This window comes from Triturus cristatus, chromosome 5_1 (genome assembly GCF_964204655.1).
Source record: "Triturus cristatus chromosome 5_1, aTriCri1.1, whole genome shotgun sequence".
In the NCBI taxonomy this organism is placed as follows: domain Eukaryota; kingdom Metazoa; phylum Chordata; class Amphibia; order Caudata; family Salamandridae; genus Triturus; species Triturus cristatus.
In genome coordinates, this window is record NC_140587.1 from 113,699,689 (window position 1) to 113,843,867 (window position 144,179).

Here is a 144,179-nt window from a genome sequence, read left to right on the forward strand (position 1 = left end):
ATTTATGAGATGAAATCCTAATTTAGAAACCCAAACATAAGAATTCTGCACTTAGCACGTTTCCTATTGTCACAGCGTATAGCACATATCTTCATTACAATACAGCCACAACGTAAACTATGGTCAGTGCCAATACCTAGTGAAATTGAAATAGACAATTGATTGCTGTAACTGAATTGTATATACTGCATTTAAGAGCTGGGATTTTATCAGCTATTTCCTAGAATGGTAATTGGACTTTTTGCAGTTGTTTTTATGTTGATGTGTTTTTATGTTGATTTTTACAAAATCGAATAAAGAGATTACTACTACTACTGCCATTATTCGTTGGTGCCATGTTGACATGCCATTAGGTTAATCAAGTTATATTACTGCTGTTCATCTCTTTTATACATTTTCTGCACACATTCTCTTGCAGATAGATTTTGCAAATGTATTCCTGTTTTCAAAATGTGATTTACAGCATAAAACAATGCAGACAAATCACTTTCAAGTAATAGATGGAACATATAAGGGATACATTGATGAAATCTAGGATCCTCTGAATAAGTCTAGTAGATCAGTACTCAGCTGCAGGTATTCATACCTACCACCTAATCCTGTAGGAAAGAGATGAGGAAAACAGCGAGCTTCTAAACTTTTTTCCCATACAATTAACGGACTTACTTTGGCTTCTTTTAGTTGATATTCCTCAATAGCATCACCCACAATGTCTTTTGAATGTAGAGCATATATGCTATAATGTTAATAAGTTACTTCTACTCTGGATCCATACACTTTTTCTATCTGACCTGTTAATGATGATTTATTGTACTCCAGATGTGTAATATCTTACTAAAATTATAAGTCCCTCTTCCAATTTACTCTGGACACCTATAGTTTCAATATTTTCCTTAAAATCTAATGGCTCGTTTACAACTCTACATTTGAAAACTTTCTGGAGTTCAGTTAGAGGTAATTTCCCTGTCTTTGGCTCCATACGATCCATTGCTTGAAATTAACATATATACTGTATAAATATGGCTTCATAAACATTCAAATCTTTAAGTACACCAGGAACAGGTACTATTTCTAAGTTGTACTGCTCTAGCAGGCTTTTGTTTCCCACTTACCTTTTATAGCAGTACTTATATATAACCTTTCAGGTGGACAAGTCAAATTGTCCCTCTACAAATAAGTAAACAGCAAATTCACATCACTTATCATTATTCTCTTTTTCAGTTTTAATATTCACATCAACATTATGAGTTTGTATTTTGTACTGAACATATGCTAACACACGGTTGCTCTAAAAAATCAGCATTGAAATTTCTATTTTTTTATTAGCATTAGTAATACTCCTGCTGCTACCAGCTCTTTGTTTTATCTGCACAGCTTTTCTGATCCAAAAAACAGAAATTTTTTCTACTTCTTCTACACTACCATGCAGAAGTGCTCTATTCAATTCACGTAAAAATAGAGCAGACAATGTACATAGTAAAGCCTTCTAACAAAAGTTCTCATTATTGAATGGTGTACACCTAACATTTAAAAATCCAAAATAATAAAAGCTGCTTTGACGCACTTTTTGTAGATGGACAAGCTAGTGAGTGTCTTTATAAATTAGTATGTTTTCTTACTTTGCATAGATATAATCCTTGCAAAGTATATATTTTCTATATTAAACTTCTAGAAGCAAACATATGGAGGACATTTCTGAATATATCAATTGATTGTTGATGAATATGACAAACACTTCTACAATTTCATTTGTACACAGGGGCCTGTCTACCCCTTCCTTGTATCTCTTCATCAATCTCTTCCTCAACATTTCTACATACCACTTCTTCTTTCAGAACAGGAATACCATCTTTCATCTCACAACATCCTCCAGATTCATCAACTCCAAGAATTAATATGTTGCCTTGGAAATAAAGTTCTTCATTGAAGAAAGGCTGAGTACTTGAAGTATGAATCCATTCATCACTAAAAACTTAGCAAATGTTACTTCTATTAACAAGTCTTTTCTTTTGACTCTGTCTGTTCTTAGACAACACTATTTTGTCATGCATCTTTATTCTATATAAAACCATGATAAATAGTTTTCTCTTCAGAATAAACACCTTATCAACTGCTCTGTAGACATATGCTTTCTTTCTGATTGCTTGTGTTCTTCTTTTATACTATTTCTTGCGAACACGTTGCAAACTGCACTAGTATGGAAGATTATACTTCTGATTTCTTTGAACCACTTCTACCTTAAAACTCTCTTTTTTTCAATGACTTCTTATTTTTTACTTCAAAAATCAAACTGGAGGGAGAAAGAAGAGTCTCTGATCCACTCAGCTTCCTTTACTCAAGTATCACAAATATCAAATGGAGAGTGGATCACTAGTCCCAAAAGAACCAGGGTGTGCAAGGACAGTATTCCGTACTGTTAAGAAACCCTCAATCACGTTTGTTAAATAAAGCGGTATATTTTCGTTCGACGCTCTGTTGTTATCAACGTGACAGCATCATCATCGGGTTAATGCAATGCTTCCTCCACCCGGAGGTCGTCCCACTGGTTGTTTTAGTAGTGATCGTAGAAAAAAAATTGTGAATTTATAGTGAGGTGACGTGTGGTGAACAAATAATATTGATGGTTAAAAATCTCGTAGAGCCAGTAAAATGTCTTTAATTCCACTGGATCCGAGAAAGTTCTAAAAGTTCTTCGGTGTGCACTTAAAGACTAGTTATGGTCTAGTGCACTATAAAAAGGTGTCCATAAAAAGGTCGACATGTTTCAGACCTTTTTAAATGCCCCGTAGTGTCAAGTGGGCTTTCTTCAGGACCTAAAACAAAGTGATGGGGGACCCTAGTATTCAGGGGGTCTCCAGTGAAAAAGAAGAAGAAGGGATGAGTTTACATGAGGATATGTAGCTTAGACAATCTTCAGACTACATGCGTAACACCCATCATATTGACTAGCAACAGCCTACCTTACTGCTCAGTTATATGTATAGGTGAGTGAGAGGTTGATCATACAGCTACTCTAACCCGCACTTACTGACCCATAGATTTACTTACACACCCTGTCACTCACCCGTACACCTACTTACACAGATATTAAGTAAAAAGATCATACCCTATTTAATAACTACAGCCTGCCTCAGGGGACAGTCATATATCATAGAAGAGTTGCTTAAAACTTGAGAAGGACTTTACACGTTAGACTTGAATGTGTCAGTTCTTTCAGATATATGTGAATAACTGTGTGAGTCTATATGATGAGCTGATATTCCATGAGTATATGAGTTTGTTCTTAAGTAGCTATTTCTCTTTGTGATATATATGGTCCTCTAAATGTGTCTGTAAAATATAGGGTTTTTTAAGTGTTTGAAACTGCCTTTATATGCACATGTGTATGAGTGAATCTTTCTATGCTTACTTAACTACCGCAGTGGGTGCTTCAGGCTCTGACTGCTTTTCTTTTTAAAATTTCTATTATTGTTTTCAATACAACCAAATGCAAATATACAACTTTATCCGCCCCACCCACCCAGGCCAACCCCCAAGGCCACACACAGATCACATTTATACAACACAGTACAGACACAGTCCTATCAAGTAATCTTATATTCACCACTAAATTCATTAAAATAAGCTAAAACAATTATCAAAAAGAGTGTGTAGAAGACATATAGTGCTAAATGCCAAGTACAAACTGCATTCCAGGTATACAAATTCTCACTTTTATTCTCCCTTCGGGCATGTTGCTTAGATAAATATATATTTATAAATACAGGTAATATCCCCAGATAGTCTATAAGGTGCAGCAGCTTGAAAAAAAAAAAGAGAAATGATCTTTGGATCTCCCACAGTTGGACAAATATGTGTATAGAATACTGAATACACATACTATAAAATATATAGTACAGATAACTTTATTTACCCAGGTTCAACGTTTTTTTCCCCTTTTTCCCCTTTTTACTTTCTCTTTCCCCAATTTCATCTTCTTTTTTTCCTTCTTCTCCTTTCTCCCTGGATTCAACACCCCCTCGTTGCAAAGGCAGGTGGCGAGCCCAGTTTGGTCAGTGGGTCCCAGATAACCAATCCCTTTTTTTGGCACAAATATCCTTCTTGACATATCTTGCTTTCTCCAAATTGTGACTTGAGAGTAATCGGGCCAACCATGCTGAGGCACCGCATAGCCTAAACATAGCCATAGCAATAAAAATCAGGGCCCATCCCTTGTTTCTTTCTATGATATCCTGTACTCCCAATACAATTGTAGGATAAAACTGTCTTTAAAAAGCCTGAAATATCTTCCAACAGAGGTCCAAGCTCCTTACAAGTTGCAACTTATGTACAGAATCAGCTTCATGTTTATAGCAAAGGGGACACTAGGTACCTTTACCATCTCCTCATTTTGCAATTTTGCTCAGGCTATAATATAAAAAAAGAACATGTTTTGTAAAACTGGGCTTGCAGATTAGCAGAGAGTAAATCACTTTGTTCAAGGAGTTGGCCTTGTTGGAAAGCATTATCCGTGATGCCTAATTTCATCTGCCATTTTCTGGAGATCTTACTCAGATCATCAGGCATCAAACTATTGAGGATGCCATAGATAGTCCCTATTCATGGCACAATATTCTCGGCTGATTTCTCCATAAAATCGCACTTGACGAACCCCAAAGGCCCACTCCCTTGCGTGGTAAAAAGTTCCTAATTGATAAATATTTAAAAAAATCATTATGGCTACGGCTGAATTTTATTTTTAAATCTTCAAAAGCCATAACCCTATCAGAGGAATGGAAACCTCCAAATATATTAATCCCAGCTTAAGACCAGGTTGTAAAATAGTGTCCCCCAAATATTTCTGGCAGGTTCTCGTTGTTTCTTGTGGGCATATAATAATTCAATCTGCCAATCCCCAATAGATTGCGGACAGCAGTGATGACCTTATAGGTCCCAGTTTGGGTCTGTATCCTTACTCTCTTAAAACATCTGAATTCTAATTGCTGCCACAAGCAGCCCCAAGCTTATGGATGGATCAAAAGCTCGAACAGAGTAGGAAGCTCCGCCGTTAGAGATTGAGAGCGATCCTGCAGCAGTACGGGCATAGCTGCATAATAGTTGCCCAAAAGTATAGCTGTAGATTTGGGAGCAACCATTCACCTCTCTCCCTGGGGAATGATAAGTATTTTAAAGCTCTCACATTGAAGGGACACAGGCGGGTCTGTTAAACACCCTGGGATATACCTTGAATGGAGAGACTTCATAGGGGCCACGTATTAGAGGGGTAGCAATTTTAGCCCGACGCAGCAGCCTATTCCAAACTATTCAAACCAGAGCAGACCCCCACGGGAGATGGGTCTTAACAGAGTGTAGCCCTTTATCTAAGTCCTCTTTTACTTTATGCTCTATATACTGTGGCATGACAGATGAGCCTGGGGTAATTATTTGGCTTACTGGGAAGATTGCGTTTGTTGGTAAAATCGCTTTTTTTCTCTTATTAGGTAGATGCAATATTCTCAGTGTTTGTAACAACAGCACAAGAATGGCACACTACCCTCATACAAAGCAACCAAATTTGGCAACTGTCTGAAATTTGCATTACCTGATACTGCAAAAGTCAGTGACTAAAAACATTACTTTCATAATTCATTCTTGTAACTGCTTCTCTGAATGGTTACTGTCTATTAACCCTTTCAGTTCAGTTTGGAGGTAGCTCACAAGGCAGGCCTTTGAGGCAACATTGGTGACTTATTTGCGATGATTGTTATGTAATTGGAAAAAGAAAATTAAAAAACTGCTTCCCTGAATACATTTATGTTTCTATCACTATACCACACTTTCTTGGAACATCCTCACTAGGGAATATTAACTTCCTTATAAAATAATTAACTTAAACCTCTCCAATTTGTAGAAATGAATACCTGTTTCTTTTACACCCTTCCACTAATAGACCCTCAGCAAATTCTAAATAGAAACCCACTACAACCCACCATAGCTTTTCTGAGGAGACAAAGATAGTGGGTGACTAACTGAGGGAAGCCGATGAATCAGCGGATGGCACTCAGAGTCGGGAAAATGGGGTAGGTGCAGACTGTTGGAATCCCCAGCAGTATCCACTGGGGTAGTCAGTCATCAGAAGCAAGCAGAGTGATAACTGATTTGAGGCAGCATGGCGGACCTGGTAAAATGAAACGAGAAACTGGAGCCAAAAAACATCAGTGAAATCTATGCTACAGGTCGAAGGGGGGTCTGTACAACCCACTGTTGCCTCAATGTTTGCATGCCTTTCAGTAGATCCCCAGAAAAGCAATGTACTATTGGAGGAGGGGGACAGAACCCCAATAAAAGAGACTAGGGATGTTTTCATGATTGGAAAAGATGTGATTGAAGCAAGATTAATAGTCGGTGGAGCTGATAGCTCTGTGCCCCTAGCTGCAATACTGGACTTGGCCTCAGAGAGTTCAGTGGGTAGTGAAGGAAAAAGTCAAATAGCTTATGACACAAGGAGCAGCCAGCAAGGAGGCTCATCAGATGAATGGAGATCGGGGATGCAAAATATGTAATACCCCTCAGCGCGTGGCCTTCCAACTTCACAAGTCAGCGTGGAGGGGCTCTCTCACCTGAGCTGTCAGGCAAGATGTTCTTCTCTTTCACAGATGATTCAGACTGTACTGGGCAAGAAAACACTAGCAGTGAGGCTCTCTCTGACTCCAGCAGCAGCACTTCAATTGAGGATGCTCAATTGACACAAAGGAAAAATCTGCTAAAAAGAAAAGGAGGACAGAAAGCCTGCAGAGGAGCGCTGGTAAACAGTTAAAAGGGGACTACTCTGACACTCAGATATTGCCTCAAAAAGATGGGGTGGAGGAAGGTCCAGATGAGGTTACACAGCATAAGGAACCCTCACTGATTGCTATCTTTACGTCCATTAAACAAATGCAAAAAAGAAAATAGAAGTGATAGAAGTGATGGACGCAAAAAAGTACAAGCATGGATCCGCAAGCTGAATAAAATGTGTGGAGCAATTGTTGAACGTTTAACATCTGTTGAAATACAGACGGCGGTAATAGAAGCCAAGGTGGAATCTCTGAATCTGGTCAAGGTGCAGCTATGTCAGAAGTAATCACCAGCGAAGAAACAACTTGCGCTTTTTAGGGACTCTGGAAAGACTGGAAGGTAGCAACCCTGGGACCTGTAGGGTGAACTTTCTGAAAAACGTATTCCTTGACCAAGTGAACTGGGATTGGGACTCTGAAATACAGAGGGCTCATTGTTTTCCACTAACCTTGAAAAAACACCCCCAAAATATGAGAGAGAGACTTGGAGCTATGCTGGTATTTTTGAGAAATGTTCTGTTGAGGCAAATAGTGTATCATCAAGCCTATCCCAATGCTCCAAAATCATGTAATGGTGTTTCATTCTTTGCTAAATCGGATTTCGCCCACACAACTGTGGAACAATGTTAGTGGTTACGGCAACTGTTTCCTCCCTTCCACAAAATATGGGCTATACGCAGCTTTAGATCAGAGAGTATTTGAAAAAAATCAGGGAAAAAGAGGTCCCTCCAAATGAACTGACAGCTGCTATGTTATGTACCTTGGGCTGTAATAATGATTATGAGGTTTGAGTAACCAGAAACAGAATGTGTTTTGATATTATGAAGAGTGAGATGGTGAGGCAGGGTGTCAGATGTACATCGCTCAGGCTATGGCTGGTTGCCTGTATGTTTGGGAGGTGTTTATGGCTATGGTTGTTCACATGCAGGGGGTGTTGAGAAACAAAGGAAGGCAATGGTTGTGTGGGGTTTGTTTTATTTTGGTTTGCTTTATGGCATCTATGTATGCAGTTGAGGCGTAAACTATGCTCTAGGTTAAATAAATCATTTAGAAGGGAAGACTACGGCTAGCTACTGTAAATACCTGTGGTTTAAATCTAAAAAATAGACATTGTCTGCCTGCAATATACTCATTTAGAGGATGCACAGAAAAGTCTCTTAAAATATTTTAGTTATACCATAGTGGGGGTGATGACCTAGGGGACCCCCACCCGGGGTGTTGCAATATTAGCCCAAAATAAATCAATACAATTTACCCAAATTTGGGTTGATGTATTAGGGCGATGGTTCATGGCTAGCTGCAGAGCCCCAGGGATCTATTTTTTTACCTTATGGGCATCATATAGTAGCAATGCAGATGATCCATCCTTACTAGAATGGAAGTCTAATAAATTAGCACTCTTACTATTATCTTATGTAGAGATTTTAACATTAACTTTGCATGTGACTGGGGGCTGGGGCAAAAATGCATGAGTAGGAAGCCCAAAGTGTTCCAAGCATTATGTAACCTTTGCAGGTACATGGACTGTGTGATGCATGGGCCATAAAGAGATCTTTAGAACACAGGTTTACTTATTATTCTGCCCTAAATAAGAAACATGTAAGGTTGGATAACTTTTTTTGTTTCATCGATGAGTTTGCATAGGAGTACAATTGAACGATTTCCAAGATTCCTATTGTATCATAGCCCATTAGTATTAGAATTGGATGGTGGGGGTCCTCTTGAAAGAACCTGACATTTGAGAGGGCACTTTTACTTAATGAGGCCTATGTAGGACACATGAAGGAGTGGATCCAAGAATTTTTACGGGGAATGTGTGTACTGCTTCACTGAGTATAGTTTGGGACACTCTAAAATCAGGAATCCGGGGAGAAACAATTCAATTCTCGATTGGAAAAAGGAAAGAGGAAAAGGATTGTATGAGGCTTAATCAACAATGTTTGGCTCAGGCAGAAGAAAGTTTGGTTGTCACTCTGCACCAGAAGAAAGGGGTGGAGGAAGCCCAGGCAAAAGTAGCTCTTGCTAAGGCAGTAATTGGGAGAAGGCTAGTTAGGAAACCAGTAGATAAATCAGCAGCTCATCAAGAGGAAATGTATGAGTTTAGCAAAAGAGTGGGTCACTTACTAGCAGTAAGAATGAGGCAAGAAGTTACATGCAGCAAAATCAATTTGGCTAGAGATCCCACATTAGAGCTGGTATCTGAAACAGGCAAAATTTGAGCAGCCTTTTTATAAGTTTTATCAGGCTCTATACACAAAAGTCTTGGGGGATCAAGGGGGTCAATGTGAGGATCTAATACTTAAATATTATTATTCCTCTGTGACAGAGGTATTGTTACAGTGAAAAAGGGAGCTACTAGACTATCCATTGAATTGCGATGGAATTCTAGAAGCAATGTCAAATTTAACTAGAGGAACAGGAACTGGTCTAGATCTACTCTCCACAGAATTCTACAAGGTCTTTGGGGAGCAGCTAAAAGAAATTATGACAACTCTGCTTTCACAGACCTCGGAAGGAGCTGCTCCACCGAACTCCTGGGCTCTTGCAAAGATGAAATGTTTTCCCAAAGAAAAATAAACCAGTGCATGAGCTTGGCTCTTACCGCCCTATATCAATGGTGATGTTAAAATATACTCCAATGCTCTAGCCTTGCGTCTGTCACAGGTTATTCATAGGATTGTTTCCATCAGGCAGCATTTCTTCTTCCCTGGTAAGGGCACAATAGAACATATCAGAAGGATCATTACCTTGTTTGATGTCAGACACGCGTCAGGAAACCCTATGATGGCAATTTTGCTTGACACTGAAAAAGCATTCAAAAGGGTGTCCTGGCAGTTTCTTTGGACTACAATGCAGAGGAAAGGGATAGGGACTACTTTTATTGGAGCAGTCAGAGCTCTGTATAAGGACCCTGAGGCTAGAGTTTTTATAAATGGGGAAATGAGAGAGCCCCTTAAAATTATGAGAGGGACAACTTTTCTGAAACACCCTGAACCGGCCCCCCACAAAATTTGCTTTGACTATGAGAGTAAGGTGTTGGCTTATGCTGACGATATAGCCTTAGTTACCTCTCACCCTGAGCAGACTCAATAGAAGGAGAAGCTCAGAGATATGGTGTACTATCAGCATATGCTCTGAACGGGGATGAGACCCAGATTATTATTAATGAATTTGTATCCTTTGTTGAATACAGGGTAGTTAAAAAAGTAGTATATTTAGGGATTACGATTAGCTCTGATCTTGATGAGGTGGTAAATGAACACCAGGGGCTGTGTGCCAAAGAGAGCACAAAGGCACTAAAAAAGATGGATCACTTACATGTAACACTGATTAGTAGAAGCAATCTAATTAAAATGCTTTTTTTAAACTAAAACACTATAAGTCTTGAGAGCAATACCCCTCATTTTTATCAAATTTTTGGTTTTGAAAGCATATTTGCACAATTATCTGGGCATATTCGAGACCAAGAAAATCCTTTACATTTTTATAACTTCCCAAGGAATGTGGTGATTTGGCCCTTCCTAATCTTAAGTTATATTGGTGGGCTTCCTCATTGGTACAATATACAGTACTTTTGAGGGTAGATACCATCAGTGGGAAAACAATGTACCCCACACAATTGGAACTATTCCTTGGTCCCGAAGCCTGGCAGTGCTTATGGCACCAGCTAGATTATGGCTACTACAAAAGGGTATGTTTTAAGATTTTGCCTACAGCTTTAATGGTATGGGCATCTATTAGGGCTGCATTATTATACTCCTTTGTGGTGCAATAGGAACCTGACAAATATTTTTAATTACCTTTATTTTAAGAATTGGATAAAGGTTGGAATGAAGCAAATAGGCAAATTTTATTCATACCGATAATAATTTGGAAAGCTGCTCTGCTAAGTGGCAAGAGAAAATAGCTATTGCTGATGCAGCCTTTCAAAGTCCTTTTTTAAGCACCCAATTGACCTTAATACCTGCCAATCTCCAAACACAGTATTATAAGACCTGCTTTGAGCTATATTATACACCGTATTGGATAGCCAAATGAACCGAGGAGAAAGGAGTGCATTGTTCATGTTGTGTGCTATTTAAAGCAGACTTAGTTCAAATGTTTGCCATATGTAACGAGCTTGGGTCGCTAATCAAAAATATCAATGAATTTCTAAAAAGGAAACTAAAACTGCATGTTGATGTTAATACTATTGTGCATAACTAATCTGAAAGTAGAGGACGGTGATGCCCTAATAAACAACAATGGCTGTGTAAAGATTACGCATTGCATCAGCTTGGCTGTACCCGGCCCCTCCCTCATTTCAACAATGACTAGCCCAATTGTTGGTTACAATTAATCTAGAGAAAGTTATATATATATATATGTGTAAGGGAGCTAGGACAAGGAAGAAGGTGATAAGAATTTGGTAGTATCTTGCCAATTGGGGTGAACATTCAGACGCCTAAATTGCACCAGCATTTTGTGCTCTTATTCTGCTGCCAGTGAATTGGAGTTAAACATTTGAATTAAGTGTGAGTGGCTATTAACCCCAGTATCATGGCATTTACAATGCACATCGTACTGTTGCACTTTGAACTTACTGCTAAAAGATTAATTGAAACAAGAGGTGAAATGATAAAAATACACCTAACTTTGTGGATCCATTAGGCTGCTATTTAAGAGTATTATCAAACTAGAACTAAACATATGTGGCCGTCCCCATCAGTTTCACATGTGTTGCACATGTCGCGCTACTGCACTTTAAACCTATCACTAAAAGATGAATCGAAGGAGAGATGTTTTTTAGCACAGGTTTATGTAAGCTATGTACTAGGAACTCACAATGCCTTTCTATTTACTGTTGACATTTATTCCCACTGCCTATGAAACATTGTTTTCTTTGTCTCTCACTCAATAAAAATATTTAAAAAAATAAAAAGAATCCCACTAGAACCAGTAGGTAAGAAGTTTATAACACAGTCCAGAAGGTCCTTAGTAGTTACAAAATGAACTGCATCAGGTGTGGTTTACTGCACATATTGTAAAGCATATCCAACTCTCTGTTACATTTTGGTATTCACCAGAGCCAATGAAACATCTATTTACTATTCATTCCCAAATGCAGCCTGCTATTATTTACCTGCATATTCCCTTCATCCAATCACATTTTGAGTTTATTTCAACCCATCAGCACACATGCATTTTCATCATCTCTAATAGTTCCTACTTTAAAATTCAGCTTCAAACCTGTCCTGTCTGCTACTCCTTCTTCCTACAAAATGATTTAAATGTGGATTGTGGGACACAGCATTGTCTGTTGGGCTAAACAGGCTGCCAAAACAAAGATCTTGACAGAGACTGGAGTTTGCCAAATGTGAAGATTAGTTAGTTTGGCCAGAGAGGGTTAAAGTTTCATGAGCTGTAGCCTTTGGTTAAAAACTTTGTGGATTTCCAAGCTCCTTACCTTACAATTGTGCACTGTGGATATAATGACCTGGGCACATTGACTGAAATAGGGCTGGAAATCTAAATGAAGGATACTTTTGAAGAACTGATGTTGTTTTTCCTTCACACTGTCTTGGTGTATTGGAATAGATGCCAAAGACATAAATGGAAGTGGTTAAACCAATTCTGTCCACAGGTTTACAAAGCCTGGAAACATGTCAATAAAACTGTTTCTGCTTTTCTCAGAGACCATGACATGGACTCTATCTACAACAACAATCAGCATTTTGACATACATGGAATATATAGGTGTGGAGGAGTTACCTTTACAGATAAACGGAAATGGGTGTTTCTAGGCAATCTGGAAATTTGCATACATTCTTATATGTAGCTGTTTTATAAATGCAGTCAAAACAAAGGCTCTTATGAGAGTCACCCAATAGTCCAAAATTGGGTTCATTTTCTTGTTAAACTTTTGGTTTTTAAAAAAAATTTGCGGTGACATCGCAATGATCATGATCATGTCACGAAATTGCAAAACAAACGCAAAGATTCAACCACCACATTAAAAAAATTATTTTTTAACTATTACAATACACAGAATACTAAATTAAAGGACATGTTTGTGCACATTTACTGGTAGTAACATTTTGAAAAACTGTGTTTGAACATTACTTCCCGGCACTCCATGAAGGAATTGTTTGATGGAACGTTAAAACTTTGATGTGGAATGACATTGAGTAATGTTTTTAAGAGGTAGAAGAAAACATGTCACAGATTTGAACATTTTTGGCTTATCAAAGCCGTGTTCATATTGGAGGATGGACTTCGTATACTGATGATCAATATTGTTTGGATTTCAAATACATGTGGTGCCAACCACCGAATCTAATAGTTTTGGGCAACCCTGAGTGACTCATCGTCAGTATTGGAACTTGGTCCCATTTTGGTAATAATATACGTACAAGTGGAACTATTCTAAGATTCCTTGAATTTTGAATAAACACTGTTCATACATACATATGAATATTTAGTTGGATAACCAGGTGTGACCTTATTAGAGCAAATGGAATTTAGCGGCAAATTTCCACAGACGTCCTTCAGAAATTGGATTGTACTTGGCTTTGTCTGATTGGACTTATCAAGATCTGGACTCACCGAATTGAACTTGGTCCATCTAATAATCTTTTTGCCCTGATGAAGTTCCTATAAAGGAACGAAACACGTTGGCTGTTTTCCTGTGGACTATTGTCCTGTGTTCTTCTACAAAGAAGATTAAAGAATTTTGAAAAAGAAAATACTGGCTGTCTTGTGACTTCACCCCTGTTGCTGCCTCCATCTTTTCTTGAATGTTGTCTCTGGATTTTCAGTAGGACCCAACCACAGCAGGTCTTGGAGGCGATTGGCACAGGACTTGAGTACTTAGGGACTTTAAGAAAGAAGTGCTTAACATTTAGTCAGCTGTGGGATCGATATCTTTTTATTACTTTCTGTTGGAAATACCCACTCCCACACCGGAAGGGTGGTGGTGGACTTCCCGAACACACTGTGGTAGCTTGGCTCGAGTGGTCAGGAAACAGGCACCGTGCTAAGCATACGTTATACCCATACAATAACCATGCGTGCATCCGTTCCAAAATCGACTCTACACCGTAAAAATTATGAAAATATCTTTCTTTATCTTCTTTTTCTCTTAGTTGCTGATTAGATAAATAATTACACAATCACAATATACAAACTTTTTAAATAGTGCAGGTCAACTAAATAATGGCTTAATGATTCAATAAATGGGGGTGATCATAAATATTAAAGACATAAATATAAGTGCAGTTAATACAGGCAATTAAATATTCTGAGGCAATAAATACTGTAAACCAATAAATATTGTGCATCAATAAATACTGTGGACCAATAAATACAGTGAAGCAATAAATAGGTTAAATACAATAAATACAGTGCCCCCAATAAATAATTAAAAGCTGACAGTGACACTCATATAATCAGATCACATTTGAGATTACTATGGGCTGAATTGGCCCAGGCACAGCTTGTGGTGAGGTAGATGGCTTGAGGGTGTCTACTCCCTGGCTTGGACAAGGCTGAGGCCTAAACTGAGGTAGATCAAGGGGGGATTCTAGAGATCTGGCTTTCCCACTCTACACAACCCCACTGAATTAGTCTCAGCTCACCCCTGGCACAGTCAGGCTGGTTCCAGCACCTCCCTAGCCCTCAGAGTAGTCTCTCAGGTCTCCACAGGGCCTTAGGCGCCCTCTACTCCACTTACTGCCCTTTTTCTAATGCTCCGACGCCGCTGGAGTCAGGTCGACGCCGTGAGGCGGTTCCGGTTCGATGTCGGCGGCCTCGGCGCAATGTCAGTTCTTGACGACGCCGGTAGGCGGTTCCGGTTCGATGTCGGCGGCCTCGGCTCGATCTCGACCTCCGATTCGATGACGTCGGGCAGTCTTGACTCGATGTCGACTTCGGGCGGCTCCGGTCCGATGGCGACCTCGGCTTCGATGACGTCGGCCGGCCTTGCCTCGATGTCGACTTCCGGCGGCTCCGGAGTGCGATCTCCACTCCCGACCTCCGGTGCTCCTCTCCTCAGGTTCCCGGCGACTCCGGAGTGCGACCTCCACTCCCGACCTCCGGCACGATTCTCCTCAGGTTCCGGCGACTCCGGAGTGCGATCTCCACTCCCGACCTCCGGCACGCTTCACCTCGGTCTCCGGCGACTCCGGAGGGCGGACTTCACTCCTCCGATGACGCCGCTCACTCGACCTCGGGTGACTTCCTCCTCGACCTCTGGTACTCTCTACGACCTCTGACGGCGCCCTCTCTCGACCTCTGGCGGCTCCGCTTTTCCAGTCAGCGCCGCTTCTCCACCTCGGGCTCCAGGTCTCAGGCTACTCGACGTCGGACTCCAGGGAAACCAGTATTCAGGTCAGGATCTTGCTGTTCTTTGGTTCTAAGGCCTGTTCCTGCTGTCCAGGTCCTTAGGATGGTTTTTCTTGCTTCTTCCCACACAGGGCTCCAGGCTGGGCTCAGTCAGTAGGGACTAGTATCAAGGGTGGGTTTATGGACCCCACTCCAGGCACAAGTTTCCACCCCTGCTGCTTCACTCCTTCCTCCTTCAGGTTTCTGCTGCTCTCTCTTCACCAGTCAGGTGCCAACTGCCAGCTCCAACTGCCAACTCTCTGTCTTAGCTTCCCAACATTCTAAACCGCCTCCAACGGTCACAGGGTTCTGGAATGTTCTGGAAGGTGCTAGTAGGTTCCAGTGGATGCTGGTGATGTCACAGGTGGCCACCATTTTGTGCTCCAGGCCCTCAGACAGAAGTTTCAGGGGTAGATAAAATGGCTCCCTGAATCTGCATCAACACTACAAAAAGTCTGGTGGTTCCCAAAAAGGAAAAATACTAACAGGGCTTGAGGCAAAAGTGGGACAAAATAAATAATGATGAGGAGGGACCACCCAAAGGGCTGACAGGTCTAACACGCGTCCCCCCCAGCTGAAAGTGGGGAGAGCTACCCAACCCCTTGGGAGTTCTCATCACTAAGGCGGAAATACCTTGAGAGACCGTCTGCATTGGCGTGGTCCACTCCAGGCCGATGTTCCACCTGAAAGTCCATCCCCTGTAGGGAAATAGACCACCTCAACAACTTGGGATTCTCCCCCTTCATCTGCATTAGCCAACGAAGGGGTCTGTGGTCGGTCTGAACTAGGAAGTGCGATCCAAACAGGTATGGCCGCAACTTCTTCAGAGCCCATACCACTGCAAAGGCTTCACGCTCTATTGCACTCCACTTCTGTTCCCTGGGAAGTAGTCTCCGGGATAGGAAGACCACGGGTTGATCCAGACCCTCTTTGTTGAGTTGCGATAACACTGCCCCAATGCCATGTTCTGATGCATCTGTCTGGACAATGAACTTCTTGGAAAAGTCTGGGGCCCTTAAGACCGGGGCCTCGCACATGGCTTTCTTCAATCTCACAAAGGCCTGCTGACAAGCCTCCGTCCAGACTACCCGTCGAGGTTGTTTCTTGGACGTGAGCTCCGTGAGGGGGGCTACGATGGTACCGTACCCCTTCACGAAGCGGCGGTAATATCCCGTGAGGCCCAGAAAAACTCGGACCTCAGTCTGTGTCTTGGGGGGTTCCCAGGCCATGATGGCCTAGATCTTCGCCTGGAGGGGTTGCACCGCTCCCCTACCCACCAAGTGTCCAAGGTACACTGCCGACCCCTGCCCGATCTGGCACTTGCTGGCCTTGATCGTCAATCCAGCTTGTCTCAGGGCCTGGAGAACAGCTTGCAGGTGACGCAAGTGATCCTCCCAGCTGTTACTGAAGACGGCTATGTCATCCAGATAAGCAGCAGAGAAACTCTCCATTCCGGTGAGGATCTGGTTTACCAAGCGCTGAAACGTGGCAGGTGCGTTCTTGAGCCCAAAGGGCATCACACAGAACTGGTAGTGGCCATTGGGCGTGGAGAAGGCTGACCTTTCCCTTGCTCCATCAGTCAAAGAGATCTGCCAGTATGTGGAAATATAGATTTTTATGGTCAGTTATGTCCCCTATCTTGGACCCCAACGGTTTCATGTACATACTACAAGTACATGTATGTTCCCTCCAGTTCCAGTTATGAAGACGCAAATACATGTGCGTCCACCGTCAACATGTCCTCTTTCAGATCCGCCATGAATGGGCTGGATATTTGATTCCTAAGTACAAAAGGCCACCGACTTTATATGGCTCAGTTACTCCATTTTGCAGTCCAGGCGAGTAGGCCCTGATTCTGCCATCAAGCCTTTCCTTGCTTTCTGCCTCTGACAGCTTCAGCTTGAGCTCGCATCTGTATCCATGAACTTTGTCCTACTCCCTGTGCGGCTAACGGTGCCTGCCTCGGCTGGTCTGCCTGCCTGCCAAAAACTGTATTTCACCTTCGAGTTATCTGCTTCGTTCCTCAGCCGATGCATTCCTGTCTAGTAGTTTAAGTAAACATTTCCTTCAGCTACTGAGCAAAGGACCCGGTTTCTCTGTCTTCTTGCAAGTAATTCATAGCCCTGTCACTAAGGAAGATTTCTGCCCCTTGCCTTTCATGTAGACACTTAGACGCTTGTACACGCACACACAGTCAGTATAGAATAGATTTTGTCCAAGAGTCCTTCCTTTGTGGATAACATAGTTCTTTAAACATAGGATGTTAGATATGATTTGGGATTAGGTTGACTTGACCCCCCAGACTTCTTGTCTCCACATGTAGAGCTAAATGTCAAGTCCCCTTCACCCCCTAGTTGCACGTCAATCACACGTCATGCTGCTGCGCGCGCATCTCTGCCAAGTATTTCTGCTGACATTGCGAAATTATTTTATAGATCCACCCATATGTGACATCACAACCAATGACGTTTCTTTGTTACTCCCAATTACGCCTCTTTCAGTTACGCATGTGAGATGTTATCTTTGCTATCAATTGTTACGCCTCTTACATTGGTTTCATTGTAATGTATGTTCTATAAAAGCGATTACTTGTCAATAAAGTATTGTACTTCACTTCCTGAACCCCCGTGGTGATGGAACTTGAGGTCGACAATTCGAATTGTTCGTTGGAATAAAGCCCATTCCGAAACCTCTTATACCACGGATTCTGCCTCTTATTTTTCTGAGCTATTTTTATTAAGATTCCGTATCAAATTCAGTTTCCGGTAATTAAATTATTTACCACATGATTGGCGCCCGAACAGGGACACTTTCTCATCTCACGCGCCGGTGGTGCGTTGCAGGCCCGGTCTCCTGCCACAGCTGGACGGACAACAACGCGTACCAGCAGGATTTCCTGTAACTCCCTCCGGTCAAGCGGGGGCGACTGAGGCTGCGATCAACACCCAGACGAGGCGGTGAGAAGTGCGAAGTATCCCGACCAGAGCCTAGCTGAGAGAGCAAGATCCGAGGTATATAGAGGCCCACCAAGTTCCGAAGTCCCGACGTTCCGAGGGTCCGATGTTCCGCAGTTCCGAAGTTTTCGAGTCGAGTCCAGTCCGGTCCAGTTCAGTTCAGTTCCGTTCCGAGGCCTTCCGTTCCGAGCTACCCGGTGAGTACCATTGCTGGGGAGGCATTCTGACGTGCACATAGGTTGTGCCGGTCAAGACGGGTTTGGGTACACAAATCCGGTCTGCACTGTTTCAGCAGTGTATATGTACTGTTTAGCAGTATATCAAGTATTCAGAAGCATCTAGTTATTGCCGAGAGTTATGCTTAGTGTCTAGTTTCTCAGACTATCATCATTGTTGTTCATTTTAAATGCTAAATGTTAAATGTGTCAACACGTCCTGCATATTGTGGTATGAATGATTGTTCATTATTGTGCTTTTTGTATTAAGTGTGTTCAAGATTAAGTATCAGATCAGTTGTCAATATGCCGCTCTTTTCGAAATTAAGACAGATCACAACTAGAAAAGGGGTACTCGAAGAAGCTGTTCCTATTCCTCCTAGGGACACTCCAGGGCACTTCATGTATCACAAACATGGCTTAGACGCCATATTATTTCTTGATTGATGGGTGGACTACACCAAGGAATTACCAGAAAGTCAGAGGTGGCCCGCTGCTGGGACCTGGGATGCAGAGTGCATCATGAAAGTAGAGGAAGAGTTATGGAAAAGGAAAGCTAGACAATCACAGAAAGACGCCGTTGAGTTATGGCGTAAAGAATCCCATAGACGTACAGAAAAAGCACTAAGACAGGAAGAGAAAAGTAAGGAAAATTCAAATAAAGTTCGAGAAAATCTGTTAATTGAAGAGGGTACACGAGTAAAATCAGAACAAGTAGATAGACAAAGACATGCCCTTATGAATGGTATGTATCCCCTTCTGGCCGAAGGATTACCTAAGGCTACTCCGGAGATACCAAAAGACTTGCCACCCCCATTGTTTCCGATAAAAGCACATCCAAAGGGGCATCCCAGAACCGCAGAAGATGTTTTTCTTTCCTCATATTTAGATGACGCAGCTCCCGAGTATGCTAACCCCGCACCACATAGATCATCTGCTGGGGGGGTTCAACGTCAAGACCATGTGTCTGTATCTTTGCAACAACAAACTCCGACACAAGTTCCGGCAAGCACATCTGTTTCTACATCTGTTCCCGCAGCCGTTTCTACAGCTGCGCCCACACCTATAGTTGCTGTATCACGATCAACGAATCCTTTCGCGCCCAGTACCCCAGATGGGGCTACCGGAGGTGCTACCAGCGTTTATTCTACGCCACCCAGAATAAGTAAACTTACTTTTCAAGAATCAGCACATCCACGTACGCCCAAACTTATAAATACTCGCACGCTTAAGGAACTTCTAGTAGATTGTAGATATGACCCTGTGCCCGGCAAAGAGGACGAAATGGTCCTGGCATCATTACGTATCAGACGAGCTGCGACGTATTTAGGGAAGCTACCAGGAATGACTATGCATCTAGATAATATATATCATTTTGTCCAAACAGGGAGAGATTCGGAAAGTATTAACAGAGCTATGGAATACCAGAAGGTGGAAATACAGGGGGAATTGTTACGATTCCTCATAAATTGTGTGATCAGAAATCAAGACCGACCGGGGGTAAACCCGGAAGTAATGCAAATTCTTACGAGATGGAGCCAGAATATATCAGACGGGAAACATGATAAGCAAGCATGTATAGTAGCCATGTGCCGAAAGATCCGAAAAGAAATAGAACGAATACATGAAGAGAGATTGGAGGTAGACGAGTTTGAGCAAAACGAGGGGGGAGAATCAGAATTATCCGCAAGACAGTCAGAAACTATAGCCTATGTAGGTAGAGGAATATCTTGTAATAATACTAGATGTTTCACTGATCCAATACGTCCGATATGTCCAGATAATAACAGGACTTATCCAACACCTATAATAAATATGAGGTCTCCCGAACATTCGTTCCAAGCCGCTGACTAAGTACTCCGAGAACGAAGGGGTTATCACCTACTCGATTCTATGGATGAACAAGAATTAGCCAGGTCAGCCGTTCACTGGATTGACAGTCCCGGAAAATATGGTGATGATACAGTAGCACACACGTTTTTGAACCTCAGCCCAGATGAACAGCGTTTAGCTGGAATTTATATGATTCAACAACTCCTTATATTATATAAGCACCAACATTCTGATCCTGGTCCCTTACCTGATATATTAACTGAATTACTCACGAATAGATGGAGAGGTTCAGGTACTAAGTTAATTAGAGAAATACTAGAATCAAGAAAGCAGTACATTCTTTTTGCATACCCAGAGCATGTCTCACTGCCCATCAAGGAAAGAACGCCGTATTACATGGATAGACAGAATCCCTTGCCAGAAGTGCACCCAATAAAAGGCGAGGACAATGAGTTTAAACGTGTATTTGTATATACGCCCATATCTAAAATAGAATTGTTAGAAATGAAGAAAGTGGTACCCAGTCATGACAAAGACCCAGCGGGTTTTCACCGAGAAATTAAAGACATGTTACTCATGGGAGAGTATACCTATCCCGACATTATGACCATATTAAAGGTATTAATGCCTGCTGGCATTTATGAAAAACTTAAGGATAAAGAGTGGGAAGTGGGAGACCAAAAGATAGACTGGACAGCATTAGAAGCAGAAGAAAAGGCCCGAACTGCAGGTTCAGGGCTTGGGGATAAAGTTAAAGCACTACCAGGTTTACTAGTACAGGTACTGCCACGTTTATTAACTACGAAAAAGGAAGATTGGGGTGCAATCTCAGCCTGTAAACAAAAACAAGATGAAGACACCAGTGATTTCTATGCCCGATTCGAAAAATGTTTTGGTATAAATAGTGGTATAAAAGCAAGTAGTGAATCATATCCACATCTGTTTGTGACAAAATTAGTTGAAAATTCCTTGCCCCAAGTGAAGAATAGAGTATTGAAATTCGAGAGTACCTGGCAAGGTAACACCCCATCACAAATGTTACAAATGTTACAGTACCATCACAATAGAATTAGAGAGGAACAAGAACATGAGCAAAGACGTATGAAAGACACTAAAATGAAAATGCTAGTCTCCCAGACAGTTCCAACTGACGGTCACAAAAAGTGTGTGACACATTCCGGAGATTCAGCCGTTCCTGTAAAAGGGACATGCAATTATTGTAAACAGCCAGGTCATTATGTACACGATTGTCCAGTCCTGAAACGTAATATCGCCGTAGGTCTTGCAAAGGAAAGACCACGACCACCTAGACAGGATCAGATTGAACAAGGAGCTCCGCAGCATGCACAGTCCATGCCAGCTCCGCAACAGTCCATGCCAGCTCCGCAACAGTCTATACAGTTTGTGCCGGCGGCACCAGCGCTGCCTGTTGCTGCCACACAAACCACGACACGACAAATGTATCAGACAGCACAGTATGAATATCCTGAGTATCAACGATACGCATGAACCAGCCTAGAGAGGGAAGTTGACTTACCCCTTATCGAGGTCCCTGTAGATCAAGAAGGACCTTATGTGCACAGTGAATTATTGGGTCAAGATAGAAAATTTTTACTTGATACAGGGGCAAGTCGAACAACAATAAAACGTAGTGAAGTTCCAGGGGCACCCCTCTCAGGCTCACAGAATATTTCCCTTGGTTTTTCAGGAAAACCAATTGGTAATGAAGTATCACAGCCTCTTCCACTTACGATTGGACCCTTGACACGAACTACAGATTTATTGCTTACTAAATCATGTCCAGAAAACTTGTTAGGTATAAAGACATTGAAAGCTCTAGGAGCGATAATATGTTGTTCTCCGGAAGGAGTAAGATTGTTTTTACGTGATTTCAAAGGTCACTATGTATCCCGAGACATGGATCCCCGACTGCAGACTTTACCCACACATTTATGGGCACAAGGCCCTACTGATGTTGGTTGCATGAACATTACACCATATCGAGTTACACTAAAGACAGGAGTGGTACTACCACGTATGCGACAATACAAGTTACCACCAGATGCTGTAGTGGCCTTACTGCAAATCATTGACGAGCTTATTGCCCAAGGAGTGGTTGTGGAAACCGACTCCAATGTATGTAATTCCCCGATAATTCCGATTCTTAAACGAACTGATCCAAAGGCCCCGCCAGTATATCGATTGGTTATTGATCTACGCGAATTAAACAAATGCATTGTGCCACAATTTCCTGTGGTCCCCGATATCTCGTCATTACTGACAGCCATTGATTCACTAGCAACGTTCTTTACTGTAATTGATCTCAAGAATGCCTTTTTCAGCGTCCCAATAGATCCGGAGAGCCAATACTTGTTCGGATTTAGTTTAAATGGACGAAGTTTTAAATTCACACGCGCACCTCAAGGATTTACAGAAAGCCCCAGCATCTATAGCCAAGCACTGAAACGAGAACTTGACAGTATACACATGCCAGTAAATACTGCACTGCTTCAATATGTCGATGATCTGCTGATCACCGCTCGAAGCGAACCTGAATGTGAAAAAGCATCACTGACGGTTTTACAATTTCTAGCCGAAAAGGGGCACAAGGTGTCCCCTTCTAAGCTGCAATTCTGTGTCCAGCGAGTTGTTTATCTTGGACACTCGCTGTCTAAGGAGGGAAGGCAGCTTACACCCGACCGCATTCAGTTAATTGCTAACATGCCAATACCCAAGACACAAAAGGAGGTGCGGGCTTTTATAGGCCTCACTTCATACTGTAGGCAGTGGATCCCTCAATATGCATTTTTAGCAAAGCCACTCATTCAGTTGACAACACAGGAGGCGGCCACATCGACTGTCCTCCCTTGGACTCAGGAACACACACTAGCTTTTGAAAGTTTAAAGAAAGCTCTATGTCAAGCACCTGTTCTAGCGACACCATGTTACCATAAACATTTTACACTCTTTGTTACAGAACGTGAAGGTACTGCCTTGTCAGTACTTACTCAGGAACAAGCAGGATCACGCAAACCATGTGCCTATTTCTCTAGTACATTAGATCCCGTAGCTCAAGCTCTTCCTGCATGCCTGAAATCAGTGGCAGCGACAGCTTTAGCAATCAGACAAAGCGATGCCATAGTGTTAGGACATCCGTTGACAGTACAAGTACCACATGCAGTAGAGGTTCTTGTGAACCGAACGCAAACACAACACTTGACCATAGCAAGACTTACAGGGTACGAATTAACATTGTTTCAGCCACATATAGAAATCAGACGCTGTAATACATTGAATCCTGCCACACTTTTACCTGTAATCGGAACAGACCCACTAGCTCATGATTGTATTGAAGTTATTACAATAACGACGAAACCCAGACAAGATTTGACAGATGTTCCATTGTTAGATCCAGACCTGACGTTGTATGGAGACGGTTCATGTATGAGAACAAGTACAGGAGATTTAGTGGCCGCGTATGCAGTCACAACCGACACTGAAGTCATTGAAACAAACTGTATAAATACCTTGTCAGCCCAAGCAGCAGAGCTTACTGCTCTGACACAAGCCTGTATTCAAGCCACAAATAAGAAAGTCAACATATACACAGATTCACGTTATGCATTCGGAGTCGTCCATGACTTCGGCGTGCTGTGGCGAGAGAGAGGTTATTTAACTTCTCACGTTACCCACATTCAGCACGGATCCCTCATTCATGCTCTGTTAGACGCTATACATCTGCCCACTGCTATATCGATTATGAAATGCAAAGCGCATACGAAAGTTACTGATATCATTTCTCAAGGCAATGATTTAGCTGACAGAACAGCTAAACAGACTGCTCAAACTCACACATCTGACATGACAAAGACAATAGTTCCGACACCAACACATTGTATGACGATTAAGGATCCCGCTCTTGACGTAATTGACATACAGACACATGCTACACCAGATGAAATAAAGAAATGGACTGAATTAGGAGGGATCCAAACAGACCAGGGATGGATGACGAAGGAGAAATCTGTATGGTTTCTTCCTGACTCTATGGTCCAAGCTATCATAACTACAATACACAGTCCAGCGCATCTAGGAGAGAAAGCTATGCTAGACAGCATTCAACACATTTGGTTCAACAAACATTTACGAGCAGCAGCTAAGCAAAAAGTCCGTACCTGTATGATATGTTGTCAGTTTAACCCTGGTAAAAGCATCCCCGTAGAACAGGGTGGATTTCAGCCTCCTGATCACCCTTTTGAAGTCCTCCAGATGGATTATATCCAGATGGAACGATGTCGAGGATTCAAATATGTTCTCGTAGTTGTCTGCGCTCTTTCCCGTTGGACCGAAGCGTACCCAGTATCAGATTACACTGCCCCGACTACTGCCAAGCAGCTAGTTCGAGAGTTCTTCCCACGGTACGGTTTACCACGTGTTGTCTATTCAGATAACGGCCAGCCGTTCTCATCCGAACTGATGAAACATGTTTCACTTTTGCTAGGATATCAGTGGAAGTTTCATTGTGTCCGACACCCCGAGGCAGCAGGTCTCGTGGAACGACATAATCAAACTTTGAAAATCAGATTGTCCAAAATATGTAGAGAGAAAGGTGTTGATTGGGTAGTAGCTTTACCAGTTGCACTCTTTTACATGAGAATGGTAGCGCACTCTCGAACAGGGCTATCCCCTTATGAGGTGATCTTTGGCAGACCACCGAATATGTGGGGGGCGCCTATACCCCGAAAAATAACTGATGTTGACTGTAATATGCTGACAGATTACCTGGCTTCCTTGATGTCTGCACTACAATCTTGTCGTTCACAGGTAGCTGCAGCCTTTCCTGACAACACTGAGGTGAAACCCCATGACGTAGTTCCGGGGGACCTAGTGCTGGTGAGGAACTTTGACCGAAAAACCCAGCTGGATCCTAGGTGGAAGTCGCCACAACTAGTTTTGCTTACCACAAGGACAGCCGTGAAGATCGAGGGCAGAAAAGGCTGGGTACATTCAAGTCATATCAAGAAATTTCATGGACTACCATCGGATGTAAATACCACACCTCGTGTGTCTTCACCCATTGACTCAAAGCTCCCTTTGGTTGAACCCAGTAGCCAGGAACAATATAAATTAAAACTCAGGTCTAATAAGTCAGACAATTTGATTGTTTAAGTCCTCTCCAAGGTGAAGCGGTTGAATTTGTCTCTGACATGTATCCCTTAGACCTGAATAGAGGAAAAACCCGAAAAATGTTGAAACGACATGCGTACTGTAAATCACTGTGTAGTCATTGTATAGTGACGTTATTAATTTTGTTTTTCTTGAGTCTCATAATAATCACTGCAAGTATATTGTTGCATATATATTATCCTATTTCTAAACATGTTTACAATGTTACTGCTGAACATTCTTTTAGTGAACTACCCCCGCATGAGTTGTCCTACAGATTTGCGCTGCGCAATAACACTTTCATTAGTATGTTACATCATTCCCATCAGACTAGTAATGCTACCAATTGTTGGGTATGTGGCCGACTCCCTCCCTATCAGAATTATAAAGGAGTTCTGCCCCTCTTTCCATATCTGTTTGCACACAATGGCTCCTGTGGAGCATGGTTTAGTTTAATCAATTCCTTAGATTCAAACACAGCAGTTTATCAAGACAATTGGGTATGGGGAAACCTGAACCTAGTTTTATTCAAAGTCTGCTACCCTGACAAGGAGGGTCGTCCCAAAAGAACAGGAACTGATCTAGAAAACGAAGTATATGGATTAGGTAATTTTACACTTAATCTCATGATCCTGAATGTTGAATCCGAAGCTGCACCAATTTTGCCTGCCATGTCAGTGTTCCCAGCAAAGGGTGAATTGTGTGTGAGAAAGAATGGTTCCATACATATGGGCCATAGTAGATGCACTACTGTGATAGAATTCAGTGATCAAGGCAAGTCTTCATTTAGAGCTACCCGCCATTCCTACTTCATATGTGGTCAGACTGCATATATGCGTCTGCCTCTAGATTGGGATGGTACCTGTTATATTGCATTCCTTTTGCCACCTGTTTTCCTAGCTCCTCCTGATTACCATAGAAATATTCATTTAGTACACCATAGAGAACGGAGAGATCTCCCAATTGTCGATTACACTGAGACGGCATGGGAAAAGTATGTAGATTTTAATAAAGGCCTCTTCCCCTATATAGGTACAGTTACCAATAGTAAGCTAATACGTAGATTAACTAGGACTCTTGAAGCCGTAGTAAATGAAACTATTGCCGCCCTAGGCAACTTGACAGAGGAACAGTCTGCGATGAGGATTGTTGTTCTTCAAAATCGTCTTGTCCTTGACGTCATATTGGCCGATAGGGGCGGAGCTTGTAGGGTCATCGGATCAAGCTGCTGCGTATTCATAACAGAAAATTCGCCATCTGTATATAAAGCTATAACCCGCCTTCATAAGATTGTGAGCCAGATACACCAGAATCCAGGCACTTGGACTTGGTCCGGGTGGTTTTGGAGCGTGTTATCAGCCTGGGGATGGAGAGTTCTATCCTTCCTAGGTATTGGCCTTCTTATACTATTCAGTTGCTGCTTATGCCTGCAATGTGGACCAGCGATTTGTGGTCTGTGTGCCACATCGTGTATTCCACATCAAGGTTTTCATTCAAGATCCCGAAAGAAGAAAGAAGAACAAATGATGCTACATGAACAGATCAATGGATTAATGAAGATTGATATCTCTTGAAGGGCAAGTAGGGGACAAGGAGGGAATGTGGAAATATAGATTTTTATGGTCAGTTATATCCCCTATCTTGGACCCCAACGGTTTCATGTACATACTACAAGTACATGTATGTTCCCTCCAGTTCCAGTTATGAAGACGCAAATACATGTGCATCCACCGTCAACATGTCCTCTTTCAGATCCGCCATGAATGGGCTGGATATTTGATTCCTAAGTACAAAAGGCCACCGACTTTATATGGCTCAGTTACTCCATTTTGCAGTCCAGGCGAGTAGGCCCTGATTCTGCCATCAAGCCTTTCCTTGCTTTCTGCCTCTGACAGCTTCAGCTTGAGCTCGCATCTGTATCCATGAACTTTGTCCTACTCCCTGTGCGGCTAACGGTGCCTGCCTCGGCTGGTCTGCCTGCCTGCCAAAAACTGTATTTCACCTTCGAGTTATCTGCTTCGTTCCTCAGCCGATGCATTCCTGTCTAGTAGTTTAAGTAAACATTTCCTTCAGCTACTGAGCAAAGGGCCCGGTTTCTCTGTCTTCTTGCAAGTAATTCATAGCCCTGTCACTAAGGAAGATTTCTGCCCCTTGCCTTTCATGTAGACACTTAGACGCTTGTACACGCACACACAGTCAGTATAGAATAGATTTTGTCCAAGAGTCCTTCCTTTGTGGATAACATAGTTCTTTAAACATAGGATGTTAGATATGATTTGGGATTAGGTTGACTTGACCCCCCAGACTTCTTGTCTCCACATGTAGAGCTAAATGTCAAGTCCCCTTCACCCCCTAGTTGCACGTCAATCACACGTCATGCTGCTGCGCGCGCATCTCTGCCAAGTATTTCTGCTGACATTGCGAAATTATTTTATAGATCCACCCATATGTGACATCACAACCAATGACGTTTCTTTGTTACTCCCAATTACGCCTCTTTCAGTTACGCATGTGAGATGTTATCTTTGCTATCAATTGTTACGCCTCATACATTGGTTTCATTGTAATGTATGTTCTATAAAAGCGATTACTTGTCAATAAAGTATTGTACTTCACTTCCTGAACCCCCGTGGTGATGGAACTTGAGGTCGACAATTCGAATTGTTCGTTGGAATAAAGCCCATTCCGAAACCTCTTATACCACGGATTCTGCCTCTTATTTTTCTGAGCTATTTTTATTAAGATTCCGTATCAAATTCAGTTTCCGGTAATTAAATTATTTACCACAAGTACCCAGAAGTAAGGTCAAAGGTACTTAGATATTGGGCAGCTCCCACCCGGTCAATCAATTCATCCGCCCTAGGGATCGGATGAGCATCAGTTTTGGTCACTGAATTCAGTCCAAGTAGTCCACACAGAACCTCAGTTCTGGTTGGGCACCCGGTGGTGCAGCTTTTGGTACTAACACCTCCGGACTGGACCAGGGGCTGCTAGAAGGTTCAATCACTCCTAGCTCCAGCATCTTAGTGACTTCACTATGAATGCTGGCCTTCACCTTGTCTGACATCCGGTAGATCTTGGACTTCACAGGTGGGCTGTCTCCTGTGTCCACGTCATGGACGCACACAGGTGAGTCCTACCCGGGACAAGGGAGAACAACGAAGAGTACTGCCCCAGGACCTGGCGGCAGTCCTCCCGCTGTTCAGGAGTTAGAGATGGGGAGAGAATCACTCCCTCCACCGACCCATCCTTTTCTTGAGACGCAAACAAATCGGGAAGAGGCTCGCTTTCCACGTCCTCTCCTCCGTCAGTCACCATCATCAAGATGACTTCGGGCCTCTCGTGGTGGGGTTTGAGGCGGTTGGCGTGCAGCACCCGTAGGGGCTGACGAGGGGTTTTCAGGTCCACCCAGTAGGTAGCCTTACCCTTCTTCTCCAATACCTCAAAGGGTCCTGACCAGCGATCCTGGAGGGCACTAAGCTCTCCTGGTTCGATCACCCACACCTTCTGGCCAGGCTCCAACTCCACCGGGTGAGCGTTGTGGTCATACCACGCCTTCATTACTGCTTGGCTGGCTTCCAAGTTGTCAGAAGCTTGCTTCCACAACTTAGCCATTTGGCTTCTGAAGGCCAGCATGTAGCTCACCACATCCTGGGGAAGCTTTCTGGGAGTTCTTTCCCATCCGTCTCTCACCAGGTTGAGAGGTCCACGTACAGGGTGCCCATACAGAAGCTCGAAGGGGCTGAAGCCCACTCCCTTCTGTGGCACTTCCCTGTAAGAAAAGAGTAGACAGGGTAGGAGGACGTCCCATTTCCTCCGCAGGCTTTCAGGCAGACTTCTGATCATGCCTTTCAAGGTTTTGTTAAACCTCTCCACCAGACCATTGGTCTGGGGGTGGTAAGGAGTTGTGAACCGGTAGGTCACTCCACACTGCTTCCACATGGCCCGCATGTACGCTGACATGAAGTTGGTCCCCCTGTCGGACACAACTTCCTTGGGAAAACCCACTCGGGTAAAGATTCCCATCAGGGCCCTAGCCACAACAGGTGCTGTTATGGTCCTCAGAGGTATTGCCTCTGGGTACCGTGTGGCATGATCCACCAGGACCAGGATAAACCTGTGACCAGCTGACGTTGGCGGATCTAACGGACCCACAATGTCGATGCCCACCCTTTCAAAGGGGGTGCTAACGACAGGAAGTGGTTCCAGGGGAGCTTTCAGCTTCACCCCTGTTTTCCCACTGGCTTGGCAAGACACACATGTCCAGCAGTAGGTATCGGACGACACTTTCATCTGAGGCCAATAAAAGTGTGGGACAAGACGGGCGAAGGTCTTGTCTTGCCCCAGGTGTCCTGCCAATGGGATCTCGTGAGCCAACTCCAGTAGGAAGGCTCGATAACATTGAGGGACTACCAAGGCTCGTGACGATCCGTGTAGGGGTGCCTTGGGTTCACTGTAGAGGAGGCCATCCTCCCAGTAAACACTGTAGTTCCCTTCAACGTTCCCTGCTGCCTGGGCTTGGGCCTGACGCCTTAGCCCCTCAAGGGTAGGGCACTCCCTCTGGCCCTGGCAGAATTCCTCCCTGGACGGGCCTCCCTCCACGTGCCACTCGGCCGGGATGGGTAGGTCCTCCAGTTTGGTAACGTCCCCCTCCGCAGACTCCTGGTCCACCACCTCCGGTGGCCTATCCGTCCTACGGGGTGGGGACGCCGAGGCAGGCTCCTCCTGTCCTCGGTTCTTCCCTTGACTGGCAGCTGGCTGGGCCGTTGTTCCAGGCTCCAGCCGAAACAAACTCCCTCTCTGGGTAGTCGCGGACCTTGTGCTCACACAGGCCCAGTCAGGTGTACCCAGCATCTCAGTATGAGTCCGGTATTCCACCTCCTTCCAAGCATTGTGCTCCATGTCATTCCCCTGTAGACAATCGACTGGCACAGCAGGGCTTACGGCAACTCGAAGTGAACCTGCAACCCCCCCCCATTCAAAGGGAACCTCGGCCACTGGATAGTGGCCTGTTCTGCCGTCAGCCATCGCGGCTGGGTGGAGTACATCGGGAATTACCTGCTCTGGAGACACCAGTTGACTACGTACCATAGTCATACTGGCTCCTGTGTCTCTCAGAGCCTCCCCTCTTTGGCCAATGATGGTGACCCACTGCCCATACTTTACAGTATTTGTGGGCACCTGGATCTTAGGAACCATCTCCCGTTCTCCCAGGGACACTAAAGTGACACCCGCCCACTCCCTTCCCTTAGTTAAGGGCATCTCCTCCCCGAGCACTGCACTAGCTACTCCGGGGGTCTTTCCTCCAATGGGAGGGGGTGGTCGTTTCTGGCACTTCGGATCTCCTTTATAGTGTCCAACGCCACCGCACTCGTAGCAATGGACAACCCTTGGCTGCTGACTCTGGCCAGGATTAGGGTTTCTGGGTGGGTTAGCCCTAGGGGTGAATCCTGTTCCCTTTCCTTGCAAATTATTTTGGGGGCCTTTGGAGAACTCCTTTTTCTTTTCCCCTCCCTCTTTCTTCTGGGGGGCGCCCTGTCCGGCCTTTTGAGTATCCCCTCCAGTCCCCCTTGTGGACACCTGGGTACTAGCCCAAATGTCCGCCTCCTCAGCAAGCTTCCGGGGACTGGTCAGCTTGCTATCCACCAGGTGTTGACGCAGTTCAGGGAAACATTTTTCAAGCAGGTGTTCCTTCAGTACTAAGTCAAACAACCCCTCGTAGTTCCTCACTTCACTGCCCTGAATCCAACCCTCCAGTGCCTTCTTTGCATAGTCCAGGAAGTCCACCCAATTCTGTGTGCCCAGTTTGTGACTACCCCTGAACTTCTGTCTGTACTTTTCGGGTGTTAGTCCAAACTTTCTTATGAGCGCCAGTTTCATGGTGGGGTAGTGGGTCTGCTCATCCTCCTCGAGGGCCAATAAAGCATCCCTACCAGCTGGAGGCATGTACTTGTACAATCCCCCTCCCCAGTACTTCTCTGGAACCCCATGGGCCCTTAACGAGACCTCATAGGCCGCTAGCCACTTGGCGATATCGTCACCCACCCCATAGCTAGCTACTATGTCCTTTGGCAGGTAGGGTTTGGGTTCCCTGGTGATTTCTTGGTCTTTGCTGCCACCATTAGGAACAGTTTGTGCCCCGATTCTTAGGATCTGAAGCTCTATCTCTTTCAGCCTTATCTCATGAGCCATCCTCTGTTTCTCCTTCTCATGAGCCATCCTCTGTTCCTCCTTCTCCTTCTCCAGCCTTGCTAAGTCCCACGTGAGCTGTCTTTTCTCCCTCCGGTCTGTTAACTCCACTTCAGATAAGCCACCACTAGAGACAGTGCTGCCCTTCCTAGAAAGTGTCCTGGGCCCTGCTGACAGGTTCCCCACCTCAGGTTGGTACAAACCAGCTCCCTCACTGTCTGGCTCTCTATCCCTGTCCTCCTCCTCAGCCTTGCTTTCCCTTCGTGCCTCCCCCCAAGCCCTTAAGCTGGTTTGGAGTGCACCCTTCTTTGCTCCTGGGGGACAATACACCCCCTCCCGCTGACAAAACTCCCTGAGTTGGGCCACAGTGTACGTTTCTAAATTCTCCAGTACAAACTCCATCTTGCCCACTCAGGTCAGAGGACAGTTATTTGCAGTAACTATGCAGGGGGGTACCTTTAATAATACCTCCTCCCACCACCAGAGTAAATTTGGAAAAAACAAAAACCCACAATTAGGAAGGCCGCTTTGAGAAAACTCCCGGTGTAGGCCTATGGACTATCCACAGTTATTGTTGAGTATACGTAGGCACAGCTCTATCCCACCACTGAACACCAATTATGTTGGAAATACCCACTCCCACACCGGAAGGGTGGTGGTGGACTTCCCGAACACACTGTGGTAGCTTGGCTCGAGTGGTCAGGAAACAGGCACCGTGCTAAGCATACGTTATACCCATACAATAACCATGCGTGCATCCGTTCCAAAAACGACTCTACACCGTAAAAATTATGAAAATATCTTTCTTTATCTTCTTTTTCTCTTAGTTGCTGATTAGATAAATAATTACACAATCACAATATACAAACTTTTTAAATAGTGCAGGTCAACTAAATGGCTTAATGATTCAATAAATGGGGGTGATCATAAATATTAAAGACATAAATATAAGTGCAGTTAATACAGGCAATTAAATATTCTGAGGCAATAAATACTGTAAACCAATAAATATTGTGCATCAATAAATACTGTGGACCAATAAATACAGTGAAGCAATAAATAGGTTAAATACAATAAATACAGTGCCCCCAATAAATAATTAAAAGCTGACAGTGACACTCATATAATCAGATCACATTTGAGATTACCATGGGCTGAATTGGCCCAGGCACAGCTTGTGGTGAGGTAGATGGCTTGAGGGTGTCTACTCCCTGGCTTGGACAAGGCTGAGGCCTAAACTGAGGTAGATCAAGGGGGGATTCTAGAGATCTGGCTTTCCCACTCTACACAACCCCACTGAATTAGTCTCAGCTCACCCCTGGCACAGTCAGGCTGGTTCCAGCACCTCCCTAGCCCTCAGAGTAGTCTCTCAGGTCTCCACAGGGCCTTAGGTGCCCTCTACTCCACTTACTGCCCTTTTTCTGATGCTCCGACGCCGCTGGAGTCGGGTCGACGCCGTGAGGCGGTTCCGGTTCGATGTCGGCGGCCTCGGCGCAATATCAGTTCTTGACGACGCCGGTAGGCGGTTCCGGTTCGATGTCGGCGGCCTCGGCTCGATCTCGACCTCCGATTCGATGACGTCGGGCAGTCTTGACTCGATGTCGACTTCGGGCGGCTCCGGTCCGATGGTGACCTCGGCTTCGATGACGTCGGCCGGCCTTGCCTCGATGTCGACTTCCGGCGGCTCCGGAGTGCGATCTCCACTCCCGACCTCCGGTGCTCCTCTCCTCAGGTTCCCGGCGACTCCGGAGTGCGACCTCCACTCCCGACCTCCGGCACGATTCTCCTCAGGTTCCGGCGACTCCGGAGTGCGATCTCCACTCCCGACCTCCGGCACGCTTCACCTCGGTCTCCGGCGACTCCGGAGGGCGGACTTCACTCCTCCGATGACGCCGCTCACTCGACCTCGGGTGACTTCCTCCTCGACCTCTGGTACTCTCTACGACCTCTGACGGCGCCCTCTCTCGACCTCTGGCGGCTCCGGGTACGACGTCCGCTTTTCCAGTCAGCGCCGCTTCTCCACCTCGGGCTCCAGGTCTCAGGCTACTCGACGTCGGACTCCAGGGAAACCAGTATTCAGGTCAGGATCTTGCTGTTCTTTGGTTCTAAGGCCTGTTCCTGCTGTCCAGGTCCTTAGGATGGTTTTTCTTGCTTCTTCCCACACAGGGCTCCAGGCTGGGCTCAGTCAGTAGGGACTAGTATCAAGGGTGGGTTTATGGACCCCACTCCAGGCACAAGTTTCCACCCCTGCTGCTTCACTCCTTCCTCCTTCAGGTTTCTGCTGCTCTCTCTTCACCAGTCAGGTGCCAACTGCCAGCTCCAACTGCCAACTCTCTGTCTTAGCTTCCCAAAATTCTAAACCGCCTCCAACGGTCACAGGGTTCTGGAATGTTCTGGAAGGTGCTAGTAGGTTCCAGTGGATGCTGGTGATGTCACAGGTGGCCACCATTTTGTGCTCCAGGCCCTCAGACAGAAGTTTCAGGGGTAGATAAAATGGCTCCCTGAATCTGCATCAACACTACAAAAAGTCTGGTGGTTCCCAAAAAGGAAAAATACTAACAGGGCTTGAGGCAAAAGTGGGACAAAATAAATAATGATGAGGAGGGACCACCCAAAGGGCTGACAGGTCTAACACTTTCCATGTTTGCAATTATACAGAGTGTCGCGATGACTTCAGAAACCACGAGGATTGTGCTTTTTGTAAGAAGTGTAAAACACATATATGTACAAATGTTACAGTATTTTAGACACTAGGGGTTTAAAACAGAGAGACACCTTCATGCACAAAAATAATCTTCACTGACATTTTCCTCCTTGTATGTATGCTGCAGAATGCAGCATACATAGAAAGAGCAAAAAACTAATAAAAATAAAAGTATTTATCCGCGTTGCACCACTTTAATGCTTCCCCTTGAAAGGTGTTATTTTTTAGCACTGCCTCAGATTTACCAATCCTTGTAAAATTGGGGCAGTGTCAAAAAGCCATGGGTATTGGTTAGGAACACCCACAGCAACACCCAAGATAAACACTTTTAACGCTTAATACTGCATGAAATAAGCCCCTATTTACAAGGCTGTGTAAAGCCACGCAAAGTGTCTTTGTGGGGCCTTGAAATATATGAGCCAGCACACAGCCCCAAAAAAGTGTCAAGAAATATGACTCTTCAGTGGCACTAGGGGCTTACAAATATGCTCCAAAATCTCTCTGATATTTCTACAGCAAAGTCTTTAAGCATAGGATTAGCACAGTGCCATCCACGCTGAGCTGTAAAATGACAAAAGCCTTTTATCACTCCAAGCACAGTATTACAGCTTTGGATTGTTAAAATACCATTCAAGCCAACCTGGAGAAAGCTAAAACTCTCTATAGAGCTAGAATGATAGCAAAAAATGCATCAGGGGTGGCTTTTATTAATTCCAAGTTGGCTTGGGTGGTATTTCAACAATACATAGCTGTAATATTGTTGCAGAAAGCTAGCTCTTGGTCTAGAAAGCAAACGTTTTGTTATATAGTGTAAATCTTTAAGAATTTTTTGAGATGTTAAACGAAAACCAAATTTGCATATATAGTGATGCAGATTATGTGAGGATCCAACAGTCCCCTTGCTCATATCAGATTGGATGCTAACACTTCAGCACCCAAATTATTTTATAAACAATAGAAAAAGGGGCAGGGTATCATTAACAGGACCCTTTAGCACTTGTCCTGGTGTACCGCAATCACAAATCTGTGGCAAAAACGATAAAAACTGTTTTTTTCCCACCCTCATTTACAGTAAAAGTGTGGGCCAGTTCCAGGGGCCATGAAGGTCATTACAAAAGAAAAGTGGGCTTTGTCGTCCCTCTCCTAGTACTCTTTTTAGCCCCAGGTTCCACCATCTTTCCAGGGCTTTGTAAATATTGAAGTGGGGTCATGACAACCCCCAACATAGGACATTTTGAGCCCCAGGGACTTCCACCTCCCCAAGGCTTTATTTATTAAACGGAGGGGGTTTCTCAGACCCCCCCTGTTGGGGCCGTATGAGTCCACGGGGACCACCACATCTCTGAGGCAAAAAATAAACAATTAAAGTGGGGCTGATCAGACCCTTCAGGCCCTAGGGACTACCATCTCCCAGGGGCCTACATTATCTTTAAAACTTTGAGGGAGGCCACGCAGCCCCACTCCTGGGCCATATATGACCCCCGGAATTACCATCTCCCCAGTGCTGACCGTTTCTTTTTAAAGCCCTTAATCCAGAAATAATTATAAATCAGAAAGATGATACATTTGTCTTCCTTAAACAAAATGAACATCCCGCCCTGCCACAAATTGTTTGAAATTCTTATAAAGCATATCTCCGTGGAAAATTATTTAGTATTGCAGCGTCTAAGAGCAAGGGTGGGAGAACAAAGTAAGGGAATACGAATGGTCCATTGAAGAAATACAGGGAGAAATAGTAGATAGGTAGTCTAAGCAAGATTCCATAAAAGAGGAGCTACAAAATAAACTGAGAGAAGCAAAGGTGAACCATGAATATGGGGAAGGCTGTAGAAAGATGATAGCATGGAAGGCAAAACAAGACTTTGTTAGAAATTAGATAAAGAAAGTAATAAACAACAAAACAAAAAGTAAATGCACGGAAAATCGATCAGCTTTTTTGGGGTCCCTCCAAGACTTATATAGTGATGATTTTGAAGTGACACTATCAGAAATAAGAGAATGGTTAAATCAGGACAAACTCCCCTTCCTAGATATTACTCAGCAGACAGCTCTCAGTCAGGAAATCTCCACGTGAGAAATAGACAGCATCAATAATAACTTAAAAAATGGGAATGCACCAGGCCCTGATAGTCTGCCTAATGAAGTATACAAAGTTTTGAAAGAGGAAATCCCCCCCTCCCTAGCTGGCTTACTCAATAATATATACACACAGCAAGCTCCCCTGCTGCCTACATGGAATGATGCAGTGATCACCTTAACACTCAAAATTGACAAGGATCCTAAAACATGTGAATCCCACCGGCCAATCTCTCTGCTTAATGCAGACTGTAAAATCTATTCCCAGACTCTGGTTAAAAGGTTGGACAAGGTGCTCGGAGAGATTCTAGACATAAATCAGTAGGGCTTCATGAATGGAAGGCAGCTTTCTGATTTAACGCAGGACCTGGTGTGTGTAATCAATGTGGCTACTGTTGTGGGTTCGCCGCTATCCATCATACTGGTAGATACCGCCAAGGCCTTTGATAGAGTTAGTTGGCCCTTTCTTAATGAAGTAAAGATACTGATTAACGGCCCTCTAACTACTAGCTTTAGGATAAACAGGGGAATCCTTCAAGGCTGTCCGCCCTCGCCTCTATTGTTTAATCTATATATAGAGCTTCTTACGAAGAAAATAAGAACAGAGCAAAGAATCCCTCCATTTCAGTACTATGATTGGTATAAAAAAGGAGGCTCTATATGCAAGTGATTTAATAGTTTACACAAGTAATCTAGAGACATCATTGCCCGCAATTATGGAATTAGCAGACAACTTTGGGAGAATATCAGGATATCTAGTCAATGAAGATGAGACTAAGATTATGACATGGAATAAATCCATCCTAAGTCACCTCAAGCATTTAGATAAAAGAGAGATTATATATCTAGGAATATGAATGATGAAAGATCTGGAAAAAATGGCACATATCAACTTCAGTGGACTAATGCAGGAGACTAAAAACACTTTTCCAAAGCTGGGACGCCCTCCCGATTTCCATCTCAGGAAGGTCCAACTTAGTCAAAATGACAGCTCCCCCTAAATTCACTTTTATCATCAATCCTCATCTTATATGCTATAGACAAGCCTGGTTTAAAAAACTATAAGGCCAACTGAGCAGTTTTTTATGGAGGAGCAAGAATTTGAGAATTTCCTGGAAAGAACGTAGGAAGAAAACATTGGAGGGTGGAATAGCGCTCCCTGAGTTTCAATTGTACTATTGGGCCTAACGACTGTTAATGGATACCCAGGACATGACAATGAGATGTAAAGCCCTAATAAGCAACTTAGAAGAAGAAGGCAAAGAATTGTTATTTAAATTTGGCCACTCAAAATGTTATAAAACAGTGCATTTAAGACTCTAATCGCAGCATGCAAAGTCTAGATTCAAGTCAGATGAATTTTAGAGATCCTATATTACAGCAGCATGGCCCAAATTTGGAGTTCTGCAGAAACCCATCTTTGCCTGAAGGATAGTTTGGCATCCCCAGTGTTAAATGCGGGTTTACTAAGATGGGGTCAACTTGCTTAACAAGGCGCCCTAGTACCGTGGCCAGTTCTATGCCAAAGCACTAATTGTAATCTATCCAGATTTAAATACTATCAGTTGGTTAGCTGGTCGTGAAATCAATCCAATCTAGGGATGGATACGTAAATCGAGAAGGAATTATTAAATACTAAATCTTACAGAAAGGAAGTCCCAAAGTGGTACTAGGCACAGCAAACAATGGCCTTTTGACTCTACAGGAAGAGAGTTGGAAGCTGGACATGACAGGCTGTGATGTTCACCACCTATGACAGGCATCTGTGATAGGAGGAACCATTTGTTCACTATATACATGACATAATAGCCCCCCAAGAAACTTGCTAAGAGGGAGGAAGCAAAAGAAGTTGCTGCCTGAAATGCCAACTGGAGAGTGTGGATGATATACACCTATTTTGGCAGTGTCCAGCTATCCAGTCCTTCTAGCGAGATGGGGGTGAAGTATTGAAAAATCTCCTGTGGCACAACCTTGAGGTAAGCCTACCATTCATTATATTTGGATTGTTGAAGGTAGATAAGATAGCGCTGGGGAAAGATATGGCATCTCAACTCTTTATATTATTAACTATTCCATGTAGGGAAATCTGTTTAAAATGGCTCTCTGAGATCCCTCCTACTTGTGTGGGTTGGCTGAGTTTCTCAAAATACATAGCTAGATTGGATTGTCAGTCGAGCTCGCCTAAGCAAGAAAAATGTGGGCCCCCTTTTTTTTTGCATGGTTCTCGATAACCGAATTGCTGGTACCACCTTAAGAGGCTCTGGAACTCCGGAACCTCTGGGTTATAGATCATCAAAGCCCAAGGATTAAGACACATCTCAGCAAGTTGGTGAGGCTAGTGGTGGCTACCGTTAGACTTTTCCACAACTGCTAGTTGAAGAAGGCTGGTCTTTGATGCCCAGATCGTGGAAGGTGTGCCGCACCCAGATCCTTTGGACTTTCAGATAGATCTTGACCTTTGCATTTGAAATTTATGAGGACTGAAAAAAAGTAAATAATAACAATCTATTTGTGGTAGTGTGGGTGAGCAGTTAGGCATATTAGAGTGTAGTGCTAAACATTTGTTGTTCTCACAGATGTAATTAATGAGACATAGACACAAAAATAAATCCGAGATCAATTTGCCTCTTTTGGGACTACACCCACAGCAGCCAAGGAGGCTTCATCCCCCAACTAGTAGTGCGTCAGGGAGAGTGTTTGCGAAGTGGTAGAGAAAGGTAGCAGGGCCATCAAGACCTCTCAGCAATCGTTCAGTGTGGGACTTGCTGAAGATTACACGAAGGATAGTTGGGACACATGGACGTCCTTGGGGGCCAACAACTCCTTATGTTACTGCCAGTAAGTCCCAAACAGTGATATTGCTTAGAGATATTCAACGGCCAAACCCTCTTTCTCTACCACTCTGCCAATGCACCTCCTGGCACACTGATGGTTGAGGGATGAAGTCCCCTTGGCTCCAGAGGTTCCTTGGGGTCAACAAGCTCTCCTGTTACCTCCAGTAAGGAACACTCAGTGGGATTGCTGAGAGGTCTTCGGAGGCCATGAGGAACAGGGTCAAGAATGATTTGCATATGCCAGGGTCCAAACTTGGGGGGGGGGTTTGGTGAGCAAAACAACAAATGATTAAACTTAGATCTTTGAGACTCGGGGTGAATGTTTGCATTGTTTAGCATTTCGTCCATCATTTGTTCCTTTTGCTTTTGTCACCTTAAGTGGGAAGGGTATGCCCAGAAGTTGTTCCCGTTCTTGCTGCACCACTGGATTCAAGCTAGCCTGGCTGATGAGAGGTGATGCCCTGAAACCGGTCCCAGGATGCTTTCTTCCGGTCCAGGGAGGACCTCACTTAGCAGTTTGGGTTGGACTTTTCCCAGGAGCAACAGGGTCAATACTTATTTCCATAGGGCTGGGTTCAAACTGGAGTTTTGTGGTGAGCTAAAGAACAAATGATTAAACCCAGGCCTTTGAGATGAGGTGAATGTTTGCATTTTTTAGCATTCCTTCCATCATGTGTTCCTTTTTGAATTTTTTGCTAATATGGGAGGGGTGACCCCAGATGTGGGTTGCATGCTCACTGTGCGAACTGGATTCCAGCTAGCATGGCTGATGAGGGGTGATGCCCGAAGTTGGTCTCAGTACGCTAGTTTCTGATCCAGAGAGAACTTGGCATGGCAGCTCGGGCTCGATTGTTCCTATGAGGAATAGGCTCAAGACTGATTTGCAGGTGGCTGGGTCCAGATAGGAGTGGCATGGTGAGCAAAAGAACAATGGATTAAACCCATACCTTTGTGACTGGAGTTGAATGTCTAGATTGTTCAGCAATTTGTCCATCATTTGTTCTTTTTGCTTTTATCACCCTAAGTGGGTAGGGTATGCCCAGACATGGGTCACTTGCTCACTGCACCAGTGGATTCAAGCTAGTCTGGTTGAAGAGGGGTGATGCCCTAAATTTGGTCCCAGGATGTTTGTTTCCAGTTCCGTGAGGACCAGGCTTCATCATTGGGGGTTGGACTTTTCTCATTAGGAGCTGGGTAAAGACTGATTTGCATATGGCTGGGTCCAAACCTGTAATGTTGCGGTGAGCAAAAGAATGATGGATTAAACCCAGATCTTTGTGACTGGGGGTGAATGTCTGCATTGTTCAGCATTCCATGAATCATTTGTTCCTTTCGTTTTTGTCGCTCTAGGTGGCCAGGTTATGAACAGACGTGGGTCCAGTGCTCACTGCACCACTGAATTAAAGCTGGCCTGGCTTATGAGCGGTGATGCCCTGAAACTGGTCCCAGGATGCTTATTTCCAGTCCATGGAGTACCTGGATTGGCAGTTCGGGCAGGAATGTCCCCATGAGGAACAGGGTCAAGACTTATTTGCATATTGCTGGGTCCAAACTGAGGTGGTGTGGTGAAAAAAAGAACAATGGTTTACACCCTGATCTTTATTACTGGGGGTGAATGTTTGCATTGCTCAGCATTTTGCAATAAATATTTCCTTTTGCTTTTGTCGCACTTACTGAGAATCATAGGCCCAGACGTGGGTTACATCCTCACTGCACCACCGGATTCAAGCGAGCCTGGCAGATGAGGGAAACTCCCTAAAACTGTCCCTAAGATGATTGTTTCCAGGACAGGGAGGACCTGGCTTGGCAGTTCGGGCTTGACTGTTCCCATGGTGAACAGGGTCAAGACTGATTTGCATATGTCTGGGTCCAAACAGTGGTGGCGTGATAAGCAAAAGAATGATATATAAAACACAGATCTTTGTGATTAGGATGAATGTTTGAATTGTTCAGCATTCTGTCTTTCATTTGTACCTTTTGATTTTGTGACCCTAACTGGGAAGGGTAGACCAGACTTTGGTTCCATGCTCACTGGGCCACTGGATTCAAGCTAGCTTGGCTGATGTGGGATGATGCCCTGAAACTGGTCCCAGGATGCTTTTTTCCTGTCCAGGGAGAACCTGGCTTGGAACTTCGGGCTGGACTGTTCCCATGAGTAGCAGGGTCAGGACTGATTTGCATATGACTAGGTCCAAAATGGGCTGTCATGGTGAGCAAAAGAACAATGGATTGAACCCAGATCTTTGTGACATGGGGTGAATGTTTGTATTGTTCAACATTCTGACGATCATCTGTTCCTTTTGTTTTTGTTGCCTAAGTGGGAAGTCTTTTGCTCACTGCATGAAGGGATTCAAGCTAGCCTGGCTTATGACGTGTGATACCTTAAAAATGGTCAAAGGATGCTTGTTTCCAGTCCAAGGAGGAGCTGGCTTGGCAGTTTGGGCTGGACTGTTCCCATGAGAAACAGGGTCAAGACTGAATTGCATATGGCTGGGTCCAAACTGGGATGGCATGGTGAACAATCGATTAAACTCATATCTTTATTAATGGGGTGAATGTTTGCATTATTCAGCTTTGGCCCATCAATTGCTCCTTTTGGTTTTGTTAACCTAAGTGGGAAAAGTATGCCCATATGTAGGGTAAATGTTCAAAGCGCCAATGGATTCAAGCAAGCCGGGATGATGAGGGCTGATACCCTGAAACCATTCCGAAGATGCTTTTTTCGGTCCAGGGAGGACCTGGCTTGGCAGTTGGGGCTGGACTTTTCTCATGAGGAACAAGGTCAAGGCTTATTTGCAAATGGCTGGATCCAAATTGGTTTGGCATAGTGAGCAAAGGGACAATGGATTAAACCCATATCTTTGTGACTTGGGGAGAATGTTTGCATTGTTCAGCATTCCGTCCATCATTTTCTTCATTTTTGCTTTTGTTGCCTAAGTTGATGGATTTGCCCAGATGTGGGTCTTGTGCACACTGCGGGAATGGATTCAAGCTAGCCTGGTTGATGATGGGTGATGCCCTGAAACTGGTCCAGGGATGCTTGTTTTCGGTCCAGGGAGAACTTGTCTTGGCAGTGCTGGCAGGACTGTTCCCACGAGGAACAGTGTGAAGACTGATTTGCATATGGCTGGGTCCAAACTGGGGAGGCATGGTGAGCAAAAGTATGACAGATTAAACCCAGATCTTTATTACTGGGGTGAATGTTTGCATTGTTCAGCATTTTTCCATCATTTGTTCCTTTTGCTTTTGTCGCACTTAGTGGGAATCATAGGCCCAGGCCTGGGTTACGTGCTCACTGTACCAGTGGATTCAAGCCAGCCTGGCGGATGAGGGGAACTCCCTAAAACTGTCCCTAAGATGATTGTTTCCAGTACAGGGAGGACCTGGCTTGGCAGTTTGGGCTGGACTTTTCCCATGAGGAACATGTTCAAGACTGATTTGCATAAGGCTGGGTCCAAACTGTTGTGGCGTAATAACCAAAATAATGATGTATAAAACACAGATCTTTGTGATTGGGGTGAATGTTTCAATTGTTCAGCATTCTGTCTAAAATTTGTACCTTTTGATTTAGTGACCCTAACTCAGAAGGGTAGCCCAGACTTTGGTTCCATGCTCACTGCGCCACTGGATTGAAAGCTAGCTTGGCTGATGTTGGATGATGCCCTGAAACTTGTCCCAGGATGTTCTTTTCCTGTCCAGGAAGGACCTGGCTTGGCACTTCAGACTGGACTGTTCCCATGAGCAGCAGGGTCAAGACTAATTTGCATATGGCTGGGTCCAAACTGGGATGGCATGGTGAACAAAAAAACAATGGGTTAAACCAAGATCTTTATGAATAGGGTGAATGTTTGCATTGTTCAGCTTCCGCCCATTGCTCCTTTTGCTTTTGTCAACCTAAGTGGGAAAAGTATGTCCAGGCATAGGGTCCATGCTCACTGTGCCACTGGTTTCTAGCTAGCCGGGTTGATGAGGACTGATACCCTAAACCATTCAATGGATACTTTTTATGGTCCAGGGAGTACCTGGCTTGGCAGTTGGGGCTGGACTGTTCCCATGAGGCACAGGGTCAAGACTGATTTGCATATGGCCATGTCTAAACTGGGGTGGTGTAGTGGGCAAAAGAACGATGGATTTAACCCAGATCTCTTTACTGGGGGAGAATGTATGCATTGTCAGCATTCCGTCCATCATTTGTTTGTTGTAACGCTTTTCGCCCTAAGTGGGATGGGTATTCCCAGACGTGGGACCCATGCTCACTACGCCACTGGAGTCAAGCTATCCTGGCTGATGACGGCTGATAGCCAGAAACCGGTCCTAGGATGCTTGATTCCGGTCCAGGGAAGACATGGCTTGGCAGTTCGGGCTGGACTGTTCCCATGAGGCACAGGGTCAAGACTGATTTGCATATGGCCATGTCTAAATTGGGGTGGTGTAGTGGGCAAAAGAACGATGGATTTAACCCAGATCTCTTGACTGGGGGAGAATTATGCATTGTCAGCATTCCGTCCATCATTTGTTTGTTGTAACGCTTTTCGCCCTAAGTGGGATGGGTATTCCCAGACGTGGGACCCGTGCTCACTACGCCACTGGAGTCAAGCTATCCTGGCTGATAACGGCTGATAGCCAGAAACCGGTCCTAGGATGCTTGATTCCGGTCCAGGGAAGACATGGCTTGGCAGTTCGGGCTGGACTGTTCCCATGAGGCACAGGGTCAAGACTGATTTGCATATGGCCATGTCTAAACTGGGGTGGTGTAGTGGGCAAAAGTACGATGGATTTAACCCAGATCTCTTGACTGGGGGAGAATGTATGCATTGTCAGAATTCCGTCCATCATTTGTTTGTTGTAACGCTTTTCGCCCTAAGTGGGATGGGTATTCCCAGACGTGGGACCCGTGCTCACTACGCCACTGGAGTCAAGCTATCCTGGCTGATGACGGCTGATAGCCAGAAACCGGTCCTAGGATGCTTGATTCCGGTCCAGGGAACACATGGCTTGGCAGTTCGGGCTGGACTGTTCCCATGAGGCACAGGGTCAAGACTGATTTGCATATGGCCATGTCTAAACTGGGGTGGTGTAGTGGGCAAAAGAACAATGGATTTAACCCAGATCTCTTGACTGGGGGAGAATGTATGCATTGTCAGCATTCCGTCCATCATTTGTTTGTTGTAACATTTGATATCCAAGCAAGGCATCTCCAGATAGTGGAGAATGCCAACCCCCCTTTCTTGCTCCACCTTTGGTGGGAGGAAATATAGGAAAATGAGATACTTGTGTAAGTGTGCCCACATTCAGTCAGCACCACCCCTAAGGTGTGGCAGGCGATGTGGATACTATGTTTGCAATTCATTTTGAAGCTCCCAACAGCACCTGCTACACTTGAACTTGAATCTGGTATACTCCTGAAAGTGTTATTGACTGTTGACTTTCAAAGAAGGATGCTGAGGCAACATTAGTAAACCAGTGCAGGGAAAGGGTTCTAAATACACTGTAGTTTGAATCCACAAAGCAAAATCTAACGGAGAAGTATGTGTTCTGAAATACACATTGCCCAATTCAGAACTATGATAGAGTGACAAATGCAGTTGAAAAATGATAGTACTATTATTGTAAATGGTTTTATGTGCTCCGGTATAGATTTGTGACTCTGCTGCAAAGTTACACTTAAGATCCACACTGGACATTACAACAAAGTTGCAAACTCACCCACAGGCACCTGCAGATTAGGCTACTAGTCAGGAGGGTTTAAAATATTTAAATATAACTGGGCAATGAAAACTGGAGTAAGACCAGGAAAAAATTACTCTTTCTGGAGTACTGGTTCCTTCATACATGGAGTGGAATTTATCTTTTTCTATAAAAAGCACTTTGAAGTAGGAGTGTGTTAAAATGTGAGGATCTAAAAAGTAAATTCACAGGTATGTTAATAATAGGGAAGCTGATATCATTCATATAGATATATATATATATATATATATATATATATATATATATATATATATATATATATATATACATATATATTACCTACTGGCGGTCGCCAGTAGGTAGTTATAGTTAGGACCACGTTTCCATAGGAAAACCTCAACATTCTATTTTGAATAACTTTGGCGCCGGTCGACGAATCCTCGCGAATTTCTCAAAATAGGTGGGGCGCTACGCTCCGCTCCTACCCTGAAAGTCTCGGGGGGATCCGTCAAGCGGGGGCTGAGATAAAAGGGGGGTCCCAAAACGCGTTTTTCCCATGCATTTTTCCATAGGACCTTTAGAACGAGCTACAGCCCGAACGGCTGAACAGAATTACTCAAAATTTGGCAGAGAGGTAGTCCCTAGGTCAAGGAAGTGCCTTTTGTAGGTTTGGTGTAAATCTGTTCAGTAGATTCTGAGAAAATAGCCTTTAAATCAATATATATATCTGAGCCCGCTTACGGTACGCTTACCGTACGCTTACGGTAAGCGTACGGTGGCGTGCGCGAGCGCGATTCTGATTGGCTCTTACATCTTAGTAAACATTCGAATCGGCCGAAACCAGGAAGCGGCGGCCGCCATTTTGTGTATTTCACTCTGAAAAAAAAGAGTGAAAACAAGGAAAGGGGGCAATGAGGAGAGTTACAGACCCCCTAACATTTGTAAGGGGGTCAAAGAAGGACAGAAAAGTACAAAGAAAACATTTATTGATTTTAAAAAAAATCACGGGGTACGCGTACGGTAAGCTTACGGTAAGCGTACGGTAGGAAAAAAAAAAAAAAAAATGAAAATCAGATTTAAGTGTTTAGATATTAGGGGGCTCTAAAAAGAGCCGTTGTGTTTATGAAATGATTTTTTAGTGGTACCTACAAGTAAGTACCGATGCAGAGTCTAAGGTTCAAGAGGAAGACTCTGTTCCCTTCATCATTGAAGTGCACACCATCTCCTCTATAAATGTCTTGCATGTCATAACGCAAGTTGTTGTGGTAAATGGAACCCATACCATAGTCACGGAGGAAAGCAGAAACAGATTTGTTGACGTGCTTTCTTGCTTTGTCATCGCACTGCGTGCCCACCGTGCGTGCACGGCACTAACTGCGTAAAGTGGGCGCGCGGTGCGCGAAGCGCACCGCGTGCTCACTGTGCGCGCACGGTGCGCGAAGCGCACCGTGCGCGCACGGAACGAACTGCGTTAAGTGGGCGCGCACGCCACAAATGGCGTAAAGTAACTTAGCATTTAAAAAACCGTACAAATTCACTGAAAAAACCATAGGTTTCACACACGTTATAGTTAGGAATTAGCATTTAAAAAACCTTGCAAATTCACTGAAAAAACCATAGGTTTCACACATGTTATAGTTAGCGGAAATTTTACTGATAAAAAACCAATGAAATTCCCCCGTTATAGTTAGTGCAGGCAACTATAACTCACGCGACCGCAATCTTCTGCTGATGACATATGTGTCTTTATGAAAAAAAAATATTTGTAATATATGTATAGCTAAAAATGTATGGAAGAAGACATGGGCAAATAAGTGTCTAAATACAGTATTAGCATCAGCAGAGGATTGCGGTCGCGTGAGTTATAGTTGCCTGCACTAACTATAACGGGGGAATTTCATTGGTTTTTTATCAGTAAAATTTCCGCTAACTATAACATGTGTGAAACCTATGGTTTTTTCAGTGAATATATATATATATAAAGGACCTGACAATTGAAGCGCCACAGCCAAGCGAGTCGGGGCCCATCAACGGTGTGTCAGACACCTTAGCAAATTCAACAAAAGCACGTTACCCTTCGTAACATGAAACAGGCCACTCCAACATGCTGTTGCATTTCTTCATTTCTCTATTGGAGACAGGAGCAGCATGACGCGTTTCGCCTCCCTCGAGGCTTAATCATATGCAGAGTTCCTATGGATGGGTTTGTTAGCATATTTAAACGTAGCTCCAAACATTGAAGAAGGACTGATGTCCACCTGTTCGATTTAAAGCGGCAGTGAGTTTTCTGAAAATTAATGTGCATCGCTTCTCTTTCATACAGTGGCAGTAAGTACTTTTTGTTTTAATCATGGAAAAACCATTGAAAATTAAAGTATTTTCATTCTAACTGTGTCCCACCACTGTATAGTTTTCCACTGGTCTTCAATTGTAGTACTCGGACCACAATACCCAGAATACATCATCACTGCCATTTTTCCACCTACTTGGTACTTCAATGCGTTCTTGGCAAAATTCAAACCTTGTTGTCACCGGTTTGAATTTTGTCATTAGTGATGTCATGAGTGATGTCACTGACCATGTCATGAGTGATGTAATATGTGACGTCATCAGCAGTGTATTGCGGGCGCGCGAGTTATAGTTAGCTGAACTAACTATAACGGGGGAATTTCAATGGTTTTGTACAAGTGAAAAGTCCAGCTAACTATAACACCCCTGAAACCTATGTTTTTTTCAGTGAATTTCTGAGGTTTTTAAATGCTAATTCCTAACTATAACGTGCCTGAAACCTATGGTTTTTTCTGTGAGTTTCAAAGGTTTTTTAAATGCTAATTTCTAACTATGCCTACAGAGATAGGACATGTGAAGAAAGAAGAAAATATGCACAGAAAGAAAAAAAAGAAGTGCAGAAAGAAGCAACAGAAGTCCTCAAAGATGAAGAAAAGTGCAGGAAGAAGGATAACGTGCAGAAAGAACAAAAAGAAGAGCAGAAAGAAGCCTTGTTGCAAAATCATCCTGTACCCTCAACTTTTTCAGACGGATACTGGTGGTAACTGAGTCTGACTAACCAGTCCTAGAGCCAGTGCTATGTTAAAAGACACTTAGAATACAGTGAAAACACCTACATACACTAGGGAACATTATGCGTTGGGGTCCCCCTGTGATTAGCAAGACCTCCTCTGTAAGCCCCTAGTATATACTAGGGCAGGGGGATTAAAACTACCTCTTAAAACAGGCCACAGGGCGTTTTTGCACACGTTAACTCAGGCCCCGTCCCCTCCCTTCACCACTGTGTAAACACGCCCTGTGTCCGTTTTTAGTTGGGAGATTAAGTTCATTTGAATCCTGAGGGTCCCTAGGGTCCAACTAGCCCACTAGGTACCTCCAGTATGCGCCACAGAGCTGCATTGCAGAGAGGTGCAAAAAGTGGCACGGCCTAGACCACCTCTCTGCAACGCAGCTCAGTGGTGCTTACTGGAAGCACCTGGTGGGCTAGTTAGCCCCCAGGGGCCCTCAGGATTGAAGGGGAATTATGTCCCCAACTTAAAACGCGCCACAGAGCTTGTTTGCACACGTTAACTGAGGCCCCGTCCCCTCCCTTCACCATTGTGTAAACACGCCCTGTGGCCGTTTTTAGTTGGGATATTAAGTTAATTTGAATCCTGAGGGTCCAACTAGCCCACTAGGTACCTTCAGTATGCGCCACAGAACTGCGTTGCAGAGAGGTGTAAAAAGTGGCGCGGCCTGGACCACCTCTCTGCAACGCAGCTCAGTGGCGCTTACTGGAAGCACCTGGTGGGCTAGTTAGCCCCCAGGGACCCTCAGTATTGAAGGGAAATTATATCCCCAATTTAAAACATGCCATAGTGAGTGTTTGCACACGTCACCTCAGGCCCCGTCCCCTCCCTTCACCACTGTGTAAACGCGCCCTGTGGCTGTTCTAAGTTGAGAGATTAAGTCCCCTTTAATCCTAGGGGTCCCTAGGGTCAAACTAGACCACTAGGTACCTCCAGTAAGCGCCACAGAGCTGCGTTGCAGAGAGTTGTAAAAAGGGGCTTGGCCTCCGAACACCTGTCTGCAGCGCAGCTCCCTGGCGCCCACTGGAGATGCCTGTTGGGCAACTTGGCCCTCAGGGACCCTCAGTATTGAAGAGGAATTAATTCCCCAACTTACAACTCTCCAGGGGTCGCGTTTGCAGAGTGCTGCAAGGAGGCGACGTGGCCTCCGGCACGATGCCGGTCTTTTATTTATTTTAATTTTTTAAGAAGGGGGGCTGTGTGGTTCCCCTTCTTATTCTAATTGATTGGCCCTGATGACCCCATCCCCCAGGGCCTGTCTCCTAATTATATTTTTTTTACCCCAATCCCCAGGGCCGGCAACTGTTTTTTATTATTTTTAAAAAATATATATTTATAGACACACCTAGGACATGCTGGACAAACCGTACGTACCTATCACCATGACGATTTGCGTGACATTCATTAAAAGGCGACTCTGCATACAATAAATCCACGTGGAATGTATTTACACCACTAGTGAAGCTCTGACATGTCTGATGCCCTACCGTGCCTAATCCCGGTAGACACCCTTGTCGTTTATTTATACAAACGTGGGTAGCTATTGACGGGCACGTTTAATACACATGCACACCAAGCCATTCAAAGGGGATTCGACAAAAATTCGACCAAACTATGCAAGAAACCCCCCTCACAGTTAATAAAACACACATCCACTGCCGGATGTGTAATACTTTTTATTTTACTCTCTGGAAAGGGGACGAACATCACTTGAGAGTCACAGCGTGCTCCTGGCAGAGCCCAATGCTGTGTTACACCCACCAGTGCCCGCTGATTGCCTCACACCTCTGTGTTGTATTCCACCAGCTAGTGCATATGCTATGACAATCTCTAGCCCATGTGCACTGTAACACCACCCCGTGAATATGTCATGCCACACTTGTCTTCGCACGGGTTATATTGCCCCATCTAACGTGCCTTCTTCGATGCCTATGTTATAACGCACAGTGCTATGCCATACATATTACAATCTGGGAACCATATCTTTGTCACAGTGCATATGCAACGTTACACTCCCCAGCACATATTTTATATTACAACTTTAGAGACTAGTTAGGTTACACAACACTGCCCTGTGCATATTACACTCCAAGGCGCATATCACATAGCACGCGCTAGTGCCTGTGCTATCTCGCGCTCTCCACTGAATCTGTCATTACGCACAATGTATTGCATATTATATTTCACGCCCGGTTCATTTTATATCACACTTTTTGGTGCATAATTTATACCATACACTATATCTAGTTTTCATTTTCATTCGTGCTCTCAGGACTATGTTCTATATAACACTGTGTTCACCTACCCTTTTCACGGGCATTACATTTTGCGATAGGGGGTGGAGGGTCAGGTGGTGTTTCTGCCAAGTGAGCCCGGAGTCACAGTCACAAACGCCCTCTTCTTCCTGAATAAAAGTGAGATTATGCTGCATACTTGTTCATATTTTAAGTACTTCGCACAGACACACGTTTTAAAAACAATAAAGTTCCTAATACCCGCCTTCTCTGAACAGTTAGCTTGCTGCCCCATCCACCTCCTCCCTATCCTCTGTTGTCTGAATCCATGGACTAGCCTCCTCCCTCCTGCCATGCATGGTCTGATGTGCTGCCACTGCCCTCAATTTAGTATGATGTACCAGTCCACTCCTCCTGCCCTCCATTGCCCAATTCTATGCCCCATCATTGACCTCCTGCTTAAACTCTGTGCTTAGCTTGCTGCCCCTATTCTCCTTCCCCCTGCCCTCCGATGTCTTTGTGCATGCCCCTGCTCCATCCTTTTTGCCCCCTATGTTCCATGGACCTGCCACTCCTATCTACTCTGAGTGTTCTGTTGAGCTGCCACTCCCCTCCCACCTGCCTAGCATTTTCAGATGACTGTAACCTGTCCCTGCCACCTCCACCCTGCTTGTCCACATGCCATGCCCCTATCCTCTTCCTCCTGTCCTACATGGTCCATTGTACTGCCACACCCTTCTGCCCTCCCTGGGCTGTTGTGCTGCAACTGCTCCTCCTGCCTGCCCCATGCGGTCTGTTGTGAGGCCCCTTCCCCTGAACTTTCTTGTCTGTGCACAGGTCCTGACCCTCCGTTCTATCCTCCATCGTCCTTTGTGCATGCCCCTGCACCGTCCTTCTTGCCCATCATAGCCATTGTGCTGCCACTAACCCTCCCACTTGCCATGCATGGTCTTCTGTGCTGCCATGGCCCCTCCCACCTTCCCTGTGTGGTCAGTTACCTGCCCCTAACCCCTCCCACCTTCCCTCCATGGTCTGTGTGTATGCCATCACAGTCTCACTGTTGCTCTTCATGGTGTGTCTTGCTTCTAGTGCCCATCCTGCCTGACCTCCATGGCTACCTTGCTGCTCCTGCCCTGCCCCCTTGCCCCCAACCCTCTGTTTACATGTACAGACCCCTACTCCCTCCCTCCTGGCTTGTCTGATCCATTGTAATGCCCCTGATCCGTCCCTCCTGCCCTTTATGGTCTGTTATGCTGCAGCTTTCTCTCCTGTCTGTCCATTATGGTCAGCTAGCTACCATTGCCTCTTGACCCTCTATTCTCTCTTGTCCATGTGCATGGTCCTGTCCCCTCCCTCTTGCTTTCTATGGATTGTTGTGCTGCACTCCCATCCTGCATGCCCTGTGTGGTGTATTGTGCTGCTGCAAACCCTGATGCCTGCCCTGCAGGGTCAGTTTGGTGCACCGCTCCATGTCCCTCCTGTCCTCTGTTATCCAAGTCCATGTCCCTACCCCATTTCCTTCCATGATCCAATGTACCATACTTGCGAACATTTTGAACTTGGTAAGAGGGAGATTTTGAAAAAAAACTGGGGTATTGATTTTCCCCTTTGAGTTACATTGAAAAAGAGGAGATTGTAGACAGGAGACAGATCAAATAAAGCCCATTTGAGCTTAAAAACATTGGACGTTTACTGGCTGAATCGGGTCTGTTGGCATGTATGGTTGTACTACCATTGCCTCTTCCTTCTGCCCACAATGGTCTATTACATTGCCACAGCCTCTCTTGCAAGTCCTGTATTGTTGGTTTGTTGCCCCTGCCCCCCTTTCCACTGCCCTCCATAGTCGGTTGTGCTGCCACGGCCCTTCCTGCCTGCTCAGTGTGGTTACATTGTTTCCTTTGCATCCTCCTACCTGCCTTCAATTTTCAGAGTCCGTGCCCCTGGCCTCTGCCTCTCAACTGTATGAACAACTAGATTGCTAACATTCTATATTTATTACAAAAGTGTGGAACGCCTGAAGTCATCTTGATGTAATCAAAACTGTAATACCTAGAGTATTTCCTTTAGAAATTACATACATGAGAGGGTCTTATTGGCATCAAAATTATGGTTAGTGCTCTAAAAGACTAAAATAAGGACATATTTTCTGAGTTTTCAAATAGCGACAAAGCACTTTTAAATTATTTGTTATCTTTATGTTTTTTTATCCAGTTGACCACTTGATTAAATGTTGCACCTAGGGGAGAGAATGTGGTGTTACTTCCAGAGCTGCAGACTTTGCAACTGGGGAACCAGGTTGGAGTTTCTGCTTCAGCTCAACATTCTGTGATTCTGGTCAAATCACTTAATCTCTCCATGTCTACAACCAAAATGAATTTGATCTTGTGTGATGTAACCAATGCTCATGTAAAGCACTCCAATACCTGACAAGTCTGCACTATATAAAACTGCAAATACACAAAAAATAAGTGTTTTGCACACTTCTGTCATTGGGCTATACTTGGGCTACATCTGGGTGATATTTGGGCTACATTTGGGCTCTTTTGTCTCTGGTGGCCTTCTTGGGAGATTTATTTGTTATGAAGTTTCCTAATTTCTGCAGCACTAATCATACTTTCTATGGCAAAATGAACCCCCCAGTAGCGCTAACAGTCCTACTTATGATAAACGTATGACACACCTGAAGCCAACAATGAGACTATGATGGCATACACACAGACCATGAAGGGAAGGTGGGAGGGGGTCAGGGGCATCTAGCTTACCACACAGGGAAGGTGGGAGGGGCCATGGCAGCACAGAAGACCATGCATTGCAAGCAGGAGGGTTAGTGGCAGCACAATGGCTATGATGGGCAAGAAGGAGGGCGCAGGGGCATGCACAAAGGACCATGGAGGATAGAAGGGAGGGTCTGGACCTGGGCACAGACAAGAGAGTTCAGGGGAAGGGGCCTCACAACAGACCGCGCGTGGCAGGCAGGAGGAGCAGTTGCAGCACAACAGACCAGAGAGGGCAGAAGGGTGTGGCAGTAAAATGGACCATGGAGGACAGGAGGAAGGGGATAAGGGCATGGCATGTGGACAGGCAGTGTGGAGGTGGCAGGGACAGGTTACAGTCATCTGACAATGCTAGGCAGGTGGGAGGGGAGTGGCAGCTCAACAGAACACTCAGAGTAGATAGGAGTGGCAGGTCCATGGAACATGGTGGGCAAAAAGGATGGAGCAGGGGCATGCACAAAGACATCGGAGCGCAGGGGAAAGGAGAATAGGGGCAGCAAGCTAAGCACAGCGGCTAAGCAGGAGGTCAATGATGGGTCATAGAATTTGGCAATGGAGGGCAGGAGGAGTGGACTGGTACATCATGCTAAATAGAGGGCAGTGGCAGCACATCAGACCATGCATGGCAGGAGGGAGGAGGCTAGTCCATGGATTCAGACAACAGAGGATAGGGAGGAGGTGGATGGGGCAGCAGGCTAACTGTTCAGAGAAGGTGGGTATTAGGAACTTTATTGTTTTTAAAATGTGTGTCTGTGCGAACTACTTAAAATATGAACAAGTATGCAGCATAATCTCACTTTTATTCAGGAAGAAGAGGACGATTGTGACTGTGACTCCGGGCTCACTTGGCAGAAACACCCCCTGACCTTCCAACCCCATCGCAAAATGTAATGCCCGTGAAAAGGGTAGGTGGACGCAGTGTTATATAGAACATAGTCCTGAGAGCACGATTGAAAATGAAAACTAGATATAGTATATGGTATAAACTATGCACCAAAAAGTGTGATATAAGATGAAAAGGGCATGAAATATAATATGAAATACATTGTGCGCGATGACAGACACATTGGAGAGCGCGAGATAGCACAGGCACTAGCGCGTGCTATGCGATATGCGCTTTGGAGTGTACTATGCACAGGGCAGTGTTGTGTAACCAAACTAGTCTCTAAAGGTGTAATATAAAATATGTGCTGGGGAGTGTAACGTTGCATATGCACTATGACAAAGATATGGATCCCAGATTGTAATATGTATAGCATAGTGCTGTGCGTTATATCATAGGCATCGAGGAAGGCACGTTAGATGGGGCAATATAACCCACGCGAAGGCAAGTGTGGCATGACATATTCACGGGGTGGTGTTACAGTTCACATGGGCTAGAGAGTGTCATAGCATATGCACTAGCTGGTGGAATACAACACAGAGGTGTGAGGCACTCGGCGGGCACTGGTGGGTGTAACACAGCATTGGGCTCAGCCAGGAGTACTTTGTGACTCTCAAGTGAGGTTCGTTTTCTTTCCAGAGTGTACAATAAAAAGTATTACACATCCGGCGGTGGATGTGTGTTTTATTAAGCTTGAGGGGGGTTTCTTGCATAGTTTGGTCGAATTTTTGTCGAATCCCCTTTGAATAGCTTGGTGTGCGTGTATATTAAATGTGCCCGTCAATAGCTACCCATGTTTGTATAAACAAATGACAAGGCTGTCTACTTGGAGAGTACCCACCGGCGGGGGTGCCGGGATTAGGCACGGTAGGGCGTCAGACACGTCAGAGCTTCACTAGCGGTGTAAATATATTCCATGTGGATTCATTCTATGCATAGTCGCCTTTTAATGAATATCACGCAAATCGTCATGTTGATAGGTACATACGGTTTGTCCAGCATGTCCTAGGTTTTTCTATAAATATATATTTTTTAAAATAATAAAAATCAAAGGCCGGCACCGGGGGATGGGGTCCCCGGGGCCATAAGTGGCCTGAGGAGGGGGGCAACGCAGCCCCCTCCTAAGGAATTGAAAAAAAAACAAAGGCCATGACCCAGGGGTTGGGGTCCCCTGGGCCGATTAAGGCCTTGGGAGGGCCAAATTTATTTTTTTCAACAAAAAAAATTAGGGTGCAGGCCCTGGGGGAGGGGGTCCCCAGGGCCAGTAAATTAGAAAAAGAAGGGGGGCCACACAGCCCTCCTTCTTAAAAAAATAAAATAAATAAAAGACCGGCATCGCGCTGGAGGCCACTCCCCCTCCTCGCAGCACTCTGCAAACGCGCCCCCTGGCCAGTTGTAAGTTGGGGAATTAATTCCCCTTCAATACTGAGGGTCCCTGAGGGCCAACTAGCCCAACAGGTATCTCCAGTATGCGCCAGGGAGCTGCGTTGCAGACAGGTGTTCTGAGGCCACGCCCCTTTTTACACATCTATGCAACGCAGCTCTGTGGCGCTTACTGGAGGTACCTAGTGGGCTAGTTTGACCCTAGGGACCCTTAGGATTCAAGGGGACTTAATCCCTCAACTTAGAACGGCCACAGGGCGCGTTTACACAGTGGTGAAGGGAGGGGACGGGGCCTGAGGTGACTTGTGCAAACACGCCCTGTGGCGTGTTTTAAGTTGGGGAAATAATTCCCTTTCAATCCTGAGGGACCCTGGGGGCCAACTAGCCCACCAGGTGCTTCTAGTAAGCGGCACTGCTCTGCGTTGCAGAGAGGTGGTGCAGGCCGTGCCCCTTTTTACACCTCTCTGCAATGGCGCTTACTGGACATACCTAGTGGGCTTTTTTGCCCCTAGGGATTCTCAGGATTCAAGGGGACTTAATCTCCCAACTTAAAAAATGGCCACAGGGCGTGTTTACACAGTGGGGAAGGGAGGGGACAGGGCCTGAGGTGACATGTGCAAACACGCCCTATGGCGCGTTTTAAGTTGGGGAAATAATTCCCCTTCAATCCTGAGGTCCCCTGGGGGCTAACTAGCCCACCAGGTGCTTCCAACCTGGTGGGCTAGTTAGCGCCACTGAGCTGCGTTGCAGAGAGGTGGTCCAGGCCGTGCCCCTTTTTACATTTCTCTGCAACGCAGCTCTGTGGCACTTACTGGAGGTACCTAGTGGTCTAGTTGGACCCTAGGGACCCTCAGGATTCAAGGGGACTTAATCTCCCAACTTAAAACGGCCACAGGGCATGTTTACACAGTGGGGAAGTGAGGGGACGGGGTCTGAGGTGACGTGTGCAAACACGCCCTGTGGTGCGTTTTAAGAGGTAGTTTTAATCCCCTGCCCTATTATATACTAGGGGCTTACAGAGGAGGTCATGCTGATCACAGGGGGACCCCAACGCATAGTGTTCCCTAGTGTATGTAGGCATTTTCACTGTATTCTGAGTGTCTTTTAACATAGCACTGGCTCTAGGACTGGTTAGTCAGACTCAGTTACCACCAGTATCCATCTGAAAAAGTTGAGGGTACAGGATGATTTTGCAACAAGGCTTCTTTCTGCTCTTCTGTTTGTTCTTTCTGCACGTTATCCTTCATCCTGCACTTTTCTTCGTCTTTGAGGACTTCTGTTTCTTTTTTCTGCATTTTTTTTTCTTTCAGTGCGTTTTTTCTTCTTTCTTCACATGTCCTATCTCTGTAGGCATAGTTAGAAATTAGCATTTAAAAAACCTTTGAAATTCACTGAAAACACCATAGGTTTCAGGCACGTTACAGTTAGGAATTAGCATTTAAAAAACCTTAGAAATTCACTGAAAAAAAAACATAGGTTTCAGGGGCGTTATAGTTAGCTGGACTTTTCCCTCGTACAAAACCATTGAAATTCCCCCGTTATAGTTAGTTCAGCTAACTATAACTCGCGCGGCCGCAATGCACTGCTGATGACGTCACATATTACATCACTCATGACATGGTCAGTGACATCACTCATGACATCACTGATGACATCTCAAATGACATCACTGATGACATCATCCTTGTGATAGAGTGGCAGACCTCCTCTCCCCCTAATATAACCTTTGATACACACATTCAAAAATAGAAACTAAAATTTTCAAAACAATGGACATACCAATATCAGTTACAACAACCTATTCAGTAATTCTAAGATCCACATACACATCCACTCATTCACCAACAGTCCTATACAGTCACTCATACATGTACTCACTCATCATATGTACTCATACACCTATACATCCTGTTACACAACGCCATTCATCCATACTGACACACATAGTCACTCATGCTAATAAGAAATCAAACATCCATTTACTTGCATATACAGTTATACACACACCACCACACTTACTTCTACAGAAACTTACACATACTTAGGGCCTTATGTAGGTAAATTACATTTACCACTTCATAAATACCGAATTTTACCGATTCGGTATTTATGAATCGGTAAATGTAATGTAGGTAAAAAAATACCGATTCGGTAAGTGTCGGTATTTTAGAATCGGTATTTACCATTTCGGTAATGGTAACCTGTATCTCATTGAATCCTATGGGCCAGGAGGCCCATAGGAATCAATGGGAAGCCAGTTACCATTACCGAATCGGTAAATACCGAATCGGTAATGGGGGAGCTCAATCAAGGGTGGCAGGGTGTCACATTGACACCCTGTTGCACCCCTGATTCCTGCATGTGTGCACATGTGGCACACATACATGCCCTAAGGGCATGTGTGTCTGCCACATTGCACACTGCAAAGTGCACAAAAATGCTTTCTCACACCTATTCGTCATTTACCACCAACTATTAGTTGGTGGTAAATAACGAATCCACACAACACCCACACACTCCCCCTACATCTCATTTCATGATTCGGTATTTACCGAATCGGTAAAATTACCGATTCGGTAATTTTACCGATTCGGTAAATTACCGAATCATGAAATTGTCCCCCTACATAGCAAAAGCCTAAATACCGGTCGGTAACGGTATATTTACCGAAAATTGGCCGTTACCGACCGGTATTAGGCTACCTACATGAGGCCCTTAGTCTTTTAAACAATGACTTATAGAAACACATACTTATTCATACAATCTCTCACTCTCACATATACTCACTTATATACACCAATAGTCACATATACTAGTTTAAAACATATGTAGTTACTCATAAAGACACTATTGAGACAGACATTCACTCACTAACACACCCATGCACACACTCATCCACCCATACAGTCCTGCAAACATGCTGTCTTCTACACATACAAACAGTGAGTCACTCTTTCATGCACCTATGCACTACGTAATACCCCCCACCGAACCACACAGACACTCAGACACTCATACTGAAATTTAAAAAAACAACTAATAACCTATATAGGCACTCATGTAGCTACTCACCAACCCATGCAGCCACTTATACACAAAGTGTGAGACTGATACAGATATTTACATATTTAAACATTACTCACTAAGCCATGTATTCACTAAGATACACTTAATCAGTCAGTTATACAATCAATTTTTCAAAAATAAATCATCCATTTAGACACTTATATACCCATTTATTCTTCCATCGACCTTGAGATATACATATATAAAACATATGTAATTTTCAGAAAAACACACATTCACTGGATGATGTCATCAGTGATGTCATTTGAGATGTCATCGGTGATGTCATGAGTGATGTCACTGACCATGTCATGAGTGATGTAATATGTGACGTCATCAGAATTTCAATGGTTTTGTATGAGTGAAAAGTCCAGCTAACTATAACGCCCCTGAAACCTATGGTTTTTTCATTGAATATATATATATATATATTGTCTACTGGCGGTCGCCAGTAGATAGTTACAGTTAGGACCTATTTTCCATAGGAAATCCGCAACATTCCATTGGGAATATCTTTGGCGCCGATTGACGAATCTTCGCCAAATTTTCCAAACATTTGGCCAGCTCCACTCCGCTCCTTCCCTGAAAGTTTTGTGGTGATCCGTGAAGCTGGGGCTTAGAAAAAAGGGGGGTCCGAAAATGCGTTTTCCCCATGCAATTTCCCATAGGATCTGTTGTCGCAGCTACAGCCCAAACCGCTGAACGGAATGACACCAAATTTGGCAAAGAGGTAGTCCTCAGTTCGGACTCGTGCCTTTTGCATATTTGGTGTGAATCTGTTCAGTAGTTCCTGAGAAAATGATGGTAAAAATGTTAGTGATATCTCTTGCAGCGGAGGATCCGCGGACCGTACCCGCACCGTAAGCGCACCCTTCCCGAATGGAGTACGCACCCTCCCGATCGCGCCCTGAATGCTAATTGGCTGTCAAGCGTCTCTCTACATTCGAAACCAGGAACTGTTGGCGGACATTTTCTGCCTCGGTAGAAGCGAGGCTGAAGATGGAAGGGGAATACGTGTGTTAAAGAGATGAAGGGGGCAGAGTGGAAATACTCTGACCCTCTAGATCTGCTTAGGGGGTCCCAGAAGGACCCCCTGTGGCCCCCCTTTGTTTAAAAAAAAAAGGGGCAATATGCGCGCACGGTTAGCGCATTCTATCTCGTTGGATGCACGGATTCTCTCGCGGTGTGTTCGCGGATTTAAGGAAAAAAACATGAAATTGTTGGGAGATAAAGATTAAGCTTACGTGTTTTGTTCTTCAGTGGCTCTAAAAAGAGCTGTTGTGTTCATTGAGAGTTTTTGGTACTTATAAGTAAGTACATATACAGAGTCTAAAGTTGTTGAGGAAGACTCTGTTTCTTTCATAAGTAAAGTGTACTCCATCTCTCCTATACATCTCTTGCATATGAAAGCGCAGATTGTTATTGTAAATGGACCCCATTCTGTAGTCTCGGAGAAAAGCAGAAACAGATTTATTCACATGTTTCCTACCTTTCTCAATCTGTGGACAAAAATGATCGGACCAGTTCCATTTCTGCCTTTGGCATATATTAGAATTAGGCCTGGGCGGTAAATTCCGTTCCGCTCGCAGAATTTGCGGAATTTCAGTAATTTCGCGTTCCGCGGAGAACGCAAAATTGGCCAAAATTGTGCTTTCCGCGACTTCGCCGAATTTTTTCTTGTTCGCGTTCTCAAAATGCGTGTTCGCGAGATATTTCTCCTCGAGCACGCAAACAGCAACTGTGAACAGGAAAAAAGCATCGCGAACAAGCAATTCCGCGTGTTCGCGGAATTTCTGCGTGTTCGCGGAGATTTTTTACCGTTTCGCGGAGATTTGCGTAAAGCGATTACGCAAATTCCGCCCACCCCTAATTAGAATACACAAAGGCAGTTTTAGGGAAAAGTGAAATCAGTTGTGCAAAGTTGTCCTTCATAAGCATTTCCAGACCTACCCCAGTCAAAGTGCCTAGGTCATTGCCACCACAGTGCACTATTATGAGGTCAGGGTGTTGGATTTGCATGAAGGATTTCACCAATGGCATCAATTGGTGCCACTTTAACCCTCTCTGTCCAATGCATTTAATGTCTACATTTAGCAAACCTAGGTCTTTGTGAATGCCTTTGTTTTCTGCATGGCTTTGGCTCCAGAAAATGTAGCTGTGTCCCACAATCCACACTGTAAGCATCTTGTAAGGCGGTCTGGATGCACTCAGATGGTCTCTGTAAATGAAATGGCAGTTTGGAAAGTAAGATGTTTCTAAAATGGTGGCTAAGATGCAATTTTGAAAAAAGACAAGAAATCATTGGTTGTTTGACAACCTTCTACATTGAAAGGTAGGGTGCATATTTCTGTTTTTTAAACGCATGATTCTTATTGAAAAAGTGCGTGAAAGGAACATTATATATGGTAAGCTGATATGGTGAGAAGTCAAGCACACTTGCTGTTTTGATTAGCAACATTGTGTGTGCTGAACTTGTGACCTGTGTGCTCAGTACAGTGTTCCATGATCTGTTTCTATGGTAACGGGCAGAAGGCAGATTGGGGGAAGGGTTGAAGTTTATGTCATTGGGAAAGGGTTGAAATGTTTAACCAATAGAAATGTGTGTTTGCTTTTAAATTTATGTGGGAAGGAATGTGATTTGATGTTTACATGTATATGTGTGGAAAATGAGAGGGAAACTTTGCCATTCTTTGGTTCTGCTGACAGGTGCACATGCAGAGATTCTGTATAAGAAAATTTGGTTTGTGACTGATATCTGGTGTGTGACTGATATACTTCTTAATCTACAAAACATCTTGAAAGGTGAGTTATTTAATTGTGAGGGATGTATGTAGACTATTTTTATTTTAATCAGAATAATGTATTTTTTCTGCTAAAGTCCACTTTCCACTGTGAAAGAAGCGTTTGGTAACATCGTGTATTTGCTGACAGAAAACTGTTTTAATACTTGTCATGTTGTCAAGTTTTAGTAGCATTAGAAGCCAGTCTTTGCTTATGTGTTGATTAAATGAGTCAGGCATTGACACTAAAGTGCAGTCGTAAAATATGTAGAGTGTGTGCAGTTCCCTTATCACTTCCAGTGTAGTGAATGAGTTTTGGTAAACTCCTAGGGATAGTGTTGCTTGTCTAGAATCACACTGTGAGTCTGTGTGCATTTGGGAACCACTGTGAGAGAAGCGTTTGCTAACATCTTGTATTTGCTGACAGATAACTGTTTTAAAACCTGTCATGTTGTCAAGTTTTAGTAGCATTAGAAGGCAGTCTTTGCTTATGTGTTGATTAAATAAAACAGGCATTGACACTAAAGTACAGTACCATGTAGTATTGTCTTTACTGCCCCAGAACTGAAAATTTAAAATTTTTACCCAGGCACTGTCCTAGAAGTAGTCTGATGATTTAGTCAGTTTCTAAGTACTTATGTTGTGAACCATTCATTACCAAATAGACTGCTTGAAATGTCTATGCAGTATGCATGTAGTTCTCTAACCACACACAGTTGTTTTTCACACCTTCAATTCTCTAGACAGTATCCATACACTTCGAGGAAACACCCTGTCACTCTCTTTCTAGTCTTCTAGTGACCTATTCAGCTCCATGTAGTAATTCATTCACTGTGCCAAAACCCAAACATTTATAAATTCACAAAGACACTCTCTTTGCAGTACTGTCTAAGTATTCATGCACTGAGCCAGGACTTAGCACATGGACTGCTTCAAACCCCTATGAACTATGCATGCAGTCTTTTAACCACCTAGAGATTTGTCTTTTATACTTTCAATTCCCTAGTCAATATCCATATAGTCCAGCAAACATCTTGTCACTCCCTTTGCAGTCTTTTAGTGACCTTTTTAGTACCAAGTACTAATTCATTCCCTGTGCGAAAAGTCTACCAGTTATAAATTCATCCAGGCAGTCTCCTTGCTGTAGTCTAATCATTCAGTCTGTACCCAAGTACTCATGCAGTGAGCCAGGCCTTAGCACATGGACTACTTTAAATGCCTATCCACTATGCATTCAGTTCTCTAATCAGCTACACAGTTGTCTTTCGCAGCTTCAATTCCCCAGTTAGTATTCATACACTTCTAGCAAACACCCTGTTACTCACCCAGTGTGTCTCTTTTTAGTACTGTAATCATTCAGTTAGTTAGCATGTAGGGCCCGATTCACAGAACAAACTTAAGACTAAATCCTAAACTTAGTACCATTCTGGTATTCACAGAATGCACCTAGTACTTCTGGTATTCACAGAATGAACTTACTACTTTTGCTATTCACAGAATGAACTTAGTACTTTTGCTATTCACAGAATGGATTTACGACTCCTAAACTTACGTCCGCACTCGGGCCGGAAATTCCGGCCTGGAGGCGGAGCTTCCGGCCCAGAGGTGGAGATTTCAGCCATAGCTAAATCGGCCGGAATCCCCACCTCCGGGCCGTAAGCTCCGCCTCCGGCCCGGAAGCCCCGCCTCCGGCCCGGAAGCTCTGCCTCCGGGCCGGAAGCTCCGCCTCCAGGCCGGAATTTCCGGCCCGAGTGCGGACGTAAGTTTAGGAGTCGTAAATCCATTCTGTGAATAGCAAAAGTACTAAGTTCATTCTGTGAATAGCAAAAGTAGTAAGTTCATTCTGTGAATACCAGAAGTACTAGGTGCATTCTGTGAATACCAGAATGGTACTAAGTTTAGGATTTAGTCTTAAGTTTGTTCTGTGAATCGGGCCCGTAGTCTTTTAGTGAGGTAGGCTTTAGGGCATGAACTGCTTCAAAGTAGTATGCATTATGTATGTAGTATTTTAATCATCGTCTCACTTGTGGTTCAGGGCTATAGTTTTTTAGACTGTTTTTATATAAAATGTGTTTGAACAGTAATGGAATATTGTAAATTTGAAATTATTAATATACATTTATTTATGACTCTTTTTTGCAGATACTGTTTTTCAACGTTAAAATCGAGAAAGTATATCAGAAAAAAAAAGAAAAAGAAAAGAACAGAGACAGGAGGATTATTTGAAGAAACATGAACCACAAGTATTGAATGAAAAAGATAATGTGGCTAAAAGGAAAAAATCTTCTGGTAAGATCACAAAGCAATTTATTAAAAATGTTTGTAGGAGCAAACAGAATGTTGAGAATAATGCAACTTCAAATAATTTTTTAAGTAGGGAAAAAAATCAAAATTAGCGGAAAAGTAAAAAAGCAAATGTTCAGTCAAAGGAGATAAAGTATGGTAAAAGAAGACAAAATCAGTATAAGGAATTAACCCCAAAAATATTTTACAAGAGAGTAGTGCATAATTTGCTGAAAGTTGTGAAGAAATATAAAAAGAGAGCTTTATTTTATAAAAAGAAGAAGCATATTGAAAGCATTGTGGAAAAGGCTTTTGAAGTAAAAAGGAACTAAAAAGGAAACTGTTTATTTTAGTGTTAAACAGAATTCGATCACTAGATAAACCAATCCATGTAATGAAGGCCAAAAGGGAGGAAAAGAGTTATTAATAAAAAAAAAAATTGTGATGTTTTTTTTGGGAGAATGGAAACACAGTTCTAGTTCAGAGCCTTTTTTTAATGAAGAGAGTTATTCACTAAGTGAAAAATTATTGTATGCAGTTGACACCAGTGGTAGAGGTTATGAGGTTATTGATGGTTGTCCAATGGAGAAGGAGAAAATGGTTGAAAGAAATGCAGAAGAAGTGATAGCTGATGAAGTTTTAGGGAGACGTGCTAAAAACCCTGTCTACACTTGGGATTGCAGTAGTGTTTGCAGTGTACGACAGGAATCTATTGAAAAATTATGTGTTTTTTTACGAGTCTATACTAAAAAAAGTGTTAAACAAAAGATTAAGCTGTTGCAAGGACTAGACCCTTGCAGAGTGAGAAAACATACTGGTTTGCAAGGTCATTCTCTGGCTTGTCTTTCTAGGAAAGTTTTTGAAAGTGTTTTTCACCATTTCAGAATCCTGGCAGTACATCATACTCAAATGCGGAAGTTAGTGAGAAGGTTGTATTATGCAAAAAGTCCAGCACTAAAGTTAAGTGAGTTGAACAGTGCTCTTTTGCGTGGGTCAGTTTCAGATGTGAAGCAGGTCTGTGAGGATATTGAGTTTTGTTACTTTGGGCCTCAGCAAGAGAGTGAATAAACTGACAGATCCGTAGAACAAAATGATGAAGACAATGTAGAACCTGTAATTACAGGAAAATTTGAGGATGAAATCACAAAGTTTAAGGTAATTTTAGGTGAAAGACCAAATGTTTCTTGTATTTGTTGTCGGCGGAGTCACTATAAAAATCAGACTAGGGGTGTCAATCTGTATTTAAAAAGTGAAATAGAAGATAATGATAAGTGGATGGAATTTGCAACTTATTTGTTGGTAGAGGATTGTTTTGATTTGGGATGTATTGCCGTTCTGTACCAGTTGGCTCTCCCGGATGGTCCTAGAGGTTGAAACGTCGTATGTAAACAAATTGAATTACGAGGATTAGAACATAATACTGGCTCTTGAGCCATCAAGGAATACTTGGATATACAATAAGGAAGAATAATAAGGTGCTGAGACTTTGGAAATGTATTACATCTTGTTGACCAATGAGGATGAGCACTCAAAACAGTTTTTAATCAAAAGAGATTTTTGAAATTATCAAAATTAAATAAGGGACGGTATTATTGATTACATCATAGACAGAAACTGATTGACAAGCTAGTAATCCCTTATGCAATTGAAACGCGTCGACCAGTGACCACTGACATCACATCCTGCCTTTGCAGCTGTCTTGTTGGTCATAGGAGATTATTGTCCGTTTTATATCTCTTATTTATATTAAAAAAAATCTTTTCTTTTCTCCTTTGAACTTCTTGTTTATGTATGAATGTGGTATGATTGTGGAGTGATTTGGTGTGGATGTATATGAGATTGGGGGTAAACAAATATTTTTTTGTGATTTATTTAATGTGTCCTAGGGACTACTGTTTGAGAAAAGGTGATATGATGCACTACTAATGTGATGAACATAATCATTGATTGTTTACTATAAAGAAATTATAAAGTAAAATATTTTTGATAATCAAAAGAAATGTATTGAATCTTTTAAGAAAATGAGTAAATAAAAAAAGAAAAATAACAAGCCTATTTGTGTAGTGTACTATTATTTTTATGGCCCAATTTTTTTAATTCAATTGAATCATATGAAAAGTAATATAGGTCACGAGGGAGTTTTCATAGTATGTTTGATTTGGGATGTGAGCAGCGTATTTGCAAATATTGTTATAATAAATTAGATGTGAATAAAATACCTGCTAGAGCTGTTCATAATTATCTAGATTTGGTTGCTATTCCTCCAGAGCTGATAGATTTATATATGTATGAGTCTATTCTGATACAATGTGTTCACCCATTTCAGGCTATTGTTCGTATGGAGCCCAAAACAAGTAAATTACCTCCATCAGAGTTGCAAAGAGGATTTACCATTAGATTTAAGGAAAAATGTTGAAACTATTGGTGTAGATCATGCAGAAAATGAGCCACTAATCATTCTAGTTAATGGTGTTCCTACTAAGAATAAGACAATCTGGCAAGAGTTAGTGGATGTTAGAAAAGTGCAAAAGGCATCATTGTATCTGATAAAAAATAATGAATACTATAGAAATGTGTTTGTTGGAGAAGAAGAAATAGATTTAGCAGAAGATAGTGAAACATTAAGTGGACAAATTGAAAAAGTGGACATGTCCAGATGTGAAGAGATCTATGAACATTACAGTGTACATCCACTTCATTCCAAAGAGGTGATGGGGAATACAATTGAGTTGTTTCAAATGAAAAAAGCAACAGGAAGTCCCATGAGTGTATGGGAAGAGAGTTTGGAAGCTCGTTGTTTCCCGCAGTTGTTTCCAACAGGAAAAGGTGGACGATATGATGAACGTCCTGTGCAGATTCCTGCATCTGAATATCGGACAACAAGATTATATGCAGAAGATCCAAGATTTTGACAATGTATCCCTTATATGTTTCATCTTCTGTTTGAAAGTGACTTGTCTGGACTTTCATATGCAGTAAATCACATTTTAAAAACTGGAATGCATCTGCAAAATGTAACTGCAAAGGATTTTATGGATAAAGTGCATCAGAGAGATGATCATTTAGAATCTCAGTTGATTAATCTGATGGCATGTCAGCGTGGGACTAATGAATATTGGTACCATCGACATGGAGAACTGAAATGCATGCTACGGAACTTGGGAACTCCTACATGGTTTGTTACACTAAGCTGTGCTGAGTATGCTTGGGATGATTTACTTGAATTTCTTCGAGAGGCAAATTCCAATATAAATAATATTGAATAGAAGACACCTTGAGAATTGTGCTCTTTGGATCCTGTCAATGTATGCAGATATTTCAATCATAGATTTGAAGCTATGATGTCTTTCATCTGCAATAAAAAGAATCCTCCTCTTGGAGAAGTTGTGGATTTCTTTTGGAGAAAGGATTATCAAGCAAGAGGTGCTCCTCACATACATATGTTGTTATGGGTCAAGGATGCCCCCAAATTTGGAACAGATTTAGATGAAAGTGTTTTGTCTTTCATTGAAGATTATGCTACATGTGCTGTACCAAATAGCAGAGAAGACAAAAACTTAAAAGAACAAGTCTTACGATTTCAAAGCCATAGGTGTGGAAAATACTGTCGACGAAAGTACAAGTCAAAGGATAAGTTCTATACCAAATGTCGTTTTGGATTTCCACGTCCTGTATTAGCGAAAGGAAGAGTAAACAGTTTCATGTCAGCTGTACGACATACCATCACAAGAAAGTCTCCGAAAAACACCTACAACTTAAGAAGAAGCGAAGAATCAAAATACATAAATGACTACAACCCAGTTATTTTATCCATGTGGAATGCTAACATGGATATTCAGTATGTTGCAGACAATTCTATTGCTGTTGCTCGATATGTAACGTCTTACATTACTAAATCAGAAAAGACTGAATTGAAAGAAATGTGGGAAGGGATTTCTCATGAGAAGACTCTAAGTAAGAAATTATACAGTTTCAGTTTGAAAATGTTATCGCATCGTGAAATTGGAGCATATGAATGTTCAGATCGGTTATCATCTGCAAGTCTATATTCCAAAAGTAGAAGAATCATTTGGGTGAGTCTAGGTCTTGCAGGAATGCGAAATCGGTTACTGAAATCTGTTCAAGAAATTGAATATTTAGCAGAAAATGACCCTGAACGTACAGATATTTTGAAAACCAATATGTTGGACACATACTATCCAAAGAGAAGTCATCATCTTGAGAACATGTGTCTCTATGAAGTATTGCAAAACTATACTTTTAAACAGAATATTACAGAGAACATCAACGATGGAAAATATGGAGTGATTGGTTCTGAAGGATGTCTGGTGAAACAAAGGAAAGGAAATTTAATTAATCACAGAAAACTGAGTTGCAACACTGCTGACAAAAGGGAATTTTACTATTTAGCCCTTTTGCAAATGTTCAAACAATAGCGTTCTGAACTGGAATTACTTGGAGATTTTCCCAGCTATGAAGATTCATTTAATGCTTGTAAAGATAGCATACAATGTAGTGCTTTCGCAAATTATGTGAAAATGTTGAATGACGAAATTGATTAAGAAGCTGCAATTGCAGATGAGTTTGCTAGAGACAGTTCTCAAGACAGTCAAGACCCACTAGGACAACCTGTTGAACATGAAGCAGCGATTGCCATGAATGAGGTAGAAACAGCAATGTATCAAGCACAAGAAGATGCAATACAGTTAGGAAACTTGGAGGAGCAACTAAATGTTGAACAGAAACAAATATATCAGCAAGTGAAAGAGCAGATTGACCATAGATTTCTTCATGAAAAGAGAGTGTGCTCATGTACATCATTTCAACCTATCCGAATGTATGTGAGTGGTCAAGCTGGAACAGGAAAGAGTTTCTTAATTAAAGTAATTACAAGTTATCTGCAAAAAACAACTGAGTCACATTTGTCTTGTGTTGTCACTGCTCCAACTGGGTTGGCAGCACATAACATTAAAGGAATTACTTTACATCGTTTACTAATGATGCCAGTAGAGCATGAGAACAAATTGGAATACCACAAGCTATCTGGAGAAGATTGTTGTGAAGTTTCAAGACTGCTGAAGAAAATGAAACTTCTCATTATTGATTAGGTGAGCATGGTTTCAAACTTGATGCTTGCCTATGTGCATTTAAGAATGCAGCAAATTCTTAAAACAGAGTATGACGTGTTATTTGGAGGAAAACACGTCATAGTTTTTGGAGATCTACTGCAACTGACACCGGTAAAAGGACAACCGGTATTTAAAAAACTTGCCCATGAAGATACTAGAAAGTCTCTTGGCAGTGTTGGTAATGTGAACATTTGGACTAATTTTGAATACAAAGAACTGACAACAAATATGCGACAGGCAAATGATGCTGAATATGGAAGTATTCTTCAGGATATAGGAATTGGAATTCTTTCAAAAAATGGGAAAGAAGCTTTGGAGAGTCGATTACTTTGCAATGTCTTTCCAAATGAAAATGCAGTTTTCTGCAAAAGTGTACGTGGAAATTGCTAACAATAAGTCAGTGATTTGCTTAATGCCAACACTGCGTGAGTGTTCAATATTCAACAAAGAATTATTAAAATTGGAAAATTAAGAAATTGTCAAAATGGAAGCCATCGATAAAATACTACATGAAGGAATCACTATTATTTTAACAGGTAAGTTGAGATCAAAACTAGATTGTTTAGAAAAAAAAATATCTAAAACTGCTGGTTTGGAAAAGACACTGTATGGGTGTGTAAACTGTCAGGTAATTTTAAGGCGCAATATGGATGTGGAGAAAGGTTTAGTTAATGGTGCAATGGGCAAAGTGGTGGATTTTGTGAATTATCAGAAAAAAGAAGGAATTGAATTTATTCAAATTAAATTTGATCAGATTGATGAAGTTAAAGAAATTGGTCGTTGTTCAGTTTGTTTTTTGCTTGTTAAAGATTTATATGTCCGTAGGAAACAATTTCCATTTTCTCTGGCATATGCAGTGACTATTCATAAATCTCAAGGATTAAGTGTAGACAGTGCATTGGTGAACATTGGATCTACTGTATTTAAAGAGGGTATGGCATATGTTGCTTTGTCGCGAGTCAGAACATTATCTGGTTTGTTTTTGATTGATTTTGATGAGACAAAGGTTACTGCAGATGGGTGTATGCTCCAAATTTAGGTCAATATCCTGTATTTGAAAAGCATGTGGTTGGTCGAAAAAGAAGGTTAGAGAATATCTGTTCTGAAGGTATCAAGAAAATAAAAGAACAAGATAATGTTGTGATTGCAGGTAAAAAGAAATTGGACACTGTTTTTTTTTTTTTTTTTATATTTTGAAAACCTTTATTTAAACATTGCGGTACACAGCAAAGAGCCTACAACCCTGCGGGCCGGCCGCGAAAAACACATTTGGATGTATATCTGATCACACAGCCCTATGCCGTCAACCCGGAGGTACGGCGGCGTTGAGGAGTGCACACGTACCGAGAGGTAGAGAAGAATATTACTTGTCTCAGACTTAAGCAAACAATCACAAATTAGGTCAGGCTGCCCAGGAGGCATAAAGTGCCGAAACTTCCCACTCCCCCCCCCCCTCCCTCCCGAAACATCGGTCAACATTGCGCTTTCATGTGTGCCCTTGGCTAGCCAGCACCCTCCCCCCCCTCTCCCAGCTCCCCGAGCCGCGATAGCAAGTGTCTAATCATCTCCGGGTTCTTCCTGCACAATGGAAGGAGGTTCGCAGATTCCCCCCCTAAAATCATTCCACTTGGACCATACCTCAACCCACTTGCGCGGGCACCCTCTCGCCACATATACTGTCTTTTCCTGCAGCATGCACCAGTCCATGTCGCTGGCCCAGTCTGAAAGTTTCGGTGGAACAGCGCTGCCCCAGAGCCTGGCAATGTTCCTTTTTGCTATCATTTGCCCGAGTGTCACCCAGATCCTCCCCTTTGGCGGCAGGTCAGTTGGTTCCCATATGTTGAGGAGGCACCTCTTGGCTTCCGGGCGAATCTCCACCTCCCACACCTCTTCCATCTCCCGCACCACCCTCCTCCAGTACCTCTGAACCTTCGGGCAGTCCCACAGCACGTGAAAAAAGGTTCCATCGCCTCCACACCCCCTCCTACATAGCGTTGTATCAGCCCTACCCATCATATGTAATCTTGTGCAAGAGATATAAACTCTGTGTAGGATCTTCAATTGGATGAGCCGCAATCGGGCCGAGATCGCGACCTCACGTGGAGAAGCCAAAGCGTGCAGCCACTCCTCGTCATCTATTTCCAGCCCTTCGGCGACCCACTTTTCTCTAAGGGGAAGAAGCAAATCTGGGGGGTTATTGACAAGTTTTTTGTAGGTGAGGGATATGGCGTGTTCCGCGAGGAGTCCGTCGAGCAATCTATCTTCGAGCGGGGAGGCTGGCGGCAACTTGACCTCCGGTGGGATGTTCGCCTGCAAGGAGTGGCGCACCTGCAAGTATCTGTAATATTCGGCATCTGCCAGTTCGTAGGCTTCCTGCAGTTGGGCGAATGAGCGGACCCCGGCAGGTCCCCACATGTCTTTGATTTGAGAGATGCCGATAAGATCCCAATTGCGGAATCCTTTGGTGCGTCGCAGATTTCCCAACGCTGCTGAGGCCCATAGTGGCGTGGCCATCGTGAGGACTCCGGACCATCCGAGCTTTTTCTGTGCGATGTGCCACAGCTGTACCGAATGAAGTGTCGGGCCGGTGAGTCTGCGCACACCCCGTCTAGAGTAAAGTGCTATTTCATAGTTCCCTCCGGGCAGCAGCCATCTATCCATGCCGTAAGCCGGGTCATTCCCGTCCCCGTATGTCCCTTGGTTGATTGCGGATAGGTGGGCCGCCCAGTAGTACTTACGAATATCGGGGAGAGCGATTCCACCATCGTACCACCCCAGTGTTAGTTTGGCCAGTGAGATTCGGGGCTGCCCGGCCCAGAGGAGGTCGCGCAGCGCAGCTTCGATTGCTAGGAAGTAACTGTTTGGGACCAGGTGCGGGTAATTTTGGAGTGCGTATAGAAACCGCGGGAGCGAGAGCATCTTAAATAAGGCTGCCCTGCCCAGCAATGACAGGGGCAGATGCTGCCAGGATTTCGCCTCCCGTTGAAGCCGAAGGAGCGGCGGCTTGAGATTGTGCTCGTAAAGCAGAGCCTTATTAACAGTAATATACACTCCGAGATACTTAAACCCGTCCTCTGCCACCCGAATAGGGCAAGAATCAGGGAGTCTGGGAGGGTCCCCACGGAGGACGTATAGATGCGATTTGGCCCAATTGACTCGGAAGCCAGAATTGCGACCGAAACTGTCCAGTATATTCAGCGCCGCGATCAGTGACCCACGCGGCTTCGAGAGGTAAAGAAGTATGTCGTCGGCATATAGAGATATCTTATCCTCCCATCCCTCCGCCCATGTTATGCCCTGCACGGTGGCCACCTGTCTTATCCAGGCCGCAAGCGGTTCGAGGGAAAGGGCGAATAGAAGGGGGGACAGGGGACAGCCCTGTCGAGTTCCTCTGGCCAGCGTGAAGACTTCAGACACCTTATTATTTACCAGCACCTGCGCCAGGGGTTCCGCGTACAGTAATCGCACCCAAGCGATAAACTGGGGTCCAAAGCCCAGCTTGCGCAGGACTGCGAACATGTAGGGCCACTCTAGGGTGTCAAAGGCCATGGTGGCATCCAACGAGACCACCACCGCGTCCTCTTGAAGACTGTGGCACTGCCCTAGCACCCCATGCAATCTCCTAATATTGAGGGCCGTATTTCGATGGGGCATGAATCCCGATTGGTCAGGGTGGATTAGCGACGAAAGCACCGGCTTAAGCCGATTGGCCAGCGTCTTGGCAAGTATTTTAGGTTCCGCGTTTAGAAGCGAAATGGGTCGGTATGACGCACAAGAGTCTTTGGGTTTACCTTCTTTCGGAATTGCCACTATAGTCGCCAACCGCTGGTCCCGGGGCAGCAGCCCTAATGCTTTACTGCAGTCGAACGTGAGTTTGAGGTGCTTACTAGTGACGTCTGGCTGGAGTTTGTAGATCTCTATGGGTATGCCGTTCGGACCGAGCGCTTTACCAGGACGGAGGTCTCCTATCGCCTGCTGGAGCTCAGTCTCGGTGAGCGGGCTGTCAAGAGCCTCCCGATCTGTGTCCGAGAGAGTGGGCAGTCGTATGTCCGCGAGGAGGTCCATGGAGTCCTCCTCCGGCCGGTCCGACTCTCGCTTGTAAACCTGCCGGTAATAGTCGGCGAACTGTTGTACTATTTCCCGGGGTTCCGTGAGCACTCTCCCCGATTCAGTGTGCAACTCCGGCACCACCCTGCTGGCCTGTTGTTTCCGCTCAAGCCAGGCAATAAGTTTCCCGGCTTTGTCACCCTGATCATATATTCTACCAATTCTATGCCGAGCCACCGTCTGGGCCTCCTGGGATACCAGCGCTCTGTACTCCGCCGCCTTAAGCTGCATCGCGTGCCTGAGCTCCCGGCCGCCGCTGGTCGTTGCCTCCCTTTCTAGTTCCCCAAGTTGCTCCTCTAGCGCTACGGTCTGTTGGCTACGTTCCCGTCGCCGAGCCGCGATAGCCGATAGCGCCTCGCCTCGCACCACAGTTTTAAACGCCTCCCATAGGGTGGCAGGGGAGGCGACCGACCCATCGTTCTCTGTGAAGTAGCGCGAGATTGAAGTGGATATGTGTTTCCTAGTGACCTCGTGTTTCAAGTGCCAGGGATTAATTGGCGCAGTGCAGCCCTCCCGTCTACTTCCGAATATAATCTGTGCAAGGACCGGTGAATGGTCGGAGATGCCCCTGGGGAGGAGTTCGGCCTCCAATACCGCCATGTCGTGCTGGAGCAGGGTGAGGATGTAGTCCAGCCGTGAGAAGGAGTGGTGCGCCCCGGAGAAGAAACTAAAGCTACTTTCAGTGGGGTGGAGTAGGCGCCAAACGTCCGTCAGCCCAAAGGACTCGAGGAAGTCCGGCAGCCACCGTTGCCCCTGGGGCAGGTCTCTAGGTGGCAGTCTGTCTTGGGCTCCCGATGCCACTGCGTTCAAGTCCCCTCCCAGAACGAGCCGACCCTCGGGTAGCGATAGTAGGAATGAGCCCAGGTCTGCGAAGGCCCGGGCCTGTAGGCCTGGGGGGATATAGACTGAGAGAAGATTAAGCGCCCGGCCTTCCCAGCGCCCCGACACAGCCGTGAAGCGGCCCTGCGGGTCGGTCTTGGTGATATCTACATGAAGGGGCAGCGAGCGGCGCAGGAGTATACCCACTCCTCTCGATCCAGTGGTGAAACCTGAGTGTGCTGTTAGAGTGTACCCATATCTATTTAGGGCGTGACAGACATTCCCCAATAAGTGTGTTTCCTGCAGAAGCACCACATCTGGCTGGTGCCGTTTGAGGAACTGCAAAACTATAGTACGCTTGAGTCTGTCCCCCATACCGTTGACGTTCCAGCTGAGAATCTTCAGGCTTTTTTCCCACCTTCTAGCCATGGCTGTGTCGTAAGAGGGTGTCTTGTCCCACCACCCGGGCATCAATTGTGTGAACATAGTGTGCGTGACCGTAAAGGATCCCCAACTCCCACCCCTCCCTGAGTCCCACCCCACAATGACAAACCATACAAATTACAACAAACCCAACAAGCCGGACGATCAACTCCCTCCCTCCCGGAGCTGGCCCTGACCTCCCGGCCCCCCCATCCCAAAACAACCCCCCCATCCTGCCCCCTGCTCCGTGGGTCTGGAACTACCCACCACCCCAATTAGCAGAGCGCCTGTCGCCCCACCCCACCCCGGTGAACCCACCGAGAAACTCAACTTGGGAAGTTCGTGGGCTAGTCCCCTTTGGTCGCCCGTCCGTGGTGTCCCAGTTCGTTCAGCCCCCTTGTCACGGAGTCACCCATAGAGGGAAGCCACCCATAGAGGCAGTGAGGCGGCCAGGGTACCCCAGAGTTAACAAGTCTCAAAATAAAGGCACGTGAGGTATACGTTACTGTCTGATGTCTTCTCAGCGCTATCTCTCGTGGTCTCAGCGCGGCGTCCCTTCTCTGGACGAGCCCCAGCGGGGACTGTTGGACCTGGAACGCCAGGACCGCTGACTCGGCGCACCACCCGCAGGGCGGCCCGGCGCCGACTCCGTGGCGGGCAGGCCCGCATCTTGCCGCTGTACTTCTTCACGCCGGGAATCCTGCGTCGCCTCTCCCGCAGCCAGCCACTCCTGCACCGCTTCCGGCGTGGTGAAGAAGAGGGATCGCCCACCGGCGATGATTTTCAATTTGGCGGGAAAGAACATCATATATTTGATCCCACGCTCGCGGAGCGCCGCCTTGACCCCTTGGAAGGAGCGCCTTTCCCGTTGGACCTGGAGCGTGAAGTCGGGAAAGAACCGGATCGTGGCCCCCTCATACCGTAGGTCACCGTGCTGTCGTGCCGCCTGAAGAATTGCGTCCCGGTCCCGGAAATTCAGAATTTTGGCTATGATCGTCCATGGCATGGCTCCAGGCTTGGGTCGTGGGATAGGGGCCCTGTGCGCCCGCTCAATGGTGAAGAGCTTCGAGAGACGCTTGGGTTTAAGGTGTCGTAGGATCAGGTCCTCCAGGAAGAGCTCCACACTGTCTCCTTCAAGTCCTTCCGCCACACCCACGACGCGGATATTACTTCTCCGAGCCCTCCCTTCTTGATCATCGAGCCGCAGGGCCATTAGGCGGTGCTGGTGTACTAGTTCATTCACCCTGCCCTCAAGCCGCTTCTCCGAGTCCTGTAGGGCCTTAATATCGACTTCATTAGCCTTGGAGCGGTCAGTGGTTTTCCCCAGGTCAGCTCGGAGCAGGGCCACTTCAATAGTGATCTTATCCATTTTGGTTTCCAAGTTCGTGCCCAGGGTTTGAATCGCAGCCATGATGGACTTCAGGGAAGGGTCCGCTGGGTCCGCATCATCCTTCGGAGCCCTGTCCGCCGGAGGCGGCGCCTTGGCTACTGTGTACTGGTCAAGCTTGTTGGCCTGCGTTGCGGCTCCACTCTTGGGTCGCATGGCGGTCCGGGCACCCTGTGGGCCGTAGGCGACACCGCCCTCCGCAACACCGAGGTGTCCTGTGGTCCGACCAGCGTTCGCGGACGTAGCCTTGGGCCCACCGCTATTGCTCAGGGATTGATAGAGGGAGGAAGACCTCCGCCGCCACAGGAGAGGCCCAGAATCAGTTCCAGTACACCGTCCCACTCCCAGTCAGCCAGGCGGTGCGCAGTATCCAGTCGCGGCCGTGGGCCTCACCGGATGAGTGGGCCGGGCGCTCCCACGCAACAGGCCACCCTCTGCTCGTCTGTGGCCACAAAATGGCGTCCCCTTCTAGGCCAGGGAATCATTCCGCCGCAGCCCCAGTCGCGATCGTGCACCTTCCCTAGGACGACTGGTGGTCCCTTCCGCAGCACCCAGGCGCCCCTTGATCCGGGCTGGGTTTGACGGACGGAGCCTGGAGCCCACAGTACTCTGTCAGGGATCGATAGGGGGAAGAGGGTCTCCGCCGCCACCAGCCGGGTCCGATATAGAGTAGAGCGCTCCGTCCCACCTCCGGGCAGTCAGGTGGTTCGCAGTCCCAGTCGCGCTCTGGAGTCTCACCGGAGGGTAGGGCAGGGCGTCCCTCAGCGGCAGGCCTCCCTCTGCTCTCTCGTGGCCGCAAAATGGCGTCCTCTTCTCGGCCAGGGAAGCAGTCCGTCGCGGCCCCAGTCGCGATCCCGCACCTGCTCCGATTAATCTGATGGTCTCCGGCCCCGATCCGCGATATTCGCCGCGTTCTCCTACGACGGCGTCACTCTGTGCACGTCGGTGGGCAGGCCCTCGCCGGGGCCTCAGGTAGCGACGGGAGCCGCAACAGAGCTCCGGAGCCGAGGCGTCCGGCCGCCATCATCCACCGCGGCCACCCTCCTGGGCCGTGCGAGTGTCGCCTGGGGTCGCCGAGCCGCCTTCGTGGGCACTGGGTCAGGGGGAGCCGGGGGAGCTCCAAGGGCACTCCCCTCAGCGCGGATTAAGTCCGGATTTCGGTGGAACACCAACGGTCCCGGCGGAGCTCCGGGATCAGGCGGCCATTCACCTCGGCGCCTAGCCACGCCCCCGAAATTGGACACTGTTGAAGAGATTGTTGGTTATCATTTTGAAAATAGTTCTGGTGTCAACTGCTATGCTAATATAGTGGTCAATGTTGTTTTTTATCTGGAAGATTTGCAAGCACAAATTATGCAGAATCTGCAGAAAAGATTTTGTTCTCTGTTGCATTCTGTTTATGAAAAATTGACAACAGATAGAAGTAAAATACAATCTGTTTCAGATGTTCGTAATCTTTTGGATGTGTGTTCTGGTTCTACACAATTTACACAAAATATCCAACAAGATGCTCAGGAATTTTTAATGTATATGCTTACAATTTTTGAAAATGAAGGTGTAGAAATAGAAAATATTTTTGGCCTTTCTTACAAATGGGAACATTATTGTAAAAATTGCATGTATACATGTAGCACCAATGTAGACACTGAGAGATTTCTGTATTTAACATTAGCAGACTGTAAATCAGTGGCTTTCAATAAATTAGTGAAAGGTGCAATTCAAAACATGGAGTGTAGCCAATTTAAATCAGAAATGTTATCCACATTATTGTTAACAAAATATGGAAAATACATAATTTTAATAATGCAACGTTGTACAGCTGATGGAAGAAAATAGGATACTTTAATAAAACAATTTGTAGCAGCACAAATATCAATATCAGGAAGGCCTTTTGTAGAAATTGCAATAATTTTCCATGATGGTCCTACCACCACATCTGGACATTACACTGCCTATCTAAAATGTGACAAAGGCTGGACACTTTGTAATGATGCCCAGTTGGTTTTCAAACAACGTTTGCCTAGGGAATTACAAAATTCCTACCTAATTTTTTTTTAAGCCAAAGTTTTAGGAAGCTAATTCACTCTCTGAGGAATGTATTATTATAATTTAATAGAACTACCATTGGACAGTTTACATAAAGAAGAAGTGCAAAAATACCATTTGGCCTCAAGGAAAGGTATATTTTTGAATTATGGACTTTTTGGTGGTCATTTATTCTGTGATTATTTTAATGTGGCATCATTTACAGTTTTTATAAGTTAAAGTTATAACATTTTGTAATCTGTAAGCATTTCATATATGTATGATTTGTATTTTCTGGTATTTTACTGAGAATAGTATGTTGTTTTTTTTTAACAATCTTTCTGATTGTTTTTTTTTTTGCCCGCTGTTAAGTGATGAGTACCATTGAAATCACTATTTCGAGTGAAATTCAATATATTCTGAGAACAGCAAAAAAGGCAAACAAATTACTTTGTGGAAATTATGTTGTGTTTTAAAAAAAGTATTATTATATGTTATAATTTTTATTTTATTTTCTTTCACAGATCCAAATTTTAAAATGAGCAATTTTTAAGAATTTAGATTGGTATGAAAAATAGGCAAAAATGAATAACATTTTTTATTCCTATTACTGTGAAGGTAAGTTTAACTAAGTCTCAATATGCAGAATGAAGAGGCTTGCACGAATCTACAAAGTTGAAACATGTTTCTACAAACACTTTGTTTACGTAGTTTTGAAATCTGACCATAATCAGATATCAAGTGAACTGCAAAAAAAGAGATTTGAGGGGTTCATAATATTTCATATTTTTAGCTGTTGAAGGACCGCAATCATTTCAATCATTCTTCTTTGAACATCTTTGCAGTCAAAATTCTGTGCTTACCTTCTATCATTCGCAAGGAAATTTAAAAACTGAAATATGTCACTTTTTGTAACATAGTTATTGTGTAAGATACTCTTTCATATTTTCAAAGAGAGGAAAAGGCACTTTGTGCACTTTTTATACTCCATGAAAATATAACCTCATCATGCAGACCACTTTCGGTTGAAAGGGTGTTCAATAAGTGTTGTTGTGCATGATTGCACTTAATATACTCATAGAACAAGACACATGTCTAGATTTATTAGAAATCGTAAATCCGATATGTGTGTGAATGGTGCACCATTCTACAATTGGTGTAGGAAAGCACAATGAAGAGTTTTAATTTCTCCACATTTTTATATCTGTTCAGCATACATTGAAGGAGAAAAATGCATTTTCTCATTGTTTTTGTACAGGAAGGTGTGTCTTCCTGTAGAAAAACAAAGAGCACATGACACAGATATCCTTGCACTATTGTGCAAGGGTGCCTGTGTCACCACATGGCTGCAGTTTAAGCAGCCGTGCAGAGAGAAGCATAGATTTGCAACATATTTATGTACATATGTTGCATTCCTCTGCTTCGGAAGTACTACAGCACACTACAATTAAAGAGGTTACTGTGTGATGCTGCAGCACTTCCTTATAGTTCTGAACTTATACATTCACCATACATTCAGTCAATTACGTACTACACATACATTCATCTAAACTTTCACACACTAACAAAGACATTTTGCTCTTTTTTTAAACAAGGAAAGTTAGTTCTTACAAGAAATTTTTTTTTTCTTCTTTCTTCTTTTATAATTTTTGGGGGATTTTCTGAAAATTTTTGTGTTTTTGTAGTTTTTTCTGAAAAAACAAACAAACAAACAATGAACTTCAGGGAACAGTAAAAAAAACAAAACAAAAAACTAGCAAATATGACTTTCCTGCCGATCGATCGACTGCTCACCATAGCACAAAGTCTCATTGCGACCAAGGTGGTATTGGTCTTATTTTCTCCTTTGGGAAAAGTAAAAAATTTCCACACCTCTGAAGCAAAACGTTTTTTGTGTGGTTCCTCTGGCAAAAATTAATCCTCAGAGGTTTGAGGTGATGCAGGTGATGCCTGCTGCCCTGAAGCTATTTTTGGTTGCAAAAAGTTAGAGCTAGGTGTATACTTAGTCTAAAAAAATCTTCTTCTCTCCAAAGAGATGGTTCTCCAAAGAAGCTCAAAGAAGAATGATTGAAATGGGTGGGGTCTTTCAGTTGTTAGAACAGGAAGTGTAATGAACCAATCAAATCTATTTTTTTGCAGGTCACATGGGATCCGCGCACCGTGTGCTTACGCAGCACGCACCCAGCGTGCATCCGCAAAATTGAATTTAAAGGGAATATAGGATTAGATGTAAAAACATATTAGTTTTAAGACTAGTTTAGAGTTTTTAGTATTGTCTTCAATTAATATTCACATGCAATACATAGATATGTTTTTTTAAATGTTAAATACTTCGCGGGATCCGTGCACCTACTGCGTCATAGACGCAGATGACGCATCGCGGAAGCGCTTAAACGTCGCGTTACGTATATCGAACGTGTCGCGTATAGTACCGGTCGCATAGCGATCGCGCACTAAACACGTACCCAACGCATTCCATGCACGGATGCTATTGCGTACGGATTGTAAACGGTGCGCCTAGGGTGCGCGGATCCAAAAACATTGAAAAAAATATATCTAAAATAAAGTTTTGTACATATAGTTAAAAAAATATTCTGAAAAATATAAAAAATATGTTTGAAAAACCCATTAAGTTCAAAAATTATTTTTTAATTTTTAAAAGAATTAATTGGAAAAATATGTTTAAAAAATGGTGATAAAAAAGTATTTAAAAAAAAAATACTTAATGAAATTGACACACTGAGATTGAAAAAAAAAATCTAATGAAAATCATTAAACATGATATCTTTAGAGATAAGTTATTAGATAGGAATTAGCATTTAAAAAACCTTTGAAATTTACTGAAAAAACCATAGGTTTCATGCACGTTATAGTTAGGAATTGGCATTTAAAAAACCTTTGAAATTCACTGAAAAAAACAAAGGTTTCAGGGGCGTTATAGTTAGGAATTGGCATTTAAAAAAACCTTTGAAATTCACTGAAAAAAACATAGGTTTCATGCATGTTATAGTTAAGAATTGGCATTTAAAAAATCTTAGAAATTCACTGAAAAAAACATAGGTTTCAGGGGTGTTATAGTTAGCTGGACATTTCCCTCATACAAAACCCTAGAAATTCCCCTGTTATAGTTAGTTCAGCTAACTATAACTCGTGCCCCCGCAATGCACTTCTGATGACATGGTCAGTGACATCACTGATGACATCACTGATGACATCTCAAATGACATCACTGATGACATCATGTATGTGATAAATTAGTACACCTTCTCACACCCTAATATAACTTTTGATACACCAACTCAAAATTTCAGACGGCCATTTTGAAAACCATAGATACTCCAATACCAATAACTACATAACCACTCATTGACTCTTAGGTCTACATGCACCTCCACTCACTCACCTGTACAGTCACTCATACTTACAGTCACTCCGTACAAGACTATCATATGCATTTATACACATATATAGACACTCACGCACTGCCAATCATCTATTGAGGTACTGACACACCAAGTCAGTTGTGCAAATAATTAATCACAGTCCAATTCACTCACCTATACAGTTAAACACACTCAAGTTCACTTACTCATAAAAATACTAAAAAATGTTGACACTCTTATTCAATTACTAGTACAAGCACACACTCATCCATACATCCAGTCCCGCAATCACAAACTCTCACATATAGATAGTTATTTACTCTTATACACATATACACTGTGTTTCACATATGTAGTTAATGTCATATGTACAACTGAGATATACATTCAATCACTAACACACCCTTACATACACTCACCCAACCATACAGTCCATCACAGTTGCACTCTTAAAACCATGCACCCATAGAATCACCCACTCACACATCTATGCACAGAGTCACACACACCCCACCCACACATACACTCAGGCACCCATACAGATACTCAGACAACCAATCAATAACCCATAGAGACACTCATATTGCTATTCACAAAACCATGCAGCCGCTTTTACACCAACAGACAGACAGATACAGACATTCACACAGTTTAGTCACTAGTCTGCAGTAAGATACATTTAATGACTCACTTATAGAGTCAGTTACGCACCTAGAAAATCACCCATTCACACACTTGTACACCCACTTATTCTTCAACAGGCCTTTCCCTATATATATTAAACATATTAAAACTGTTCAGAAACACATACTCAATGGATGACGTCATTTGAGATGTCATCAGTGATGTCATCTGTGATGTCACTGACCATGTCATGAGTGATGTAATATGTGACGTTATCAGCAGTGCATTGCGGGGGTGTGAGTTATAGTTAGCTGAACTAACTATAACAGGGGAATTTCGAAGGTTTTTTACGAGGGAAATGTCCAGCTAACTATAACGCCCCTGAAACCTATGGTTTTTTCAGTGAATTTCTAAGGTTTTTTAAATGCCAATTCCTAAATATAACATGCATGAAACCTATGTTTTTTTCAGTGAATATATATATATATATATATATATATTCACTGAAAAAACCATAGGTTTCAGACATGTTATAGTTAGGAGTTAGCATTGAAAAAACCTTAGAAATTCACTGAAAAAACCATAGGTTTCAGGGGTGTTATAGTAAGCTGGACATTTCACGCGTACAAAACCATTGAAATTCCTCCGTTATAGTTAGTTCTACTAAATATAATTTGTGCGCCCGCAATCCACTGCTGATGTCACATACTAAATCTACTAGATGATGTCATCAGTGATGTCACTGACCATGTCATGAGTGATTTAATATGTGACATCATCAGCAGTGGCTTGCGGGCGTGCGAGTTATAGTTAGAAGAACTAACTATAACGGGGGAATTTCAATGTTACAATGGACTATTAGCGCTCTAGTTGTTCTTAAGAACACTCTGGGACATTCTGTCATTGGGCTATACTTGGGCTACATCTGGGTGATATTTGTGGTACATTTGGGCTCTTTTGTCTCTGGGGCCATCTTGGGAGACTTATTTGTTATGAAGTTTCCTAATTTCCTTATTTACTACAGTCTCCTCAGTAGGAAATACTTTCAGTTTTTTACTTTGATTCCATCAAGAAGGCATTCAGATGTGTCACACATTTGCCATCAATTCAGAATGTTAGCACTCTAGTTGCTCATTAGATCACTGTAGTAAAGCTACTGCTCACCAGGGAAGTCTGCTGCTGGTATTAAAAGTGCATGTTTCAGTCTGCATGTCAGAATTTTTTAATGAAATAGAAGAGGATTTGAGAAGTCACTCAAAATGTGCCCTAATTTTTCTTTCCGCAGCACTAATCATACTTTCTATGGCAAAATGAACCCCCTCATTTTGCTGCTTTTTAAATTAAATGTTTTAAGTGTTACCAATTTATTCCAATCAAGATGGCTTCAGGTGTGCAATACCTTTGTTATAAGTAGGACTGTTAGCGCTCTAGTTGTTCTTTAAAACACTCTGGGAAGCTACAGTAGAACACAAAGGAATCAACTGGCAGTCTCTGCCCTTGTTGGATGTACATGTTTTACTGAGAATGTCAGACTTCATTCTCACATAACTGAGAAAGATAATGTGAATTTACAGAAAATATGCTCTCAGTTTAGCTTATAGATCACCTTTCAAACCTCTGTGGGAAAAGCATGAGAAAATAGTTTTCTCTCAAACATGATTCATGATATCCCATCAGAAGGCTTTTTCACATGGTAAAATCACCTTAGAATATACCACAATTCCTAAAATGAGTATGATACCATCAACAAAAGATTTAAATGTAACTAAATTCTTAAAACATTCTATTAACTGCAATGCTTTTTAATGAGGTGCTATCATGTATTTTGGTCCCAAGATGACTGCCAACACTCTCTTGGATTAAGTGCTGACAGCCAATCAGATCTCACGATGAGATGTGTGGTTAGGCTCCGCCCAGATATATATGTGATTTTACTTCTGATTTTCTCAGGAACTACTGAATGGATTTACACCATTTACACCATTTAAGCATAAGGCACGACTGTGAACCAAGGTCTACCTTTCTGCCAAATTTGGTGTAATTCCGTTCAGGAGTTCGGGCTGTAGCTGCGGCTAAAGGTCCTATGAAAAATTGCATGGGGAAAACATGTTTTGAGACCCCCTCTTTTTTCTCATCCCCAGCTACACGAATCATCCCGAGACTTTCAGGATAGGAGCAGACTGGAGCTGACCAAAAGTGTTGAGATTTTCGCGAAGATTCGTCAACGGGCGCCAAAGTTATTCCACATAGAATGTTGAATATTTCCTATAGAAAATAGGTCCTAACTATAACTACCTAGTAGGTTTTATATATATATATGAACATGAACTATCCCCGGCAGAAATTGCACTACTTAAACGGGGCATCAATTACTGTCCAGTACGAAAAATGGATCTAGCACAAATGAGAATAGACTTTTACCTTTACATACGAAAAATTAAATTGGCCAAATTTTTCCTGGAAAATCAAAATAAACAAAAACAATCCAAGTCATTGGAGCAACCGACTTCAACATTATTGGCCAAAGAAACTACTGATTTCCTCACATTTCTTAATTTGAATGCGGTAGAGGGTGAAGAAATACCATTGGAAACAGCATACCCACAATTGGGAGCAGGTTTAAGTAAAAAACGCCCAAAATCTAAATTTTACCCCCAGTTACCCCCTGGTAACAAAATAGACCTTTTCCAGGATGCAGTTACCCATGACCTTTATAAAATGAAAAAAATCCAGTACAAAGACAATCTCACGAAACAGGAAAGAGAAGCCCTTGAGAGCCTAGCGAAGGATCAAGAGTTTGAAATTAAGTTGGCCGATAAAGGGGGCAATATAGTGGTATGGGATAGAACCCTCTACATCACAGAAGCCATGAGGCAATTACTGGATACCACACATTACGAAAGATTGCATACAAATCCCACTGCAACTTTCAAATTTGACATGGATAAAAAACTCAAGATATGGATGGCACAAAATCTGATAAATGAGGAGGAAAGTAGGTACTTACTTGTTGACTTCCCCAAACTAGCAACAATGTATTTTCTCCCAAAAATTCACAAAAACAAGGTAGACCCGCCGGGGAGACCGATTCTATCAGCAAAAGGCTCTTTATTAGAACCCATCCCCAACTACATTGATTTTTTTCTGATCCCATATGTAACCAAACTACGCTCATACATAAAGGACACAACAGATCTGCTAAGAATACTAGGAAAAATCAAGTGGCAATAAACATATCATTTAATAACAATGGATGTAATTGGTTTGTACACCAACATTGATAATGCACTGGGCTTGAATGCCATAAGTTTTTTCCTACAAGAAAGAAACTTCCATTATAAACATCACAATGACATGCTTCTGGACATGATCTCAACATGCCTTATATGCAACATCTTCCTGTTTGGTGAGGATCTTTTCCGACAAAAGAATGGGGCGGCTATGGGTTTTTCTTTTAGCCCTAGCTATGCCTGCTTAACAATGGGCTGGTGGGAGGAAAAAGTTGCATGGAACAGCCAGAATGAGAAATACACCAATCATATTGTGAGCTGGACTCGCTTCATTGATGACTTGTTCATCGTTTGGAATGGAGAGGTAGAAGAATTCCAGGATTATTTTTCAATACTGAACAACAGCACAAGTGGATTGAAATTTACTTACGCAATCAGCAAGGAAAGGGTGACCTTTTTGGACACTGAAATTTATGTGAAAAATGATCACCTGGAAACAACACTTCACCGAAAGACAACTGTTACCAACACAACTTTGGAGGCAACAAGCTTCCATCAACCCGCTCTAATATCCAGTATACCGTATGGTGAATTCTTACGCTTAAGAAGAATTTGCAGCGAAGAAACGGAATGGAAGAAACACAGTGCCAGGACAATCCAAAGATTCAAAGCCAGGAAATATAATGTAAAGATTGTTAACAGATGTTGGTCCAGAGCCAACACAAGTCCTAGAAATGAGTGTTTGAAACCCAAAGCAACAGAACAACAATAAGAAATGGAACCTATCAGACTAATCATGGATTTCTCCTTAGAATCAAAGGAAGTAGCTAATATCATACAAAAGAATTGGAAAATTCTACAGATGGATGGCACAATTGGTGAAAAAATGGGATCTAAACCAATAATAACATTTCCAAGAGCGACCAACTTGAAAGACCGACTGGTACACAGTCACCTAAAAAGTCAACAACCAAAGGAAACCTGGCTCAAAACTAAAGGATTCATTAAATGCCACAACTGTAAGGTGTGTCAAATTGCGCATCCAATTTCGGAAATTGCAATGGCCAATGGGAAAGTCTGTCAAATACGGAATTTGATATCTTGCAAAAGCCAATACACCATTTACATCATCGTGTGTCCATGTAAGTTAAAATATGTGAGAAGCACCATATGCAAACTGAAAAAAAGAATCCTAGAGCATGTTCGCGCAACTAAAAACAAAGACAAGAATAACACAGTGGCAAAACACATGGACCTCTACCATAATGGTAATTGGAAAACTTTGAAATTCTATGGGATAGAAACAATCCCCAATTTGACACGCGGTGGCAACAGAGAGAAAATGCTACGCCAACGGGAATCGCGTCATATTTTGAACTTCAGGAGCATGTCACCACACGGCTTAAATCAGTTGGAAGAACTTTACATACACATTTAATTCTTAGCAAATTGAACAAGTATATAGCAACCACAATGAAAATGCATACCTACAGCCCACCCTAAACATAGGGAGAGACACTCCACAGGAGGATTCCAAATGGGCATCATAGATTCCCCACTGAAGGGACAAATCGTTGATTCTAATAGGACATATTGTATGTTGGATCTCAACATTTAAAATCAAAGCAAGGTTGCTATAGTTTGTAGTAAACCATTGAGCAGCATGCCTGCAGAGAAACATGCATTTACCGTCTAATGTGGAATAACGCGTATATTTTATTTACTGTGATTGTAATACCTTATGGATGACCTGATAACTTTGTTTTTGATCAGTCTCCTCCTGCGTTTGAAAGAGTTTTGATTAATTCATACTTTGCTTTATAACTGTCGCTTAGCTCAACTAAACATACAATGTATAACAAACATCAGACTACATCTCCCATAAGGCAGTGGAGCTAGTCTTGACAGGAACAGGAAATGAGGTACTAGCATTTCCTTTGAGAGTTTTTTTCTCTGTTGTTTAGTTTAAAAACTAGTCACCTGAGGTGTAAAATTAACCGTGAACAAGGTATCGTGTGCATACCGAAACGCGTTGGTTGGAGACCTGTGTGTCTTCCATCTCTGCTGATATCTTTTTGATTACTGAAATAAACCTTTAACATCGAAGAACTGGAGTGCGACCCTGATTTCTCCCCCCGGAGGAAATGTTTGGCATATATATATATATATATATATATATATATATATATATATATATATATATATAGAGAGAGAGAGAGAGAGAGAGAGAGAGATATTCCCCGAAAACTGGCTCAACTACCGCTGGCTTTCTGGTGCTAACCAGTGGTGTGAGACCCCGCGGTGGAGCCCAGCCTGAATCAATCCACAAATTCTCTCAAAAAAGGAAATGGGTCGCACTCACTGTAGGTTTTTGATAATTCCTTATTCCATTCTCTTATTTCTGTTTCAAAGGTGAAAGTGACACCTTTGAAACAAAAATAAAATAATGGAATAAGCAATTTTTCAAAACCTGCTGTGAGTGCGGCCCCTTCCTTTGTTGGAAGAATTTGTGGCTATATATATATTGCCTCCACAGGAGCGGTGTATATATATATATTACCATGTGTTATGCATTTCCAATAATGTGTGCTAACTATATGATTTCCTTGCTAGCACAGGATGCAATGAGGTTTACATTTTCTCTGGCGCACCATTATTGCAGCCTCCATTAGGAGTGCTAATGTCGCCTCATATTTTATGATCGATCATGTTCCATTTTGAAATTGCGCAATCTGTATATATGTATTTCGATCTAACTGAATATTTGCAAATGAGGTTCTGCACTATTGCATTATGATCAGTTACATACCGGCAACCATGTTTGAACTGTTAACTCGTATCCAACATAGTACTTGTGAGAAGTTGTCCTGGTATATGCTGTCCACTAGTTATAGTGCAAAAACAACAGTTGATGGACAGAATGCAGAACAATGTCATACATTCACCCCAGTACCGAGATATGGGCCTAAATCCATAGTTTTTTTGTTCACCATGCCATTCCAGTTTCAACCCAGCCATATGCAAATCAGCCTTGGCCAAGTCAGATCCTCCCTGGACTGGAACCAAGCAGCCTAGGGCACGGGGGCTTTGTGCAGTGTGAGAACACAGCCGCGAGCTCCCGTTAGCTTCTATTGGGAAAGTCGCGGTTAGATTTTTAAAGATAAAGGACACTTAGAGATGGACTAGAACCAAACCCTCTTGGACTTCGGCAGGATTCCCATGAAGTATGTCGAGTGCTGTAGTGTCGGTGCCCAGATTGGACACAAAAAGCCTTGGCAACAGCAACCCACACAGAAAGGAGATAGATGCATTGGTGCAGACCAGCAAGGTCCGAGGGACTCCCACAGCAAGGAGGAGTGAGGGCACTTCTGGAGTAACCAAGGAAGCCCAAAGAAAGTCAGAGTTAACTTCACGGGGAACCACCATTTGACAGACCAGGGATCGTGAAGGGACCTCGAGGGGAATCAAAAAATGGTGGCCCACGGGTCACTCGGGGTGACTAGGCAGACAATCTTTGGTGGATTCTCTCCTGGGGGTGTGGGCTACAAATAACCCAATGCTCAGCCTCAGGAGATGTCGAGAAGCTGATGCACTTGCAAATGTGCACGGTGTCCAGGGGTTCCGGTTTCACGTTGCTTTGCTGGGGACTCAGGTTGGCTTCTGGGAAGTCTGGACATCCACTTCTGGTGTTGCAAAGTATTTGGCGTCCTGCGGGAGCTTCGGAGATGCAGACCGGCCAGATGCTTCTTTGGTGATTGCCAAGCAGGGGAGTAACTCCTTTACTCCAAAGGGATTCTTCAGTCATCTGGCGTTGGACAGATCATCGAAGGTCCAGGATTCAGTTGCAGAGTTTTGTCCAGGAATATCTAAAGTCCTGTTGCCAGGGGTTCCTACTTTATACCCAAGGAAGGGGTTGGACTAACTCAGGGGACCCATATATAGGAGGGTTTGGAAAGAGGGGTGGCTACACCCATTTCCTTTGTCCAGTTTCACGCCAGAGCAGGGGCTGGTAGCCCCTGAACCAGTTTGAGCTGGACTATGCAAAGGAACACCAAATGTGCCCCCAGTACAGGACTTCAAAGCACTCTCAGAATGCACCCACCCAGGCCCAATACACTAAAGCTTGTCTGAGAGGTGGTGACACCTCCCTGTGACAGGAAACCTTTTGTCCAGGCCTCCCCTGCCGGAGTTTCAGTCAGCAGCAGGAGGCCAGACTCGTGTCTGTGGCTGCAGCATTGATTGTGTTGTGGTAAATAATTTAATTACCGGTACTTAATTTGATGCGGAAAATTATTAAAAATAGCTCAGTAAAATAAGAGGCAGAATCCGTGGTATTAGAGGTTCAGAAAGGGCTTTATTCCAATGACAATTCGAATTGTGGACTTCATATTCCATCACCACGGAGGTTCAGGAAGTGAAGGGCAATACATTATTGACAAGTAATCATTTTTATAGAAGAGGCATTACAGTAAAACAGATGCAGGAGGCGTAACAATTGATAACAAAGATAAAGACATACATGCGTAACTAAAATAGGCGTAACTGGGCGTAACAAAAAAACGTCATTAGGTATGATGTCACAATGGGTGGTTCCATGAAAGGATTTCGCAATGTCAGCAGAAATACTTGGCAGAGATGCGCGCGCAGCAGCATGACGTGTGATTGACGTGCAACTAGGGTGTGAAGGGGACTTGACATTTAGCTCTACATGTGGAGACAAAAAGTCTGGGGGGTCAAGTCAACCTAATCCCAAATCATATCTAACATCCTATGTTTAAAGAACTATGTTATCCAAAAGGAAAGGTCTCTCGAACAAAATCTATTCTATACTGACTGTGAGTGCGTGTACAAGCGTCTAAGTGTCTACATGAGATGCGAGGGGCAGAAATCTTCCATGGTAACAGGGCCATGAATTACTTGCATGAAGACAGAGAAGCCAGGCCCTTTGCTCGGTAGCTGGAAGGATGTTTACTTAAACTACTAGACAGGAATGCATTGGATGAGGAGCGGAGCAGATAATCTTGAAGGTGAAATACAGTTTTTTTGGCAGGCAGACAGACCGAGTCAGGCACCGTTAGCCGCGCAGGGAGTAGGACAAAGTTCATGGATACAGATGCGAGCTCAGACTGGAGCTGTCAGAGGTAGAAAGCAGGGAAAGGCTTGATGGTAGCATTCAGGGCCTACTCGCCTGAACTGCAAAATGGAGTAACTGAGCCATATAAAGCCGGTGGCCTTTCGTACTTAGGAATCGAATATCCGGCCCATTCATGGCGGATCTGAAAGAGGACATGTTGACGGTGGACGCACATGTGTTTGCGTCTTCATAACTGGAACTGGAGGGAACATACATGTACTTGTAACATATACATGGAACCGTTGGGGTCTAAGATAGGGGACATAACGGGGAACCACCCTTACAACGCAACTTTTACAACGCTATGCTATTACAACGCATTTTTTACAACGCAAAAACTTTTACAACGCATGCTTTTACAACGCATGCTATTATATGGTAAGTACTTTTACAACGCATATACCTTTACAACGCATTATTTGAAAATGCCTTTACAACGCATGCATTTACAACGCATGCATTTACAACGCAAGATGTTATATGGTAAGTACTTTTACAACGCATATACTATTACAACGCATTTTTTTATGTTGGTATTTTAATTAAAATAAATATATATCCTATAATTATTTTTATTCAAACAATTGTAATTGAAAAAAAGTGAGTAGTTTATCAAAATATTAATACTTGAGTATTTTGTCTAGTAGAAATGTTTGGTTGGATAGTTAAATTAATACTTGAGTATTTTAATATTAGTAATTGAGTATTTTGAGTATTTTGTCTAGTAGGAATGTTTTGTTGGACAGTTAAATTAATACTTGAGTATTTTAATATTAATAATTGATACTTAATACTTGAGTATTTTGTCTACTAGAAATGTTTTGTTGGGTAGTTAAATTAATACTTGAGTATTTTAATATTTATACTTGGCTATTTTGTCTAGTAGGAATGTTTTGTTGGAAAGTTAAATTACTACTAGAGTTTTTTAATATTAATACTTGATACTTAATACTTTAGTATTTTGTCTACTAGAAATGTTTTTTTAATAGTTAAATTAATACTTGAGTATTTCTCTAAATTGAATGAGTTTCTTTAACTTTAATTTTATACATATTACAGTGATTAGTGAGTATTTTTAAAGATAAATAAATAATTGAGAAGTATTCTAAATTGAAAGAGTATTTAATATTTTATTTTAAATAAATATGAGTGAGTAACTAAATTTTAATACTTGAGTATTTTTAAAAATATTAAAGTGAATTTCTAAAATTAATTTAGTTCATTGGTTTATTCAAATTTTGAAACAGCATATTTTAAAAAACTAGAGTGTCTATCTAAAATTTAAGTCATCAGATATGTAAATACTAGAGTATTTATAAGTTCCAAAAATAGAGAACATTTTTTTTAAAGAAATGGAAGAGTATTTTTGGATTAATTATTATAAAAATTAGATAAATTTATTTTTTTAAAAATATATAATAATACTTTAAAGATTAAAAGAGTAATAAAAAAACCATATTAAAAATAATAATAGCTTGAAAATAAAACAAACAATAATTACTTACTTTTTTAAAAAAATTCCCACGCTTTTCCATTGAAGTCTATGAGCGTCTTTGTCCTTTATTTATTTTGGCAGCCTCAGAATATACAACCCGCGGAACAAGAAAAGAAGGTTCAGAAAGTGAAGAAAGAGAAAGTTTTGAAGGGAAAAGACAATAGAGTCGAGGTAAGGAACATATTTAGTAAATTAACATTTAATTAGTTAGAATTTTGAAGTTTAAATAACTATTTTAAAAATAATGACAGCAAACAATTATTGTTTTCACATTTTTTATTTATAGAAAAATCATGAAAAAATAAAGCATATTTTAAATGAATTTTGCAATGTAAGTAACATTTTTAAAACAAAATATAAATATTTTATTAACATTTATAAACATTTATTTACAGATTATTTAAATAAAGTAGTCCGCTATAATTTTAGATGCACGCGATGACGTAATGACGTGAGCGTCGACGTAATACGCCATTTTGCAGAGCATCGGAGGAGGAAGCAGCAGGAAGCTGATCTGCGGCCAAGTAGGAAATATTTTCATTTGTAATTGTAGAATAAACCTTTAAAAGGGATACATATATAATCAGGAAAGAATAAGGGGAGGTTGCGGGAAAACTAATTGATTACTTAATTGTTTTTAAACATGTCCACATTAATGTCATTAATGTATGCCTATGTCGGGTCGCTAAAAGTTATTTATTTAGTTATAAAAAGTATGTAACTCTTTAAAAATTAAAAGTTACTGTTCAGACAGTTGATTTGTTTATTTAGGAAGTAAAAAAAGTACTGTCGATCTTCATTTCAAAGTACAAAAAAATTGCGTACTTTTAAATTTTGAAAATTAAAGATTGTTATAAAAATGATGATTAAGCTGCAAAGTGCATTTCGGAATATGGTTTGATTTGTATATTCTACATATGTTTGAGTTTTGGTGATTTGTTTTAACGGTAATTAAATTGGAATTTTTCGGTAATTTAATTAATGGAGTTCCGATAAAGAACAATAGTTCAAATACTATGGGACAGTAAATTTGTATACATTGGTAGTTTTTGGTGGAAATGAAGATTTGTTTTAAAAAAAAAAAAACCCGACTTGTTTGTTTGAAAAAATTTTTAGAAAATACCTTGGTATGCCAATTGAAATTTGAAAATTAGTAAAATTTAAAGCAAAGCAGGAAAGTAAGTAAATACATTGTTTTAAAAAGAAAGAATGTTAGAAAGATTTTCCAGGTAGTCTATAGCCACACACAACGAAAATTGTTGTAGAATTGCCAATAGTCTCTCAGACATTTCCCTTGTTTTGACTGTTACTCGTGGGTTTAGACTACCTGCGAGTGTTTGTGCTATTCTCATTTCTTGGAAACTTTGCTCCTTCTTCAAAGTTTCCAAAAATGAGTAGAAGTTAGGATGTGGTTTACCAATTGTATGATTGAAGGAGTTATGCCATCCCTCAATGGCATTGTTTGTTTTGGCTTCTCCCTCTAAACAACTCGTGTAGCAGTTCCACCACTCCACATGGAATCGTGGCTTCCTCCTGCGACCCGATCTGCTTAGGTGTCCAATCCATGTGTCCTCAAAATAATTTAGAATGGGTGCCAATTTTTCTTCGTTACTCGTATAATAAACAGATTCTATAATTGCAGTGTAGTACTCGTCCACACTATCGGGAGGAACAAAACAAAGTGCAGTTAATTTTTTTAGTTCAAATTGTAGTTTGCTATCCCGAGAATATTCTGCAACTAGGGATGTTTTCTGTAATTTACGCCAAAATGCCTGCGAAAAATGGAAAAAACATCCCTGAATTTGGGTATCCGTGTACGTTTTAGTGATCACATTGATCATGCTCAATTCGAAATCAATAATTATTTTTCGAGGACTTGAAGATGTTTTACTTTTAATCACTGATAAAATTTCAGTGTATGTTGCAGAAGTCTTATCAGGTAGCAAACTATAAACTAAGGGAATTACACTATTGTTAATTTTAGCATGTATAGTGTAAATTTGAGTGAAAGGATGGGGTGTACTTTTAAACGTCCCATCCATCATCCAAATTTCACTACTTTCTAACTTAGCAAGGTTACGTGGGGTACTAAAAATTAGAATACGTTTCTGAGGGTTTTCGTTGTCATGCAGAAGGAAAGGTTCATCAGAAAAAGAAATAGAAAGATCATGAGGAATTCTAATGTCAGAGAAAGTATGTGGTGTAGACAATTGAATGTTACTTGCCTGCTTTTGTCTCTGAATAATTCTTCTCAAATTAGGTATTATAGGCATGTTACTAGCAACATGACTGGGGACATGCTGTGCAACCTCTCTTAAAATTGATCCTGTAGAATCATTGGAGGTGCTTGCAATAGCTTTCATCTCATTTATTGTCTCTCTGATTTCTACATCCATTGCAGAGGCAGAGTGGTTATGTTCTGTGGTTTTCACAACCAAATTATCAACAGTAACCGCTCTGCCACTGCAATGGGTAGTGTAGTATTGCACACACCTCCAATGATTTCTAGTTAAACTTATTCTTTCCTTACTATATATGTATCCACCATGGTTTAATACATTTTTGCCCTTCCTGGATTTAATAAAGTTGGCAGCTCCCAGGCTAGACATTATCTGAAAAGAGGAGAAAAGACAAAAAAATTAGCCTGAAAAAATGTATTAATTACTTAAAACATAACATTTACACCATCCATTACTTTCCCTACTGCTGCACCTTCCTGGAGTTAGAATAGTAAATTGTTACCCCAACACCATCCAACACTTTCCCTACTGCTGCACCTTCCTGGAGTTAGAATAGTAAATTGTTACCCCTACACTATCCAACACTTTCCCTACTGCTGCACCTTCCTGGAGTTAGAATAGTAAATTGTTACCCCTACACTATCCAACACTTTCCCTACTGCTGCACCTTCCTGGAGTTAGAATAGTAAATTGTTACCCCTACACTATCCAACACTTTCCCTACTGCTGCACCTTCCTGGAGTTAGAATAGTAAATTGTTACCCCTACACTATCCAACACTTTCCCTACTGCTGCACCTTCCTGGAGTTAGAATAGTAAATTGTTACCCCTACACTATCCAACACTTTCCCTACTGCTGCACCTTCCTGGAGTTAGAATAGTAAATTGTTACCCCTACACTATCCAACACTTTCCCTACTGCTGCACCTTCCTGGAGTTAGAATAGTAAATTGTTACCCCTACACTATCCAACACTTTCCCTACTGCTGCACCTTCCTGGAGTTAGAATAGTAAATTGTTACCCCAACACTATCCAACACATTCCCTACTGATGCACCTTCCTGGAGTTAGAATAGTAAATTGCACCCCTTCACCATACAACACTTTCCCTACTGCTGCACCTTACCGGAGTTAGAATAGTAAATTGTTACCCCTACACTATCCAACACTTTCCCTGGTGCTGCACCTTCCTGGAGTTAGAATAGTAAATTGTTACCCCAACACTATCCAACACATTCCCTACTGATGCACCTTCCTGGAGTTAGAATAGTAAATTGTTACCCCTACACTATCCAACACTTTCCCTACTGCTGCACCTTCCTGGAGTTAGAATAGTAAATTGTTACCCCTACACTATCCAACACTTTCCCTACTGCTGCACCTTCCTGGAGTTAGAATAGAAAATTGTTACCCCAACACTATCCAACACATTCCCTACTGATGCACCTTCCTGGAGTTAGAATAGTAAATTGCACACCTTCACCATCCAAAACATTCCCTACTGATGCACCATCCTGGAGTTAGAATAGTAAATTGCACCCCTTCACTATCCAACACTTTCCCTACTGCTGCACCTTACCGGAGTTAGAATAGTAAATTGTTACCCCTACACTATCCAACACTTTCCCTACTGCTGCACCTTCCTGGAGTTAGAATAGTAAATTGTTACCCCTACACTATCCAACACTTTCCCTACTGCTGCACCTTCCTGGAGTTAGAATAGTAAATTGTTACCCCTACACTATCCAACACTTTCCCTACTGCTGCACCTTCTTGGAGTTAGAATAGTAAATTGTTACCCCTACACTATCCAACACTTTCCCTACTGCTGCACCTTCCTGGAGTTAGAATAGTAATTGTTACCCTTACAGCATGGTACATTTTTACAACTGCTGCACCTTAGAATGTTGGATAAAAATACCTTTTTCTTTCGAATTTGCTTTTCTTGCTGACTCTTGTTAAGTGGGAATGGCGTGTAGGCTGGAGTAGACACTTATGAGGTGATTGGATTTCGAATGGAAAAATAAATGTCTGGAAAAGTGATAAAAGAAAAAAATGAGAAAACAGAACGATGTTGAGAAATGCGATTTTACAAAAAAAAATCAAAAAATTGCACATTTGATATAAGTTGCAGTACATAACACTTTCCCTAATACTACACCATCCTTTAGTCATGAAATAACATTCTGAAATCTGCAAATGTAACCATAATTATATTGGTTTTTTTGGGAAAACATTAGCAATGTGATAGTTACTCTAATATATTGAAGGTTAAGAAACCATGCTGAAAATCAATACCTTGTTTTGTAGAACTTGCTTTTCTGGATGAGGTTTCTGAAGATGATTTGGTCTGTTGGCTCAAGATTTAACGTCTGTGGTGGAAATAATCTTTCTGTAACGATTCAAAATTGTTGTCTTTGGAAAAAAAAGAGGATAATAAAAAAATTAAAGTTGGTTTGAAATGTTAAATCTGAGTATCTTTAAAATAATACTGACATACAATATAACTAATACTACATGACACTGTACTAACCAATGCACCTTCCTGCAGTTGAAATAGAGATATGTACCCCTACACTACACAAAAATATCCCTAATGTTGCACCTTCCTGGAGTAGAAATAGTATATTTTTTCTCTAAACTATCCATTATTTTTCTAATTAGGTACGTTAGAGGAGTAATAATTGCAAAAGGAAGGATTAAAAATGTATAGTAAAAATAATACGGAAAAGGTAACATACCTTTTTCAGTTGTTGTTTGTTTTCGTGCCTTTAAGGTAATGCTTGCAGCAGCATAAAGTTTTTTTTGGGTACAGATGTACTCTGGAGAAAAAAAAAAAAAAAAAAAATTAATGTTCCTAAGCCAACGTTGGTTCGAAAAAAAATACAATTTATAAACCATTTCATATATGACAAAGGAGTATGAGTAACATTTGGTGAAAGTAAACATACTACACATTTGATACATTTTTCAAAAAAAAAAAAAAGGTAAATCCGATAGTATTACTAAATTACTAAAATGCTGAACATTCTAGGACTTTGAATAGAAATAGTTGCCCTAGTAATATGATTCGCTTTTTCAGATGTAGTACCCAACTGTAGTCTTATTATTAATTGTTACTCCAGCATCATGGTAATTTTTCGTTTATTATGTGGTGAGATTGAGATTTAAAAAAAAAACACCTTTGCCATACATGATTGTAGGTAATTTTTACAAACAAATTTTACAAGTAAAACCATTACAAATAAATAACATTTACCTTCACAATTGTGTATGTCAGTCGTTAACGTGGTGGTGATGCTCAAATAGGTACACCAATTGTGGAATCTCAATATATTCCGAGTTTCTGCTTTTGAAAAATAAAATACTTGTTTTAAGTTGGTGTATATTTTTAGTGATAATACATTTGAAACAGTACATTTGTAAAGTTATTATTAATAATTTTAATTAAATTTTTTTTGGGTTATGAAAATATATTTTCCTCAAAACCAACGTTTAAAAATATAACAATGACTTACTAGTAGTTGTTCTATTGTAATGCTTTTACGAATGAATTCCGTGCTCACTCTGAGGAGGTCGCAGTGCAGGTGACAGAGGGTCAGCTTTTCACGTCTGGTCTCTCTGCTAGTTGATAATCAACTGAGTGCAAAATGGTGTCTTCCTTGTATTTATAAGTTTTACTCTGTGTCACTATTAATTTTTTTAAAAACTGCGTTCGTTGTGTTTTTTTAAATGCTTTGTTTTACTGTGGAAAATGATAATTTAAAAATGCTTTTTAACAAATATTGTTTTCATTCATTTGCTCCGTTTTGGCATCAATTTTGGAACATGTCTTTTGGTATTGTTTACATAGAAACTGTGGTAGGACAAGTTTTACAAGTGAGATGGTTAAAATGGCGCCTATGTGTATGTGTGTTATGTTTTAGTTGGTTTACTTACTTTGCGATCTAATCATGTTAAAAATGTGTATGTTCTGTTATTTAAATTTTCGTTATTTGAAATGTGTGAAAACGGAATTTTATGGGGAATTTTGAGTATTAATTTTAGTACTCGAGTATTAATTTTAATACTCGAGTATTAATTTGGTAATGCATTTCAGTCGATTTACGTACAGTTTTTCTCCACGTTTTAATACACTTCCCCACCTTAAAACCCCTAATTTCCCTGCATCCCGTGCCAGATTTTATTGTACTTTTAATTAAAAAAAAAAAAAATCGCGTTGTAATGGTATGCGTTGTAATAGATTTCGTTGTAACAGCACTTTTCAGTATTTTAATAGGTTTTGCGTTGTAAGAGTATTCGTTGTAAAGTAATGCGTTGTAGTAGTACTAGCGTTGTAAAAAATGCGTTGTAAAGGTATGCGTTGTAATAGCATGCGTTGTAACGTCATACATCCGGACATAACTGATCAGAAAAATCCACATTTCCACATTCCCTCCTTGTCCCCTACTGGCCCTTAGGAGATATCAATCTTCATTAATCCATCGATCTGTTCATATAGCATCATTTGTTCTTCTTTCTTCTTTCGAGATCTTGAGTGAAAACCTTGATGTGGAATACACGATGTGGCACACAGACCACAAATCGCTGGTCCACATTGCAGGCATAAGCAGCAACTGAATAGTATGAGAAAGCCAATACCTAGGAAGGATAGGACTCTCCATCCCCAGGCTGACAACACGCTCCAGAACCACCCGGACCAAGTCCAGGTGCCTGGATTCTGGTGTATCTGGCTTACGATCTTATGAAGGCGAGTTATAGCTTTATATACAGATGGCGAATTTTCTGGGATGAATACGCAGCAACTTGATCCGATGACCCTACAAGCTCCGCCCCTATCGGCCAGGATGACGTCAAGGACAAGACGATTTTGAAGAACAACAATCCTCATCGCAGACTGCTCCTCTGTCAAGTTGCCTAAGGTGGAAATAGTTTCATTCACTACGGCTTCAAGAGTCCTAGTTAATCTACGTATCAGCTTACTATTGGTAACTGTACCTATATAGGGAAAGAGACCTTTATTAAAATCTGTATACTTTTCCCATGCCGTCTCAGTGTAATCGACAATTGGGAGATCTCTCCGTTCTCTACTGTGTACTAAATGAGTATTTCTGTGATAATCAGGAGGGGCTAGAAAAACAGGTGGCAAGAGGAATGCGATGTAACAGGTACCATCCCAATCTAAAGGCAGACGTATATATGCAGTCTGACCACATACGAAGTAGGAATGGCGAGAAGCTCTAAATGTAGATTTGCCTTGATCATTAAATTCTATCACAGTGGTGCATTTACTATGGCCCATATGTATTGAACCATTCTTTCTTACGCATAATTCACCTTTAACTGGAAATACTGACATAGCGGGCAAGCTTGGTGCAGCTTCGGATTCAACATTCAGGATCATGAGATTAAGCGTAAAATTACCTAATCCATATACTTCATTTTCTAAATCAGTTCCTGTTCTTTTGGGATGACCCTCCTTGTCAGGGTAGCAGACTTTGAGTAAAACTAGGTTCAGGTTTCCCCATACCCAATTGTCTTGATAAACTACTGAGTTTGAATCTAAGGAATTGATTAAACTAAACCATGCTCCACAGGAGCCATTGTGTGTAAACGGATATGGAAAGAGAGGCAGAATTCCCTTATAGTTCTGATAGGGAGGGAGTCGGCCACATATCCAACAATTTGTAGCATTACTAGTCTGATGGGAATGATGTAACATACTAATAAAAGTGTTATTGCGCAGCGCAAATCTATAGGACAACTCATGCGGAGGTAATTCACTAAAAGAATGTTCAGCAGTAACATTGTAAACATGTTTAGAAATAGGATAATATATGTGCAACAATATACTTGCAGCGATTATTATAAGACTTAAGAAAAACAAAATTAATAACGTCACTGTGCAATGACTACGCAGTGATTTACAGTACGCATGCTTTTTCAACTGCATCTTTCGGTTTCTTTCTCTATTCAGGTCTAGGGGATACATGTCAGAGACAAATTCAACCGATTCACCTTGGAGAGGACTTAAACAATCAATTTGTCTGACTTACTAGACCTTAATTTTAATTTGTATAGTTCCTTATCACTTTGTTCAACCAGAGGGAGCTTTGAGTCAATCGGTGAAGACACGCAAGGTGTGACGTTTACATCTGACGGTAGTCCATGAAATTTCTTGATATGACTTGAATGTAACCAGCCTTTGCGACCTTCGATCTTCACGGCTGTCCTCGTGGTGAGCAGTACAAGTTGAGGCGATTTCCACCTAGGATCCAGCTGAGTCTTCCGGTCAAAATTTCGTACTAACACCAGGTCCCCGGGAACTACGTCATGGGGTTTCACCTCGGTGTTGTCAGGAAAGGCTGCAGCTACCTGTGAACGACAAGATTGTAGTGCAGACATCAAGGAAGCCAGGTAATCTGTCAGCATATTACAGTCAACATCAGTTATTTTACGGGGTATAGGCGTCCCCCACATATTTGGTGGTCTGCCAAAGATCACCTCATAAGGGGATAGCCCTGTTCGAGAGTGCGCTACCATTCTCATGTAAAAGAGTGCAACTGGTAAGGCTACTACCCAATCAACACCTTTCTCTCTACATATTTTTGACAATCTAATTTTCAGAGTTTGATTATGTCGTTCCACGAGACCTGCTGCCTCGGGGTGTCGGACACAGTGAAACTTCCATTGATAGCCTAACAAAAGTGAAACGTGTTTCATTAGTTCAGATGAGAACGGCTGGCCGTTATCTGAGTAGACAACACGTGGTAAACCGTACCGTGGGAAGAATTCTCGAACTAACTGTTTGGCAGTAGTCGGGGCAGTGTAATCTGAAACTGGGTAGGCTTCGGTCCAACGGGAAAGAGCACAGACAACTACGAGAACATATTTGAATCCTCGACATCGTTCCATCTGGATGTAATCCATCTGGAGGACTTCAAAAGGGTGATCAGGAGGCTGAAATCCACCCTGTTCTACGGGAATGCTTTTACCTGGGTTAAACTGACAACATATCATACAGGTACGAACTTTTTGTTTAGCTGCTGCTCGCAAATGTTTGTTGAACCAGATGTGTTGAATGCTGTCTAGCATAGCTTTTTCTCCTAGGTGCGCTGGACTATGTATTGTATTAATGATAACTTGAACCATAGAATCAGGAAGAAACCATACAGATTTTTCCTTCGTCATCCATCCTTGGTCTGTTTGGATCCCTCCTAATTCAGTCCATTTCTTTATTTCATCTGGTGTAGCATGTGTCTGTATGTCAACTACGTCAAGAGCGGGATCCTTAACCGTCATGCAATGTGTTGGTGTCGGAACTATTGTCTTTGTCATGTCAGATGTGTGAGTTTGAGCAGTTTGTTTAGCTGTTCTGTCAGCTAGATCATTGCCTTGAGAAATGATATCAGTAACTTTCGTATGAGCTTTGCATTTCATAATCGATATAGCAGTGGGTAGATGAATTGCGTCTAATAGAGCATGAATGAGGGATCCGTGCTGGATGTGGGCACCGTGAGAAGTTAAATAACCTCTCTCTCGCCACAGCACGCCGAAGTCGTGTACAACTCCGAATGCATAACGTGAGTCAGTGTATATGTTGACTTTCTTATTTGTGGCTTGAATACAGGCTTGTGTCAGAGCAGTGAGCTCTGCTGCTTGAGCTGACAAGGTGTTTATACAATTTGTTTCGATGACTTCAGTGTCTGTTGTGACTGCATACGCGGCCACTAACTCTCCTGTACTTGTTCTCATACATGAACCGTCTACATACAACGTCAGGTCTGGGTCTGACAATGGGACATCTGTCAAGTCTTGTCTGGGTTTCGTCGTGATAGTAATAACTTCAATACAATCATGTGCTAGTGGGTCTGTTCCGTTTACTGGTAAAAGTGTGGCAGGATTCAATGTATTACAACGTCTAATTTCTATGTGTGGTTAAAACAATGTCAATTCATAACCGGTAAGTCTTGCGATAGTCAAGTGTTGTGTTTGCGTTCGATTCACAAGAACCTCTACTGCATGTGGTACTTGTACTGTCAATGGATGTCCTAACACTATGGCAACGCTTTGTCTGATTGCTAAAGCTGTCGCTGCCACTGATTTCAGGCACGCAGGCAAAGCCTGAGCTACGGGATCTAATGTACTAGAGAAATAGGCACATGGTTTGTGTGATCCTGCTTGTTCCTGAGTGAGTACTGACAAGGCAGTACCTTCGCGTTCTGTAACAAAGAGTGTAAAATGTTTATTGTAACATGGTGTTGCTAAAACAGGTGCTTGACATAAAGCTGTCTTTAAGCTTTCAAAAGCTTGTGTGTGTTCCTGAGTCCAAGGGAGGACAGTCGATGTGGCCGCCTCCTGTGTTGTCAACTGAATGAGTGGTTTTGCTAAAAATGCATATTGAGGGATCCACTGCCTACAATATGAAGTGAGGCCTATAAAAGCCCGCACCTCCTTTTGTGTCTTGGGTATTGGCATGTTAGCAATTAACTGAATGCGATCAGGTGTAAACTGTCTTCCCTCCTTGGACAGCGAGTGCCCAAGGTAAACAACTCGCTGGACACAGAATTGCAGCTTAGAAGGGGACACCTTGTGCCCCTTTTCGGCCAGAAATTGTAAAACCGTCAGTGATGCTTTTTCACATTCAAGTTCGCTTCGGGCGGTGATCAACAGATCATCGACATATTGAAGCAGTGCAGTGTTGACTGGCATGTGTATACTGTCAAGTTCTCGTTTCAGTGCTTGGCTATAGATGCTAGGGCTTTCTGTAAATCCTTGAGGTGCGCGTGTGAATTTAAAACTTCGTCCATTTAAACTGAATCCGAACAAGTATTGGCTTTCCGGATCTATTGGGACGCTGAAAAAGGCATTCTTGAGATCAATTACAGTAAAGAACGTTGCTTTGGAATCAATGGCTGTCAGTAATGACGAGATGTCTGGGACCACAGGGAATTGTGGCACAATGCATTTGTTTAGCTCGCGCAGATCAATAACTAATCGATATACTGGCGGGGCCTTGGGATCAGTTCGTTTAAGAATCGGAATTATCGGGGAGTTACATACATTGGAGTCGGTTTCCACAACCACTCCTTGGGCAATAAGCTCGTCAATGATTTGCAGTAAAGCCACTACAGCATCTGGCGGTAACTTGTATTGTCGCATTCGTGGTAGTACCACTCCTGTCTTTAGTGTGACTCGATATGGTGTAATGTTCATGCAACCAACATCTGTAGGGCCTTGTGCCCATAAATGTATAGGCAAATTCTGCAGTCGGTGATCCATGTCTCGAGACACATAGTGCCCTTTGAAATCACGTAAAAACAATCGTACTCCTTCCGGAGAGCAACATATTATAGCTCCTAGAGCTTTCAATGTTTTTATACCTAACAAGTTTTCTGGACATGATTTAGTAAGCAATAAATCTGTAGTTCGTGTCAAGGGTCCAATCGTAAGTGGAAGAGGCTGTGATACTTCATTAATGATAGGTTTTCCTGAAAAGCCAAGGGAAATATTCTGTGAGCCTGAGAGGGGTGCCCCTGGAACTTCACTACGTCGTATTGTCGTTCTGCTTGCCCCTGTATCAAGTACAAATTTTCTATCTTGGCCTAATAGTTCACTATGTACATAAGGTCCCTCTTGATCTACAGGGACCTCGATAAGGGGTAAGCCAACTTCCCTCTCTCGGCTGTTTCATGCGTATCGTTGATAATCAGGATAGTCATATTGTGCATACTGGTACATCTGTCGTGTCGTGTTTTGTGTTGCAGTAATAGGCTCGGTGGTGGAGCTGGCATAGACTGTTGTTGAGCTGGCATGGACTGTTGTTGAGCTGGCATAGACTGTTGTTGGTTCTGATCCTGTCTAGGTGGCCGTGGTCTTTCCTTTGTTATACCTGTGGCAATATTATGTTTCAAGACTGGACAATCGTGTATGTAATGACCTAGCTGCTTACAATAGTTGCATGCCCCTTTCACAGGACCTGCTGAATCACTGGGCTGTGTCATACCCTTTTTATGACCGTCAGCTGGAACTGTCTGAGCAACCAGCATTTTCATTTTTGTGTCTTTCATTCGTCTTTGTTCATGTTCTTGTTCCTCTCTAATTCTATTGTGATGATACTGTAACATTTGTAACATTTGTGACGGAGTGTTACCTTGCCAGGTACTCTCGAATTTCAATACTCTATTCTTAACTTGGGGCAGGGAATTTTCAACTAATTTTGTCACAAACAGATGTGGATATGATTCGCTGTTTGCTTTTATACCACTATTTATACCGAAACATTTTTCGAATCGGGCGTAGAAATCACTAGTGTCTTCATCTTGCTTTTGTTTACAGGCTGAGATTGCACCCCAGTCTTCCTTTTTCGTAGTTAATAAACGTGGCAGTACCTGTACTAGTAAACCTGGTAGCATTTTAGTCTTTTCCCCGAGCCCTGAACCTGCACCTCGGGCTGTTTCTTCTCCTTCTAATGCTACCCAATCTATCTTTTGGTCTCCCACCTCCCAATCTTTCTCTTTGAGTTTTTCGTAAATGCCAGCAGGCATTAATACCTTTAATATTTTCATAATATCGGGGTAGGTATATTCTCCCATGAGTAACATGTCTTTAATCTCACGGTGGAAACCCGCTGGGTCTTTGTCATGACTAGGTACTACTTTCTTCATTTCTAATAGTTCCATTTTGGATATGGGTGTGTATACAAATACACGTTTAAAATGATTGTCATCTCCTTTTATTGGGTGCACTTCGCGTAAAGGATTCTGTCTATCCATATGATACGTCGTTCTTTCCTTGATGGGCAGTGAAACATGTTCTGGGCATACGAAAAGAATATACTGGTTTCTGGATTCTAGTATTTCTTTAATTAAATCAGTACCTGAACCTCTCCATTTATTCGTGAGTAATTCTGTCAATATATCAGGTAAAGGACCAGGATCGGAGTGTTGGCTTTTATATAATATAAGTAGATGTTGAATCATGTATATACCAGCTAAACGCTGTTCGTCTGGAGTAAGGTTTAAAAACGTGTGTGCTAGTGTATCATCACTGTATTTTCCGGGACTGTCAGCCCATAGTACTGCTGATCTAGCTAATTCTTGTTCGTCCAATGAATCAAGTATATGATGTCCCCTTCGTTCTCGAAGTAGGTTGTCAGCGGCTTGGAATAAGTGTTCGGGAGATCTTATATTGATTATAGGGGTTTGGTAATGTCTGCTACTTTCTGGACGCGTCGGACGTATCGAATCATTACAGCATCTAGTATTATTAGAAAATCTTCCTCTACCTACATAAGCCACCGTGTCTACGTATCCTGTTGGCGATCCTGACTCTTCCTCTTCCCTTCTGTCTTGTTCAGGCTCGTCTATCTCTAATCTTTCTTCGTGTATTCGTTCAATTTCTTTGCGGATCTTTCGGCACATAGCTACTATACTTAACTGCCTATCATGTCTCCCTTCTGATATATTCCGGCTCCATGTGGTAAGAATTCGCATTGCTTCCGGATTTACCCCAGGCCGGTCTTGATTTCTGATCACACAATTTATGAGGAAACGTAACAGTTCCCCCTGTATCTCCACTTTCTGGAATTCCATGGCTCGGTTAATACTTTCAGAATCTCGCCCTGACTGGACAAAGTGATATATATTTTCTAAATGTGTAGTCATTCCTGGTAGCTTCCCTAAATATATTGCAGCTCGTCGGATACGTAATGATGCCAGGAGCATTTCGTCCTCTTTGCCGGGCACAGGGTCATATCTACAATCTACAAGAAGTTCCTTAAGCATGTTGGGAGTTACTAGTTTGGGCGTACGTTGATGTGCTAATTCTTGAAAGGAAAGTTTATTTATTCTGGGCGGCGTGGAAAAAATGTTTGTTGTACCTCCGGTAGCACCGTCTGGGGTGCTGGGCGTGAAAGGATTTGTTGAACGTGATACAGCAACCATAGGTGTGGGAAGAGAAACAGATGTGCTTGCCGGAACTTGTGTCGGAGTTTGTTGTTGCAGAGGTACAGACGGAGGGTCTTGGCGTTGAACCCCCTCGGCAGGCGGTCTATGTGGTGCGGTGTTAGCATACTCGGGAGCTGCGTCGTCTAAATAAGAGGAAAGGAAAACATCTTCTGCGGTTCTGGGATGCCCTTTTGGGTGTACTTTGATTGGAAACAATGGAGGTGGCAAGTCTTTTGGTATTTCCGGAGTAGCCTTAGGTAACCCTTCGGCCAGAAGTGGATACATACCATTCATAAGGGCATTTCTTTGTCTGTCTACTTGTTCTGATTTTACTCGTGTACCTTCTTCAATTAATAGATTTTCTCGGACTTTATTTGAATTTTCCTTACTTTTCTCTTCCTGTCTGAGTGCTTTTTCTGTACGTCTATGGGATTCTTTACGCCATAATTCAATGGCATCTTTCTGTGACTGTCTAGCTTTCCTTTTCCATAACTCTTCCTCTACTTTCATGATGCAATCTGCATCCCAGGTCCCAGCTGCGGGCCATCTCTGATTTTCTGGTAATTCCTTGGTGTAGTCTACCCATAAATCAAGAAATAATACGGCGTCTAGGCCATGTTTATGATACATGAAGTACCCTGGAGTGTCCCTAGGAGGAATGGGAACAGCTTCTTCGAGTACCCCTTTTCTAGTTTTGATCTGTCTTAACTTTGAAAAGAGCGGCATGTTTGAGAACTGATCTGATACTTAATCTTAAACACACTTAATACACTTAAACAAAATAATGAACAATAATGAACAGTCATTCACCCCACAATATGTAAAACGTATCTAAAACATTTAACATTTAACATTTCACATTTAACAGTTAACGAACAATAACGATGGCCATTAGGGAACTAGTCACTTGGCATACTCGACATACTAGATATACTGCTAAACAGTACAGATACACTGCTGAAACAGTGCAGACCGGATTTGTGTACCCAAACCCGTCTTGACCGGCACAACCTATGTGCACGTCAGAACGCCTCCCCGGCAATCGTACTCACCGGGTAGCTCGGAACGGAAGGCCTCGGAACGGAACTGAACTGAACTAGACCGGACTGGACTCGACTCGGAACTTCGGAACTTCGGGACTTCGGAACCTGGTGGGACTCTGTATACCTCGGATCTTGCTCTCTCAGCTAGGCTCTGGTCGGGATACTTCGCACTTCTCACCGCCTCGTCTGGGTGTTGATCGCAGCCTCAGTCGCCCCCGCTTGACCGGAGGGAGATACAGGAAATCCTGCTGGTACGCGTTGTTGTCCGTCCAGCTGTGGCAGGAGACCGGGCCTGCAACGCACCTCCGGCGCGTGAGATGAGAAAGTGTCCCTATTCGGGCGCCAATTATGTGGTAAATAATTTAATTACCGGTACTTAATTTGATGCAGAAAATTATTAAAAATAGCTCAGTAAAATAAGAGGCAGAATCCGTGGTATTAGAGGTTCAGAAAGGGCTTTATTCCAATGACAATTCGAATTGTGGACTTCATATTCCATCACCACGGAGGTTCAGGAAGTGAAGGGCAATACATTATTGACAAGTAATCATTTTTATAGAAGAGGCATTACAGTAAAACAGATGCAGGAGGCGTAACAATTGATAACAAAGATAAAGACATACATGCGTAACTAAAATAGGCGTAACTGGGCGTAACAAAAAAACGTCATTAGGTATGATGTCACAATGGGTGGTTCCATGAAAGGATTTCGCAATGTCAGCAGAAATACTTGGCAGAGATGCGCGCGCAGCAGCATGACGTGTGATTGACATGCAACTAGGGGGTGAAGGGGACTTGACATTTAGCTCTACATGTGGAGACAAAAAGTCTGGGGGGTCAAGTCAACCTAATCCCAAATCATATCTAACATCCTATGTTTAAAGAACTATGTTATCCAAAAGGAAAGGTCTCTCGAACAAAATCTATTCTATACTGACTGTGAGTGCGTGTACAAGCGTCTAAGTGTCTACATGAGATGCGAGGGGCAGAAATCTTCCATGGTAACAGGGCCATGAATTACTTGCATGAAGACAGAGAAGCCAGGCCCTTTGCTCGGTAGCTGGAAGGATGTTTACTTAAACTACTAGACAGGAATGCATTGGATGAGGAGCGGAGCAGATAATCGTGAAGGTGAAATACAGTTTTTTTGGCAGGCAGACAGACCGAGTCAGGCACCGTTAGCCGCGCAGGGAGTAGGACAAAGTTCATGGATACAGATGCGAGCTCAGACTGGAGCTGTCAGAGGTAGAAAGCAGGGAAAGGCTTGATGGTAGCATTCAGGGCCTACTCGCCTGAACTGCAAAATGGAGTAACTGAGCCATATAAAGCCGGTGGCCTTTCGTACTTAGGAATCGAATATCCGGCCCATTCATGGCGGATCTGAAAGAGGACATGTTGACGGTGGACGCACATGTGTTTGCGTCTTCATAACTGGAACTGGAGGGAACATACATGTACTTGTAACATATACATGGAACCGTTGGGGTCTAAGATAGGGGACATAACTGATCAGAAAAATCCACATTTCCACAGTGTCATGCCAGGGCTCTTTTAAGTTGGTACCGGGTACGCGGGTGCTGTCATGTCACTCCCTCTAGAAGGGTGGGATCATACTCCCACACCAGTTACTGGTGTGGGGGTATGATTCCAAGGTGATTGACCAAACACAACATGTTTCTGTGCAGCCAGTCCAAAGTTAGCATTTACCGCTGGGTTATAAAGCACTCAAGAGTATATGGTCAGGCTGCATCACAGACGACCATGGGGAAGAGATTCCGAAGGCTGCAGAGGGGCTCAGCTCATGCCTGGGCAACCTCTCACACAAAACCAAGCACCCTGCCTTCAGAATTGATAAGGCCTGCCATAGGGGTGACTGATAGGTGAGATGTAGTGAACCTATATCTCAGTAAGGGATGCATGCACCAACTTACCCAGCCTACAGTTGCAAACCTGTGATGTCATTTTGGAGGGCTTTCCAGGGGTGGCATAATACATGCTTCACCCGCTGGTAGGCCTCTGGTGTACCTATGCCTTGGGTACATAGTATACCATATACTAGGGACTTATAAGGGGACCTCAGAATCTAATCTGTTATGTACCTCGAGTACATGGAATCAATTTAGAGAGGAAGCAGCTAGGCTGGGGTCCTGAATAGCAGGGCCCCAGCCAGACTAAAGTCAAAAAACAGTGTTACAGCAGCAAAAAGTGGGGGTAACCCTAAGAAGCAGATCCTACTCTCCTATAGTTAAAATGGCCACCGTATATGCATAAGCTTTGTCTGTATTTTGCGGGACTTCTTTACTTTCGATTGTGCATGACGATGATTTTCCTTCCGGTATGTTTAAATATGATTTTGTTTAGATTGGTAACTGACTTTGAAAAAGGCGTTGTTTGCTGAAACGCGTCTGTCAGTTTTCGTGCTGCTTGCCAAATAAACCCTTTACTCTAATTTTCCCTATTGAGTGTCTCCAAATTTGTCCACAGGAGTGTGGATCGTTGTTAGATCTGGGGGTCTCTAGTTGGCAGGGTAGGTACCACTGTCCAAGTAGGGACTGAGGTTCTGTAGCGATCCGAACCCGTGAATTCGGTATCGTAGTACTGACACGATTTCGGTACCAATGAACCGCAAATGATCCATTGTATACATGACAGTGTTTTCGCTGCGCAACTAGCATGAATTCACTGGAAAATAGGGCATTCTCTCGTAAAAGTCAGGGCATCCATTTTAGTTACGGCATCCATCTTCTTTCTTGCCCTCACATAGTCAATGAACGGACGATGACCCCGGCAGAGTCACCTTGTTAAGGACACATAAGCTTGAGCCCGAGAAAGGCTGACGCTGCATGACTAGGCAGAATCAAGCTGCCTCCCTTGCCTGAGGCCAGTCCTGCTATACTGGTTCTCGTGTCCGTTGTCCTGACTGTAAGACCGAAGACGGTAGCCATGCCCGTTTAGGATCCATAAACACCTCTTATCCTACTTTTCAATCCTTTGCACCTGGCTCTGCTCCTCTCCTCCTGGGCTTTTACAATGGGGAGGTTACGATTTTTATGATGGGGAGGATCGGGCGAAGAATGGAAAACTGTCGAGAGGACCTGATCGAATACCGAAAACCTACAACTAATCAGTGTTTGAAATTTATTTATTGTCTGTTTGGGATACCGGGTTGGGCATGAGAAATATTCGTGTAATGTTGCCCCAAGACATTATTCTTGTATTTAAGAGACGACCCACTTAATGCAATTTGAACAGTCTCGTAGATTCTGCCTCTGTGTGGTTCCTATGATTTCTGTGTCCCTGCAGTAATAAACCTTGGTCTTTGACGCCGCCATCGAGAAGCCCGTGTCTCTGTTTATTTGTGCACCGAGACAGGAGGAACTCAGGGGTCTTCGGGTGTTGTTTCCCTGACACCTCTGGACTCTTAAAAGTCCAGAATCTCAAATTGGCGCCCAACAAGGGGTGACGTCATCCGGTACCGGTCCAAAGCCTGAAAAGTTCGAGAAGTTTCGTGTGAAGATTCCGGAGGGAGGTACCCCGCTTCATCGATCCCTGCATGTCGTAAAAGTGGCCCGACAATCTCTTCCACGAGGGTTCCCGTTCCCAGACGGCTACAGAGGACCGCTGCCTTGACTGTCGCCCTGTCTTGGACCCGAGGTGCAGACCTTAGTACGGCGAGACGTAGACGGGTTCTCCTTGGTGACGTCTTCCACATTTCAGTTAAGTATTAAGTGGGTCGTGCTCAGTTTGGTTATTTGGATACGTTTGTTTTGGATTTGTAGATTATCATTGGTTGCTCTTGTTAAGATAATCTTTGTATTTGGTATTGGTTCATTTTGGTAGGCCTAAGTTCTCTGCGCATTATGGTTGGAATTTGTCTTCGTTAGTCATGACTAAAGGTAACAATTGTTTCTTGTCCTTATTACGTTGCAACGGGGATTCCCGGTTAGAGGATTCGTGTTCGGTTCCTCCGATTGGAACTCCTACATATGAGCTCTATTGTAAACATGGTGTGGGTCCTATTACGTATAATGAAATATGGGTCCGTTATACCTTGAAAGATGGTGTCCTTAGTTGGCCACCGCATGGTAGTTTCGAAAGTGAAATACTAGATAATTTAGAAATGAAGTTGTTCAAGAAAAAAGCCCGGCCGGCAATGTTTGATTCTTTTCGCGTATGGCGCAAAGAAGCCAAACAGAGAGAAATTAGGAAAACGAAGAAAGAACAGAAAGAGAAAGGGTTGACTTTAATGGAGTCTGCTAGGCAGTTGCATGTCAACGAGACCGAGAAAGCAATGGAGATGGCGAATAGAAAATATAATTTGGCAATTGATAAGTGTTACCCTGTATTGCCATCATGTCCTGCTAAGCTAATGGAGGATCATGAAAAGGATCCTCTGTTGTCTTACCTGTTGAATTCACCTCCACCGTATGCACAGGGTATTACAGTACTACAGTTACTACCTGTTGTACAGCCAGCTGCTGGTCAGCCTGGAATAGGTGCTCCACTTCCTTTGATTACAGCTCCTGTCCTTCCTGTGGTTAATGTTCCTACGGCACCCCCTCTTCCTGGGTCGCCTATTCCGCCTTTGCCTGTCGTTTCGCAAACTGTTTTACCTGCTACACCCACCCTTACCATTTCATCTGTTCCAGCTGCTCTGTTCCCGAACCCTGTAAACATTCTGACTCCGCTTTCCGTTCGTCGGAAGATAACCGACTCTGTGACTAATATCTTAACTCCTCTCTACAGGTCTTTAATTGGGACCCCCGTTTCTGACTCTGTACAGAGACGTAGCCAGCTTCCTGGTCCCGAGGAACGAGACACGTTAGATTCGACCGCTCTTAGGTGGATGTCGAGAGCTGCGAAGTATGATGCACGAAGAGTGTTAGATACATTTATGCAGTGGAATGAACCAACTCAACGTTATGTTTTTGACGTGATGTGTTCTCTTGTGCGTGAAGAATGGGAAGATGATGATTTAGACTCCGTCCCCTCTGACCTGATACATATTCAACAGAAATTTGCCGCAGGAATGGTGATAGGTCCAGAAGTAAGGGGAGCGATAGAACTGATTTTAGCTTATAGGGATGAGTCCCCTCTTCGAGCGACAAGAGACCCTGATGGTTCACCGATCACTACTAGGAAAAGACGAGGTCAATATCCAATGAGGGAAGTTCCGCCCATATGGCGCGAAGCAGTTGCCGCTGATGGGAACTTGGGTATTGCAGCTGCCCCAGCGCAATTCCAGAGAGTGTGGATACACATCCCTTGGAAACGGGCTGAAGTATTAGCAGTAAAACAAGCATTACCAGACCCTCGTAAAAATCCTGCTGGTTATTACAAAGAATTAACGCAGACAGTTCAAGCATGTGTCATGAATTTGGCAGACATTGAAATGCTATTTGGCAATGTAGTGCCACAGCCTATATGGGCCAAAATTCGGCAAGAGAACCACCAAGTCGCCCTAGGAGGTGATTGGCCAGCTATCATAGCGGCAGATGCGCAACAAGTTGGCGGTGCTAAACCAGAACCTCTGATTGCTGCCTTACCTGGCAGAATAATTACTCTGATGAAAACGCTGATGCCAGTGTTACGAGTCAATTGCGATAAATTATCGGCATGCAAGCAAAAGAAGGACGAAAGCGTCTCTGACTTCTTCACTAGATTTGAAGAGACCTTCGTAGATCACAGTGGGCAAGATATGAGTACTGAGGGAGGCCAGAGATTGTTTGTCGATAAGTTTGTGTTTAATTTACTACCTGAGCTTAGTAATAAGTTAAAGGATTCAGAAAGTGCATGGGCAGTGTCAACGACAGCACAGATACTTGCAACTGCTCAGTATTACGAGAATAGAGAGAAAGAAGGGAAGGAAAAATCAGAAAAGAAAACGAAAGATTTAAAGACCAAAGTTCTTTTGCAACAGGCATATCTGCCTCGTTCGAATCAGTCAGATTCACAGCAGCGACCCCAGTTTCAGCAGCAGCCACAATTCCAGCAAGGGACGGCCCAAAGATTTAATTATAGTTTTCCCCGACAACAGTTAGCATGGAATCAGTGTGCTTATTGTAAAAAGGAGGGTCATTATAAGAATGAGTGTCCAGTACTGCACCCACAAACTAGTGGTGTCCCAGCTCAGAGAGGTAATGTTGGGTTTATGCAAGCTCCTAGAGGTAGAGGGCGTGGTACGATGACACCACAGGCTGATCGCCAATCGAATTATTTCGACCAGCAAAATATACAACCTACGCAACCAGGTAGATCTCCACAGTATCATGTTGAAGATTACTATGATCATAATGAAGAGATTCAAAGAAGCGAGCAATAGGACAGCCGCAGGCAGAGAGAGGGAGTAATATCAGTTCCAGTTGATCAGAGTGGACCTTATGTCGCAGTAGTTACATCAGGCGTGGTCGAACCGTTTCTGTTGGATACTGGTGCGGCAAAAAGTTCAATCATGCGTGCGAAACTCCCTTGCGCACCTTTGTCTGGCTTAACGAACACTTCGGTAGGATTCTCAGGCGCCCCTGTTCACAATCCTGTTTCTAGTCCTTTATCTGCGAGCTAGAAGCACCCCTCATCCAAACAACCGGTTGTAATGAGAATCTGCTTGGTTTAGATCTGTTGAAACGCCTGTACGCGACACTGTACTGTTCTCCTTCGGGAGTACAGCTCACATTAGGCAAACGAGTCATCTCTCCAATGTATATGTCGATGGACAAGCTCCCACCGGAGCTGCGTTCTCTCCCTGATACTCTTTGGGCAACTGGTCCTAACGATGTAGGCCTCTTGGAAATTCCTCCTTATGTGGTAAGTCTGAAAGCGAATGTTAAATTTCCACGAATCCCACAGTATCGGATTTCGAATGAAGGTGAACGAGCACTCTTGCTATTTGTAAAAGACTTAATACAGAAAGATGTGATTGAGGAAACTAGAGGAAACGTCTGCAATAGTCCTGTTCTGCCAATTCTGAAACGTACTGACCCTTCCAAACCTCCAATCTACAGATTTGTGATTGACCTCAGAGAGGTTAACAAAATAGTGATTCTACAGTTTCCTGTGGTACCAGATATCACTGCATTACTGACGTTGATTCCTGCCTCAGCTTCATGGTTTACGGTGATCGACTTGAAAATGCATTTTTCAGCATTCCCATAGCCGAAGAAATTAGAGACATTTTTGGTTTCTCCTTAGGAGGTCGCAGTTTCAGATTCAAGCGCGCTCCACAAGGCTATTGTGAGAGCCCTTCTATTTACAGCCAAGCATTGAAAAGTCAATTAGACGCTCTTGTACTTCCTCATGGTGTTGCTCTGATCCAATACGTAGACGATCTTTTACTAGCCGCTGATGACAAGGAAACTTGCAAAGCAGCTACAATTTCTTTATTGCGTCATTTGTCAGACTTACACCACAAGGTGTCACCTTCTAAACTGCAATATTGTTGCCAAGAAGTGACCTACTTAGGTCATCTTTTGTCAAAGGAGGGAAGAAGGTTGACCCCAGAGAGAATCAAAGCAATTTCGCAGATGACTGTACCAAGCACACAGAGAGAAGTGCGTGCGTTTTTGGGTATTACGTCATACTGTAGGCAATGGATCCCAAATTTTTCTCTCATGGCGAAACCATTGGTAGCCCTGACTGGAAAAGGTGTTCCGAGCCCTTTGCCATGGTCTGAGGAATGTCAACAGAGTTTCTCCGACTTACGTGATGCGCTGTGTTCAGCTCCTGTGTTGGGTACTCCTGACTACAGTAAGCCGTTTACACTATATGTCCATGAAAGAGAAGGTTGTGCATTAAGTGTATTAACGCAACAATTTGGTGACAAACAGCGGCCTTGTGCATATTTCTCATCCACGTTAGATCCGGTAGCCAGAGCATTGCCAAGTTGTTTGAGAGCTACAGCAGCAGCTGCAGTGTCTATTCGACAGTCTGCTGGACTAGTCATGAACAACATGTTAGTAGTCATGGTTCCACATGCTGTGGATACACTCATGAATCGAACGAAAACTCAGCACCTCACCAGTGCTAGACTATCAGGCTATGAGCTGACGCTTTTGGCAAGTCACATCCAGATCAAGCGATGTAACAAATTGAATCCAGCAACACTGCTGCCGACTACTCAGGAGTCGAGTGATTCAGAGCCCCATGATTGTTGTTTCAGAACTGAGGAAGAGACAAAAGGTAGAATTGATTTAAAAGATACTCCGTTATCAGACCCAGACGGCACGTTATATGTCGATGGGTCCTGCTTTAAATTACAGAATGGTGATGTGACGGCCGCGTATGCAGTTACGACTTTGAGTACGATTGTTGAGACTGCAAGAGTGAGTCAGAGCTCTGCCCAAGCTGCAGAATTAATTGCATTAACAAGAGCGTGTGTTTTAGCAGAGGGAAAGAGAGTGAATGTGTTTACTGATAGCCAGTACGCCTTCGGCGTCGCACACAGTTTTGGACGTCTCTGGAGAGAAAGAGGTTTTCTCACGTCTCATGGAACTAAGATCCAACATGGACAATTAGTCAGTGATCTATTGGAATCCCTGACCCTACCGAATGAAGTTGCAATTGTGAAGTGCAGTGCACATCGAAAGATTACGGATGATGTTGGCCGTGGGAATGCGTTTGCTGATGAGGTCGCTAAAGAAACGGCCAAGAACATGACGAGCCGGATGTACGTTGCAACGTCTGCAAGATGGATTGCTGAATCAGGAATGTGTGAGAATACGATTGACAGTGTGAAAGCAATCCAGAATGAAGCAACTGAAAATGAGAAGAATGAATGGAAGGAGAAAACGGGTAAAATGGATTCAAGTGGATGTTGGGTTGATCTGTCTGAGCAGCAACGTTGGATGTTACCTGATGCGTATGTACTTGCAGTAGTCACGATGGCGCATGGAGCGGCGCACATCAGTTCGAAAGGGATCTGTAAAATGTTAGCTCCAGTATGGAAGAATGATGGAATTACTAAGTGTGCGGAAAGAGTGGTGAAAAATTGCATGGAATGCCTGATGCATAATCCTGGCAAGGGAACCCCAACCCCAACTGGTCATTTTGCTCCCCCTTCTTGTCCCTTTGAAGTGATTCAGTTGGATTATATCCACATGGACAGGTGTAACAATCTTAAGTATGTCCTAGTGGTAGTATGTGCCTTTTCAAGATGGATTGAGGCATACCCATTAAAGGATAACACTGCCATGTCCACTGCCAAAATCCTCCTCAAAGAATACTTCCCTAGGTATGGTATGCCACGGATTGTTTGGTCGGACAATGGAAGTGAGTTTGTAGGGAAAGTTATGAAGAGTGTGTGTGCAGGTCTAGGAATTGTACAGACATTCCACAGTGCGAATCATCCACAGTCAGCAGGTTTGGTGGAAGGGTACAATGGCACCCTGAAGCTGAAACTTGCGAAAATTCAAGCTTCCACTGGTCTCTCTTGGCCAGACGCACTGCCTTTAGCTTTACTGTCCACCAGAGCGACTGTACACTCTCGAGTAGGGCTTAGCCCATATGAGATTGTGTTCGGCCGCCCTGCTAATGTTTGGGGAGTCCCTAGGCCAAAGGAATTCAAACAGATTGAATACCCAATGTTGATTGATTACCTTCATGATCTGACTGCTAAACTGAGCCTTATTCATCAACAGGTATTCGAATCCTTGCCTAAACTGCCGGAGAGTCCAGGCCACACGTTGAAACCTGGCGACCAGGTTGTAGTTCGGAACTTTGAACGTACTCGGAACCTTCAGCCAAGATTCGTGGGCCCGTTTCAGGTCCTCCTCGTAACCAGAACTGCAGTACGCCTAGCTGGCAGGAAAAATTGGGTGCACGCCAGCCATACGAAGCGTGTCCCTCTTCCACTCCCCTATGACAACTGGGTTAGACAGGGAATTGGTGTATCCGAGACAGAACCTGTTCCTAGGCACATCCCTTTCAGTGATGCAGAGTACCTAACGGACCACCCACGAACGGAAACACAGAACTTTGACACCTCAGCAGAAACCGCTCCTTTGAATCCTGAACCGAGTATTGTACAAAGTGAACATTTGTCACCTGTGGAGTCGAACATTTCCGCACCTGTAGACCAGCTATTCCAAGACCAAACAAGACCCGGGAAGTACAGATATAATCTACGTTCTCATGTTTTGAACTAATGACATTGCATTATTACCTTTCCGTTTGAAAACTGTGTTGATCTTGTTGCATCCCGTACAGTCAGGAAGTTTACTTTTTATTTTTTGTTTTTGCTATCCTCTTACCTTACCATCTGGGTTACCGTAGGGTCGTAACGTGTGCCTTGTTTTAATTTGCAGGGAATCAGACACTAGGTCGGTTCCTTCTGTTTGTCTTGGGAACTCCCAGGATAAACAGAGGCAAGTTTTTAACAGGTACAAACCATCCGTTGCGAACGGTTGTAGAAGATGGAGCTTCCTGAATTACGACGGGTTAATGTCATAAATGTGCACAAGACAAAATTATACGACATATTGTACAGTAAATGTTTCCTAATGCAATGTACTCTGACACTTCTGATTGTCTTAATAACCTTGGTAGGCGGAATTATTTTGGTATTTAGTTGATCTTTACACCTGTTGCATCTACGGTATCTCCCCATGCTCCTGTTTCTCCGACTGTTGTTTCTCTTCATTCTTTCCATCCTTTTCCTGCCCACGAGCAATCTCGACGCTCTGAGTTTATAAATAACACTTTCATTCAGCTCTTGCACCAACATCAACTAGTGGTTAACACAACAAACTGCTGGGTATGTGGCTTGATACCACATACCATGGACAAGGGCATCCCTTATTTGGTTCTGCCTTTTAGTTATAATGGATCATTCTGGGCATTTCAGACCATGTTCGCTTATGCCCTAGAGACCTATCCCCCACGACCTCCGCGTTCCACCCGGTATAACTCTGCTAATAGAGCCTTGGTAAAAGGAATCACTGACATGGTGAGAGATGTCAATAATACTCCGTACATTCCCAAGGATGAATTGCGAGTTTACATGGGTTGGAATGTTACGGAATACGGCATTACTCTGGGTGAGAACAAACGTAGGAGCTCAACTCCGATCTGGGTCGTACCCCACCAAGGTCAGGTCTGTTTGCAAGGAAATGGGAGGAATCCGAAAGCTCGACTAGGGAAGAGTGACTGTATTGAAACATACGTGTTCCCGTCACAATCTTCCCCTGCATTTTTAGCCGCTAAGGGTACCTATTTTGTTTGTCAAGACAGAGCATATACATGGCTGCCCGCTGACTTCTCAGGCTCATGTTATATCGCTCAACTGTTACCTCCGACATACACTGCTGCACCGGACTATCACAAAACGAGAGTTGTGAGAGGTGTTTTCAGTAAAGAAGATACTGCTGGCCAAGAGGCAGGAGACTTTTTCAAGGGTTTCCTCCCATTCTGGGGGCCTATGGCCAACAGTAGAAACTTACGTCAACTAACACGGGTAGTTGAATCCACCATCACTGAAACTGCGGGTGCCCTTAGTAACCTGACAGCTGAGCTTCAAGCGGATCGCCTCATGACGTTACAGAACCGTATGGTTCTTGATGTGTTACTTGCAGATCAAGGTGGAGTATGTAAGATGATCCAATCAAGTTGCTGCGTTTTTATCCCAGATAATGCGCCAACAGTATACAAGGCCATCTCTAAGTTACACAAAATCTCTGACTCCATTCACGTAGAGGAAGGTGACTGGTCACTAATGGGATGGTTCTGGAATCAGTTATCTGCGTGGGGGTGGAAGGTTCTAATGGTCATTGGTGTTGCATTGGTATTTTTATTCTCATGCTGTCTCATTATTCAGTGTGGCCCTGCCTTATGTAGCGTTTGTGTTTCATCATGCGTAAGAAGACCACCTGTTTTCAGAGATACGCCACGAGATAGAGTAATGCTGCAACAACACATCAGTGACCTGATGAACATAGAAATGGACTCTGACATAGAGTGAGTTATTGCCTATGTAAGGGCAAAAGGACGGTCTGAGGTTCTGTAGCGATCCGAACCCGTGAATTCGGTATCGTAGTACTGACACGATTTCGGTACCAATGAACCGCAAATGATCCATTGTATACATGACAGTGTTTTCGCTGCGCAACTAGCATGAATTCACTGGAAAATAGGGCATTCTCTCGTAAAAGTCATGGCATCCCTTTTAGTTACGGCATCCATCTTCTTTCTTGCCCTCACATAGTCAATGAACGGACGATGACCCCGGCAGAGTCACCTTGTTAAGGACACGTAAGCTCGAGCCCGTGAAAGGCTGACGCTGCATGACTAGGCAGAATCAAGCTGCCTCCCTTGCCTGAGGCCAGTCCTGCTATACTGGTTCTCGTGTCCGTTGTCCTGACTGTAAGGCCGAAGACGGTAGCCATGCCAGTTTATGATCCATAAACACCTCTTATCCTACTTTTCAATCCTTTGCACCTGGCTCTGCTCCTCTCCTCCTGGGCTTTTAAAATGGGGAGGTTACGATTTTTATGATGGGGAGGATCGGGCGAAGAATGGAAAACTGTCGAGAGGACCTGATCGAATACCGAAAACCTACAACTAATCAGTGTTTGATATTTATTTATTGTCTGTTTGGGATACCGGGTTGGGCATGAGAAATATTTGTGTAATGTTGCCCCAAGACATTATTCTTGTATTTAAGAGACGACCCACTTAATGCAATTTGAACAGTCTCGTAGATTCTGCCTCTGTGTGGTTCCTATGATTTCTGTGTCCCTGCAGTAATAAACCTTGGTCTTTGACGCCGCCATCGAGAAGCCTGTGTCTCTGTTTATTTGTGCACCGAGACAGGAGGAACTCAGGGGTCTTCGGGTGTTGTTTCCCTGACACCTCTGGACTCTTAAAAGTCCAGAACCTCAGGACCCTTGCTTCTAGTCAGGGAAAGGGGGATACACTGTTAAGATAACCCCTGCTCACCCTCTAGGTAGCTTGGCCTGAGCAGTTTAGGCTATCAAAGTATTTGTACCAACACTCACAGTAACACAGTGAAAACACCACAGATTTACTCCACACCAGTTTTAGAAAAATAAGGTATCTTTACTAAAAACTTCACAAGACCAAATACTACAGACAAACCAACATATAATTCAAAAAGGTTACTTTAAAGATAGTTCAGAGTTTGCAGAAAGTACTCCAGGATGTAAAAGTCAGTGTCCTGCACAATGCGACTCTCAACGCACAAAATGCGACACTTTCGTGCCCAACAGTACCTGTAGTTGCGATAAGGTTCCCAAAAGCTATAACAAGGAAGCTTGCAAAGGCGATGCGATACTCCTGAGATTCTGGGGAGGCTTTGCAGCAGCCCTGCTTCACGCAGCAGAGGTGGATGCGCCGGCTCCGATCTGTAAGGGGAGGATGCGATGACTTTGGCCTTCGTTGCGTAGGTTTCTTAGGGGGAAGCTTCACACACAGGTTCGATGCGACACTCTTCGATGTGGCGCGATGCGTGGCGCAGCGTTGCCTTCCGGCGCCGCAACTCTCGATGCGCCACGGAACGGGACTCTGCGTCGACGCACGCAGCGACTGGAGACTTTCACGCACCGGCAGTGGTGCGGCTCGCAAACTGGTTCTGCGACGACCCTCGCAATGTCAGGAATCTTCACGCTTCGGGACGATGCTCGACGCACTCGGCGATGCGGGGACCCTGCGTGTTGCGATGGTGCCGCGATGAAATTTTCCACGCACTCTCGTTCTTGCGACACGCAATCGGATGATGCGTTGGGTACCAGTTGTTTCTTTTTCACGCTTCTGCTTCCCAGCTCCCAGACACAGCAAAACGACCTCCTGAGGCCCCAAGTCTGGGCAAACACTCCAAGGCAGGTCAGAACTCTCTCAGCAGAGTTCCAGGGGAGCTGGTGGTGAAGTCCTTTTGTTCCTGGGACTTCTTAACAGGGAGCCAGCTCTTCTCAGGCCTTTGGAGATCAGAATCAAAAGAAGGGGACACAGCAAAGTCCTTCCCCTCTCCTTGGCAGCAAAGCAAAACAGCAAGCAGGCAGTCTTCTCCTCTTCAGTCCTTTTCAGCTTTCTCCTTGGCAGAGGTTTCTTCTTAGTTCCAAAGTGATCTAAAGTTTTATGTGTCTGGGGTCCTCTTCTTATACCCCTCCAAGTCTTTGTCTCTCTTTGTTCCAGTGGGGGGATTCCCCTGCTCAAACCAGTTCCTGGGTGTGCTCTGCTCTGGAGCACCTGGTTCCTTTCAGAGTGAGGGGCAGGGTCGTTAGACGCTCAGCAGGAGGTGGAGCCTTCTTTGTGCCAGCAGAGCCAGAGTCCTCAGACTGGCCAGCAGGGGGAGGAGCCAGCTTTGTGTTGGCAGGGGCAGCCCTATTCAAACCCAGGGACTACTCCTCCCACCCATCTAAGGCAGATCTCCCTATTCACCCTGCTGCTGACTCATCCAGGCTCCTGGAGCCACCTAGCCCATCACATGACACCCTTCAGCCAACCAGCACACAGGCACACAGGAAGGTTAAACAGGAGAATAGCTACTTTCTAAAAAGTGCTATTCTCACAGTGAATTTAAAAACCATCTTGCTAAAAAGATGTATAATTAAATTCTGAACACAGAGATACCAAACTTGGATTTTCTATCTTGCACTTATGGGAAGATAGGCATGTAAACAGCCTTCCCCATTCTATCCTATGGGCAAGATAGCCTCTCAGCAGTGAAAAACGCAAATGGCTGTCAGTCACTACCAGGGCATGTTACACACCTCAGTACATGCCCTACCTTTCAGATACACTGCACCCAGCCCAGGGGGGTACCTAGGGCCACCATAGGGATGCCTGACATGTACAGAAAGGGAAGGATAAGGCCTGGTCAGTGGGTACACTGGCCAGGTCGACATGGCAGTCCTGGACTGCACATAGGCACTGCAAGCAGGCCTAAGACATCATTTTAGCGCTACTCCTGTGTGTAGCACAATCAGTGCTGCAGCCCACTAGTAGCATTTGAATCACCAGCCCTGGCACACGCAGTGCACTTTACTAGGGGCTAACAGGTGAAACAAATATGCCAATCATGGATAACCAATCAACACAACAATTTACCAAGGGAGCACTTGCACTTTGAAACTGAGCAGCAGTGGCAAAGTGCCCAAAGCATCTAAACCAGCAAAAATGAAATCCAGCATAGCATCAAAAATACAGGAGGTAGAGGCAAAAAGTCAGGGGTAACCACGCCAAAGATGCCAGGTCTAACACGTGTCCCCTCCAGCTGAAAGTGGGGAGAACTACCCACCCTCTTGGGAGTTCTCATCGCTAAGGCGGAAAAACCTGGACAGACCATCAGCGTTGGCGTGTTCGGTACCGGGGCGGTGTTCCACCGTAAAGTCCATCCCCTGTAGGGAAATGGACCACCTCAACAGCTTAGGATTCTCACCCCTCATCTGCATCAACCATCTGAGGGGCCTGTGGTCCGTCTGAACCCGGAAGTGAGTCCCAAACAAGTAGGGTCTCAGCTTCATCAGCGCCCAGACCACAGCAAAAGCTTCCCTTTCAATCGCACTCCACCTCTGTTCCCTGGGAAGTAGCCTCCTACTAATGAAAGCTACAGGTTGGTCCAAGTCCTCATCATTTAGTTGTGAGAGCACCGCTCCCACTCCATGCTCAGAAGCGACTGTCTGCACTATGAATTCCTTGGAGAAGTCAGGCGCCTTGAGTACAGGTGCTGTACACATGGCCTCCTTCAGGGCATCAAAAGCTTCTTGGCAGGCACTGGTCCAAATCACTTTCTTCGGTAACTTCTTGGAAGTTAGTTCTGTCAAGGGAGCAACAATGGTGCCATACCCCTTGACAAAACGGCGATAGTACCCGGTGAGTCCTAAGAAGGCTCTCACCGCTGTCTGGGTCTTGGGGGGTTCCCAGGCCCGGATGGTATCTAACTTGGCCTGTAGGGGCGCCACCTGGCCGCTTCCTACTTGGTGTCCCAAATACACCACCGAACCCTGCCCTATCTGGCACTTACTGGCCTTGATAGTGAGGCCTGCACTATGCAGAGCCTTCAACACTGCGCAGAGGTGTTGCAAGTGTTCTTCCCAAGTGGAGCTGAACACAGCAATGTCTTCCAGATATGCGGCGCTGAATTGCTCCAGCCCGGACAGTACCTGGTTGACCAGTCTCTGGAATGTGGCAGGGGCGTTCTTCAACCCAAAGGGCATGACACAGAACTGGAAGTGCCCCTCTGGCGTTGAAAACGCAGACCTCTCCTTGGCCCCATCAGTTAAGGCAATCTGCCAGTACCCAGAAGTTAAATCAAACGTACTCAGGTAGTTGGCAGCTCCCAACCGATCCACGAGCTCATCAGCTCTGGGGATGGGGTGTGCGTCAGTCTTCGTGACAGCATTGAGCCCACGGTAGTCCACACAAAACCTAAGTTCTGGAGTGGCACCTGGCACAGCAGCTTTCGGTACAAGTACCACTGGTCAAGCCCAGGGGCTGCTGGAGGGCTCAATCACCCCTAGCTCCAACATCTTAGAAACCTCCTTCTTGATGCTGGCCCTGACCTTGTCAGCCACCCGGTAAAACTTCTGTTTCACAGGCATGCTATCTCCCGTGTCCACGTCATGGACACACCAGTTGGTGATACCGGGGGTCAGGGAGAACAGAGATGCAAACTGACCCAGCACATGGTGACAGTCCCTCTGCTGTTCTGGGGTCAGGGTGGGCGAGAGGACCACTCCATCCACTGACCCATCTTGCTCCTTAGCTTCCAGGAGGTCAGGAAGAGGATCGCTATCCTCCTCCATCCCTGCATCTGTAGCAAGTAGCATTGTTATTTCAGACCTCTCAAAATGGGGTTTGAGGCGGTTCACGTGTAGGACCCTCATGGGGTTCCTGGGAGATCGCAAGTTGACCAGGTAGGTCACCTCACTCTTGCGCTCCACCACCTCATATGGCCCAGTCCACTTGTCTTGGAGCGTGCAAGGCTCCACTGGCGCCATCACCCACACCATCTGCCCAGGTTGAAATTCCATCAGAGTGGTATGCTGGTCATACCACCTCTTCATCTCATCCTGGCTGGCTTCCAGGTTCGCCTGAGCGAGGGCCCGGAAGCGATGATGAGATCCATGTCCTTAAATTAGGACTAACTTTCTGCCCAACATCGATGTTCAATTACACACAAACAAGGATTGACCTGTACAAGTACATTAGAAAATTAAAACTGTTGGAAATTCACACTCTGCACATGATCTTAGCACAAACGAAGAAATGGCCCAACTCTCAGGGAATTACTTAGATGCACTTCTGGCCCTGCAATCACTGGAATAATCTGCTGAGGCCGAGAATTGTGCCGAGATGGATGTTGTCACATATTTTGATGCCGCAGGGATCACACCAACTGGAGGACAGAGCGAATTTAAAGTTAAATCCAAAGTTATTCTGCAACTGCCGCACAACATCATTGACGTTTTCCATGATGCCATTATTACGAAGTTAAAGAAACTTAAAGATGAGGCACCTAGAAAACATCAATTCAACATTCCAATGAGACAGTGGGAAGCTATCATGGACCTAAAAAAAGATGAATCATTAACAATAAAACCTTCAGATAAAGGGGGAAATATTGTCATTTTCAACAAGGAACAATATGTCAATGAAGCCCGGCAACAGCTAAATGACATCAACTGCTATATGCACATACACAGAATGGAATATGACTGTTGCATTATCAAAATCCAAGAGCACCTGCAATGTTGGCTTGAAAGCGGGCTCATTGACTTGGAAGAATATTGTTTTCTCTTCTGTGAACACCAGGTAATATTTACCTTGTACCATCTCCTCAAGGTACACAAAGATCTGACAAAACCACTGGGGAGACCGATTGTAGCATCACAGAACAGCCTACTTAAGAACATCTCCATCTATATTGATTCCTTTCTCTACCTGCTGGTGAAGGACCTAACCTCATATGTGAAATACACCCATGCCTTTTTGAGACCAATCAATAAGATTGACTAGGAAGATGACATTGTCATGTTCACACTGGATATTACTAGCTTGTACACTTGTATTGAACACACTAAGGGACTTAATGCAATCAAGTGGTTTCTGAACAAACGTGCACTGAAATATCACAACCATAACATTATGTTGTTAGACATGACCGCTTACTGTCTTGAAAATATTATCTTTCTGTTCGATGGTCAACTGTACAGGCAGAGACAAGGGACCACAATGGGCACGTGCTTTGCCCTCAGCTATGCAAACTTGTGTGTTGGCTGGTGGTAGTCCTGGGCCCATATTCCGTTCCGTTCGCGGAAATTGCGATAATTTAGCATTTTCGCGTTCCGTGGAAAGCACGAAAAAATCAAAATTTTCGCATTCCGCACCTTAGCGATAATTTGTTTTTTGCTCGCGCTGTAAAATAATATTCTCGCGTGCGCGCGATCACCTTACCTGAATCCCCGCGTTGGCCGGCAAGTTTTCCCGATCCGGTCGCGTTCTCCACGAGATGTTGGATTGTTGGTAGCCATTTGCGCTGTCTCGCGACAGTTCACCCCCGCAGTAACGTCATGCGTCGCGCGATCACGTCTTTCTTCTCACGATCATGCACCGCGAGAAAAGTGAAAACAAGATGGCTGCGCCCGCGAGCAACCGCATGGGTAAGTTGGCGAGCCGCGACCACGCAGAAATTACCGCGAACGGGCGGGAAAAAAACTTCTGCATCTTCGCGATATTTCCGCGTGTTTGCAGAGATTTTTAACATTTTCGCAATAATTTGCGAAAGTGAATTTTGCAAATTCCACCCACCCCTAGCTGGTGGGAGAAGGACGTGGCCTGGGTGGAGCAATATGAACATTGGGTAGAAAAGTTGCCTTATGGGCAAGATACATTGTAGATTTATTTATTGTCTGGAGAGGGACCCCTGAGGAGGCCAAGAGATACATAGCGACCCTCAATCAGAATATCTTCAACCTCATATTTACTGCCACCATAAGTGCAACTAGTTTTTTCTATCCAGACTTGGAGGTATACACCGAAGGCAGGAAATTACTAACTAGGCTATACCGCAAGCCAACTGCGGGCAATGCGGTTCTAAACACAGGCAGGCAACATCCAGGAGCCCTGATTAAAAACATACTGTTTGGTGAGCTTTCACGGGTCAAACAAAATTGTACTACCAATGATGAATACATGGAAGCCAAAAGTAAGACGTTGGTGACTTTAAAGGCCATAGATTATTCCAATGGCATATTACGGGAATCTGTCTGCAAAACAGAACAGATAATTAGACAGATACTCCTAGCAGAGAAGCATAAAGCTGTCATCAGCACAGGACCCATCAGAATGATCACAGGGTTTCATGAGAAAACTCATAGGGTCATGGAAGAGGTGTTGCGCCGCGGCCAGGGCGACTTACTCCGGAATCTGGGGATCACGGTTCGATCCCCTGCGCCGGAGGCAGATTAGCCCAGCACCATGTGACTCTGGGCAATAGCTTGCTTAATCTTCCCGACGGACCCCAGCGCCTAGAGACCCTTACGGGTGATTGTTCACACTTTACAAATGTGGATTATTATTATTAATATTATTCAGATTTTCATGAAGAACTGGCATATAGTCTAGACTGACAATGTGATAAAACATGCCACATCCACTGATTACATATAGACCTAGTACCTCCATCAAGGATCACCTAGTTCACAGCCATTTCACAGCCACTCCTTTTAGGCAGCAACGGTGCAACGGGGTCTTTCCCTGCCTGAGTTGTAAGGCCTGTAAATTCAGCAGAAAGGTCACTGTGTCTGAGGTGGGGAGGCAGGGCTTTAAGAAATACAGGAAAATAAACAGATTACTTAATTGCAATTCAGACTTCACCATTTACTGTTTAGAGTGTCCCTGTCTGAAAAGATACATTGGCAGCACTATTCATTCTGCCAAGAAAAGGATACTTGAGTACATGTGTGCAATTGCGAATAAAGATCAGACTTACCCAGTGGCACAACACTTTCAGCAAGAACACAAAAGTAATCCTGATTTATTGTGATTCTTTTGTATTGATCAGATTGGGAAAAAGAAAAGAGGAGGAGTCAGAGTGAAATAGCTGCGCTGTCTGGAATCTAGATCCATTGTGGAATTGTCCACTAAGACTCCGCTGGGCCTGAATAACGAGGCAGATTTGTGGGGTCACATAGGTTAGGTTGTGATCATCTCGCCCTATAATGTATGAACTAGAGTTGGAGTCTTTAACATAGATTTTGATACATTTTTCATCACTGTTAATATCTTGCACCAGAGAGACTGAACTTAGATAGCCAGGACAATGTTGATTGCCCATTCAGGGCTTGACTGCTTCCACAGGAGCAGTGTATATCCTATCCCCCTGCCTCTGACTAATCGATACTTAAGCACTCGCAAACTCCCCAACTACCTAACGGACCTGAAAATCCAAACCCTTTTACCACTATACGAAACTTCTATGAACCCCAACACAAATGAAGAAGATCTCAACTACCTAATGGACCTGGATCCCCAAACCCTTCTACTGTCATACAAATCCCCTGCTTGCCACATCACAAATGACGAAGAATCCTCTATTCTCCCAGTCCCTATCGACCCAAACAGAACATCCCATCCAACACACAGAGGAATAAACCTGAACAACCTCCAATCCATAACCCCAACCCCAAAAATCACAAGCCAACCTTAAAGAACTCCACAAAACCGATCTCCTGCCTTTTCCTAAACTGCCGCTCAGCCTTAAAACACGCCTCAGACATCACCGACCTCACCCTGAACATGAAATCAGACATAACCATCCTCACGGAAACTTGGCTCAATGAATAGCCCTCGCCATGCCTAGACCTTTTAGTCCCCCCAGACTACAACATTATTAGACAAGACAAACCTCTTAAAAAGGGCGGAGGATTAGCCTGCATACATCAATCCGACATCACCATCTCAAAATTTCACTCTGAACCCATGTACTCCTGTGAATACTTTGGGATCTCTGTCAAATCATCAGATAGCCACTCCCACAAACTACATATCCTCTACCATCCCCCAGGTAAGAACGCAGTAGTTACCGACCAACTTATCAAAATCATTACTACAAACTCTACCCTTCATTCCAACGACATATTAATTGGCGACTTCAATCTCCATTGTGAAAACCCCTTAGACAAGCAGGTCAACGCCCTCAAAACCTTCCTAGCAGACCATTTATTGATCCAAGCTATCTCAAACCCCACTCACTCTAAGGGTGCTACTCTTGACTGGCTCATCTCTAAACAAAATACGATTGAATCTATCTTGATCATCCCTTGTGACTGGTCAGACCATCACATCATCACCTTCCAAATTTCCTCCGCTACCAAGAAAACTTTAATGCAACAAAACAAGCCTGAACAATGGATAAGAAACATGAAAAACCTTGACTGGAACAACCTAGCCTCCCACTGAGAGAAAGTTCTCATCCCCCCAACAAGATGGCAGATATCAATGACCTCACTGATCATTACAACTCCACGATGACCAAGGTCTTTGACCAAGCTGCTCCACCAAAACTCAAATGAATTCCAGACAAAGATAAAAACCCATGGTTCGGTTGCGCTGTGCGCATGACGGAACCACTCCGTCATGGCCCCGCCCGCGCACAGAACCTTCAGCACAGCGCGGAAATCCGCGCCGCGCTGAAGGGGTTAAATAGTAATCTAACAAATTGGCTAAATCCTCACTCTTGACTTCGAAATCACAGCTTAGCAGTGAAGATTTTTCTTCATTCTTCACAGCAAAAATGAACTCCCTCCAACTCGTGCTTAACACGGCAGCAACTAAGTCAGCCACCCCAAAGAACATTCAAGCTGAAAATGTAGAACAATCCAAGCTACCTTTGCCAAAAAATAACTCTCACTGGTCCACTTTCAAACTTTATGATCTTGATGACATCACCAAACCTTTAGAAACTATCAAACTGAACAACCACTTCAATGGCCCAGTCCCCACCTATTGCCTTCCCCACATCTACCAAGTCATCTCCCCTATCTGGACCAAAATCATCAATGCCTCGCTAGCACAAGGGCAAATACCGGACTGCCTAAAAACAGGCCAAGTCACCCCTATACTAAAGAAACTGACAGAAATCACCTCCGACCCCAATAATTTCCGACCCATAACCAACATTCCCATGCTAGACAAGGTCTTGGAAAAATGTGTTCAGCAACAACTGAACCAACACATCATGGATTTCAACCTTCTGAACATCCACCAATTGGGTTTCAGACCCGGCCATAGCACAGAAACAGCCATTCTGCATATAGTTCACGACGCCCTCCTATCTCTTGACCACAATGAAACCTGTCTACTAGTCCTGCTCGACTTCTCCTCAGCCTTCGACATGGCCAATTATGGTAAAATTCTAAGAAGACTGGAAAATAGGGTGGGTTTATCTGGCACAGTCCTTCAATGGTTCACATCCTTCCAGAAATTTGAGTGAGTGGTTGATTCACTGGATGTATGGGTTCAAGATTGCATGTGGAAAGAGCTGTATGGGTAGGTGAGTGTGAGTATGGGTGTGTTGCTGAGAGATTGGATGCCTCAGTGGTACATGTTCAAGTAACTACATCTGTAAAAGGCAGTGTATGGGAGATTTGGAGTATATAAATGACTATACGTGAGAGTCAGTGATTGTGAGAGTAGCTGTATGGATGAGTGTGTACTTGTCCCAGTGATTGCATAAGAGAGTAAGTATGTGTTAGAATATGTTTGAATAAGTAAGCTGTGTGTGTATAACTGTATAACTGTATAGCTGAGGAAATGGGAGTGTGATTGATTTTTTGCATGACTGACTAGGTGTGTGAATAACTCCATGGATAAGTGGCGGTGTGTGAGTGTCTGTATAGGTGTATGAGTGCATATGATAGTGTTGTATTGATCAGTGACTGTATGTATGAGTGATTGTATGGGTGAATGAGTAGATGTGTGTGTAGACCTAGGAATCAGTGAGTATGTAATAACTGGTATTGGTGTGTCGATAGTTTCGGAAATGGTAGTCTGTATTTTACAGTGGGTGTATCAAATGTTATATTAGAATGTGAGGAGGTGCATCAGATTTTGACGTGGATGATGTCATCAGTGATGTATTTTGAGATGTCATCCGTGATGTCATCAGTGATGTCACTGGCCATGTCCTGAATGATGTAATATGTGACGTCATCAGCAGTGCATTGCGGGGGCGCGAGTTATAGTTAGCTGAACTAACTATAACGGGTGAATTTCTATGGTTTTTTATGAGTGAAATGTTCAACTAACTATAACGTCCCTGAAAACTATGTTTTTTTCAGTGAATTTTGTAAGGTTTTTAAAATGCTAATTTCTAACTGTAACATACCTGAAACCTATGTGTTTTCAGTGAACTTCAGTGGTTTTTTAAATGCTAATTTCTAACTATAACGTGCCTGAAACCTATGTTTTTTTCAGTGAATTTCAATGGTTAATTAAATGCTAATTTCTAACTATGCCTACAAAGTTAGGACATGTGAAGAAAGAGGAAGAAAAGTGCAGAAAGAAGCATGTCAAATACAGAAAGAGGCAACAGAATTCCAGAAAGACAAAGAAAAGTGAAGGAAGAAGCAAGAGAAGAGCAGAAAGTCCTCCTGTGCCCCCAACCTTTTAATGATGGGTACTGGAGGTAAGTGACTCTGACTAACCAGGACCAGAGCCAGTGCTATGGACTAAAAGACACTTAGAATACAGTGAAAACACCAACATACACTAGGGAACACTATGTCTTGTGGTGCCCCTGTGATTAGCATGACCTCCTCTCTATTTGCCATGACCTAGTGCCTGGGTCATTGCATGAGTACATGGGTACTGAGTGGATGATTAGAGTACTGCAAGGAGAGTGCATGGTGAATTTATAAGTGCTTGGGTTTTGGCGGAGTGATTGGATAAGTACATGTTGCTGGCTGGGTTATTGGAGGAGTGTAAGGGTAGTGACAAGGAGACGGCTTGACTGCATCAGTAGTGCTTAGGGGATTTTAGCTGTGCATGTGTTAGTGCCTGGGTCATTGCATGAGTACATGGGTAGTGACTGGATGATTAGAGTGCAGCAAGGGCAGTGCACGGTAAATTTATACGTTCTTGGGTTTTGGCGAAGTGATTGGATAAGTAAATGATGCTGGATGGGTGATTTGAGGAGTGCATGGGTAGCGACAGAGGGATTTCAGGAGTGCATGGGTTCAACCTAGGTAATTGGAGAAGTGACTCAATACTGTGTAGGTGGTTAGAGATCTGCATGGGCAGTGCACAGGGGATTGCAGCAGTGCATGTGTTAGTGCCTGGGTCATTTCATGAGTACATCGGTACTGACTGGAAGATTAGAGTACTGCAAGGAGAGTGCTTGGGTTTTGGTGGAGTGACTGGATGAGTGCATGGGTAGTGACAGGACAATGACTGGAATGCATTTGCACTGCTCAGGGTATTGTAGCAGTGCATGAGTTAGCGCATGGGTCATTGCATGAGTGCATGGGTAGTGACTGGATGATTAGAGTACTGCAAGGAGAGTGCATGGTGAATTTATAAGTGCTCGGGTTTTGGCGGAGGGATTGCATAAGTACACACATGTCACAACAGGCCCCACACCCACTCTTCACCACTGTGCAAATGTGCCCCCTGGTCGGTATTAAGTTGGGGGATTAATTCCCCTTGAATCCCGAGGGTCCCTGGGGGCCAACTAGGCCAGTAAGCGGCACAGAGCTGGGTTGCAGAGAGGTGGTCTGAGGCCACGCCCCTTTTTACAGCTCTCTGCAACGCAACACTGTGGTGCTTACTGGACATACCTGGTGGGCCAGTTGGCCCCCACGGACCCTCAGGATTCAAGGGGACTTAATCCCCCAACTTTAAACATGCCACAGGGCATGTTTGCACATCTGTCACATCAGGCCCCACCACTCCCTGCACCACTGTGCATACACGCCCCCTGGAGCATTGTAAATTGGGGAATTAAATCCTCTTGAGTTCTGAGGGTTCCTGGGGGCCAACTAGCCCACCAGCTACCTCCAGCAAGTGCCACAAAGCTGCGTTGCAGAGAGGTGTGAAAGGGGCGTGGCCTCTGAACACCTCTCTGCAACGCAGCTCCCTGGCACATACTGGAGGTACCTGGTGGACTAGTTGTCCCTTAGGGACCCTCAGGATTGAAGGGGACTTAATCCTCCAATTTACAATGTGCCAGGGGGTGCGTTTGCACACTTGCTATGTCAGGCCCTGCCCCCTCCCTGCACAACTGTGCAAACACGCCCCCTGGTGCATTGTAAATTGGGGGATTAATTCCCCTTGAGTCCTGAGGGTCCCTAAGGGCCAAGTAGCCCACCAGGTACCTCCAGTAAGCGCCACAGAGCAGCATTGCAGAGATGTGTAAAAAGGGTCGTGGCCTCTGAACACCTCTCTGCAACCCAGCTTCCTGGTGCATACTGGAGGTACCTGGTGGACTAGTTGGTCCCCAGGGACTCAGTATTCAAGGGGAATTAATCCCCAACTTACAACGCGCTGGGGGGAGCATTTGCTGAGAGCTTCGAGGAGGGGGCTGGCCTAACCGCAATGCCGGCTTTTTTATTTTACAAGGGGGCTGTGTGGCCCCCTTCTTTTACATTAATTGTGGCCCTGAGGACCCCATCCCCCAAACCTGCTCTTTTTTCTTCCTTACAAAAAAATGGGAAGGAGGCCACACGGCCCCCCTCCCGAGGCTAATTTCATCCCCAGGGACCCCATCCCCGGGGCATGGCCATCCTTTTTTTAAATTATTGCTGGAAGGGGGTGCCGTGTAAGCCCCCCTCCCGAGGCCATTTTTGGCCACGAGGACCCCCTCCCCTGGGTCATAGCCAGCTTTTTGTTTTGCATCTATTTGGAGGTGGGCCACGTGGCACCCTTCCTTAGGCCATTTATGGCCCCGGGGACCCCATCCCAGGGGTCAGCCTTCCCTTTTTGATTTAAAAAAAAATAAAACATTTAGGGGAGGGGTGCCGCATACCTCCCTCACATGCCACTTCTGGCCCCTTAGACCCCATCCCCTGGGATTAGCCCTATCTGTTGGGGACCCTGATTCCTCCACGGTCCCTCCAGCTCGCTGCCTCCTGCGGGAGCCGGCATTGCTTTTCCACACGGGGCGACTCCTGACATGCAGCTCCTCTTATGGAAAAGCAATCCTGCTTTGATTAATTGAAGTGAAAGCAGGTTTCCCTGCTCTCACTTCAATGAAGCAAAGCAGAGTTTGCAATGACAGGGCGGGAGCCGTGCAGCTCTCGCCCTGTCATTGCAAACAGCAGTGTCCCGGTGGTGGGCACCCCGGGACACTGCAGGAGCCGGCCCTGGGGGGTGGCGTCCCCAGGGCCATCAAGGGCTCCAGCAGGGGGGCCGCATGGCCCCCCTCCACATGTTTCAAAGCCCCAAGGGGTGGCGGTCCCTGGGGCTTGGGGGGGCCTTGGTGGCCCCCCACACATTAAAAAAGAAGCCCCAGGGGTTGGCAGTTTCTGGGCTGTGGGAGGGCCAAGTGCCCTCCCTCACATATTCTGGGCCCCCGTATATATTTATTATCAATGCCCCCAGGACCTGGCCCAACCGGGAGCCTCATTTAAATGATGCGCTTCATTTTTTAATTTTATTTTTTTTTATTTCTTTTTTAGCCCTTGTGGGACCCCCTAAGCAGGCCTAGGGGGACAGGGTGTTTCTACCCTGCCCCCTTTTCTTTTTTTCACCTTTGTTTTTCTGTTTTCTTGTGACTCGGTTCTACCGAGTCACAAGATGGCTGCCAACACTTCCTAGTTTGGAGTGTTGGCAGCCAATTAGAATAACGCTCGTGGTCGGGAGGGTCCGCGGATCTAGAGATCAATATGTTTATTTTATTTTTTTCTCAGCAACAACTGAACGGATTTACACCATTTTACAGAAGGTCGCTTCCTGAATCAAGCGCTATCTTTTTGCCAAATTTGGGGTAATTCCATTCAGTAGTTTCGGCTGTAACCTTGCCCAAAGTTTCCTATGGGAAATTGATTTTTTGACTCTTATTTTTGGAATTTCTCAGCAACTACTGAACAGATATACACCATTTTACAACAAAAGGTCTCTTTCTGATCCAAGCTCTACCTTTTTGCCAAATTTGGTGTAATTCCGTTCAGCAGTTCGGGCTGTAGCTCGTCCCAAAATTTCCTATGGAAATTAACATGTGGAAAACGTGTTTTGGGACACCCCTTGTTTTCTCAGCCCCCGCTTCACGAATCACCCCGAAACTTTCAGGATAGGAGTTGACCTGGAAAGAATTTCTTTGCGGAGAATTTCGTGAAGATTCTTCAAACAATGCTAAAGGATAAGCAAATCAAAAAATGCTTTTCCTATGGAAAGTAGGTTCTAACGATAATACATATATATATATATATATATATACAAGTCGGAGAATTATGTGTAGTGCATGCCCACTAGGGCTTAATCTGAAATACGGCAGCAAAAGCCATTATGCATGCCCACTAGGGCAACATTTACGCTTTGGTGTGTTTAATAATACGGAGTACAGTGTTTAAATAATACGGAGTACAGTAGTTATTGCGTATTTGCGCAGATGAAGTCATGGTATCAGTTTAATCTTGATTTTAACTCACACCAATTCCGTCATGCTTGCTTTTGCTTTGATGATGAATCTTTAAATGAACTACGAGTCTGTTTTTCATTGCACTTTATTTGTAGTTTATCATGTGACTTATCATGTGCACAGCTTTAAAATGGTGTTTTTTTGACAAAACTTTGTTGGTGAACAAGCCTGCTGGTTCAGGTGAAACGCGTCCGACATTGCCGCTGATTAAAATCTGATACAGATTGTCAAGACGAGGCGTCGTCATTCTTTTCCTTGAGAGGAGTATCTGTGCATATTACGGACCCAGTTTGCGAGGTCTGCTCGACGACGCACCCACTGATTAGGAGTGCGGTGGCTGTTCGCAAACGCTGTGGAAAATACATATATAGGGGTGGGTGGAATTTGCAAAAGTGACTTTCGCAAATTATCGTGAAAATGTTAAGAATCTCCGCAAACACGCAGAAATATCGCGAAGATGCGGAGGTTTATTTCCCGCCCGTTTGCGGTATTTTCTGCATGGTCGCGGCTCGCCAACTTACCCATGTGCTTGTTTTCACTCTTCTCGCGGTGCGAGAAGAAAGACGTGATCGCGCGACCAATGACATTACTGCGGGCGCGAACTGTCGCGAGACAGAGCATATGGCTACCAACAATCCAACATCTCGTGGAGAACGCTACCACTCTGTACACCAGTATTCGCCACAAGGATGGCATAAATGCATGTAAATATTTTTGGGGAACTTGTCCAGCAAAGTTTTGGCACCATACACAAATGTTACTCAAAATGATTACCATCTGTCTTGAGAACAATTTCTTTTTGTTTGATGGTGAGTTATATCACCAAATATGTGGAACGGCGATGGGCACCTGCTTCGCCCCCAGCTATGCTAATTTGCATATGGGCTGGTGGGAGGAGCAGGTGCTCCAGACGATATGGCATGCTGACTGGCAGAACAATGTAATACACTGGAGTCGTTATAATGATGACCTTTTCATTATTTGGAAAGGCACTATGAAAAGTGCCCAGGAATTTGTTAAAAAACTCCAAACAAATGATTTCAACTTAAAACTGACCAGTGTAATCAGTGCTTCTGAAATTAACTTTTTAGATCTTACAATATATGTGAGTGATGGTAAATTGCAGACTAAATTATATCGGAAGTCTACGGATGGAAACACGTTATTGCATGCTACGAGTTTCCATCCAGTTAAACTAGTTAAAAGTATCCCCTATGGGGAATGCCTCTGAGCTATGCGTAATTGTAGCAATGAGCGGGATTTAGATTAGCAATTATCATGCCTTAAATCCCGCTTTCGAGCAAGAGGCTACTCTGAAGCATGCCTGAATCAAGCTGTCTGTAAAGTAAAAAAGACAAATAGAGAACAGATACTCTTTAATAAAGACAGAAAATCAGCCAAAGCCTTACAATCAGATACTAACCAATGTAGGTTTATCACCACTTACAATAACCAACACAATGAACTAAGAACTATCATCTACAGACACTGGCACATCATCCGTAATGACCCTGTGCTAGGTAAACTTATGCAAAGGAGACCTCAGTTCACCTTCAGAAAAGCTAGATCCCTCCATCAAGCTCTGGTCAGCAATATGCTACCCAGTAACGTTCAAAAGAGACCGATCAGCTCATGGTTGAGTAGAAAGGATGGTTTTATAAAATGCATTAAGTGCAAGGCATGTACGTTTGGAAAAAACACCACCAGTTTCCCAGTAGGCTTTGCTCATAAGTCTGAACAACATCTTAAGGGACAATTTTCTTGGAAGACAGATTATGCTGTCTACGTGCTCCAATGCCCATGTGGCTTGAAATACGTAGGCTCTACCATCCTTCCTGTACACAACAGAGTGCTGCAACATTTGCGTGCCATTAAGAATGGGGATAAATCTTACCCCGTGGCCCGACATTTCGAACAGTACCACACTAAAAATGCTGAAGGTCTCTTTTACTTTGTTATTGACGCTATTCCAGTCAATAGCAGGGGAGGCAATCGGGAGAAGAAATTGCGCAAGTTAGAATCCTGCTACATTATTAGACTTAACACTAAGATCCCACATGGTCTAAATATGGAAGAAGATCTACATACTCATCTGTAGGTTTCTCCCGTCTTTGTTCAACCGTTTTTCAGGTTTTTTGTTATAATTTTTTATTATTGCACTTATTGGACAATGAGAAACTACAGATGAAATGTTGTGCATTTGGGTTTTAAATTTAATTCATGTTGTACATTTTGCCCACTGGGGAAGAACTATATGTTTTGCTTACTTGGCTAATTATCGTTTTGGGTAATTGACTATTTGGTTAAACCAATATAATGTTTATGTCAATTTATGTTGATCCAATACTGATTCTGCAAATAATTTTGTAGTATGCAATAAGCACATGCTGAGAGTTGGGCCACCATGGTCAAAAAACTTTGGTTAGCCCTATTCTAGCAACAAGTGTATGATAATAAAAAATTGTACAAATCGAATTTCAAAATATAGTGTAAAGAACTTATGTTGTTTTATTCTGCAACAATTCTGACTAATTATGTTTGTTAAATTTGGTATTTACCTTTAATCATTTCAACCCGTATGACATACTACATGAAACTACTATTCTGTTGTCCAGTTTTATTGTTGTAGTTCACCATGTGATTTGTTCACATTTACAGTTAAAAAAAGCCATTGAAACTTTATTGAATTGCTAGTGAACAAGCCTGCAGGACAGGCGAAACGCGTCTAGCACTTTCAGCTGGCATTAAATAATGTTTGCGCACAGACACGCCGTTGATTGCTTTTGTTGAGAAAGTTTGGCGTATATATATATATATATATATATATATATATATATATATATATATATTATCTACTGGCGGTCGCCAGTAGATAGTTATAGTTACAACCTAGTTTCCATAGGAAATCTCAAAATTCAATTTTGAATAACTTTGGCGCCGGTTGACGAATCCTCACGAAATTTTCAAAACTAATGGGGCGCTCCGTTCAGCTCCTACCCTGAGTCTCAGGGTGATTCGTCAAGCAGGGGCCGAGAAAAAAGGGGGGTCCCAAAACGCGTTTTCCCCATGCATTTTTCCATAGGACCTTTAGACACAGCTACAGCCCGAACGGCTGAACAGAATTACTTGAAATTTGGCAGAGAGGTAGCCATAAGGTCAAGGAAGTGCCTTTTACAGGTCTGGTATAAATCTGTTCCGAATTTCCTGAGAAAATAGCATTTAAAAGCATATATATATATGTGGGCGGAGCCTAACCACACATCTCATCCTGAGATCTGATTGGCTGTCAGCAGTTCATCCAAGAAGTGTTGGCAGCCATCTTGGGACCAATATACATGATAGCACCTCATTAAAAAGCATTGCAGTTAATAGAAGGTTTTAAGACTTTAGTTACATTATAAATCATTTGTTGATGGTACCATACTCATTTTAGGAATTGTGGTATGTTCTAAGGTGATTTCACCATGTGAAAAAGCCTTCTGCTGGGATATCATGATTGAGAGAAAAATATTTTCTCATGCTTTTACAACAGAGGTTTGGAAGGTGATCTATAAGCTAAACTGAGAGCTTATTTTCTGTAAATTCACATTATATTTCTCAGTCATGTGAGAATGGAGTCTGACATTCTCAGTAAAACATGTACATCCAACAAGGGCAGACACTGTCAGTTGATTCCTTTGTGTTCTACTGCAGCTTCCCAGAGTGTTCCAAAGAACTACTAGAGCGCTAACAGTCCTACTTATGATAAACGTATGGCACACCTGAAGCCATCTTGCTTGGATTAAAGTGGTAACTCTTAAAACATTTAATTTAAAAAGGAACAAAATGAGGGGGTTCATTTTTGCATAAAAAGTATGATTAGTGCTGCAGAAAGAAAAATTAGGGCACATTTTGAGTAACTTCTCAAATCCTCTTCTATTTCATTATAAAATTCTGACATGCAGACTGAAACATGCACTTTCAATACCAGCAGCAGTTTTCCCTGGTGAGCAGTAGCTTTACCACAGTGATCTAATGAGCAAAAAGAGTGCTAACATTCTGAATTTATGGCAAATGTGTGACACATCTCAATGCCTTCTTGATGGAATCAAAGTAAAAAACTGAAAGTATTTCCTACTGAGGAGACTGTAGTAAATGAGGAAATTAGGAAACTTCATAACAAATAAATCTCCCAAGATGGCCACCAGAGACAAAAGAGACCAAATGTAGCCCAAATATCACCCAGATGTAGCCCAAGTATAGCCCAATGACAGAATGTCCCAGAATGTTCTTAAAAACAACTAGAGCGCTTACTGTCTTCATTATGACAAAAGTATGGCACACCTGAAGCCATCTTGATTGGAATAAACTGGTAAAACTTAAAACATTTAATTTAAAAAGGAACCGAATGAGGGGGTTCATGTTGCCATAGAAATTATGATTAATGCTGAAGAAAGAAAACGAGGGCACATTTTGAGTGACTTCTCAAATCCTCTTCTATTTCATTAAAATATTTTGACATGCAGACTGAAACATGCACTTTTAATACCAGGAGCAGGCATCCATGGTGAACAGTAGTTTTACTACAGTGATCTAATGAGCAACTAGAGTGCTAACATTCAGAATTTATGGCAAATGTGTGACATATCTGAATACCTTCATGATGGAATCAAAGTAAAAAACTGAAAGCATTTTCTACTGAGGAGACTGCAGTACAGGAAGAAATTAGGAAACTTCATAACAAATAAATCTCCCAAGATGACCACCGGAGATAAAAGAGCCCAAATGTAGCCCAAAATCACCCAGATGTAGCCCAAATATAGCCCAATGACAGAAGTGTGCAAAACACTTATTATTTTGTGTTTTTGCAGTGTTATATAGTGTAGACTTGTCAGGTATTGGAGTGCTTTACATGAGCATTGGTTACATCACACAAGAACAAATTCATTTTAGTTGTAGACATGGGGAGACTAAGTGATTTGACCAGAATCACAGAATGTCGAGCTGAAGCAGAAACTTCAACCTGGTTCCCCAGTTGCAAAGTCTGCAGTTCTGGAAGTAACACCACATCCTCTCCCCTAAGTGCAACATTTAATCAAGTGGTCAACTGGATAAAAAAACATAAAGATAACAAACAATTTAAAAGTGCTTTGTCACTTTTTGAAAACTCAGAAAATCTGTCCTTATTTTAGTCTTTTAGAGCACTAACCATAATTTTGATGCCAATAAGACCCTCTCATATATGTAATTTCTAAAGGAAATGCTCTTGGTATTACAGTTTTGATTACATCTAGATGATGTCAGGCGTTCCACACCTTTGTAATAAATATAGAATGTTAGCAATCTAGTTGTTCATTAGGATACTGTTGAGAGGCAGAGGCCAGGGGCACGGACTCTGAAAATTGAAGGCAGGTAGGAGGGTGCAAAGGCAACAATTTAACCACACTGAGCAGGCAGAAAGGGCCGTGGAAGCACAACAGACTATGGAGGGCAGTGGAAAGGGGGGCAGGGGCAACAAACCAACAATACAGGACTTGCAAGAGAGGCTGTGGCAATGTAATAGACCATTGTGGGCAGAAGGAAGAGGCAATGGTAGTACAACCATACATGCCAACAGACCCGATTCAGCCAGGAAACGTCCAATGTTTTTAAGCTCAAATGGGCTTTATGTGATCTGTCTCCTGTCTACAAACTCCTCTTTTTCAATGTAACTCAAAGGGGAAAATCAATTCCCCAGTTTTTTTTTCAAAATCTCCCTCTTACCAAGTTCAAAATGTTCGCAAGTATGGTACATTGGATCATGGAAGGAAATGGGATAGGGACATGGACTCGGATAACAGAGGACAGGAGGGACATGGAGAGGTGCACCAAACTGACCCTACAGGGCAGGCATCAGGGTTTGCAGCAGCACAATACACCACACAGCGCATGCGGGACGGCAGTGCAGCACAACAATCCATAGAAAGCAAGAGGGAGGGGACAGGACCATGCACATGGACAACAGAGAACAGATGGGAAAGAGGCAATGGTAGCTAGCTGACCATAATGGACAGACAGGAGAGAAAGCTGCAGCATAACAGACCATAAAGGGCAGGAGGGACGGATCAGGGGCATTACAATGGAACAGACAAGCCAGGAGGGAGGGAGTAGGGGTCTGCACATGTAAACAGAGGGCTGGGGGCAAGGGGGCAGGGCAGGAGCAGCAAGATAGCCATGGAAGGTCAGGCAGGATGGGCACTAGAAGCAAGACACACCATGAAGAGCAACAGTGAGACTGTGATGGCATACACACAGACCATGGAGGGAAGGTGGGAGGGGGTCAGGGGCAGCTAACTGACCACACAGGGAAGGCAGCACAGAAGACCATGCATGGCACGTGGGAGGGTTAGTGGCAGCACAATGGCTATGATGGGCAAGAAGGAGGGTGCAGGGGCATGCACAAAGGATGATGGAGGATAGAAGGGAGGGTCAGGACCTGTGCACAGACAAGAAAGTTCAGGGGAAGGGGCCTCACAACAAACCACACGGGGCAGGCAGGAGGAGCAGTTGCAGCACAACAGACCAGGGAGGGCAGAAGTGTGTGGCAGTACAATGGACCATGTAGGACAGGAGGAAGAGGATAGGGGCATGGCATGTGGACAGGCAGGGCGGAGGTGGCAGGGACAGGTTACAGTCATCTGACAATGCTAGGCAGGTGGGAGGGGAGTGGCAGCTCAACAGAACACTCAGAGTAGATAGGAGTGGCAGGTCCATGGGACATGGTGGGCAAAAAGGATGGAGCAGGGGCATGCACAAAGACATCGGAGGGCAGGGGGAAGGAGAATAGGGGCAGCAAGCTAAGCACAGAGTTTAAGCAGGAGGTCAATGATGGGGCATAGAATTGGGCAATGGAGGGCAGGAGGAGTGGACTGGTACATCATACTAAATTGAGGGCAGTGGCAGCACATCAGACCATGCATGGCAGGAGGGAGGAGGCTAGTCCATGGATTCACACAACAGAGGATAGGGAGGAGGGGGATGGGGCAGCAAGCTAACTTTTCAGAAGGTGGGTATTAGGAACTTTATTGTTTTTAAAACATTGTGTCTGTGCGAACTACTTAAAATATGAACAAGTATGCAGCATAATCTCACTTTTATTCAGGAAGAAGAGGACGTTTGTGACTGTGACTCTGGGCTCACTTGGCAGAAACACCCCCTGACCCTCCACCCCCTATCGCAAAATGTAATGCCCGTGAAAAGGGTAGGTGAACACAGTGTTATATAGAACATAGTCCTGAAAGCACGATTGAAAGTGAAAACTAGATATAGTGTATGGTATAAACTATGCACGAAAAAGTGTGATATAAGATGAACCGGGCGTGAAATATAATATGCAATACATTGTGTGCAATGACAGATTCATTGGAGAGCGCGAGATAGCACAGGCATTAGCGCGTGCTATGCGATATGCGCCTTGGAGTGTGATATGCACAGGGCAGTGTTGTGTAACCTAATTATTCTCTAAAGTTGTAATATAAAATATGTGCTGGGGGTGTAACATTGCATTTGCACTGTGACAAAGATATGGATCCCAGATTGTAATATGTATGGCATAGCACTGTGCGTTATAACATAGGCATCGAGGAAGGCACGTTAGATGGGGCAATATAACCCGTGCGTAGACAAGTGTGGCATGACATATTCACGGGGTGGTGTTACAGTGCACATGGGCTAGAGAGTGTCATAGCATATGCACTAGCTAGTGGAATGCAACACAGAGGTGTGTGGCACTCGGCAGGCAATGGTGGGTGTAACACAGTATTGGGCTCTGTCAGGAGCGCGCTGTAACTCTCAAGTGATGTTTGTCCCCTTTCCAGAGAGTAAAATAAAAAGTATTACACATCCGGCAGTGGATGTGTGTTATATTAACCGTGAGGGGGGTTTCTTGCATAGTTTTGGTCGAATTTTTGTCGAATCCTCTTTGAATGGCTTGGTGTGCATGTGTATTAAATGTGCCCGTCAATAGCTACCCATGTTTGTATAAATAAACGACAAGGGTGTCTACCGGGATTAGGCACTGTAGGGCATCAGACATGTCAGAGCTTCACTAGTGGTGTAAATACATTCCACGTGGATTCATTGCATGCATAGTCGCCTTTTAATGAATATCCCGCAAATCGACATGGTGATAGGTACGTACGGTTTGTCCAGCATGTCCTAGGTGTGTCTATAAATATATATTTTTTAAAAATAATAAAAAACAGTGGCCGGCCCTGGGGATTGGGGTCAAAAAAATATAATTAGGAGACAGGCCCTGGGGGATGGGGTCATCAGGGCCAATAAATTAGAATAAGAAGGGGAACCACACAGCCCCCCTTCTTAAAAAATGTAAATAAATAAAAGACTGGCATCGTGCCGGAGGCCATGCCCCCTCCGTGCAGCACTCTGCAAACGCGCCCCCAACAGGCATCTCCAGTATGCGCCAGGGAGCTGCGCTGCAGACAGGTGTTCTGAGGCCAAGCCCCTTTTTACACCTCTCTGCAACGCAGCTCTGTGGCACTTACTGGAGGTACCTAGTGGTCTAGTTTGAGCCTAGGGACTCTTGGGATTCAAGGGGACTTAATCTCTCAACTTAGAACAGCCATAGGACGCGTTTACACAGTGGTGAAGGGAGGGGACGGGGCCTGAGGTGACGTGTGCAAACACGCACTATGACACGTTTTAAATTGGGGATATACTTTCCCTTCAATACTGAGGGCCCCTGGGGGCTAACTAGCCCACCAAGTGCTTCCAGTAAGCACCACTGAGCTGCATTGCAGAGAGGTGGTCCAGGCCGTGCCACTTTTTACACCTCTCTGCAACGCAGCTCTGTGGCACTTACTGGAGGTACCTAGTGGGCTAGTTGGACCCTAGGGACCCTCAGGATTCAAATGAATTTAATCTCCCAACTAAAAACGGACACAGGGCGTGTTTACACAGTGGTGAATGGAGGGGACGGGGCCTGAGTTAACGTGTGCAAAAACGCCCTGTGGCCTGTTTTAAGAGGTAGTTTTAATCCCCATGCCCTATTATATACTAGGGGCCTACAGAGGAGGTCATGCTAATCACAGGGGGACCCCAACGCATAATGTTCCCTAGTGTATGTAGGTGTTTTCACTGTATTCTAAGTGTCTTTTAACAGAGCACTGGCTCTAGGACTGGTTAGTCAGACTCAGTTACCACCAGTATCCGTCTGAAAAAGTTGAGTGGTACATTTGTGACTAACTACATATGTGAAAGGCAGTATATATGTGTGTAAGAGTATATAAGTGGAATGATGTGAGAATGTGTGATTGTGACAGTGACTGTATGGATGAGTGTGTGCTTTTGTCAATGATTCTAATAGAGCATAAAAATGTGATACTATTTTTGTGAGCCAGGGAACTTGATTGTGTATAACTGCATAGGTGAGTAAATGGCAGTGTGATTATTTGTATGAATGACTAGGTGTGAGAGTACCTCTATGGATGATTGGTAGTGTGTGAGTGTCTATATAGGTGTGTGTATACATTTATATGTTACTTTTTTATGGAGTGACTGTAACTATGAGTGACTTTACACGTGAGTGTGTGGAGGTGTATGAAGACCTAAAATTTAATATGTGGGTATGCAGTTATTGGTATTGCATTATTTATGGATATGAGAATGGAACTCTGTAATTTTGAGTTGGTATATCAAAGGTTTTATAAGGGTGTGAAAAGATGTTGTAATTTATCACATTGTTGATGTCATCAGTGATGTCATCAGTGATGTATTTTTAGATATCATCAGTGATGTCATGAGTGATGTCACTGACCATGTCATGAGTGATGTAATATGTGACGTCATCAGCAGTGCATTGCGGGCGCGCGAGTTATAGTTAGCTGAACTAACTATAACGGGGGAATTTCATTGGTTTTTTACGAGCGAAATGTCCAGCTAACTATAACATGTGTGAAACCTATGGTTTTTTTTCATTGAATTTGCAAGGTTTTTTAAATGCTAATTCCTAACTATAACGTGTGTGACACCTATGGTTTTTTCAGTGAATTTTCAAGGTTTTTTAAAAGCTAATTTCTAAATATAACGTGTGTGAAACCTATGTTTTTTGTGTGTTTTTGCATGGTTTTTTGAATTCTAATTCCTAACTATAATGTGTGTGAAACCTATGTTTTTTTCATTGAATTTCTTTGTTTTTTTACATCATTTTTTTTCTTTTTCTTTTTTCCTTTAAACACTATTCTACCTATGTATATATTCATGATTTTAATTAATTCTTCAATTTATAAAGATTCACCTTTTTTAAATAAATGGTTAG